At 45.1% G+C, this 140907-nt stretch overlaps 11 protein-coding genes, 1 long non-coding RNA gene and 1 other non-coding gene across 22 annotated transcripts; 6 read left to right on the top strand and 7 right to left on the bottom strand.

Annotated features, from left to right (window-relative positions):
• The first annotated feature begins 19067 nt into the window (after positions 1-19067).
• Positions 19068-21832, top strand: LOC143519426 (uncharacterized). Its single transcript, XM_077012830.1, has 2 exons — positions 19068-19082; positions 19474-21832. Exon 2 carries the CDS (start codon positions 19580-19582, stop codon positions 21347-21349), a length of 1770 nt encoding a protein of 589 aa, XP_076868945.1. The 5' UTR covers positions 19068-19082; positions 19474-19579; the 3' UTR covers positions 21350-21832.
• Positions 21833-25707: 3875 nt separating this feature from the next.
• On the top strand, positions 25708-26643 carry LOC143518369 (uncharacterized). The gene is made up of 3 exons (XR_013132159.1): positions 25708-25787; positions 26098-26213; positions 26526-26643. It is a non-coding gene; the product is annotated as an uncharacterized LOC143518369 (long non-coding RNA).
• Positions 26644-30130: 3487 nt separating this feature from the next.
• mtrr (5-methyltetrahydrofolate-homocysteine methyltransferase reductase) lies at positions 30131-45957 on the bottom strand. Of its 2 annotated transcripts, none has more exons than XM_077012822.1 (15): positions 45751-45957; positions 45344-45515; positions 45098-45251; positions 44696-44813; positions 44216-44597; positions 43952-44065; positions 43558-43711; positions 43350-43438; positions 43006-43186; positions 41681-41723; positions 40582-40771; positions 40147-40265; positions 33356-33448; positions 30972-31157; positions 30131-30862 (listed from the first exon to the last, which is right to left on the bottom strand). In XM_077012822.1, the coding sequence occupies exons 2-15, from the start codon at positions 45485-45487 to the stop codon at positions 30718-30720; spliced, it is 2112 nt and encodes a 703-aa protein (XP_076868937.1). In that variant the 5' UTR covers positions 45488-45515; positions 45751-45957; the 3' UTR covers positions 30131-30717. The 2 variants fall into 2 exon arrangements, with proteins under 2 accessions (XP_076868937.1, XP_076868936.1); XM_077012821.1 differs by having other exon boundaries at positions 45344-45497.
• Positions 45958-46195: 238 nt separating this feature from the next.
• cct5 (chaperonin containing TCP1, subunit 5 (epsilon)) lies at positions 46196-54524 on the top strand. The gene is made up of 11 exons (XM_077012827.1): positions 46196-46422; positions 46840-46900; positions 47018-47182; positions 50202-50400; positions 50659-50851; positions 50958-51107; positions 51325-51444; positions 51617-51802; positions 51939-52076; positions 53118-53298; positions 54253-54524. The coding sequence occupies exons 1-11, from the start codon at positions 46318-46320 to the stop codon at positions 54378-54380; spliced, it is 1626 nt and encodes a 541-aa protein (XP_076868942.1). The 5' UTR covers positions 46196-46317; the 3' UTR covers positions 54381-54524.
• A 124-nt stretch (positions 54525-54648) lies between these two features.
• cmbl (carboxymethylenebutenolidase homolog (Pseudomonas)) lies at positions 54649-57912 on the bottom strand. Its single transcript, XM_077012828.1, has 6 exons — positions 57770-57912; positions 57148-57362; positions 56950-57057; positions 56698-56840; positions 55913-56004; positions 54649-55821 (listed from the first exon to the last, which is right to left on the bottom strand). The coding sequence occupies exons 2-6, from the start codon at positions 57360-57362 to the stop codon at positions 55642-55644; spliced, it is 738 nt and encodes a 245-aa protein (XP_076868943.1). The 5' UTR covers positions 57770-57912; the 3' UTR covers positions 54649-55641.
• Positions 57913-58229: 317 nt separating this feature from the next.
• On the bottom strand, positions 58230-58303 carry trnat-agu (transfer RNA threonine (anticodon AGU)). Its single transcript has one exon. It is a non-coding gene; the product is annotated as a tRNA-Thr (tRNA).
• Positions 58304-63270: 4967 nt separating this feature from the next.
• On the bottom strand, positions 63271-68662 carry klhl15 (kelch-like family member 15). 4 transcript variants are annotated; one of them, XM_077012823.1, is made up of 4 exons: positions 68404-68647; positions 67610-67700; positions 65359-66070; positions 63271-65282 (listed from the first exon to the last, which is right to left on the bottom strand). In XM_077012823.1, exons 1-4 carry the CDS (start codon positions 68462-68464, stop codon positions 64173-64175), a joined length of 1974 nt encoding a protein of 657 aa, XP_076868938.1. In that variant the 5' UTR covers positions 68465-68647; the 3' UTR covers positions 63271-64172. The 4 variants fall into 4 exon arrangements, with proteins under 4 accessions (XP_076868938.1, XP_076868940.1, XP_076868941.1 ...); XM_077012825.1 differs by having other exon boundaries at positions 67610-67695; XM_077012826.1 differs by lacking the exon at positions 68404-68647 and adding an exon at positions 66863-66967 and having other exon boundaries at positions 67610-68395.
• Positions 68663-70478: 1816 nt separating this feature from the next.
• On the top strand, positions 70479-75732 carry eif2s3 (eukaryotic translation initiation factor 2, subunit 3 gamma). Its single transcript, XM_077012815.1, has 12 exons — positions 70479-70547; positions 71015-71078; positions 71407-71534; positions 72551-72672; positions 72987-73081; positions 73169-73327; positions 73708-73842; positions 74213-74307; positions 74491-74635; positions 74720-74889; positions 75042-75214; positions 75378-75732. The coding sequence occupies exons 1-12, from the start codon at positions 70479-70481 to the stop codon at positions 75439-75441; spliced, it is 1419 nt and encodes a 472-aa protein (XP_076868930.1). The 3' UTR covers positions 75442-75732.
• Positions 75733-76607: 875 nt separating this feature from the next.
• On the top strand, positions 76608-82963 carry zfx (zinc finger protein X-linked). Of its 2 annotated transcripts, none has more exons than XM_077012814.1 (8): positions 76608-76762; positions 77492-77593; positions 77873-78196; positions 78294-78446; positions 78572-78709; positions 78805-78939; positions 79495-79644; positions 80485-82963. In XM_077012814.1, the coding sequence occupies exons 2-8, from the start codon at positions 77527-77529 to the stop codon at positions 81726-81728; spliced, it is 2211 nt and encodes a 736-aa protein (XP_076868929.1). In that variant the 5' UTR covers positions 76608-76762; positions 77492-77526; the 3' UTR covers positions 81729-82963. The 2 variants fall into 2 exon arrangements, with proteins under 2 accessions (XP_076868929.1, XP_076868928.1); XM_077012813.1 differs by having other exon boundaries at positions 77765-78196.
• On the bottom strand, positions 82650-84463 carry LOC143519421 (lipocalin-like). Its single transcript, XM_077012819.1, has 6 exons — positions 84318-84463; positions 83895-84034; positions 83681-83760; positions 83454-83567; positions 83267-83368; positions 82650-83175 (listed from the first exon to the last, which is right to left on the bottom strand). The coding sequence occupies exons 1-6, from the start codon at positions 84408-84410 to the stop codon at positions 83156-83158; spliced, it is 549 nt and encodes a 182-aa protein (XP_076868934.1). The 5' UTR covers positions 84411-84463; the 3' UTR covers positions 82650-83155.
• msrb2 (methionine sulfoxide reductase B2) lies at positions 84318-94867 on the bottom strand. Of its 3 annotated transcripts, XM_077012816.1 has the most exons (8): positions 91626-91918; positions 90388-91444; positions 90112-90257; positions 88459-88529; positions 87868-87975; positions 87356-87457; positions 87224-87259; positions 84318-85676 (listed from the first exon to the last, which is right to left on the bottom strand). In XM_077012816.1, the coding sequence occupies exons 2-8, from the start codon at positions 90538-90540 to the stop codon at positions 85666-85668; spliced, it is 627 nt and encodes a 208-aa protein (XP_076868931.1). In that variant the 5' UTR covers positions 90541-91444; positions 91626-91918; the 3' UTR covers positions 84318-85665. The 3 variants fall into 3 exon arrangements, with proteins under 3 accessions (XP_076868931.1, XP_076868932.1, XP_076868933.1); XM_077012817.1 differs by lacking the exons at positions 84318-85676; positions 87224-87259; positions 87356-87457; ... (2 more) ...; positions 90112-90257; positions 91626-91918 and adding exons at positions 91989-92136; positions 92288-92364; positions 92578-92690; positions 94557-94867 and having other exon boundaries at positions 90850-91444; XM_077012818.1 differs by lacking the exons at positions 84318-85676; positions 87224-87259; positions 87356-87457; ... (2 more) ...; positions 90112-90257; positions 91626-91918 and adding exons at positions 91989-92136; positions 92288-92364; positions 92578-92672; positions 94557-94867 and having other exon boundaries at positions 90850-91444.
• A 233-nt stretch (positions 94868-95100) lies between these two features.
• armc3 (armadillo repeat containing 3) lies at positions 95101-106001 on the bottom strand. 3 transcript variants are annotated; one of them, XM_077012810.1, is made up of 19 exons: positions 105924-106001; positions 105086-105204; positions 104915-104963; positions 104666-104783; positions 104405-104530; positions 104220-104288; positions 103874-104049; positions 103509-103703; positions 102920-103103; positions 102649-102801; positions 102356-102464; positions 101942-102191; positions 101662-101798; positions 100966-101134; positions 100767-100867; positions 96821-96916; positions 96004-96198; positions 95624-95786; positions 95101-95483 (listed from the first exon to the last, which is right to left on the bottom strand). In XM_077012810.1, exons 1-19 carry the CDS (start codon positions 105924-105926, stop codon positions 95277-95279), a joined length of 2619 nt encoding a protein of 872 aa, XP_076868925.1. In that variant the 5' UTR covers positions 105927-106001; the 3' UTR covers positions 95101-95276. The 3 variants fall into 3 exon arrangements, 2 of the variants coding, with proteins under 2 accessions (XP_076868925.1, XP_076868926.1); XR_013132424.1 differs by having other exon boundaries at positions 95346-95483; positions 95624-95754; XM_077012811.1 differs by lacking the exon at positions 105924-106001 and having other exon boundaries at positions 104880-104963; positions 105086-105131.
• Positions 106002-106165: 164 nt separating this feature from the next.
• Positions 106166-130251, top strand: pip4k2aa (phosphatidylinositol-5-phosphate 4-kinase, type II, alpha a). The gene is made up of 10 exons (XM_077012812.1): positions 106166-107110; positions 118781-118878; positions 118975-119071; positions 122078-122230; positions 123744-123890; positions 123974-124012; positions 127598-127711; positions 127819-128059; positions 129645-129748; positions 129868-130251. The coding sequence occupies exons 1-10, from the start codon at positions 106970-106972 to the stop codon at positions 129946-129948; spliced, it is 1215 nt and encodes a 404-aa protein (XP_076868927.1). The 5' UTR covers positions 106166-106969; the 3' UTR covers positions 129949-130251.
• The last annotated feature ends 10656 nt before the right edge of the window (positions 130252-140907 follow it).

Below are 140907 nucleotides of genomic sequence, written 5' to 3'. Positions count from 1 at the left end.
CATTATTGCTGTTGTAATTATTGGGTCTCGACATTGTTTTGCAGTAAAAACTTTGCACTCAAACCAGCTGGCCTCATGTATATTTCAATTTAAACCATAAAGTTTGAAATGGATACTGTATAACAGTTTACACATTTGACGTAAAAAATTTACTGGCTTAAAACATTGCTGACCAATAAAAATGCAAAAAAAAAAAACAGTTGGCAGATTGTTTATGGTCCATTGGCATTGATGATTACAAATACAGCTTGGCCAGGCTTGCAGAAGACACAGTGAACTGCACCACAGGCTGTAATAACCACGAACACATGGTGTGGGCTTGGAGAGGAAGATGCTGGATACACGTCCATGATTGGTGGTTGCTGGATGCACGTCCATAATTGGTGGTTGCTGGATGCACGTCCATGATTGGTGGTTGCTGGATGCACGTCCATGATTGGTGGTTGCTGGATACACGTACATGATTGGTGGTTGCTGGATACACGTCCATGATTGGTGGTTGCTGGATGCATGTACATGATTGGTGGTTGCTGGATACACGTACATGATTGGTGGTTGCTGGATACACGTCCATGATTGGTGGTTGCTGGATGCACATCCATGATTGGTGGTTGCTGGATGCCGTTTCTGGATGCTGCAGACACGCCCAGCCAGGTGAACCTGTCAGCCATGGACCAGTGTCTTACCCAGGGACGGTAGGAGACGTTTTGTGGCGCATGTGGTAGAACATTGTCCCGCTGGCATGCAGGCCTCTGTTTTCACTCGTGTCCCTGTCCCCTGAGACAGCCCTGTCTATGTTCACACCTTTAACACCTTTAACGAGGCGCCGTGAACCTGCTCTATGGGCTACAAACCGCACGCTGTCACTGTGATGATGCTTAGTTTGCAAGCTGTGGACAAGTGGACAATCATGCATGTCCCCAGTGTTACAGTTCATAATGGCTACAGTAAGGTCCTCACACGGAAGGGAATACATGTCCCCTTATGGGCATGTTTCACTGTCCCCAACAGCCATGCAAGTCTGTACAAACACCTGCCTGTCTGAGACGTAGCGTCTCATCTTCTATCCAGACTAGCCAGCATGAACCTAGCGTGTGTATCATGACCTCCTCATCACCATGGAGATGACCTTTATTGTTGCCGTGGCGCAGCTGTGCGATGCTGCTCTCTCTCTCTCTCTCTCTCTCTCCATCAGTGTTTCTGTCTTCAGCGTTCTCTCTCCGGTGTGCCATCTCTGCAGCACTCCTCTCCCGATTGGACATTCATCATCACGTCGTCCTGCACGCAGCTCTCGGTCCAGCCCGTTAGAACGAGTCCTCGCAGGGCTGCAATCTTCTCTGCCTCGCTGACGACAGCTCCTCTGCTCCTCCGAGCCTCCCTGAGATGAAGAGAGCTTCCTTCCTTCCTTCCTCTTCATACATCCCGTCCGCTTCTCTCCCTCGCCCAACCGAGAACCGCTCTGGTCGTTTTGACCGTTGTCTCATTACACCGCTGAGAGGAACAGCTGACACCGACCCTACGGCTTGACCAGTGTCGGCCAGCTTTGGGCTTCAGGAGAGGTCATGTGTCTGCAGGTCTGCGCTGGTGCTCTGTGATGGATGAGCTGGGTGCCTCTGCCTGGTGGCTTCGTCCCCACGGCAAGAGACAGACCAATTTCATGCAAACGCAGCTTCACTCTGCTGTGTGGCGACTGGGTATCCAGTCCTGTCAAGTCAGGTACACACCAACGCTCACTCTGACATCGGATAACACTGGAATCATTGAGTGCAAATAGAAAGAGAGGGAGCAAATCTAGGAAGAATGTTGGAGTGTGTGTGTCTGTGGTTGGGGGATAATGGTTATGTATGTCTGTACGTGTGTGTGTGTGTGTGTGTGTGTGTGTGTGTGTGTGTGTGTGTGTGTGTGTGTGTGGTAGGATGGTTGGGGGTTGGGGGTGCGGGTTATGTACATCTGTGGGTGGGTAGGTTATGGGGGTATTGTGTGAGTGTATGGTGGGAGAATGTTGTGTGTGTGTGTGTGTGTGTGTGTGTATGTGTGTGTGTGTGTGCGTGTGTGTGTGTGTGTGCTGGTCCAAAGCCAGTCCAAGGATGCTAACCCCACCCCTCACACACACACACACCACTGTCCTGACATCTGGGGCTCCAGGTGGTTAAACAGTCCTAGCGTTCAGCTACAGGAAGCCGAGACACTAATCCCTGAATCTTTCTCCTCTAGCCAGACTTGACTGCCAATTCCCAATCAAGCGCTGCCACTGTTAATTAGCAGCTGCACCATCCACCTCTCTCACTCTTGTTCAGCTCTGAATCAAAACAGTTGTGTTCTGCCCCAGCTAAGCCCTCAATGCCAGCCAGGCCTGGAAGCTCTTTGACAAGTCCACACCTCCTGCTTCTCCAACGCTCTCAATGAAGGGCTTGTCAGAAAACTCTCAGCTGCCCTTTACAATTTCACCCCTGACATGGCGTTCACATCGCCTGTTAAGTGAAACAGAGGTTGCTGTAGTGAACAGCAGTGATGTATAAAGTGTTGAGGGGATAAACATTAGTTTCGTTAGGAGTCTTTTCAGGATGAGTTTCCCTAATTGAGCCACAGAGCTGCCAACAGCCTGTGTGTTTCAGATGTTTGCATTTACTGTTTTATTTAAAGTTCTTGTAGATCCCGGTGATCGAAAGGAAAGTCAAAATATTCAATTAGTTGAATCAATTCTGTTTGGCAAGCACATTTTACATTGTTATACAGCCACTTCCTGTTTGCCATGAACACATTCACATTCAGTGTCATTTCTTTCAGACCCATGTAACAGGCCTTTTTACCTGCTGGTCATGGAACACCATAGGTAACAGAACCTGGGGGCGGAGCTAACTGCCCAGCCCTGTTTGTGACTCACAAACTCTGGGGTGACCAGCAACACTCTGTCTACAAGACATGTGCTTTGGGTTTTTTTTCCTGTTGCTCTGATTGGCAACGGGAGCCTTGGGCTTGTGTTAATTATTGCAATTATGTTTGTCTGAAACTCAGAGCTTATACTTAATTCACATGTCTAGCTAGATCAGGATGTATTCCTCAGCATTCTAGTTCAATTGAACATTACCCTCCTGTGCTGGTTAGGGTATACTGAGTATACAACAAAATACACTATATTGCCAAATGTATTCGCTCACCTTCCTTGACTCACATATGAGCTTAAATGACATCCCATTCCTAATCCATAGGGTTCAATATGACGTTGGTCCACCCTTTGCAGATAGAATAGCTTTAATTCTTCTGGGAAGGCTGTCCACGATGATCTATCGGGTTGAGGTCAGGACTCTGTGCAGGCCAGTAAAGTTCATCCACACCTGATTACGATCATTTGGATGGATGAGAAAATACTTTTGACAATATAGTGTATTTCTGTAATTCACTCTGGATTAGAGCATCTGCTAAATATAAATGTAAAGGTAAAATGTAAGAGGTGATAATGGTGCTTTCATCCAGCCCCAGACCCAGGTAGTTGGAGCATCCCTGTAACTTGTGCTCAGCTCCTGGGAGTGGGGGCTACACCCAGCTACAAGCCATCAGTGAGGTCCCTTTCAAAAACATCAGTACACTCTGATTAATTTGATTTGAAGAACATATTAATCATGGTTCAACAATAGGATTCAAAACTGTAGATGAGACCTAGGAGGTCTTTCTGTGATCATAAATCAATTGGAGATGCCACCTGGGTCTTCTCATCAGTTTCAATGTCATTTCACAAGGACCAAGGTCAAAACGAACCTAATGAGCAATCTGTCATAGCACACGGCTCTAGGTCAGCGCTAGCATCACCCTGAAGGTAAGCTCTCGCTGTGATAGCTGACATTTAAACTATGGATTACAAGCTTCATCTGTATTCTTCTGATTTCTGACAAGCGGATTCAAGACCTCCATAACAATCCAGCCCACTTTAAAGTTGTGGTTGTTACACTTTTCAGTTTCTTGAGAAAAGGTTGATTTATGCTGGCGTTGAACTTTTCTGGTCTTATCTATAAGATCTCTAAGAGAATAAACAGCACTCTAAAGGAAAAACAATACCAGCAATGTTTAGTGCGGCACTGGGAGAATGGTCTTTAGTGCCTTTGGTTTTGTACACCTGTGCAAACATACAGCCTTCAGGCAAGCGCTGCATTCATCTGCATTTCGACAATTCTTTGCACCATCTCAAGTAACCAAAACTAGTTCTGCAGTCCATCTTGTTGAAGGCAGGAAACTATGGACACTTTCTTATTATGAAGGTGCTTTTTGTTTCCTCTGGAAACTCTTGAGAAAGACCATGTAATCTGGCCACGTTGCACCGCTCTGTATTGTTTCGTATTGAATTGTGCAGGGCTCATTTTGTGAGACCTTGGGTGGGGAATCCCAATGCCTGTGTCTGAAAAGGGGGGAGCGTACTTACAAAGCGAACAAGAAAAAGAAAAATATCACGCTCCACGGAGCGAATGCTTTCCCGCAACATAAACAGCTAAGGAGGCTGCGCTGCACGGAGCCGTATGGGCGGAAATCGCTGTTCCATTTCCAATCACGTTCTGAGATCGTTCCCGTTGCTTGGTGACGCCAGTCATTTTCAGCTTCAGTCGCGGAGATGATTACCTTGCTGGATGCCACGAGATTTACCTGTCACAGAATATTACAAAGTCAAGGCATCCCACAGCAAGAACAGGAGGCCGTGCAGCTGCCACTACAATCCTGACAGGATCTCTGATGGGCCACGTGTGCATCACCCCGATGAATTTGCCAGGTGTGACCCAGTCCTGCCCACACTAATCACCTTGGGCTATGAAGTCTGCCAATAACAGTCTGCCATACATTCAGGTGGAGGCTGGAAACATGACAAGTCATTTTGTCAGGGAGGGAACACAAATGAGGTGTAATTGTTGAAAGCATGAACTGTTAGTTACAGTTAGTCAGTTACAGACAGTGTTATAGTACTGGAATTTAAAATGTATTGTATATGTACCAGTACCGTATAAGTGGCAAGGTTTCTCCAGTATAAAGTTCAAACACCACCAGAACACAGCACCTAACCCTAACCCTGACCCTGACCCTAACCCTAACCTTAACCTAAGTGAGAGAGGCTTTTCATTATCACAGTTATTCAACTGCTTCATGTTGTTATGGTCACCTTTCCTGCTGGACATAATACATAAAAATATATGTTTACTACAAAAATGTGTGTGTGTGTGTGTGTGTGTGTGTGTGTGTGTGTGTGTGTGTGTGTGTGTGTGTGTGTGTGTGTGTGTGTATGCACACGTCATACCATTAAAGCCTTTGAGCAGCTGAAGAACATTTATCGACAGGTTCTGACAGCTTCATCTCTGTGATGTTGCAGGCACTGCTGTGCTGAAACCAGAGAAACACTGCATTTACTGCAAGCAGCTGTTGTTGTTGTTGTTGTTGTTGTTGCTGCTGCTATTGTTGTTGTTGCTGCTGCTGTTGTTTTTGTTGTTGTTTCAGAAGCAATTGGAGTTGGAGCAGCACTCCCAGACCTCGCTCAGCAGTTTGATTAATGATCACACTCCACATCTGGTGCTCTGGAGACTGGATTACCTTTAAGAGGAGAACTATGGAGTCTGAGTAGACCTAATCACTGAGCAGTTGGCTCTAGCAACAACAGAGAGAACCTGTAGAAGCTCATCACTGTCTATGATAATGCCCCAGACTGCTGGGCTAATGTGCCTGCTCACTGAGTATTCATGAGTCATTTTAATTCTCCAATCTCCAGGATATCTTTCTTCTTGCCCAACAAATATTCAATATATTTTGTATATCCAACCACACATAGATTTGCTCATTTGCTGTCATAAATAGGCATTCAGGTATGTCAATATTGCAAATTACTACTGTTGAAACGACAGTAACCCTGATACAGTTCAGTTATTCAGTGCCAAACAAGTGCATGGGGACACTTCCAGGATACTTAATGTCCACAGAAAGATATGACTTCCAAAATCAATTTTTATCTTGTGTTTTCTGTCTGAACAACCAATAAAAACTACTTCTTTTGCGTAAGACAGGAACGATGTATTTACTCTAGAAAACCCCTTCCTTTGAATTCTTCCAATTAAACCTGTGAGTGTCGTTAATGAGTTTCGAGATGGGTTATTGATCACGTGAACGCAAACTTCACTGTATGCAAAACCTAAAAAGCTAAAATAAATAAATAAATGTTGGTAGATATTGAATTGCAATAGTTTGCCTAGACAATTTCATCAAGTGCTTAAAAATGAAGGTCACAGTCAGTCTTATAAGCTACCCTGCTGGCAGTATTCCCTCCATCGGCATCCAGTTCACTGATAACACACACACACACACACACACACACACACACACACACACACACACACAGACCATCAGATATCTGTTTTGAGAAACTGCTTTCGTCTGCATTCATTAAGGCAGATAGTCATCATAAGAAAAAAACATCAGCCACAGTGCTGGAGGATGCCTCTGTATCCATCAGCCACAGTGCTGGAGGATGCCTCTGTATCCATCAGCCACAGCGAAGGAGGATGCCTCTGTATCCATCAGCCACAGAGATGGAGGATGCCTCTGTATCCATCAGCCACAGCGATGGAGGATGCCTCTGTATCCATCAGCCACAGCGATGGAGGATGCCTCTGTATCCATCAGCCACAGTGCTGGAGGATGCCTCTGTATCCATCAGCCACAGCGATGGAGGATGCCTCTGTATCCATCAGCCACAGTGCTGGAGGATGCCTCTGTATCCATCAGCCACAGCAATGGAGGATGCCTCTGTATCCATCAGCCACAGTGATGGAGGATGCCTCTGTATCCATCAGCCACAGCGATGGAGGATGCCTCTGTATCCATCAGCCACAGTGATGGAGGATGCCTCTGTAACCATCTGCCACAGCGATGGAGGATGCCTCTGTATCCATCAGCCACAGTGATGGAGGATGCCTCTGTAACCATCTGCCACAGCGATGGAGGATGTCTCTGTATCTATCGGCCACAGAGATGGAGGATGCCTCTGTATCCATCAGCCACAGCGATGGAGGATGTCTCTGTAACCATCTGCCACAGCGATGGAGGATGCCTCTGTAACCATCAGCCACAGCGATGGAGGATGCCTCTGTAACCATCTGCCACAGCGATGGAGGATGTCTCTGTATCCATCAGCCACAGCGATGGAGGATGCCTCTGTATCTATCGGCCACAGTGCTGGAGGATGCCTCTGTATCTATCAGCCACAGAGATGGAGGATGCCTCTGTATCCATAAGGGCACCAACATTCTGCATTAACCCTCAATATTAGGAGAGGGAACCTGTGCTTTGTCAACACAGCTCTTGGTAAAGACCACTGACATTCTTACCATGCATTAATCATCATTATTAGCAGGTAAACTGTGCTTTGTCAATGCAGCTCTTGGTAACTGCTGTCAAAAACTTTACACAAAGTCAAACTATAAGTTTAACTATACAGATTCTTTGGTGAGAGGATTCAGACAGATAGGGAGGATAAATGGGATGGAATGTGAGGTTTCAGCCCCGGGGTTTCTGTGGTAACTCCAGGATGGTGCGGAAGAACGATGATGGTAATTAAGTTCCCTTTTCGTAGCCATCAGCGTTTTAGGGACCGTAGCTGACGTTTCAGTAGAAGGTCAAGCAAAGTTAAAGTGAATTCCAGAGAGGTTTATGTCTTCTGATAATGACGATTTCAGAGACAATGAAGATTGAATTATTCCTAGTTCAAAGTTTCTGTAGAAGTAATCAGTCAAATGTTTTTGGAGTTCTGTGATAAAAAGTGGTGTGCTTTCTTTCAAGGCTTTGTTCTACTTATGACAAAGTTTAAGTGGATATTTGATATTTACCATGTCATTCCCCATGTGCCAAATGATATAATACATTCACAGATATTGCAGACAGACACAGACAGACAGAGATAGATAGATAGATAGATAGATAGATAGATAGATAGATAGATAGATAGATAGATAGATAGATAGATAGATAGATAGATAGATAGATAGATAGATAGATAGATAGATCTTACTTCTCACAGTCACATATAGCAGACTTGAATATTATTGCAAATATTAACATGGACCTTAATAACATACAGCATTTAAAAGAACTGCCAATTTCTGCCTGCTTACTCATGTTACGCTCCACTAGCCTTTTCCACCCTGGTTTCACAGGCACTTTATGTAATGATTTGCACTGGAATATCTGCACAATGTATGCATAATCATCGCCCTGTTTACTTACGGTGCACTCTGTGTTCAATGGAACCTGAATTTCCCCTCAGGAATGAAAGAAAGTCTGTCTAGCCATCTATGAAGCTGACTACCTGCCCACACACCTACCTCCCCTTTCCCCAGCCCTCATCTCTGTGATGTTGGGGGTGTGAGACTCAGAGTAGAAGTTGCTCCACAGTAACAGGAGGGCAGGTGTCGAAAAGCTGAGTCTATACACACTGCTGTTAGGGTTTTGAAACAGAAACAGGCCTAAAGACAACTCTTGGCCCTCACGCATTACCAGGTTTGATTCCACGCAGAGATTTTTTGCAGGACAGACTTTGTTTTTGACCAGTCGTTAAGGAAGAGGATCAGTTTCTCAGGAGAGGAATTGGACTCAGATGAGATTTGTCTGTAGCCTCAGTCAGGTCATTCGCAGGCCCCTGTTTCTATCTGGGAGGCACTTTTTCTCTGTGTGTCTGAGTTAACACTGACTACAGGTCAGAGTGGGGAAGGACACTGTACATCACTGACAGCTCATCTAGGCAGCAGTGGCAGCTGCCATCTTCTGGTGAAGATGCGGTCAGAACCGTTCGGTCTTTAGAATGCGTTCAGAACCCTTCTGTCTTTAAGAAAACGAACATCTTGTTTTCACTCACTTTTGGTTTCCTCCGCTTTAGTGTTCAAACACGCCACCCATTCTTCAGTTTGTAAATGTACATTTTCAAAAAGAGAGAACCACATTTTATGACAAACGTCCAAAGCTGTGGATGACTCTAAACAAGCAGATTCAGTACAAATGTCTCAGAAAGAAAGGAGGCAGTTATGGTAAGGAATGGCCCTAGTTCCGCATGTACAGTAGCCACGTGTTGTCACATTTATTCTCATAACTTCCTCGTGTGGAATAGGGTGCATCTTTTTCAGTCGCAGTTTTTTGGTGCTAAAAATTTGTCCTCATTTTCTTCACTCTTGTCACTGGAAACTGGAATGCCACCGAAGGGAAATACATCTTGTACAGAAATGAGATGATGAGATGCCACCCAAATGAAAACAGATTGGAAGGCTAGCCATGCACCACCTCCTGGTCCTCCATTATCAGGACGGCAGGCTGTGAGCAGAAGACAGATGAGACCACTCATTTTCAACGCTGAACACCCTCACTGCATAACCTGAGCACCAGGCAGGCGCACTGTGAACACAGTGTCAACGTGAGCTTCTGGGTGTGGAGGTTCTGGGTATGATGGTTGTAATGGTTAGAGGAGAAGACACAACGACAGAAGGAAATTCAGTTTTTTATGTATAAAAATGGGTTGAAATTGAGGTAGGAGTGGATATAAATATAAAAGCAAACTTTTCCACTGATATTTGTTGTTGTTGCTCTGCCTTTCTGGAAGTTAGGGTTTTTAAAACCTTCATGGGTTTTCTTTATTTATTATTTAGAGATTATATTGTGAGGTTTTTCAAAGATTGATACATAGAAATTCTACTTGGCTGAATTAGAATACTAAAATTAGAAAGTAACACTTCTGAAAAGAGGATAAGTACTAGCCGCGTGGGCTATAGAGGAAATTTAATCTCGAGATTAATTTTTTTCTCCAGCGTCACTATAATAGCCTGTGCTTAGACCACAAAGGACTCGCTTAAAAAGAAACGGGGCCTCAGTTTAAAACGACGTATTGGCATCATCACAACACTCATTCGCTAGTTCACACAGCCTCCCGATCCATTGCACAAACACTTTGTAGACAAAAAGCCACCAGATTAGAGTTTCATCACATTAAGAAAATAATTATTCTTTTAATTGCTGTCGTGTTAGAAATTTAGCGGAGTAGCTACACATCAAAGTTTCGGCAGTTGCTGCCCGACTCATGGCGTCCTTCCATTTGTAGGGTCATTATCATATCGAGACAGGCTTGGACTTATCTCATATGGACTGCGTTAATATATGAAAGACACAAAGAGGACATTGGTAACCTCAGCCTACGGGTTGATGAGCCATGCTCATTTTCTAACCGTCAGCCTTTTGAGCCTGTGACAGCACTCATAAGGGCTAGTATTTACTTTCATTATAAGACTCATTAATCTGTTGTAAACAATCCCGTCGATTTAATATTTGGTCATCACAAAGTCATCGGAACATTTGCCTGTGCACTTAACCCATGGGGTCATTCATATTTTCCCTTATTTTTTGTTAGGCGGCAATAAAACTTTGAACTTATGGCTCGTGCCTTAAGCTCGTGCGTTTAGCAGCTCCGATCGATGGCTGCTCGCAATAAATGAACGTGCCAAAGGACAGATGACGACGTCCGTGATTTATTGACGTCATAGAATCCGCTTGGTTAGGTAAGAGCAGCTGAATTAGCGACCGAGTCCTTGTGCAGTTTTTACTAGCCTGCATTATAAAGTGCCCCGTGACAGGAGAAATGTGTAATGCGTAACTGAGAGAGAAGATGTAGTGCACACAAGCACAGGAACCACTTTGCACAGCGTGATAACAGATCATAATTAGTGACGTGAGTTGGGAGGGGGGGGGGGGGTATACATCCGTGTTTGTGATTTTGATAGCTACTGAGACAACCCATCGTAAAGTAAAATGAAACCCAGAGGACGACGGGCCTGCTGCTGTGGTAATGCTATAGAGACAATTTAATTAAAGATTTATTAAGAGATGGTGAAACAAACATGGTTCAGTTTAGGATGCACATGGGGAAAATAATTATGTTTTAGTCTGCATATATAACTGCGTAAGTGCCTGCTAGCAGAGACAGGACAAAAGGCAACATTCTCACAAGCTCATTTGGTTTTCCCCAGAGCTGTTTCTCCAGTCACACAGACCACTGAACTACAACAAGAGACCACAACTACACAGCTACTGCCAAAGTCGCCAGGGATGTTGATGCCCTCCTACTCAGACTGTGTACTATTGTGTGAAGCCCACATTTAATCCTGGATTGGGATTAGACCATGAAATGCTCTGTTGGATTATCCTGGTTATTCTTTAATACAGGTATAGCAATTTTCAGAGTAATTATGGTATATCTGGGGCCTGGAGGGTATTGCCAGCAGTTTATATTGTCACAGGCATTTGGGGGCAATTGCATATTTGGTAATGCATTAATGATTTCCACTTATGTTCAGGGTTTATAACAGATATGTGTGTGACAGAAATGTTATTTTTACATAGAAAAAAAACAACTTTACACCTCTCCACAGGTCTACACACACACACACACATCTCTCTGCAGGTCTACACACACACACACACACACACCTCCACAGGTCTGCTCACACACAGATACCTCTCCACAGGTCTACACACACCACTCCACAGGTCTACACACACATGTCCATACATGAAGACACATACATCCCCCTTTACTTTGAAACCCAATAATACACAATAACTTGTGCATGTCCATTTGATGATGAGAAGCTACTGCCGGCCTGATGGAGATTGTTTGTTTGATGTTTGAGCATACTGCTACCTAGAAGGTCACTGCTTTCATTCAGGACCTTAAGTAGCCAGTCTGGCATTGCAACCAATACCACATACTGATTTACCTAATCTAATCAGCCCCAAACACACACACACACACACCTGTTTTTATTGCCTTTTCTTGTGTGATTCACTCTTATTTGGATTCATCATAAAAATGAGGAGTATATACCTTCTTGTCTGGCAAATTCTTGTTCACTTATAGGCATCGTGTCATCATTTGATTTAACTAGCACTAGGCCTTTCAACCTGCTATGTCAAATCAGGTGGTTGAAGCAGCACTGGTCCCATTATAAACTGGTCCCATACATTGCTGATGTCCGAGCATCCAGACTGAAGCTCAGACTGAGTCCTACCTTCAAACACGCACAGCAGACGAGGAGTTTCTCTGACCGCCAATGCTCCTTTGATAAAGACGCTGACACCACTTTAGTCAAACGTGTTAATTAATTGTCAAAATGTAAATGTACGCTCTTGTTAAAAGTATAGCTCTTGTTAATATTCTATGTATAGACAAAAAAATATAATTACTGTGACTTCTATAAAAATAAACTTCTAGAAAGAGGATTCTTTTTAAATTGATTATAAAGAATTTGGAGTCTGGCATGTCAAATTTTTCCTAATTGTATGCTGCAATTACCAGATGATTTTGTGCACATTATTATCTATTCAAGAGTCAAACTTGAGTTATCACTGTTAGCGCAAAGGTTCTCTCAGTAAGCTCAAACTGCCATGTTTTGCACATTTTCAGTAGCACATTATGCTAATAATTATTGGGTGGTTAGACTGTTACAAGCACAAGACATTCTTTTGTAATTGTTAGCAAATGCTGCTTAAATGTGGGATTTGGTCATCAGCCGTATACATGAACCTGTGTTCCTTATCGCATTCTCCTCTCAGTCTTCTACAGTGTGAGATGAGAACCCTGCCGAGTGCAGATTCCCTCTTCTCACGACTGTCCTCATTTCCTGTGAACGTGAACTGAAGGAGAGAAGAATACCGACAACGCTGAGCTCAAAGACGAGCAGCCCCTCCACACAAATCAATACCAAATAAACAAGAAGGGGAGGAAAAGCATGCTGAGAGGTTGATGCCTGGAGGCTCTTTGTGAAGCCCACCACAATCTGACTCCGCCCGCCCGACAACTCCCACACTCCGGCACCAAGAGAGCCCTCCGAGCTGCTCTCCACTCTCCGGACGCCTTACGAATGCAAAACAAAGTGGGGGGATATGTGACGGCGGATCACGGCGGACCCGGCTTCTGTGTGTGCAGAAGATCGCTCCCTGTTCATCACGCCACTGTTCTTAAGTGCTCGCAAAGGCCGACTCTGCGTGTCCTGCGTGGCCGTGAACCAATCAGCCGTCCGCTCCCCCTGCCGTCCTGCTGTGCGCTGGAGGTGATGCGTGCTCCACGAGGACCTGCTGGGACACCCTACGTGTGCCACACAGCTCAACTCATCTCCATTAAATACCAATTAGCAGGTCTGATTTCTTCTCCTTAAGTAAACGTGAGTGGTTGCCTGCAGACGGCTGAGGCTTGAACGGCATCAGCAGGGTGAAAGAATGGAGAGAAAAGATGAAACATTGATAATAATAAACTCACACTATGCAAAGCAGTCCAGACCGCTGCTGCGGACGATCCGTCTGATTCAGATTGTAAATATTGGAGCCTGTGAGCTTTTTATATGCTTTTTGAGATCATTATTATTATTTAGTTCCATATTGTGTGCAAGACGGCGAAGATAATTTATGTCACACCACGTTGGAGAACACTCCTCAGAACAGGGCACTACTACTGCAGGGCACACACAGAATAATAAAACCACATAATAAATAATAATAAATTCACGTTACGTTGTTTTTAGAGAGACGAAGAGACAAAAATGTAAAGGGCAGTGCTAAAGAAAATAATTCGAGCAGATCTAATGTCCACCAGTTCAGGAGTTCTTCTTCCCCGGTGTGTCTGGGGTCCAGTGGCATTTCAGGATATGTCTGAACACACAGTTCAGTGTTGATTTTATTCCCCTTTTCACTAACCGAAGAGAGTCTTGCAGAACAGTGGATGTGATTAAATGTTAATGGGTTTTTCTTTCTTTTCTGGTGCCCAGTTCTGGTCAGCATAACAGGAAGTCGGCAGTAATGTGGGCACTGTGAAAGATTAAAGTGCGCAGTAATCTTTAATGGCTTCGGTTGCCGCTGTCTCGTTCCGTCCATGTCCTCCTGATCCATACGCCGTTTGTCAAATCACGCTGCCAGAACCCTGTATTGCGTGCCAGCCATTAGCATTGTGACCTCTGCAGGTCAAAAGACGATAATACATCAGCAGGCTCTGGTATCTTAGATCGATGTGGCCCCCAGACGCGTGCCAAAGGACACGGCACTCGTCCTGCCTCACGCCGCATAAATCTCCATGTTTGAGCAAGAACAGCAGCTCGCTAAAGAACCAGCCGGTGCAGAACGTCAGATGAACGTCTTTCCTTTGCTGTCGCTGGTTTCACATTAAATCAGTGACTTCAGGAAATTCCTTGTATGACATCACTCGGAGTGCCAAGGTGAACTGTGTGAACACTGTGAAAGGAACGTGTGACCCAGAGCCGGAGTGGTTAATCGGGATATTCGGGAGGATTCCCGATGGGCCGGCTCATGTCAATCTCTAGTTTGGGCCGATTGGGAGGGAAAAATAATTTTGGGCCGGATTTGGGCATGAAACTCCCGGGCTGAAAAAGTGTCCCACTCCGGCCCTGGTGTGACCTCTTACCTGTTTAAGGCTGAAGATGTTTCTCAAGGTGGAGGCTGGATATGCTTCGCAAATGAACACAGGGTTAGACAGGAGGGGCGCAACAATACTTCATTGATTAGTTTTCTTTCTTATTAATCAGTATTTTTTTAGGCCTATTAAACTAACTCCATTATGTTGTCTGAAAGTGAAGCAATTTCAGCATTAGATGAAATATGATATTTTTCTATAATTTGCAAGAAAGAAGTATGATTGGGGTAAATTTTTATCCTAGCAATCTTCCCAGATGTTCAGTCAGTGCTTGAAGAAGTATACAACTCTAATTTATTCAGTATTGCATGTCATCTGACAAACTCTCTTGAAATTCTCTTGTATTTTTTTATCTATCTTAAATTAGATTACTTTATAGGACAAGTCTATATAATAGTATAATTTTTCAACATATCAGAAAACAAAGTATTGACATGTTTACTTCAGGAGGGAACCGTCACGTGCCACTGAACACAAAGTGTGCCATAATGTCCCCTGGGGGGGATCTGCACATCCAGACCTTCAGACGTCTTAGGCTTCCCAAACATCAGACACGTCTGCACTAATGAGGTGTGTTCAGAGGAGTCTACCATGTCCCAGTACCTATAGAGTAACCACCCCCAGGAATCACGGAAAAAAGGGGGAAAGACAAAGGACCCACCAGATGTAGTAACTCGTAATTAAAATGATTCTCAAATTACCTACAAGCATACATCTGAAATCAGAGAATACACTGTGTAAACTGACAAAACTGTAGAGTAAGTTAAAAGTGTAGGGTAAGCTAAAAGTGTAAAGTTAAAGGTGTAGAGTAAGTTTAAAGTGTAATGTTAAAACTAAAGTTAAAAGTATAGAGTAAGAAAAAACTGTAAAGTTAAAAGTGTAGAGTAGGTTTAAAGTGTAGTGTAAGTTAAAAGTCTCCCACACTCACATGTAGTGCTCCATGTTCAGTATGTAACATACAGAATGGTCCATGACCTCTACAGAAACAAATACTCTCCCCTACAGCTGAACTGTAACATCCAAGTTGAATATTGATCTTCTCTGTGTAGTCTAGTGAATAAAACGGTAATAACCGCAGTGGTGAACGGAGCATTTATCCAGTCACACTTCAGAGTGACCTCTATATTGAGAAGACAGAGTAAAAATATAATGTAATTAAACCTTACTGCATTCTAGTGTATTCAATCTGATTTTCCATCTTTGACATTATAATACCCAATGCACTATTTTTGACGCTGACATTGTATTACCCTCTTCCTCGCCTTCTATTTAACAGACTGTGAATCTAATCTACTTTTTCCACTGTTCGAGTATTGAACAATATATTCCCAAGTTACTGTAGTAACATATAAAAATAACTAAAGGTAAAATTGCTTAGTTAGATTATTTAGAGTACCGCATGCAACATCTGTCTAATTATCGTCACCTGCATAACAAGGGAAAAAGCTTAATGAAAAATATTGTAAATATGAAAAGGTTCTAAATATCATAACCACATCTTTAAACAGTATGTCCTTAAACAGTATGTCCTTAAACAATATGTCCTTAAACAATATGTCCTTAAACGGTATGCCCTTAAACTGTATGTCCTTAAACAATATGTCCTTAAACAGGATGTTCTTAAACATTATGTCCTTAAACAGTATGTTCTTAAACAGTATGCTCTTAAACATTATGTCCTTAAACAGTATGTTCTTAAACAGTATGCTCTTAAACAGTATGCTCTTAAACAGTATATTCTTAAACAGTAAGTTCTGTAAGACTGTAAGTCTTCCCCGGTCACATCCGGCTGATTTGGTGTGTGTAGTGTGGAGTGATTCACGTTTCTATGATAGGGTTTTGATTTAAATAAATGCATATCATGAAACACATTTGAAGTAAATGTCTGTGTTGTCACTATCACTTTATCGTTTCCTCCCACAGCTGAATGGCTTCTGCCATGTCCCTGCCCTAAATTAACGCTTAGCACTGAAGCAACACAAGTGCTGCTATCAGGAGGAACCGCCTCTTCCTCCGAGGTGGAACGCAAGGGTGTCCTGATTTATGTGAGGACATATTTTACACATAACGTCCAGTGAATGTTGGACATAAACTCTATGAGAGATGTTTAAGGTTGAATAATTTAGGCTCAAGCAAACACTGTGAGATGGAGGAATGTTCTGCTCTGGCAGGTGAGTGTCCACAGTGCAATGGTCAAATGATTATTATGATTGTTCTTTGTGGAGAACTTCTCAATTATTCTGATTATGAACTTGTTATGAATTCAGTGTAAATTCTGGGCACTAGAGAGTGAGATCCTCTTCATCTTCATTCTGTACCAGGGTTACCCCCGATGGTTCCATCTTACCTGAGTCGTTACGATAAGAGTGTCCTTGTATGCAGCTATGACGATGCCAAGACCGGTCATGTTCTGTGGAAAAGATCACATCAGAGTGTTCAGAAAGATGATATTGACACAGATGTCAGAACTCTGTGCTGTTTTAGCAATTTCTGTGTTATCATAAGCTGTCCAAATCAGATATGGTGTTACTGCTCTAATCACAGTAAATGGTTTTGAAGGTTATTTAAGCTTCTTCACTACAGTCTCAATATCCAGGTGTAGTTAAGAAGCACTTAACCTTGAGATAATGACTGAATCAGATATAGGGATGAGGAAGTCCCCTAACTCAGCTGGGGTTGCCCACAGCCTCATGTTTGAATGATCATTCACCAACATTTAGAAACAGGGCTGTTGTCCCATCTGTCAAACCTGATTCTCCGTTACCCAGGCACGACGCCGTTACTCCACTAAAGTGTGCATGTCCGAGAATAGACGCAGCCTCTGTTAAGATCCTCAGACTCTTCTCCACTGTGGCCGTGTGTTTAAAAAAAGTGTCCCATGTGTGTAAAAATGTCTCAGATGTGTTTTAAAATGTCTCCCATGTGTTTTTTTAGGTGTTTTCATACCTCTTTTTCATATTTAATATATGCAATAGGGTTGTAGATAAAAGAGCTGCTTTTTACACGTAAAAATATCTATTTCCATGACACCAGCCAATGAGCTCTGAACATGGTGCATATTTTACTCCAGTGACAACAAATAATTAGGTTCTTCTCATTAGCATGTTCTATCTCCACCCAATACCTTTCTCCCCTATATCTCCATGGACACCACTGTTTTCCTCACTTGTTTATTAACTCTTCTCCACATCATTAAGGGCACTAAGTGCATATAGAAAAGCCCGTGCAGAAGCTGTTGTTCACAAACAGAATCTCCCCTGACCGTGTTTCCAGACCCTGAAGACACACACAGGGAACTCAGGGTTATGATCTTTCATGCAGAGGTTCGAGTATGCATCAGAGGAGGTGAGAGGCAAGCTTGCAAATCAACACCAGGGCTGGAGTAGGTTGGCGTGTCTCTATTCTCTAAACCACAGAGCTGTGCACTGCTGCAGCTCCGAGACAGGAGACTGTACGCTTCGCCAACTGATGTGTGGATACTCGCAACACAATGTTCGCATTACTGCATGAATAATACAGTTGCACTGTTAGACCAAAGTGAAACACATATGGCTTTACACTGGAGAGGTTGAATTAGCAATATATTTAAGAGTTTTGTAAAGTTGTTGTAGTTATAGCTCAATAATGTGTGATTCATGTATCGGTCATGTGTGCATGAAGAGTTGCTGCTAAACACCAGTCATTGTTTTTGTGTGTGTTGGTGTATGTGCGTGTGTGTGTGTGTGTGTGTGTGTGTGGGTGTATGTGCGTATGTGTGTGTGTGTGTGCGTGTGTGTGTGTGTGTGTGTGTGTGTGTGTGTGTCGGCACAAGCCCAGAGCACCAAGACTCTCAGGATTACAAGCTACATCTTCCTGTGTGGGGAGTCGTCTGACAGGTCGGCAGGTTCACAAGGAACTGTGTGAATTCACAACTATATAACACCAGATGGATGAAGCTAACACATTGTGCGATTCCTCTACATCTAAGTTCATTCAGTAAATAGGGCCAATTAATTGAGCAGTCACACCAGCCAACTAACCTATAAGATTATAGAGGTGCAGACAGGATTAAAATCTCTGCTTTATGGGGTAGATTAAACCTGTCACGTAGGTATGTCACGTAGGGCAACGCCCCCTCTCGTAGCTGCCACTCTGGGTTCCCTTATGTCCGTGTTCCCTGCCTGTTCATCCCGCCCAGCTCGTTTGTCTTCGTGATTCCTCGTTTGTTACCACGCCCCTGTATTATCGTTCACACCTGTCCCTCGTTTTCTGTCCCATGTATATAAACCCCTGAGTCTCCCTTGTCCTTTGTCTGGTGTTTTGATATATTTTGGATGTTTAGCTGTTTCTGTGTTTATCGCTATACCTGACCGTTTATTTGTTCCCGTCTTTTGGTTTCCTGCTTGTTACTCGTGTTCCCCTGTTTAAGTTATGCCCGTATACGCCTGTTTTACTGACTGCCCTCCCGTTATCGACCCGGACTGGCTAAGTGACGACGAGTATGGTATTCCCTTTAATAAATCTCGCTCTTCTCAGCGATTGTGTCCGTCTCCTCGCTCCGTGGCGCAAGCCACGTTACATAACAACCGACCATCCAAGGACACAGCGAGAGAGCGAGACTCTGGTGAGTTCAAACACTGTGAATGGATGTCGGCTGGTTTAATCCGGTTCGACTCTCCGGTTTTTCAGTGCGAACAAACTAGAGACAGGAATACCCCTGGCGCTGCGGGTACAAGGAAGTCTCGTCGCCGACCAAAGAAAGCGCAGTCTCTTTCTACTGGCTTTCGCGACGAGACTCCATCTGAGCGCTGTGTGTCTGCCCGGTTTTGCGAACACGACAGGGAAAAACCTCCTGTCGTGCGAGCAGCGGGCAGACGGTCTGAGCGCACAGACAAGTTTTCGCTTAACCCTCGGTTGACTCTCTCTGACCACCGTGAGCTCCCGGCGCCTCAAGGGAGGCGGAGCCGCAGCAGAGAGAGCAACCGAGGAGCTTGTGTGTCTGTGTGTTCTGCCAGGCTCAACCCGGACACTGAGGAGGAGGACCTAACACCGCTGATCCCGCCGGCTACTCCACATGACAACCCCAAGTTTTTTTTGGGGGGGAGTACGAGCCACGTCAGTATGGCGGTCCCGCCCCCCGATGACGTCAGTGTGGCGGTCCCGCCCCCCGATGACGTCAGTGTGGCGGTCCCGCCCCCCGATGACGTCAGTATGGCGGTCCCGCCCCCCGATGACGTCAGTATGGCGGTCACGCCCCCCGATGACGTCAGTATGGCGGTCACGCCCCCCGATGACGTCAGTATGGCGGTCACGCCCCCCGATGACGTCAGTATGGCGGTCACGCCCCCCGAGGACGTCAGTATGGCGGTCACGCCCCCTGAGGACGTCAGCCCGGTGGTTCCGCCCCCTGAGGACGTCAGCCCGGTGGTTCCGCCCCCTGAGGACGTCAGCCCGGTGGTTCCGCCCCCTGAGGACGTCAGCCCGGTGGTTCCGCCCCCTGAGGACGTCAGTATGGCGGTCACGCCCCCTGAGGACGTCAGTATGGCGGTTCCGCCCCCTGAGGATGTCAGCCCGGTGGTTCCGCCCCCTGAGGACGTCAGCCCGGTGGTTCCGCCCCCTGAGGACGTCAGCCCGGTGGTTCCGCCCCCTGAGGACGTCAGCCCGGTGGTTCCGCCCCCTGAGGACGTCAGCCCGGTGGTTCCGCCCCCTGAGGACGTCAGCCCGGTGGTTCCGCCCCCCGAGGGTGTCTCATCCACGCCGGTTCCTGTCCCCGCGACCCTGGAGGGGTCGTCCACGCCAGTTCCTGTCCCCGCTGCCCGTCAGCAGTCCACGCCGGTTCCTGTCCCCGCGACCCTGGAGAGGTCGTCCACGCCGGTTCCTGTCCCCGCGACCCTGGAGAGGTCGTCCACGCCGGTTCCTGTCCCCGCGACCCTGGAGAGGTCGTCCACGCCGGTTCCTGTCCCCGCTGCCCGTCAGCAGTCCACGCCGGTTCCTGTCCCCGCGACCCTGGAGAGGTCGTCCACGCCGGTTCCTGTCCCCGCGACCCTGGAGAGGTCGTCCACGCCGGCTCCCGTTCCCGCTGCCCGCCAGCGGACCCTGCCTGTCCCCGCTGCCCGCCAGCGTACCCTGCCTGTCCCCGCTGCCCGCCAGCGGACCCTGCCTGTCCCCGCTGCCTGTCTGCCGGCTCCAGTTCCCGCTGCCCGCCAGCGGACCCTGCCTGTCCCCGCTGCCCGCCAGCGTACCCTGCCTGTCCCCGCTGCCCGCCAGCGGACCCTGCCAGTTCCCGCTGCCTGTCTGCCGGCTCCTGTTCCCGCTGCCTGCCGCCCGGCCGCACCTGTCGCCCCAGAGACTGTGCTGCCCCCTGTTGGGCATGGACTTGGTGTTCCCCCTGCTCCGCCCTTTGCCTCCTATGTTCCGTTGCCCGTGTTCCCCTTGCTCCCTGGTCCCATCCCTGGTTTTGTTTTGGTCCCTGTCCCCGTGGTTGTGTCTGTCAAGGTCTGTGTTCCTGTTCCCGTGTCTGTTTCCTGTGGTGTCGTCTCTGTCCCCGTCCCCATGTCTGTTCCCCAAGTTGTCACCCACCTTGTGCCTGTGCCCGTCTCTGTTGTTCATGCTGTCTTTGCCTCCGTGTTCTCCTCTGCCCTGTCCCCTGGCCCGACTCCCGTGTCTGTCCCCGGTCCTGTCCTGTCCAGTCCTGCTCCTGTGCCTCGCCATGGCCCTGTCCTGCCCCCCTGTGTCCCGTATCGTGCCGTGTCCCGGCCCAGCTCCTGGCCAGTCTCCATGTCCCCTGTCTTTGTCCCTGCCATGCCCCAGGTCCCATGTCCTGTTCTGCCCGGTCCTGTCCCTCTGGTCTGTCCTGTGTCTTCTGTTCCTGTCCCTCGCCGTGTGCCGTAGTTCCCTGTCCTGGTCGGTGTCCCTGTCCTGTCTGCCCTTGCGTGCCCCGGAGTGGCACGCTTTGAGGGGGGGTTATGTCACGTAGGGCAACGCCCCCTCTCGTAGCTGCCACTCTGGGTTCCCTTATGTCCGTGTTCCCTGCCTGTTCATCCCGCCCAGCTCGTTTGTCTTCGTGATTCCTCGTTTGTTACCACGCCCCTGTATTATCGTTCACACCTGTCCCTCGTTTTCTGTCCCATGTATATAAACCCCTGAGTCTCCCTTGTCCTTTGTCTGGTGTTTTGATATATTTTGGATGTTTAGCTGTTTCTGTGTTTATCGCTATACCTGACCGTTTATTTGTTCCCGTCTTTTGGTTTCCTGCTTGTTACTCGTGTTCCCCTGTTTAAGTTATGCCCGTATACGCCTGTTTTACTGACTGCCCTCCCGTTATCGACCCGGACTGGCTAAGTGACGACGAGTATGGTATTCCCTTTAATAAATCTCGCTCTTCTCAGCGATTGTGTCCGTCTCCTCGCTCCGTGGCGCAAGCCACGTTACAAAACCTCTAAAGGCACTTCTGGAATAAACTCTGTATGTCAAGGCTCTTGCTCTCTGATCCCAAATCCTGAAGGTAAACGTGTTTCTATAAATGACTCAAAGGGCTAGGTGAGGGTAGTTAAGGGCGCAGTGTGAATGTTGTAGGGATCAATGTTAAGAGAGTGTTAATCACAGCACTTATCAGATTTAAACCCTAATTGTTCCATAGACCCTATATTTATTTTGCGTTTTTTCATCTAGTAGAATTTTGAAACGCTAACCCCAAATTCTCTGGAAGGATGATGCAAATCTGTAGGGAAATGTAGTTCTTTGGGTAGAGTGTGTCTGACTAAGAAGCATGGAGGTTCTGAATATTCCTACTCGATATTTGTCCCAGTTGCTCACACACTCTTCTCTACTCAGCTAATTTGCTACGGCTCTTCCCTAAATCCAATTAATCACTCATTTGCATAAGCCGTTATGGTTGTCAGAGCACCGGAGATCATAAATCCAGGGCAGTCCTCATCCATCACTGAGAATTCTTAGCTGCTAAGAAATTCATGTGGCGTTTTGGCTCTGGCGTTTGAGGATTTATACAAGGAGAGTGGTGTTTGCTGAGGTTTCAGTTTGGTTAATTTACTTTGAGTTGTAGTAATAACACATGATTGTATCTGAAACCTTTAGTAAACATGTAACTCAAATAAATTGGCAAAATTGTAGACCATGCAGTGTGTTCTTAAGCTATTTAAATTAAAAAATAGAATTTGTGGACACAGACATTCTGCATACAAAAATGCACCAAAATACCCCTAAATCTAATTTAAAAAGTGACATTCAGTCTGATATTTATAGTCAGGAAAAAGTGTCTGTGTTTAAGAGTATCTTTATTTCATGCTGAATAACTAAAATTTGGTCTTCTAAAATTATATAAAATAAGTTTAACAAATCACACATATGCTTCACATTGCCATGTCTTTATGGACCAAGCAGTTTACACAGCCCAGTTCTGGGATAATTGAAATTAGCAATATAAAAAGAACCCATGTGGGTGGTTAGTACTTTTTCACAACATAGTTCTGATCATGGTCCAATTAAAGCAGATTTCAAAGACTGCAGAAAGTTGTTAAGATTTGGTGGAATGAAAGCAGCCTGTAGTCAGACAGCTTGTAAATGGGGAAAAAAAATCACAAATGTTATTTTTCTTGAGTGGGTTGATGAGAAACACCATAGAATCAAACGCCCTGGTAATGAGGGACACCGAGATTACCAGCTAGAACTATCAGACTCATCATTCTCTGAGTGTTTATCACTCACTGAGTGTTCATCACTCTAGTATAAGAAAAAGTTACTACAGAGTATATGGTGATGTGAGAGGTTTCTGCCTGTGCCAGGGTGTTCTCCAAACACCAGCAGGAGGTTCTGTAGAACAGTAGAATTATGTTCTGCTTTGTGAACAAATGAGAAAGACGTTGTACACCTCATTCTAACGGGAGTGTTTCATGAACTGTTTTAGAATAAGCTGAGACTGTGTTGGCTTTATTAATCCTGATGATTAGACGTACCTTGTTTTTACAGTCAAGGTCTACCTACAAGTAGTGAAGTGAAAACAGGCATAACCAGTTTACTAAAGTGCACATGTGTGCGACTCTTTAAAGAACAGACAGCAAAGCAGACGATGATTTGGCTGTGTGAAAATGTTGAAAGATTCTTTGTTTCATTGAATTTGACAACCAAAAAAGCATTATGCTGTGACATCAGCAAACCAGAGGAACACAGGGTGGGAAAAACCAATGCGAGATTTCACACCAGTTTAACAACTTGCACTCAATAGTAATCGGTTCTGGCCCACCACAGAGCTCATTTGGAGGGGGCTTTTCCCGACCGATCTGCTGTTCCTGAGCCTTAAATCACCTCATTTCCAGTGAGAGCGAACGCAACACTGAACCTGCGCCTCACACAATACACTGTTGTCTGATCCAGTGGAGGTGAAGTGTGTGTCTCCTACACACAGGGATCAGCTAATATTTCATTTCTGTTATATGGTGCTGAATTCTCGGGCCCTTGAGAGGCTGTTGATGCCTCCTCCTCTGCTGGGAAGAGGTAAAATAACTCATGTTTAGCACAGTGGAAGGACATTATTTAATAAGCTTTTCCTTTGTGAAAAATGTCAGCAGAAGACCGTTGAGGAAGATTTAAAGTGGTCAAAAGCATCTGTGAGTGTCTACCGGAGACAGAGGAACAGGGGCTTCTGGGCTTAAGAGAAAACTCCATTTGAATGGGTTAATCACCACTGTACATCTCCTAACGGGAGTGACTGAGCAAACAACTTGCATTTCAGGACGTTCCCCAAATTAGCAAACGTCTGTGTCCTGTAGAAAGAGAACATCTACCATGATTGGGATGGATCTGTCTTCACACCAAAAGAGGAGACATCCCATAACGAAAGAGACAGTGTTTGGTCTGAGTGAAGACGTTTGTCTTTACACTGGCTCTGCATCCCCGTGATGTGAGCTGACGTGTTCAGTTCTCACAGTCCAACACCTTTTAACAGACAATGTCCAATCCAGCACTCGTTATACTCAGAAACCTTGTGGGGGTAAAGCCCTCTATATTTGATAATTAAATGTTGTGTATATAAATAGCCCTGCAGGTATCTGGAGCAGCTGTGTCCCCTATCCTGTGGTTGAGTCTGAAAACGTTTCTCTTCTGTAGAAGCAGGCTCCACTATTACAGCCCTAAAGTGAAAAAGCTCTAGAACGAATGGTGACATTCCCTGTAATAGACGGCTTGGCTGCAGCGCGCGCACACACACACACACACACACACACACACACACGCCGCCACCGTGCTGAGGGAAAGATCAATGAGCCTCCTGGGAACTACTCTATCACACGAGAACGGACTACGAATAAACAGTCCATAAAATAAATTAACCATTCCCTCACAGAACAAGGATTTAACAAACAGGAAATAACATGAAAATATATAGAAATGCTGATGGTCATATTAGCAGGGGACATGCAATATTGTCAACAGGGTGCAAGTTAAAGTTAATGAAGTGCTGAAACCAGCTTCCCAGAAGTGTACATCAGGACCATATCATATATAAAATCAACTATTATCTAGACCTAGGTCAGTCTGTTGAAAGGAAGTGATTGTGCTGTTATGATTATTTCTGTAATTACTGTAGCGAAATATTTGAAGTGTTACTAAGGTGTCCATGAACGGAGTGGCAACCACAGCCACTGCCTGAGAGTGCTTTGCGTGTCTTGTACTGCGTGTTGCCTGAAAATGAGACTTTTACCAATTGCAATCTATAAATGCCAAAACATTCTTAAAGTCGAAGTCGTTTCCCTCATTTGCTGTACGTGTGAAGCTTACACCTCGTGCTGCTCCGTTGTGCTGTGTCTGCACTACTGTTCAGTCGCAACTCTTCTTGTCTGATAACGCTGTCCAGAGCTGCTCCTTCCTCACTCCATGCCTTTGAAAGTGTTGCGGAGATGGAGATTGATAGGATGGTGTGACAGCCTGCTGATCGAGAGCTTCCAACACCCACAACATCCTCATCCAGAAGGCTGGCCATGTCATGGTCAGATCGCTGGAGCACTACTTAGGTGTAAAACAAGCCTCCCTGCTGCTGTGGAGCTTTAGAGAGCGCAGACGCTTCCTGCAGGAACATTACCTCTGGCCTCATTAAATAGAAAATCAATTACTTTCATACTGAAAGCTTTTTAGTAATTAGGGGCACTAATTGACTTCCCTGTCCCCGATCTTGCACTGGGCACACCTGAGATAAACCGCGTTGGTTCACCCGGTGGACGTAATCGAGCTCGGTTTCACTTAAATGCTCGGTGTGCATTTGAGCTCATCTGCCCTCAGCAGCATGAGGAACCTTCCAGAACGTGTTCTTCATGAAGCGGTGTGTTTTAACAGCGGCTTCTCTCGCTCTGTGCATTAAAATCTGATCTCAGCACAAGAACACATGTACAGTACTGATGTATGTGACCTCAGAGAGCGTTCAGGCAGTGTTCGGCTGCACTAATACGGTACATACACAGTAAACATGTTTTAATGTTGAGTTTTTTCAACTTACAGTAATACATGTGCACAATATAAAACACAGTATAGAACGCAGATTGTGATCTTATCTGAACAATATTATTTCAACATGTTCAACATGGAACGAAATGGTCATATTTATAGAGATTTCATTTTGGAGTGCTTTCTAGACAGGTGAACTACCATCCCCAGTGAACTACAGTCTCCAGTGAAGTAATTACAGTCTCCAATGAACTACAGTCTCCAGTGAACTACAGGCTCCAGTGAACTGCAGGCTCCAGTACAGGTGGGCCAGTGGTCTTTTCCGATGTTCTTACCTTCTACATCTTCCTGCTTCGTTTAAGATGTTCTTAACAGGGGACTCTATCATTTGTGCAGTGGTGCAAGCCTGTGGCCCTTTGAATTTATTGAAAATCCTTCCACCATGTCTGTGGTGAACCTATTATAATTAAGAAGACATAATTTGAAACTTAATCTGTCTCTAATGCAGGGCATCAATTATTAGGTACGACTTAGTACCGCTATTTCTGAAATGCTTGTGGTCAGATAAATTTCACAGTCCCAGTATACAAGGTGCGTAATGGATGAAACCTCACAGAAACAACATGGCAAGCAAGATCAAGGAAAGAATATCTGTGACCAGGATGAAATGTCTCAACTTGAAGACACCCACAGACTGAAGACTCACTCAGTCTGAAGACACTGTCAGACTAAAGACACCCTCAGACTTAAGACTCAGGCTCAGACTAATGGTCTACGAGTTATAATAAAATACATTTCAAAAATTTATTGGTAATTTAAGAAGCTTTCCTGTTCATGTCCTCATAAAAAATAAACTACTTTTGAATTTCTTTGAACTCTCCTTGAATATATGAGCTATTTTTATTCTTTTATTTCATTTTTATGGAATACTAAGCAGCCTTACCACAGTGGTTCTGAACTAATCGATGAAGTACGTGCAATTTTAGATTCAGTTCAACAAGTGCCTGTACCAAAAATCAAGGATTTCTGAAGCTATTTCTGTTTCCATTTATCCTCACCGAGGTTCTTATATAACACCTTTTTCATTTGTCATCTACCACTGTCAAACTCCACTGCCAGCCCAAATGCAAGGACTTTGCAAAATAAATAAATAAATATGCAAGCAAGCAGAGAGAAAGCCCTTCAGAACTGTCAGAGCAGTGTTTTTCTTCATAGCGGTGTTTTTCTTCACAGCAATGTTTTTCTTCATAGCGGTGTTTTTCTTCATAGCGGTGTTTTTCTTCACAGCGGTGTTTTTCTTCATAGCGGTGTTTTTCTTCACAGCGGTGTTTTTCTTCACAGCGGTGTTTTTCTTCACAGCGGTGTTTTTCTTCACAGCGGTGTTTTTCTTCATAGCTGTGTTTTTCTTCATAGCAGTGTTTTTCTTCACAGCAGTGTTTGTCTTCCTGTCACCAGCTGCTGGACCAGAGTCTGTATTCAGAGGGAAAGATCATCCCACCCCCTTTACGCACATACAGTTGTGATCAAATTTATTCAACCCCCAATGCTGCGAAGGGTTTTATGGAATTCAGTGCACATTTGTAATTGTGTTCATAATGAAATCTTACAAGGACTTGTTAAAGAACTAAATGCAACTAAGATAGCATCAATTTTTTTTGTCATAAAGTATTAAATGGCCTTTTTGTGATTTCTTCATTGACACAATTATTCAACCCCTTTACGACTACCACTCCTAAGAACAGAGGTTCATTCCAGTGTTTTCCATCAGGTATTGAAAACATCTGTGGATGTCAACGAGCAGCAATCAAGCATGATAAGCACCAATTAGGCAGATTTAAAAGGACTGTGATACTCAGCTCCTTCTAGACATCTACTGGTGTGTTTCCAAGCATGGTGAAGGCAAGAGAATGGTCCCAGAAGACAAGAGAAGAGGTTATTGCTCTTCACAAGAATGGCAATGGATATAAAAAGATTGGGAAGGTGTTAAATATTCCAAGAGACACTATCGGAAGTATCATTCGCAAGTTCAAGTTAAAGGGCACAGTGGAAACGTTACCTGGTCGTGGCAGAAAGAAGATCCTGACCGCGACTGCTGTGCGCTACCTGAAGCGTAATGTGGAGAAAAATCCCCGCGTGACTGCTAAGGAACTGAAAAAAGACCTGTCAGATGTGGGCACTGAAGTTTCAGCTCAGACAATAAGGCGCGCACTGCATAACGAAGACCTCCATGCCAGAACGCCCAGACGCACCCCCTTGCTGACTCCAAAGAACAAGAAAAGTCGACTGCAGTATGCCAAAAGTCATGTGGACAAGCCACAAAGGTTTTGGAACAGTGTACTGTGGTCAGATGAAACTAAATTAGAACTGTTTGGGACAATGGACCAGCGCTATGTTTGGAGAAGGAAGAACCAGGCTTATGAACAAAAGAACACCTTGCCTACTGTGAAGCATGGCGGGGGGTCAATTATGCTTTGGGGCTGTTTTGCTTCCAATGGTACAGGAAAGCTTCAACGTGTGCAGGGTACCATGAATTCCCTTCAGTACCAGGAGATCTTGTGATGGAGTCAGTCACAAACCTGCGGCTTGGGAGACGTTGGACCTTCCAACAGGACAATGATCCGAAGCACACATCCAAGTCCACTAGAGCATGGTTGAACATGAAAGGCTGGAACATTCTAGAGTGGCCATCGCAATCACCAGACTTAAATCCAATTGAGAACCTCTGGTGGGACCTAAAGAAGGCAGTTGCAGTGCGCAAGCCTAAGAATGTGACTGAACTGGAGGCTTTTGCCCATGAAGAATGGGCTAAGATACCCATAGGTCGCTGCAAGACACTTGTGTCAAGCTATGCTTCACGCTTGAAAGCTGTCATAACTGGAAAAAGATGTTGTACTAAGTACTAAAAAATAATGTCACTAGGGGGTTGAATAAAACTGATAATGATGTGAGCACAGTAAAGACATTTGTGGTTATTCCATCATAAATATTATGTTATGTTTGTCTAATTTATAAGTGCCTCTTTGATATAATTGTAAATAAGATGACTGAAATGATCAAAATCAATGTCAAACTGGCCAAAACACTTTATTTCAGTGGGGGTTGAATAAATTTGATCACAACTGTATGTGTGTATATACACACACATATGCACACACACATTATACATGATTGGAGATATATATATATATATATATATATATAATCCCTGTACCATTATCTTTAAGAAAGTATGTAATCCTTGTACCTTTATCTTTAAGAATATAATCCCTGTACTTTTATCTTTAATAATATAATTTCTGTACCTTTATCTTTAATAATATAATCCCTGTACCTTTATCTTTAATAATATAATTTCTGTACCTTTATCTTTAATAATATAATCCCTGTACCTTTATCTTTTATATAATCCTTGTACCTTTATCTTTAAGAATGTAATCCTTGTACCTTTATCTTTAAGAATATAATCCCTGTACCATTATCTTTAAGAAAGTATGTAATCCTTGTACCTTTATCTTTAATATAATTCCTGTACCTTTATCTTTAATATAATTTCTGTACCTTTATCTTTAATAATATAATCCCTGTACCTTTATCTTTAATATAATCCTTGTACCTTTATCTTTAAGAATGTAATCCTTGTACCTTTATCTTTAAGAATGTAAACCCTGTACCTTTATTTTTAGGAATATAATCCCTGTACTTTTATCTTTAAGAAGGTAATCCCTGTACCTTTATTTTTAAGAATGTAATTCCTGTACCTTTATGAGTATAATCTCTGTACCTCTAGCTTTAAGAATCATCCTGCAGTCCGATAATGGCCTGCTCGAGGTTTGGTGTCCTAGCAACAACATCACAGTGACGGCTGGAATCAGCACAACTTTATCCCTCACCATAAGACCATTATACTCCACCACTGACATGAAGGACAAGGGAGAAGGTTTTCATCATAAAGTCTATAACCTTGTGTTGAGCTGTGATTAGATGCATGTTCAGCTATGATGAATACCTCTCATTAGCCCTCCAGAGAGGGCGGGACAGACACTGGTGATGGGTTCACTCCGCACCCACTCTGCTTGTACAGTACGTAATAACTAATCAGTCAAACTCACATCAAGGGAAACCATAAAACTAAAGGAGGACTTGCACATTATTAGAATAAATGTTGGAAAATGTTCACAGATGATGCACCGCTGTGTTGCTGTGTAGTGAGGATACATGGGGCCGAGACTTTACCACTTTATTTTTTAACCTGCAGCAAAAATACCAATTTGCTCCTATGCACCATCGTAATCAGAAGATAAAATAAAAGCAAACTAAAATGGGAATGAAATACAGAACTCTGATGCAGAAAAAGACAAAGAAACTATGAGCTGACTGAAGCAGTGAAGCGTTCATCCGCTCCGTTGCCTGCTACAAAGCGCTTTTGGACACGCAGGACGGCTGCGACGGCCCAGACCGTGACGGCCTTCGCCAGTCTGGCACATCCCGGTGTGTTATGTCTGGTCGGCACCGGCCCAGTTTAGCAGAATACAATCTTTTTGCCTCAGATATCACACACATTGTACTAATTCTTCAATTTCTGACCCATAATCTTGCCAAGATGCAGGCAGTCACTGTTAAAAAATAAGAATCTAAATGTACAAAGGCACAAATAAAGGCTTTCAAACTTTATTGATTTGTATTGATCTGTATGTCAATCAGATTTTTAAAAACGAGTTTGCTTTAAGGGAACGTCCTCGTTCCGTGAACCTGGTGATGGCAGGAAACACAGCAAATGAAGCGTGGACATGGAAGGAGAGGGCATGGCATCAGCTCCAGATGTCCTGGAGATATCGTTTCTCCTCTCTGAGTTTGGCCACGACCTTCAGGGACTCCAGCTTGTCTAGCTGAAGTTCATTCCTGATGATCTCCAACAGCGTGTCATTAACATCTTTAGCCATGTTCTTCGCATCTCTGGAGAAAGACCAAACATCAACAACACTGTCCTGCACTCAGGAACTGCTCCAAGGTTTACAATAAAAGATTATTTATAATAAAAAGATGACGATGAAATGCAACCCACCCACAAACATACAGGTAACCCTGGTCCACAAAGAGGCTGTTGACCACACTCTTGGAGTACTGGTGCAGGAGATGTTGGACATATCTGGGTCTGGGCTCCGGTCCTCCTCCTTCTGGATCGTCTCGAGAGAAACACACCTTCAGATGGTTCAGTGTCCCAGTCTCCACAAACCTCTCCAGCTCCTCTCTGAGATGAAGCACACGAGTGTGAAATATAGTATTAGTCGAATGCTACAACAGACAACTGCTGTGTCCACACGGGCTGCACAAACGGATGCTCTGTGGGATTCAGCACAAATGACATGTGTGATGTTGGACTAAACTGTTTGCAGACTTATGAGTTTAATCCATATTACGTTTCTAGGTCACTGTGAACCTCTCCAACTTTGCATTCATTTCAACTAGTATGCAAGTGTACAGCACACTTGTGGAAGACGTCTACCTCCACACACACACACACACACACACACACACACACATCAGAATAAAGGAAGGGCCTCCCAGTTGCAGCATGCTTTCAGTCAGCTCTTCCTCTAGCGTGGCCTGCAGGTCTGGGGGGGAGCGGCAGGTGAACTGAGCGCAGTGTGTGTGTGTGTGTGTGTGTGTGTGTGTGTGTGTCAGTCTCCCCAGCCTCATCTGCTCCGAGATACTCGCCTGCTCCTCTGACAGGCTCCTTTTCATGCCCTCATGTCATCTCAGCCTATGAAGCAGCAGCAGAACCGGCCAGAACCCTGGCCCTCACCCTCAAGCCCCACCCCCTGCCCCGCCTCCAGTCTCAGAACACACCCCCTGCCCCACCCCTCCCACCCAAAGCCCCATTCAGCACCGTGCTCTCTCTGGGTGGGATCGATTTCACCCCTTTACCACTAGTATTAAATGCTGGCCTTGATGAGGAGTTACTGCTGGTCGATGTTCCTCGAGAAAGCTGTCCAAACAAACCCCCTGACTGCCTTTCATCCAAGACTGGAGCAAGAATTTTCAAAACATCAAAAGACTAAGCGAATTTTAATCTCCGTGTTCAGTTGTAAGTCAGTTTGGCTGAGGTGCTGCACAGTACATACATCATCAATTAACTTTGTCCACAGGAAGTCAATAAATTCAGCTCACTGCATCATGTTGGCAAACAGGAACAGGTTGAGAGTAAATACATGTGAGAGGAAGAGTGTAGACACTCAGTGCATCACAATGGGCGCTACTCTCCTTTGATTAATACAAGTTACACAAGTAAAATAAGAAAAAATGAATTTCATTCTTCATAAAGATAAATGGTTTGACACAGAAGGAGAATGCTGACTTTGAACCATGCAATGGTTTTGCATAGACACACACACACACACACACACACACACACACACACACACATTTAAATACACTTCCCTAAGCCAAGCCAGTGTCATTAGTCAGGCCTGGCTTTATGAGTTATGGTTCTGGCTCTTGGGAGCGACCAGCCGTGAGCCATTGTTTCCTGTGTCCAGTGTCCTCAAAGGAAGCACTTTAATTTCAATGCTTTCTCAGTGATGACTGAAGGACAAGAGCAACCGAACCCTGTGGCTATTAGGAATCAACACAGCAGAGCACAACACAACACAGCACAACACAACACAGCACAGCAGAGCACAACACAGCACAAGAGAGCACAGCACAACACAGCAGAGCACAGCACAACACGAGAGCACAGCACAACACGAGAGCACAGCACAGCACAGTACAACACAGCAGAACACAACATAACACAACAACACAACACAGCACAAGAGAGCACAGCAGAGCACAACACAACACAGCAGAGCACAACACAGCACAAGAGAGCACAGCACAACACAGCAGAGCACAGCACAACACAACACAGCAGAGCACAACACAACACAGCAGAGCACAACACAGCACAAGAGAGCACAGCACAACACAGCAGAGCACAACACAGCACAAGAGAGCACAGCACAACACAGCAGAGCACAGCACAACACGAGAGCACAGCACAGCACAGTACAACACAACAACACAACACAGCAGAGCACAGCACAACACAACACAGCAGATGACATCACAACCAAACAGCACAGCACAGCACAACACAGCAGCATGTGTGAGAAGGGTGTGTGTGTGTGTGTGTGTGTGTGTGTGTGTGTGTTCATCAGCGTGCACATTGATAACCTGGTGTTAGAAGCTGGGATTAAAGTGGACCTGTTTCAGTTTACAGAACATTGATTTTCTACTCCTTATAGTTGTGGAGTATTGTACCTGTTAACAGATCTCAATAAAAGTGCCAATTGGGAAAAACAAATTCAAACAAAGTTCCAAAGTAGTGTACCTCAAGAGTTTGTCCTTATACTGTGTGTGTGTGTGTGTGTGTGTGTGTGTGTGTGTGTGTGTGTGTGTGTATACCTGAAGAGGAAGTCTCTGTCCTTATGTCTGCATCCGAAGAACAGCCAGGTTTCTCCACAAGTGTACTCGGGATTTTCCTCCCTCTCTCTCTCCCTGTTTAATAAAAGCCACATTTCTCTTAATCAAAACATCATTCCAAATGTACACAAATGAATGGAACCTGACCCAACAACTCCTTGCAGTATTCAAATTAACATTTGAAATTAATTTGTGTTCATTTAACTGCAGTTATAATACACTGTGTATTCTGATGAATGTTCACTCAGTCTTTTACGTAATGCTTTCTGAAGTATTAAGGTTATGATTACACTGCTGGCACCCAATTAGGTTTCATTTTACTCCGCCCATAAAGGAGTTTAAACATTTAACAGCCACAGAAGCAAGTCTTAGGAGACTGGAAGGAAACGACATTTGAACACATTTTTAAGTGCGATCCCAGCAGGAGAGCTGGCCATCTTCCCAGAATGCCCTTCACCACGGTGGCACAAAATCTTCTGGCGCTATCTGCACACCGCACCTGCTCTGCACTGGCAACTGTGCACAGATAAGAGCAGGCAGCCTGTCTCCGTCCTGACAGGCATCTGCTCCGTCCAATCACAACGGCGGAGCCGCACCGTGACCTGGGCCTGGTCACAGCACCAATTCCCCGATAGCGGTGATTCATAGCAGCGATCCACCCCCAACAAAGTGTCTCCTGGCAACTGTTTTGGATCTGTCAGAGCGCCCAGAAGCCCAGTAACCTGATGAGTAATGAAACCCACGCGGGCCTGAACCAGCACAGACGCACCGGGTCGGGCTCGGCGAGTGCCAGGCGGCTTTTTAGAGATTCTGGATCCAAAACGCTCACAACGCTGAGTCTAACTGCGATTTGAAGAGCACGGAGCTGCACCAGGCCAGGCCTGATCAGCGAAGGGAAACATCTCACTCCCTGAGGCCACAATCTGGGCTCCTTCATTCGTGGTGAACTACCACACCCTCTGGTGCAGTCAGACTGGCACGCACGTCATCACAGCCTGGCACCACTGGATGACCCAGATGTTCCTTTCCGTGGCAAAGCCACGTGTGTCCAATACACACATGACTAATATGACACACATGACTAATGTTCTCTCCGTGCCGTATCCCAGTTCTGGAAGCTTCTTTTACTGTGGACTGTTATGGTTTCTTGGGCTGGTTCCTCTACTAGTCCTATCTGAATGCTCACCCACTGGAAAATCTCACAAACATTTGTGGAGGGAAAAATAATAATATTTTATTGCCCACAAAATCAAATCAAATACAAAAAACGACTCGCAGAATCTCAGGGAGTCAAGCCGGAGAGTGTTATAAATACTGTCCGGTTTAAAGACCGTACTGTGAAGTTCAACAAATCAACGTATTCGTTTGCTCATAAAACTCTTCTCAGCTACAGCTGATGAAGCTGCATAGCATCCGTCACCATGAGAGAGCTCCACTGCAGAGCCTCACAACACCTCACAACAGCAGAGCAGTGGACAGTGTAGAGGACAGCATGGCCTAGTTACAGCCCGCTATAAACACCCCTGCCTGCTAACAACACCTCCGCCCGCTAACAACACATGCGTCTGCTATAAACACCCCCGCCCGCTATCAACACCTGCATCTGCTATAAACACCCCCGCCCACTAACACCTGCGTCCGCTAACACCACCACCCGCTAACAACACCTGCATCTGCTTTAAACACCCCCGCCCACTAACACCTGCGTCCGCTAACAACACCCCCACCCGCTATCAACACCTGCGCCCGCTAACACCACCACCCGCTAACAACCTCCCCGCCCGCTATCAACACCTGCGCCCACTAACACCCCCGCCCGCTATCAACACCTGCGTCTGCTATAAACACCCCCACCCGCTATCAACACCTGCGTCTGCTATAAACACCCCCACCCGCTATCAACACCTGCGTCTGCTATAAACACCCACGCCCGCTTTCAACACCTGTGCCCGCTATAAATGCCACCGCCTGCTAACAACACCCGCGCCCGCTAACAACACCCCAACCCGCTAGCCTCCAAGTTATTTAAACGAATTACAACAGACGGTATGACATGAGTGGCGTAGCTGGTCCGAGTAAGAAGCCTAAACCAAAGAAGGGAAATGTATAGCGGCATTTTCGGACTGTTCAAGCATCATTTTGGGTGAGTCACTTAATTGTTAAGCACAAGAAGTCCTTCCAAGACGGAGAAATGATAAAAGAGGCATTTGAGCTATTGAGGAATACAGTTACAATTATCGCAACAATTAGCGATTCTTTAAAATTAAAGTAATATTATTATAGTAATATTATTAAGTAATACTCTAATAACTTAAATAATGATAATATAGAAGAAATACATTTGTTTTGTATTTTTATTGTAGGTAGATAATTTTGACTTGGTCATCTTATAAGCAGCTCGCAAGCTGAAAAGGTGTGGGCACCCCTGGTGTAGAGGATCTCTGAATACCAGTGGAACAGGCACTCCGGCTGTACAGACACGCCGGCGGTACAGACACACCGGCGGTATCGAGACACTGGCGGTACTGACGGTACAGGCACACCGGCGGAACAGGCACACCGGCAGTACCGACAGTACAGACACACCGGCGGTACAGACACACCGGCGGTATCGAGACACTGGCGGTACCGATGGTACAGGCACACCGGCGGAAAAGGCACACCAGCGGTACAGACACACCAGCGGTACCGACAGTACAGGCACACCGGCGGTACAGACAGTACAGGCACACCGGCGGTACAGACACACCGGCGGTACAGACACACCGGCGGTACAAACACACCGGCAGTACCGACAGTACAGGCACACCGGCGGTACAGACACACCGGCGGTACAGACAGTACAGACACAACAGCGGTACAGACAGTACAGACACACCGGCGGTACAGACAGTACAGACACACCGGCGGTACAGACAGTACAGACACACCGGCGGTACAGACAGTACAGACACACCGGCGGTACAGGCACACCGGCCGTACAGACACACCGGCGGTACAGACACACCGGCGGTACAGACAGTACAGGCACACCGGCGGTACAGGCACACCGGCGGTACAGACAGTACAGGCACACCGGCGGTACAGGCACACCGGCGGTACAGACAGTACAGGCACACCGGCGGTACAGGCACACCGGCGGTACAGGCACACCGGCGGTACAGACAGTACAGGCACACCGGCGGTACAGACACACCGGCGGTACAGACAGTACAGACACACCGGCGGTACAGACAGTACAAGCACACCGGCGGTACAGACAGTACAGGCACACCGGCGGTACAGACAGTACAGGCACACCGGCCGTACAGACACACCGGCGGTACAGACAGTACAGGCACACCGGCGGTACAGGCACACCGGCCGTACAGACACACCGGCCGTACAGACAGTACAGGCACACCGGCGGTACAGACACACCGGCGGTACAGGCACACCGGCGGTACAGGCACACCGGCGGTACAGGCACACCGGCGGTACAGGCACACCGGCGGTACAGACACACCGGCGGTACAGGCACACCGGCGGTACAGGCACACCGACGGTACAGACACACCGACGGTACAGACACACCGACGGTACAGACAGTACAGGCACACCGGCGGTACAGACACACCGGCGGTACAGACAGTACAGACACACCGGCGGTACAGACAGTACAAGCACACCGGCGGTACAGACAGTACAGGCACACCGGCGGTACAGACACACCGGCGGTACAGACAGTACAGGCACACCGGCGGTACAGACAGTACAGGCACACCGGCCGTACAGACACACCGGCGGTACAGACAGTACAGGCACACCGGCGGTACAGGCACACCGGCGGTACAGGCACACCGGCGGTACAGGCACACCGGCGGTACAGGCACATGTTTTGCAGGACTGCACAAGATATGGTTAGAATTATTTATTGTAAAATTGGTCTTTGCATTATTGATAATGCAGGACACGACATGCAGAGGCGTGCTCTAACAGATCGGACTTTGTTTACTGCATGCTGTGATGCATTTTTAACTAAATTTGGTGCTTTAGACCCAATCATCCAACCTAACTTCAGTAATGGCTGGTAGTGTACACACCATCCTGTGTGTGTGTGTGTGTGTGTGTGTGTGTGTGTGTGTGTGTGTGTGTGTTGCATCAAATAAAATGTTCACATCCAAAAGTGCAAGCCAATGCCAAATGCTACTTCACTGCAGCACATCACTGGCCTGAGGCAACCAGCACTGACCAGTTATGCCCATGCTCACAGGACTTCAAATGGCACCAGACACTCTGAATTTGAGCACAAACATTCATGAAACACTTATTAATATGTTCCAAACAAAGCATTAGCATCCCATCAAACCAAATGTATTATGTCACACTACATAAAACCATCATAGATGGGACAGGAAAGTAAATATCTGGCATCTCAAATTGGTCTCATCTAGTCAAATATGTTCAGCATGAGGATTCTTGCTAGAGTGTGCAGCAAAAATTGTCTCCAAGCAATGTTATTAGCATCTGGGATCTCAGTATGCAATCTGGAAATGCCTTTGAATGAAGTGGCTTTAGCGTGATTCTATGTTGCCTGGAGCGATCAATATGAAAACCTGGGATTTAGTTTTAACAAAAAAAAAAACCATGGAGACCAAAATGGCTCCATCCTGAATACAAAACAAGTCTTCTACGTCCGAGGAGACATTCACTCCTCTCTTAGAAAGAAACTGCACCAGTGAATTCCTCTCTGGGGCAGGTCCGAGAAAGGTGCACCAGTGAATTCCTCTCGGGGGCAGGTCCGAGAAAGGTGCACCAGTGAATTCCTCTCGGGGGCAAGTCTCAGAGAGTTATCGTCCGCACTGAGCTACCCTGGAACTACGGAAGTGGGGAGAATATCTCCTCATTCTCCTGCATTAGTGGAAGAATGTGTGGTTTCTGCCAGGGCTCCACTAAGACTCACGAAGTGAGAAGGAGCAACTACATTATGTCATTTTTTCCTCACAGACTTCCCTACTGCTCGCCTTGGGTACCATCCTGAGAAATAGACTGACTGTAAAAGATATAGGTCATATGGTTGGTCAAATGACTGGTCACATGACCAGGTAATACCTGACCAGGAAATAAATTCAATCCAGCTCCTCCAAGCCACCCTATATTAACCCATAATGATGCTATATTTATTAACGCCATCAAATCAAATTAGATTCTGCCCAGTCATAAAAAAGTAATAGAAACTTTTACAGCTTTTTAAAAACATGAGGAATTCAAATGTTTGGTGAAAGTCAGGTCTGCTTTTTGTTTTAGCTCAGATGTAGCATCCACAGTAGCGCTATTCCTCATTGATAATCTGCGTCCGGTGGAGCCGGTGATGACCTTTCCTGTGGTCTTCCTCCAGTCTGTCTCTGGTGGCGTGCTACAATGCCTCTCCTCCCGCCTGCTGACAGCCCATTGATCCGCCGGGGCGGAAATCGAAGCATCCCACACTGTTTGTTACTGAAAAGAAAGCTCGGGGCTTTGTGACACAACCGGGGCCCTGCCGACAAAATGGTGATTGTTATCTCGTATGGAAGCCCAGCATCAAAGGCTGCTGTGTGTGGGAGAAGCATCGAGTTAAGACCGTCTGACACAGTCGGCACAGTGGGGTGAGGCCAGGCGGCTGAGGGCAGGACTGTCATGAGTACCTGGGTGAAGCACCTCACCATTCACCCTCTATTGTGTGTGTGTGAGAGAGAGAGAGAGTGTGTGTGTTTTGGAGCTGGGGTTAATCTGTTTTAGTGAGAGAAAAGAAAAGCAAAACTGGAATTGTCCTATAGTGAGGCGTACACACACACACACACACACACACACCTCGCCAGCCTGTCTCCAACACTCTGCATCACTGGGAGAGCCGTTCCTAAACCAGGTTGATCACCCCTCCCAGTCCAGTGTTTGAGTCTGCATTTACTTTCAGCAAACAGCACGCTCATATTCCACAGCAATTCCATAGCAATGACTGGCTTGACAATTTCAAAGTGCACACAGGCTTTGTGTGTGTGTGTGTGTGTGTGTGTCTGTCAGATGACCACTTTCATTCCCTGATTTCTACAGGTTATACCATCAGCCTATCAGGATAGCTCATTAATCATCCATGCTTTCAGCTGGGCCAGTCTTCACTCTGATTACTGCTGTATCCTTCATACCTCTAGCTTTTCTCTTTTGCTGTTCCTCTCTCTCTCTCACACACACACACACACACACACACACGCACACACCCACACACCTCCATTCGTATCAAGTCTTAACGCGTCACTCCTGGCACCCACAGCGTAAATCGTCCATGCCGAAATGACAGATCTCATCAGGCTGTCTGTTACCAGAGCATCCAATATGGGCTTTACTTCCAGTCTTAAGGCCCGATGACAACCTCCTTTGTGCCAGTGGGAGGAGTTATGGGAACATTTACATGTTGCTGGGGAAACAATATGCCACCTCCACCCTCGTCGCGGCAACGCTGATGGCGTACTCGTAACACAAGGAGTCAACAGCTTTCTGCATACGCCTTCAACTGCCTTGTGTGGCGGAACAGGGTAATAGAAGATAACGGGACAATCAAGCTGTTTACTGTGCAGGAGTAAATCTCAGGTACCGCCAGCCGTTTCTGCAACTCCCACTACTCACACTCCTACTGATGGAACACGTCCACGAGCCTTCGACCCGATTCTTCAGCCCCAATTCCCTCCACACACACTCCCTCCACACACACTCCAAGGCCACTGGTAAAATAGGGCGGCAGGGTGGTTGGGTGGTCGTACCTTTGCTGGAGGAAGCCAATGAAGGGGGCAACACCCGTTCCTGGTCCCACCATCACTATGGGAACAGCAGCATCAGTGGGCAGATGAAAGGTGTTGTTGATACGGCGACTCACGTGAACCTGAGAACAGACGAACCCCACGCACACAGCTCACATTAGTACAGACAACCGCACACAGCTCAAGACCACAGACAGCCCCACACACAGCTCCACCACCGCCCCACACACAGCTCCACCACCGCCCCACACACAGCTCCCCTCGTCCCCAGACGCTCCCATCCTTACGTCCTTTTCTAAAGGCCTCTGGAGCAAACTAAGCTAACACAGCCTGTGACTAGCAGAGTTCATGTTTTAAAGAAGAAGACTCATTGGAATCACTCATCACTCCGGAGGGACAGGACAGGCTGTCTCGAGGTGGACCAGCCTGTCTGCAGACCTTGGGCAAGGTGGACGAGTCCCTGGTGTCTTCTGAAGCCTGCGGAGTCCCGTAAGGCTGGAGGACAGCGGCGACCCGGTCCGCTAGCCACCCCGTACACAGGCCCCTCCTCTCGGGATGCTCGGCACAGGCAGGGAACTCCACGACGTTGAAGACGAAGCGCACTCTGCCCGGGGGTGTACGGCTGCAGCTGAATGACAGCAGAAAGACGTCGGCCTAAAAGTCATACATCATCATCATCATCATCATCTCACCCCACAGAAGAGAGGCTACTTCCAGGGAATCCTGCTGACCGAGCATTAATTTTTAAGCATTAATATTTAAGTGCCCTAATGTAGCTTCTGGAAAGGGAGTGAGTACTAACACCATAATCATCATCACACTCCGTCACCATCATTACTCTAGACAGCCAGACCATTGCAGGCCACTAAGTCAGGTAGAAAACAAATGAATAACTGTCCCACTACAAACACCCCCCCCCCACAGTCCCACCACAACTACAGCCCCCCCCCCCACCCTGCTACAACTACATACCCCCCCACCCACAGTCCCACCACAACCACTCCCCCCCCCACCCACAGTCCCACCACAACCACAACCCCCCACCACCCACAGTCCCACCACAACTACAGCCCCCCCCCACCCTGCTACAACTACATATCCCCCCACCCACAGTCCCACCACAACCACAACCCCCCCACCCACAGTCCCACCACAACCACAAACCCCCCCACCCACAGTCCCACCACAACCACAAACCCCCCCCCCCCCCCCCCACAGTCCCACCATAACCACTCCCCCCCCACCCACAGTCCCACCACAACCACTCCCCCCCCACCCACAGTCCCACCACAACCACAACCCCCCCACCCAACCACAACCCCCCCCCCCAATGTCCTGCTACCACTACATTCCCCCTCTGGCCACCATCCCATTAATAACAGAAGCACTGTGCTGCCTTTGACAACAACAGAAGCGTTGTTAAGGAGGACGTGAAGAAATATTTTTAAGAAATGACCCAAAAACTGATTTCTGAATTTACACTTTGAATCCGAGCTCCAAAAATATAAAGCCCAGGTGTGTGCGGCAGGCGTCTCACCTAGCGGCGGAGTAGGGTCTCGGCTGGAGCGCTGGTATCTGCTCTGGAACAAACAAGGGAAAGAAGACCTCAGGGCCACGTGCGGGGACGACTTTAAGGGCGTCCAACACCGCACCGCCGTCCTAATTCAGGATGAGCCCTGCTTGCACATTCTAACTACAGCTTGTGCAAGCAAGGCCGAGTGCGGCTCGCGAGGACACTCCGACCTTTGGCCTTTGACCCAGTTACACCTGCTCCGCAGATTCATGGCGCTGAGGGACAGCTTTCGTACTCCCGGGTACACATATGCACGGACCGCAGCCCTGCTGGCCCACGGGTTACTGGGTCGTGTTTCATCTGACTTTAATCCAGCGTCAGCCGTGAAGATCGACTTACGTCTACCACCTTGCCAATTTCTTCAACATTTCTATTGAATTCAGGGTGGAATGGAGGTCTTAAATATTATTAATTGAGCCTTCACAATTACAATATGTCAACGTTGATGTGAAAACAGCTTGAATACAGGTGTTTATTCACATTAACAGAGTGTTTACAATTAGGTTTCATCCATCAGAAGACATTATGGTCTGCTTTCCCCTTGCTCCAAGATCAATCTACACCAAGCCATATGAGCCTTCAACACCGCCGCTGAATTACAATTAAGGATTAAATATTCCAAGCAGCTGTTGTAAATCAAATCTCCTCTTCAGCGCGAGTGAGTGTGATAAATAGCACATGGTGTTTCTTGAATGATGGCATTGATTTGAACATCAACAATCAGTAAACAGCAACACGACCTATTAATACATACCAGGCAGTAACTCTTATTTTATGATAATTATGATGTCCTAAAAATACATCAGAAAAAAAGCCCAGCACCTGCATCACAAAGAAGGCAAAATCTGCCACCTGTTCACAAAAACCACAACAGGCAGAAAGATCCTCATACGGATGATGTCATTGTCAGTCTTAGTGTCTCAGCTGAGGCAGCTTCAGGTGGGCGGGATCAACTTTGGCCCCGCCTACCCCAGACACAATAGTCTGTAGCACAGGCAGCTAGGCCAACATTTAAAAGGTGCTCACAACAGCGTCAGGTCCATCGCCTCGTCTTAACAGATTAAACTATAAAAGTCGTCATTACCCGCTGCTGAAATAAGGGTTCCTAGAGAGCTAGTAGAGATTTCGCGTAGTTCTACTGCCACCTAGTGGGGACTTATAAAAGTGACGATTCCATCAGCCACCTGCTTGTGTTTGACTTAAGAGCACTTACGGGCCGGCAACACGTGCTTGGCAACGACAGGCTGATAAGGTGCAGTTTAAAGACGAATGAATGAAGATTTACTAACCAATGAGGAGGCTGAGGGGAGGTTTGCAGGAGGGGAAGGCCACCAGCAGATCCAGTAAGCACACGTTGCGGTCCCTCACGAAGCTGTTATAGTCTGCTGCCCCCTGCTGGCTACACAACTCCTGCAGCCGTCTTTTCTCACCACCGTCCGGGGTGCAGTCCGCCAGCGCCCGCACAAACGCCTGTTAACGTTATGTTTAACAATAAGTTTCAGTTCCTCCGAACTGTATAAACCACGCAGAAATCCTCATTATAAAACCACCATGCTGATTAATTAATACAACAGCATTCCTAACATGCATATGAATGACATCATTAACTTATGCTTATGAATGACATCATTACCTTTTTGGGTATGCTTCTAAGTTCCAGGCACGAGGTCAGAAGATCTAGCAGAGTGCACTTCTGCGGGATGTGGGAGGGAACCTTCGCCCCTGGAGACACAAACACGTGCACTTACACACTTACACGCGCGTGAAACTCACAGCTGGCCCGAGACAGACAGACCAGGCGCAGACCGTCCCTGCAGACGTGTCCCCCGAAGGCGCAGTACCTTTCTTCTTGGTGTCCTTGCGCAGCTGCAGATGAACGAGCCGATTCCTCTGGTCTTGGAGTGCAAGTCTCTGGAGTAAGTGCTCAACTTCACTCGCTGTGTTTGGGCACCAAACATCAAAGGCATCTCCTGGCTGGTAAGACATGTTTTCACCCTGCAGAGACGAGACAAGTCTACACTGACCACAAAGAGGAGATGTGTGGGCCGGGAATCTGCTTTGCAGCACAGCACTAATGAACAACACAATTAAAAACACTTCTGGTTTTACTTCAAGATGGCCCATTTTTATAAGGAATCACTTCATGAAGGTAAAACTGTAAGGCAAGAACGAAAGAAACACGTTCTATGGGTCTAAACGACAAGCCAAGAGGGAACAGTAAGAACGCAAACCCACAGAGATGCCCAGCTCGAGCAAGATGGCTGTTTTCACGGCATCATCTCGGGTTAAGCGGACCGCTCTGGACACAGGCACTTCCTGAAAGCCTTCCTTCACAACACCGACACACTCCTGGGCAGAACACAAGCATGTAAGTCTCAGCTGAACCATCCAAAACTATTCTACAGTTCATAAATGCTATGATACTAGGTTTTTTTTTTCAGTTGCTATCTCTCTGTCTAACTGTTGCTAACTTTCTTCCATTTTCAACAAAAGTTCTACCTCGTCAGCAAGGACGTCTCCCAAGCAGACCTCCAGGTACGGTGGAGGCAGAGCTGGGATTTTGAGAGAAGACTCAGACAACGGTGGCACAGATCCAACCAAAGAGGCAGCTAAAGGAGCCCTGTTTGTGTGTGTGTCGCTGCTGTGAGCAACAACAGCTTCTGGTTCCGCCTTCTGAGAGTCCGCGTCATTTAGCTTTAGTAGCTGAAGGCTGACTGCAGCGGCGTCCTGTCCGGCTGGAGCTTGGAGAGAACTGAGAGAACTGTCCTGAGCGAGGTCACCAGGGGCTGCGGCCTCCCGGATTGGCACGGACATTCCTACAAACGCCTTTTTTAAAGCTTCCCAAAGTCCGTCAATCCAAGGATCCACTACTTCTTCAAGACTTGGGACAGACCAGCAAGAAGAAAAAATATCTTTACAATGTCCTTGGAATGATCAACGATTACAACGTGTTGGGACAGGCAGCTGATGTGATCTTACCCGGTACCGTCATCAGCATGACCCGTTGCATAGAAACGCTTTGCACCAAGTTCCTGTAGACGGCGGTCAATGGTCTTTCCACAGTTGCAGAAGTTCGCATAATTTGTGTCTCCCAAAGCTGGATGGGATACACAGAGTAGTGCGTCCGGTCACAGGAAATTACACACATAAACAAACACCCTGCGCACATTCATTTACTTTTGTTGATCTCATTCTGGATGGTTAACACCATCAAATACAGTGTACACTGAATTCTGTTCATGAGATTATGAGTTCTGTTCAGGAGTGCATAGACAACTTCTAAAGTGCTTAAAAGCTTTTTTAAATAATAAGGGATACGTTGGTTTTTTCCAGTCTTTTCGAACTTTGATAACATTCAAATCTAAAGCATAAAAATCTTACCTAAAAAGGCGTAACGCACATGAGAATAGTGGTCACTAGTCAAAGATTTATTCTTGATTTTCTTTACAAATTTGAGAGCTGTATCTGGGGGTTCACCGTCTCCCGTTGTAGAAACGACAAAAACCACTGGGCCACATTCTTTGTCCAAGTCGTACTACAAAGGGTTAAAAAACCGTCTTGTGTGAGTTTCGATAAAACACACTGTTATTATTTGTCTTCCAAGTTTTCTGTAGAATATATTAATACCTTCTCCTCTTCGCTCAGACAGCTGAGCTGGGCCAGAAGACCGTGCTGCGGCGCATGCGCAGAGAGCTCCTCAGCAATGGCTCGAGCCTGACCTCGCTGCGAGCCGTACAGTAGTAAGAATGGAGGCGTGGGGGCGCAGGGCATGGTGTGACCGCTGTGCACAGGGGCAGAGCTGCATGTCATGCACATTAAAGTATCTAACAAGTCCCAATGTAGAATTGACGTGACGATGTAACATTTATTTAAAAAAACTAACAATAACAAACCCAACATTAGCTTCTAGAAGCTAGGTTAGCCAACTGTAGTTAACAATGTCGATTATGTCAACAGCATTCACATCCACAAATCAACCCTCAGCTAACATTAGATGTTATCATACTAGTTACATGTATAGAAAGTATTATTACCTTCATAATAGCCTATCAGTCACACCGTTTGCTTAGAAACATGCGTGAGTCTAATATGTCTCCGTCAGTGTGACCACACCTGTACAACTTACAACTAGTGCTAAAAAATACAAAAAAACAAACGTGTACAAATCTGCGCAAATATCTGATCGTTAACGTTACAGAATGGCAAGATCTCAAATCCTTCGAGGAAAATCCATTTGTAATATACACGTGTGGTTGATTGAACGAGAGTATGTAACACTATCGCGAGAATGGAACAAACCATCTACATTATTGTGATCTGGTTTGTGTTTTCCCAACGTTTTCTGGCGCATAATAACGTTTTTCTGAGCTCATTTCGTGTTGACGTGTGCTCAATTATTTTTAAAAACAAGTCACTCTTACATAAAACCACTGAAATAATACAAATTTCTCTGTGACAAAGTGAGTTGGTTTGGTCCGCACCGCCCCGAGACTCTTCCAGAAGTGGCCGGCAGATCCGCGCGGCCCGGTGCGCAGCCTCAGCTTCAAGGACCGTTAAAATAAAGCAGTTGCGGGTCGCTGTGCGTGTCGGTACCGTCCACAATGTCCACGTTAGGAACTCTCGCCTTCGACGAATATGGGAGGCCGTTCATTATTATTAAGGACCAGGACAAGAAGTCTCGTCTGACGGGCCTCGACGCCCTGAAGGTAGCGGACACGCCGGGGTCTTTATCTCCTCCGGTCCGGGCCCTGACTCACCCTGGCGGGGCTCAATACACCGTGTGGCCGTATTAATGTCACTCCACACCTCATTTACCTTTATATTATATTCGTATCTACTCCTCGTTTGTGTAGTTAGGCTAATGCTTGTTCTTGACTGGAATTAGCAAACTAGCACCGTGCTATATGGTAGCCAGACCCATGTGCATGGTCTCGAGTGCTAAGCTAACGCTAGGTCGGGAGGATGCTGAGGCTTTTCATCCGCCATGCTTTTAATTATTCTCAGTTATTTTCTTTTTTTATGCATGAACTGTAAGATTTCATTGAAGCATTGTAACGTTTTATCTAATATACATGTTGAACGTGTATAGAGGGTAATATTTTACTGTTTTGTGTAATTTACAGTCACACATAATGGCAGCCAAGGCGGTTGCTACGACCCTCAAGACTTCACTTGGCCCCAATGGTAAGATATTTAATACACATCCCTGAATTTGGGAGTTATGAGAAGCAGAGTCCTGCTCAAGATCTGGTAAATGGAGGGAGGGACAGTTTTCCAAAGTAATTTACTCCCAATTTGTAGGACTTGATAAGATGATGGTGGACAAGGATGGAGAAGTGACCATCACCAATGATGGTGCAACCATTCTCAGCATGATGGATGTGGACCACCAGATTGCCAAACTCATGGTTGAACTCTCCAAGTCTCAAGATGATGAGATTGGAGATGGAACCACTGGAGTGGTTGGTGAGTGTCTGCGTAACCTCACAGAACCACCACACAGAACCACCACACAGAACCACCACACAGAACCTCACAGAACCGCCACACAGAACCGCCACACAGAACCGCCTCACAGAACCGCCACACAGAACCGCCTCACAGAACCTCACAGAACCACCACACAGAAGAACCTCACAGAACCGCCACACAGAACCACCACACAGAACCTCACAGAACCGCCACACAGAACCTCACAGAACCGCCACACAGAACCGCCACACAGAACCTCACAGAACCGCCACACAGAACCTCACAGAACCGCCACACATGGATGGAGTTGAACTTGTATTTCCTCAAAAACAGTGGAGTTAAGAGTGTTCTTCACTGTGTTTAGAAGGAGCTTGTCCACTCTTACAACAAAAAAAACGTACAACCAGACATAGCGTTCCCAACTATAAAAACAATATAATAATCATAAAATAAACAAAACCATGAAAAATATACTACAAGTAGGGGTGGGCGATATGGGAAAAAAAATTGCACGATTTCTTTGCATAAAATCACGATTTGATTTTTTATCACGATATTCCATCCAAAAAAAATGGGGGGCTACAACGCTTTCTTTCTAAGCAGATTTTAATGAGTGACACTGATAAAGTGCAATATTGCACTAAATATACAATATTTCCCAGCACGTTAAACTTAAGTTAAATATTTATACATATAGGCAAAATAATTCGCTTTTTTATCACATTATTTAATGGTTGTTTATTTTCAAAATGCCCAATCTTAACGTCTTCACGTTCTCTCATGTTTCGTCCTGGAATTACAAGAGGCTCGTATTTGTTAACTAATACAGGAGAACTGTTCAGTCAGACAGATATTTGTTGTGAAACGATTCAAACGAAGTAGTTACAATTTCAAGCATTTTCAAGTACTTAGCCTAAATTCCAGCACTTTTCAAATCTGAAACACAAAAAGCAACATTAATTTTCGTCAGGTAAATGTTCATTCCCCTGTTTTTGAGGGGTGTTTCTTTATACTACCACATATCGTTTCGGACAACACTGCAAAGAACGCGGAGTGACGCGGCAAGTATAAGTACCTGTATGAACGCTTCCGCCATTCACGCGAGGTGTGCGGAGTCACGCCCTACGGTCACTCGCGAAAATATAAACCCCCGAGGCCGCAGCTTGTGAGGTGGCTGCCCCTGCTGCTGGCATTGTTAAACTTTCGGCACATTCCTTGGGATGTCTACGTCTCAAGTGATTGAATAAATTTGTTGTACTGGCATCGGACGTTTTTACATGTTCTTTGCACACTTTACATATCGCTGTAGTTTGGTCTTGGTCAGTGGAAGAAAATCCGAACCAATTACAGAGGTAAATTTCCTCTTCGTTACCAGCTCCTCGGTTTGGCTTTCAGCCATTCACTTTTAGTTTTTACAAACGCAACATGGAGGCGTGGAAGACGCACAGTTCGCTGTGATTGGTCAGTCATACGCCCTATGTCGGCCGCATCGGCAGGAACCAGCATTAAAAAAAGTAATTGCGCTGATTGGCAAAGGCGATCTATACGATTTCTCTAATTTGGTAGATCGCCTGCGATTCTCCACTCGTTATCGCCATTCACGATTTTATATCGTCGTATCGTGCGCCCCTAACTACAAGTATCAGGCTTGGGGTTTTTAATAAAGTATATTTACAGTCAGGGACACCTTATGGTTCATGTTTCACGTTGAGAGTAGCTAGTAGTAAACCGTGTGCAGTGCTGGTGTGGTAAGTAGGGTTGCAGCGGTAACCGGTTTCACGGTATACCACGGTATTAAAATGCACGGTTATCATACCGTGTGCATTTGCTTATTACCGGTAAAAAGCAAGCCAGCGGAGAAACTGACCCGTGCATGCGCAACTCCGCTCCGGTTCAGCTACTCAGCACACAGCGGTGAGAATGGCAGAAAGTGCATCAGACTTAACAAATTTTTTAACAAAAAAAAGCTAAACTAATGTCAGCGGCGAAAATGACGTAATCGCGGTGGCTCCGCACGTGCGCGAGGGTCTCACGCGCTGTCGATTAGCGAGGTCGTGCACCTCTCGAATTTTGTAACTGCGCGCGCCGCGCCTCAGCGCAATGAACAAAGTCATGTTTGCAGGGTTCATACACCTTTATAAGGTGGAATTAAATCACTTGTACCTCACTTTAAAGGTCCGTTTTAATATTTCCCAGCACCTTAAACTTAATAACGTTAAATATTTATACATATACTCGAAATAATTCGCTTTTCATCACATTATTTAATGGTTGTTTATTTTCAAAACGCCCAATCTTAACGTCTTCACGTTCTCTCATGTTTCGTCCTGGAATTACAAGAGGCTCGTATTTGTTAACGTGATACGAGAGAACTGTGCGGAGTCGCGCGCTACGGTCACTAGTGAAAGTATAAACCTAGCTTTTTATGGTCCTTGCTTTCACTGGATGTGAAAGACGCCATTAATTTACATGCGTTCATTTTCAAATTCTAACGTGCCTGTTTTTCACATGTTAAAACCAGACTCGGAGTGAAAGCCTTAAAATAGAAATCTCTATTGTAATGATGTCAGAAATAAATCCTCTCTTTCTGCAGTATCTGGTTATATTCTAACTTGGCAGTACAACGGACGTTTACAACAATTGTTGATCAGACACTGACCCAGGCTGAGTTTATCAGATATTAAATAATTTAAACTTAAATAATTGTACTGAAATACATGATTTAGGTTTCTCTAATTTTGCAGTATTTATATAAACATGTTTACAGCTTTTTTTTTAATGAGACATTTTGTATACAATAGTTGCAGGTTTCTACAATAAATAGTTAATTGAACAAAAAAAAACTTGTAATTTCTTTAAGGGTCAGTGTATCTTTTAATAATATACAAACTAACTGTGATACCGTGATAACCGTGATACCGCGGTATTTTCTGAGACGGTTATCATACCGTGAAAATCTCATACCGTTGCAACCCTAGTGGTAAGGCGAGGTGTTCCTCCGTGTGCTTCTCAGTTCTGGCCGGCGCTCTTCTGGAGCAGGCGGAGCAGCTTCTGGATCGAGGCATTCACCCCATCCGCATCGCTGACGGCTACGACCAGGCCGCACGCTTCGCCATCGAGCACCTGGACAGGATCGGAGACAGCTTCCCAGTGGACCCCAGCAACACGGATCCCCTTATCCAGACGGCCATGACCACCCTCGGGTCCAAAGTGTAAGGTCTAGTTAATCGGAGTGGATCGAGACACAGAATCCTGCTATATTTTTCAGTTTCGTGAGATCTCGTGCAGTGACTGTATTACATCCTCAGCAGCTTCTTATTTACACATGTGGGTTGTGATGTCTGATACCTGTCTGTGCTCAGCTGCTGGTTGATTAATACGTTTTTATTAGTTCTTCTCTAAAGAACTTCTTCTCTAAAGAACTAATAAAACGAACACCACTCAGCTTCTCTTTGGGTGCCGTTTCACAGGATCAACCGTTGCCACAGACAGATGGCCGAGATCGCCGTCAATGCCATTCTGACCGTGGCCGACATGGACAGGAAGGATGTGGACTTTGAGCTGATCAAGATGGAAGGGAAGGTCGGAGGTAAACTGGAGGACACTCAGCTCATCAAAGGGGTCATTGTGGACAAAGAGTTCAGCCATCCTCAAATGCCCAAGGTGGGGTTTACTTTGGTGTTCGCTCGTCTACAGCTGAACACATCAACACAAGTCGCGAGTGTATTCTTTATGCAGGGTGTTTATGTAAAATGTCTGTCATCCGCAGGTGTTGAAAGACACAAAAATCGCCATCCTCACCTGTCCGTTTGAACCACCCAAGCCTAAAACCAAACACAAGCTTGACGTGACCTCTGTGGAACACTACAAAGCTCTGCAGAAGTATGAGAAGGAGAAGTTTCAGGAGATGATTGAGCAGGTTGGTGCAGTCTACAGTCCCCCCCTGCCATGTTCCCTCGTGAAGAAACCAAATGTATTTGCTCTCCTACCCACATATATTCAGCATTTACATTCACGACATATTAGAGATCTATGTTTCCTTCATTTGCGACTGTGTGCTGTTCTAAATGGCGTCCTGTGACGTTTTGGCCTGTGAAGTGTTGGGTTGTAATTCTTTGGCGGTTCTGTCCTGACAGGTGAAACAGAACGGCGCCAACCTCGCTATCTGCCAGTGGGGCTTTGATGACGAGGCCAATCACCTGCTTCTTCAGAACGGACTTCCTGCTGTCCGCTGGGTCGGGGGCCCTGAGATCGAGGTTGGGGGAAAAAACACAATCCTTCTTCTGGCTGCCATCTTCCTTCCCAAAATAAATTTTCAGTCTTTAACCGTGTTTAACCTGCTAGTGGCTGCTTATGTTGGTGCTTTCCTGGCATGCGACTGTGTTGTTTGGCCTATCAGAGTAACATGTGCATTACCCTTCATTGTAGCTCATTGCTATTGCCACTGGGGGGCGCATCGTGCCACGGTTCTGTGAGCTGACGCCAGAGAAGCTGGGCTCGGCAGGGCTGGTGAGGGAGCTGTGCTTCGGAACCACCAAAGACCGCATGCTTGTGATCGAGGAGTGCAAGAACTCCAGAGCCGTTACCATCTTCATCCGCGGAGGAAATAAAATGGTAACGTTTGTTCACGTCACGGCCCAAAGCACACCTTCTCTTTTGTAGGTCATCTGGAGTGTGTGGGCTAACATGAGACACGTACGTGTGTGTGTGTGTGTGTGTGTGTGTGTGTGTGTGTGTGTGTTTTGCACAGATTATTGAGGAGGCCAAGAGGGCTCTCCACGACGCCCTGTGCGTAATCCGTAACCTGGTTCGAGACAACCGCATCGTCTACGGTGGCGGTGCCTCCGAGATCGCCTGTGCCCTCGCCGTGAACGAGGCCGCCGACAAGGTCCGCTTACGTCCGAGTGTCCGTGTTCACGTGTGCTGCGTGCCATCAAATGTGTTCACGTGTGCTGCGTGCCGTCAAATGTGTTCACTAGGGCTGTCCACGACCAAGGATTTTTTTGGTCGACCAATGGTCGTCATTTACTCCGACTAATCGACCAATCGGACCCCCCCCCCCCCCTCCAAAAATAATTTCCCATTTTGACCGGGATACACATTTTTGAAGTTTTATCTTTAATGCCGGGCTGCCGCATCTATGCGCATTTACCACTAACGCCAGGAGTAACCTTGTGTGACTAACAATGTTTCCTGGTTCATCTAAACACTAGTTCAGTTATCTGCTCAGTTCTTCTCCCAGTCGAAGAGTTCACGGCATAGTCGTGTACAAGAGCGACCCTTTTCCCGCGGGGATTCTAAACTTTGCCATTATTTCGCTGAGTCGCTCTGCTATGTTAGCAGCTGTGTGGGTCACTCCCAAATCTTTAGTTCCTAGCACGAATGAATGCAGTCGGCAGTTATCAGAAATAACATGCGCTGTGACCGTCATACGTTCCATCTGGTTAGTCCATATATCCGTTGTGAAGCCGAGTGCTTTACAGTTTTCGATCTTGCCCTAAAGTGTTTTGTTTTGCTGTATTTGCTCTTAACCGCGTGCATCACTGTTTCACGTCTAACCAGGCTATATTCGGGCTCGAGGCATTCAATTAGATTTTTAAGTCCCTCAACACTGACAATATTCACAGGTCGCATGTCCAGCGCTGTCCTTGTCAAACAAATCACCAACGGTAAATTCGTGTCACGTCTTCCTTTGTCACGCCGTTGAAATTAAAAGTCCCAGAAGCCCTTTGACGAGACGCAGCTTTTTTTCCCTGCGACCAATCGACCAATGGAATTTGGTCGACTAGTAATTTTTTTGGTCGACCAACGATTAATCGATTATTTGCCGTCAGCCCTAGTGTTCACGTGTGCTGCGTGCCATCAAATGTGTTCACGTGTGCTGCGTGCCATCAAATGTGTTCACGTGTGCTGTGTGCCGTCTCCGCAGTGCCCTTCTCTGGAGCAGTACGCCATGAGGGCATTCGCCGACGCTCTGGAGGTCATCCCCATGGCGCTGGCTGAGAACAGCGGCCTGAACCCCATCCAGACCATGACGGAGGTCCGAGCCCGGCAGGTCAAAGAGAACAACTCTGCTCTGGGGATTGACTGTCTGCGCGTGAACACGAACGGTAGGTGTGATCGTCAGGCAGGACGTTTAAACGTGAGGTGTAGTAGAATAGAAAGAACAAGATTTACATGCGAGTCTGAAAGTGTTTAGATAGTGTGCACAAGTGTGTTTTTAGACACGGCGTCCTCACTATGCAGTTCGTTAGTCACTGCTGTTTTAACACCATCGTGATGGTCGTCACCTCGTGGTAGCTGGCTGTTTGTTGTTGGTGTTGAATGGTTTGTTGCACATATTTAGATATTGCATGTTTTAAACATCTTGTAATGATGATTCACATAATGCGGAGTTGACTGTGAAGCCCTTAACAGCCCTCACACTGTCTGACAGCAAGAGCAGCTCCTTCTAACCAGAATGTAGAGCTAGCAATAAGGAAAGCGCAAAGAGTGATTTAGTGCACACGATGCCTTGTTTTTATTCACACGTGCAATGAAAACACATTATTACTTGTTATTGCAAATCGAACTGGTGCTTATCGATTCAACTGTAAACACTGACTGTTTGTGCCGGGTACTTACAAGTGGCACCTGCAGGTTGGATTTTGAATGTGTAATTAGTTTTTCTATTGTGATTATTACCTGTGACCTTATAATATATTTTGGTACATTTGTTGTTCACACTATAAAACATCACAAAGATGTCATGTTGGTCATTAACTGGTAATCTGCTTGCTGTGGGTTCTGATGCAATTTACTTTAAGTGTCATAAAGCAAACGAGTGTGTGCAGCACAGACTGCGATGCATATGTCTGGGTCCTCCAGAACGAGAGAGAGAGAGAGAGAGAGCTTTTGTTTTTATTTCTCAGCTTTGCTACAACAGCTGGAATGGGGTAAAAGGGTCTCCCAGGTGGGATCTGCCTTGACAGCACAGCTGCTCTGACGCTTGTGTGTGTAATGACGTGTGGTGATCATTGTTTCCTGGAAACCTGCCCGTTCATTCGATGATTCTCACTCTGCAGACATGAAGCAGCAACATGTGATCGAGACCCTCATTGGAAAGAAACAGCAAATATCACTGGCAACACAGGTGGTGAAGATGATCCTGAAGATAGATGACATCAGAAATCCAGGTGAACCAGAAGACTAGTCAGCATCCCAGTGTTTCGTGGGGGGTGTCGAGCACTTTGACCAGAATGTCATTGTTGGAACCTTCTCACTGTTATTTATCATTTGATACTTCTCTAGTGTGTACACCATGAATGGTCATTAAAATCTTCTCCTGTTAAACTGTCATGATTTCATTTTTTAAAGTGTACATTTTCAATGTTAGCCGACATGTCAAAGGAATGTTCTTAAAAGCCCAGTCAGCCCATGAGTAGTAGAGGAATCTGTCCAGGTTGCATGTTTGAATCATCTGTGTTTTGGAGGCAATGTTGGAGGTCCCTTTATCTTTTGATACCATTAATGACTGAGCTTTAAGCATGTAAATACACGTGTGTGTGTGGTCGGTCGGTCAGTGAACACATGATCTGGAAACTAATGAGATATTGCACATCTATTACACACATGAAAGCAGCATTTTTTTTGAGGCTGTATAAAAATATCACTATTATCACAATCAGATGGTAAAATTAATCATCAGTTGGTTTTTAATTGTCATGCACCACACCATGCTAACAAGTGTTCTAACTACAGTCTTCAGCTACAGACCCAACATCGCATGATCTCAGCTGAGTGATTTTCATTAATAATTCTTTAATAATTAACAATACATGCAGGTATAGGATTATGGGTAATTTGACTCCTTCCAACCTGGAAGTTGAAAGTGACAAATGAAAAACTCGAGTAATGTCATCACAGAAAAGCACTTATATAACCCACATCTTTTCATGACACCCATTTAAAGAACACATGAATACCAAGAATCACATCAGGCATGTGCAGCTCAGATAGCAAAATCAAAGAACAAATGTATATTTTGAAGGAAGATCTTGTAGATGAGGTCAAATGGGTGAGGATGCACCTGCACAGTGCACATGACAGATGTGGAGTCAGGGTAGGTGAGGTTTCCCAGCGTGCACTGCAACTGGCCATCCCTGTGCAATTCACACTATTTGTGATTGAGGTACGGTGTGATTAGGCTGTGATTACTTGGGTACTTTGAAAGGTGCTATATAACTGGAAATTATTATTATTACTCAGTAACTACAGCAAATTAATCTAATTTGAAATAAATCTGAGAAATTTCTCAAAAGTTTGAATTTGGGTCTGATCAAAACATTCATAGAGATTTGGAGATTTTATATTTTGTGAGACCTGCTGATTTGAAACCATTTGCATGGTTTTCTTTACCTTCTGTATTGGTATGTTAATGTGAAGTGCTTCAAATATACGCCCCATTATTGCGTTTACATGTACTTCTTGAGCCAATTAATCATATCCTCCCTGGCCTCCAAAATGGATGGTCTGTCTGGCTCATTGATGTCTTCTCTTTTACGATGAACAAATCCGTGGGTCTGATCAGGGAAGATCTTCACTCGATAATCAACTGTGCACCTCTCCTTCAGTTTTGCCTCAAGTCCAGTCACCTGGGTTTGAACCAGAAGAATAAATGTTAAAGCAAGTGTGTGTGAAGTTCTGTTGTACGTCATCTTAGCGATGAGGTACGTTAAGTCTCACCTGCTCAAGTGGGATCACCGTGTCCTTCTCACCAAAAATGAAGAGAGTCGGACTCTTGAGTTCATAGCAGTCCTCTCTCTCTCGGATGATCCCTGTGAAGTGTGGTGTAATTACCCTGTGCACGTGCCGGTTTTAATGAGTGTGAGAGAAATTATTGATTATTGACTAATCATCATTGATTAGATCATGTTTAGTTATTATAAGAGATCATTATGAACTTTATGATTTAGTATTTGTTCATTCTGACTAAGCAGAAGGACTACAATAATGAAGTAGTGTGATTCAGTGTAACCATGTTTAGTTCATATTAGGCATGTGTGCTATACGTGACCCAGGTCAGGGAGAGTGCTGAGGGTAAGAGCACTCTGTTAACTGGTAGTCACTAGGCTACTAGTCTTGGGTCATTTAGCTTTCTCTGTGTTCAACTGATACATCAGTTGCTTCCGCTAACTCTAGGGACGTCCATATTAGAAGATACACATATGTGAGACAAAGTAGCCTGCTGGACGCTTATGTTTTGGAACATGCTGTGCTAAAGATAACCTGCTGTTAGAGCTGCTGAATTGTGTTTAAGATTGTATATAAGCAGGGGGAGTGCCCCCCTGTCTTCAGAGTTGTCATGCTTGAATGAGACTATCATGTCTGTGTCTGTCTTGTATCTGTCTTTGTCCTATTTATATATATTTATATTTTTGTAATAAATTAATCATTTAACCACGTCTGAGTCCTCATCCATTTATTAGAAAATTTCCACGACATGAGTAATAGTGTTACGTGAACATTACCATAGACTGAAACTGCAGCCACGATCTCGGAGTACTGTAGGGTCATGTAGTGTGTGGCCACACCTCCCCAACAGAAGCCCACCACACCAATCCTTTTGGCACCACACTGCTCCTTAAGGTACTTCAAAACTACATCCACCTCCCTGGTGAAAGACAGCAACGTGGAGTCATCACAGACACGGGACGGGAGAAGAGTGCTTCACTCCTGCTTTCAATGGAACAGCAGTTAACCCGAGTCTTTAGAGCCATTACTTGCTGATGTTGGTGGGTTTTTTATCCTCTAGCCAGAGTTGGAACGTTGACCAGTCATTAGAAGGACTCCATGGTTCCTTTCCAACAAAGAAATCTGGGCAAACTGCACTGTAACCACAAAAATACATTGTTATCATTGCATGTTAGATATGAATTCAATTAAATATTAACTGTCCTTATTGTGATAGGAAGTATTACACATATCCATTTGAAGACAGCATGTCTGCCATGTATCTCGTATTGGGGAGCTGCCATCCAAAAATGTCCTGAATTACAATGACAGCTTTTTCAGTAGGACATTTGGGCTTTACAACATAAGATTGAATGTGCTCGATTTGAACCTCCTGCCCAAGACTCCCATATTCCATCCTGTCCCCAATGTCACACGGGCAAGGTCTTGCTTCATTCGCCATCTGTAACAGATGCATGGCTTTAAAGTGTTGCATTCGGATCAAAGATCAGCTAGGAGCGTCGGAATAAAATAACCATGCCCCCCAGGAGCAAATTATTAGAATGTAAGGAAATCTGATCAGACTGCTTCTCATCTCACTCACGTGACTGTTTGCTCACGTGACACATTTATGTAACTTGTGTTACAAAATCCCGTCTGAAGACCGGACAAACCTGAACGCTACAAACTGCTTTTGGGTATACCTGCTGATATTTTCTGTAGAAACTTTAAAATGCTTTCTTATTGTTTACCTATACACATACAATAGACATATATTGTTATATTACTGTTGTTTACTGGACGACGTTAGGGAAAATAAAACCCTTATACCTATGGTATCATTGGTGGAGTGTAGTTTGTTCCACTTACCGTAAAGTATCTTTGAGTAGTAGGAGGTAAATGCAATAACGAACAACCGTCCGAGTAGCGACGTCTTCCTCACTTTTATACCCCAACCAGAGAGGACTTGTGCCCTCCCGTGATAGGAACGCCCACCACAAACAATTAGTAACGGCTGGGTGTAGAATAAAAGTAATACTGTGTCTCGCGATGATGACAGGTTCTAAAAGAGGGAATTAACTTTTAATATGTATATGCCATTTCTGGGCTTCCATGGTTGTGATAAATCTTCTCAAATTACTATATTTAAGTGATCTTTAAAGGTTCTTTGGAATGTTCCTGGTGAGGTTCTCATTGCATCGGATCTGTTCATCCATCGCAGTTGCAGAAGAAGTTGCTGTTTTATGGATTAGCATGGATTAGTTACTTATTATATTGAGGAACGTCAGATTTGCCCATTTGTTACAGCTACGTGTTACAGCTCAGTAAAAGGCACCGCTGGGATTCGAACCCAGGATCTCCTGTTTACTAGACAGGCGCTTTAACCAACTAAGCCACGGCGCCGCGTGCGTCCCATCGAAAGTAACCTTCTTTATTTCAGAACATAACAGCATCATCTATAGGTTCATAATCATATTTAGACACAAGCAGATACTTGATTAAGGCATCTATCGACATAAAACAAATCACAATGGTTCGGTCTGACACATAAAACATATTATGTTGCGCCGTGGACGCAGCGATATAACTGACCTAGTAGCTACCTTAGAACATTATTTGGCCTTACACCTTAACTATCTTAGCAGACCTAGTTGTGTGGTAAAGCCAAAAGTATTAACATTGGTTTGTCTGTACGTAGTTGATGGCCATCAAAGACATTAATCATCATCATCATCATCATCATCATCATCATCTTCTTCTTCTTCTTCTTCTTTCAGGTGTTCCTGTTAGGGGTCACCACCGTGGTGTCTCCATCTTGCCCTGTCCTCTTTGGTCTTCCTCTTCTCCTGCTTAGCAACTTCAACCTCAGCACCTCTCTTTACACCTCTCTTTCTCTTTCTCTTCCAACCTTTCTCCACCTCTCTATCTCCTTCACGCATCTCGTTCACTTCATCTCACTCCATGCTGACTTCCATTCCCCTTCTCTCCAACACATAACTCCATCTCTCCAATCTCCACTCATCCTGCTCCTCATCCATCCATCATCCACTCACCTTACTGCTGTCACACTAGCCTGCTAGCCACACATCTTCAACCACCCTCACATATTTCTCTGCCACTCTTGATTTCCTCATGCAATACAACAGCTCCTCTCTCAGCACCATATCATGAGCTTCCTGTAGATCTACACAGTGCAACAGATTCTACTCCACACTTCTCCATCAACACTGGAGACAGGATGGAATATGGGAGTCTTGGGGAGGAGGTTCAAATCGAGCACATTCAATCTTATGTTGTAAAGCTCAAGTCTCCCACTGAAAAAGCTGTCAATGGAATTTCATTCCGATGTCATTTTTTGTGGCAGCTCCTCAATGCAAGATACATGGCCGACACGCTGTCCTCCATATATGCAATATCTCCATTCAAAGCGCCACATCTTTGGTGCACCCTATGGTGTTATGATAAATGTTGCTCACAAACCCTCACCTCTTTTCTCCACGCACGTCTGCCACTCTTTTCCCAGATCTTCGTGCTGTGATTGATCAACGTCACGCCTCAGTAATGACTGAAGCTCTGCACGACACCCTGGTTCATAACAACCAGAACAACAGTGTTCTTCTCCATTCCTCGGGCGTCCTCTCACATGCAAAGATTTTGTATTTAAAAATGCAGTTAAACACTCCATTGTCATCTCTCCAAAACATCTCCATGTCTCCTCTGGTATGTCATCTGGTCCAGCTGCTTGTCCACTATTCAGTCTCTTCAGATAACACTTCCTCTTCTCTGCTCATTGATTCACAATCTCTATATCATCCAACCTTTTCTTCCACTTCTTCATTCTTACCCTCCACCCCTCTCCTCTACCCTTCTTCTCCTCCTTGGCCCGACAGTAGCAGAATGTCCATCACTATCCATCACTAGTTGATGTCCTCGTTAACATGGGCCTAGACCGATCCAGACTGTAATTATGACTTTTGATCACATGCCACAGTTTTAACACCAGATGTCCATCATTACACAACCGTCACTACTGACCTGGGTTTGACTGCACGACTTACAGCCCCAAAGACTATCTCACAAGACCACGCTATGCTTGTTGTGCTAGTGTTTTTGTTTTAATGTTTATTCAAGATAAACATCTTGTGGAGGGCCAGAGTCATTGAGTCATTACACCAACGCAGTGCAATTAAGCTTTCGTCCAGCAGAGGGTGCTGTAGGCCTGCTCTCGTGTTCTTTGCAATGAACGAGACAAGAGGCCATTTTCTGAAACAAAGAACCTTCAGCCGTGGCCCACAGTCCGGGCACGCTTGAGAGTGGAATGTGCTTTAATGACAAATCACATAAGGAATCAAATACACACTTCTTACGCCCCCCTGTGTTCCTGTATGTAAATAGCAGATATCATTTGCAAGCAAGAAAAAAACGTAACTTGTCACAAGCCATAGAGTCATAGTGGAGAAGTTGTGATAAGAACTTATAAAGTCAGTATCTAAACAAGCAGTCCATGCATGCACGTCCTCACTCCATTTCACTGTGCTGTTCTTTCAAACGAACATCTGCTGATTTCACAGATGGCTTTGCCCAGACTTGGGTTAAGATACACCAACTAAGCCCACACTTTAACCCAAGTACACTTACTGAGCCCAGACTTGGGTTAAGATACACCAACTAAGCCCAGACTTGGGTTAAGATACACCCACTAAGCCCAGACTTGGGCTTAAGTACACTTACTGAGCCCAGACTTGGGTTAAGATACACCCACTAAGCCCAGACTTGGGTTAAGATACACCCACTAAGCCTAGACTTGGGTTAAGATACACCCACTAAGCACAGACTTGGGCTAAAGTACACTTACTAAGCCCAGACTTGGGTTAAGATACACCCACTAAGCCCAGACTTGGGCTAAAGTACACTTACTGAGCCCAGACTTGGGTTAAGATACACTCACTAAATCAGCCAGTACAGTATTATGAATACCTTTAAAGAGTGGACCGCATTAATACCATTAGGGTGGATCAAACATGGGCTTTTAAACAAATAAACATAGCAAAGCACTCAGTAAACCTCAGAGAGACACATACACAGCCAGACCCTTGATCTTTGGCTTATATAAATGTTTTATCAGTAAGCATGTGGTGTTTTCATAGGCAGTTCGACATTGGGAAGGTGCCATAAATCATTTCTATATGTGATCATTTTCATTCCCTGCAGTCTGGAACTAAAGTGTACATACACATCTGCTTTTTGCCATCATCTTGTGTCTGGTGTTCAGAAATGACCAACTAAAACTGAACAATAAGAACATTTATTTAAGGAAAAAGTTACAAAGTCTCCAAATAGCAGTAAACCATCAGATCACGGTAAATGTCTTAGCAATCTGATTATGCTCAAGTACAATTATACCACAGTTAGTTCCGACCCTACAATGTGATTGGCTGAGAGGCGATCTAGGAGTGCCAATATTACATGTTATAGCACTGTAACCGAAGCTCTCCATGTATTACTCCGCCACATACAGGTAACCTAGCAACGAAGCGGCGTTTACAAGCCAAACAGCGCAACTACAAACAAGTATCAAAAGTATCAAAATGAATTACACGGATTTAATTAAATCTATTGGCTTCGAAACCATTTGTTTCGATCTGAAACTGGAGGATGACGTTATAAATGACCAGCCTGATTCCTCCAATGAGCCTCCAAGGTTTGTCATGCTTACAAATAATGATTTGGATGAGCTGGAAATGCAGAAAAACGAAATTAATACCGTTAAACAAACGTCCTGGGCTCTTAATGTATTTACATCCTGGTTAAAGAGCAACGACACTGCAGTCGATTTTAGTATTAACAACAAAAATGAAATGAATCAGCTTTTACGACGTTTTTATGGATCCGTCAGAAACGTGAAGGGAGAGTTATATGGCATCAGCAGCTTCGTTGGTTTAGAGCTGGACTGAACATATACCTGAACGAATCAGCTGTGGATGGTCAATAATTGTACTTTATTTTTAATAAATACAACTTTATCAACAGTTGTTTTTGTGTATATTTACCTCTATAATATTTATTGGGTAAGGCTGTTCCAGTGTTGTGTAAGTTTAGCAGCGAGCCATTGAATGGAACTATTTTAACTGGCGGAGTGTTTTTAACCAAACAGGTCGTATTTTCTCGTCCTCTTTTACTCAAAATCTTTCAATAAACAGCGATAATGGAACTGTGGTATAATCGCAATAATACACTCGAGGTTCGTGCTATAACGGGTAATATCGGCACTGCTGTGCTGATCTACGGCACTCGGCCTGCGGCCTCGTGCCTACGACCGCAGCACAGCAGTGCCGATATTACCCGTTATAGCACTCCCTCTCGTGTATTATTGCGTCATTAAGATATATGGGTATGGTTTATTAAACATGATTATTTTATTCTGCAGAGGGATACATGTGACAAGGTTAAAAATCTAGTTTGGATATACTGTCATTAGTATACCTTAATCCACACAGTACAAAACCTTTCAGAGACTGGAGTTTGGTGTCTGTATGCACATGACATGGGGGGGTGGGGGGGGGGGGGGGGGGCTAAAACACGAACATGACCCGCAAGACAAAAACATGAGGTTATGAATCAGTATCTGAGGAAGTTCTAACCCAGAAATCATCACTACATGATCAGGCTGGGAAGGGGGGGGGGGGGGAGGAGGGAGGGGCCAGACCATAGCAGAAAATGTGGTTTTCTTCTTTTTTTAAATCAATAAAAAAATTATTTTTTAAGAAAAAAAAGTTCTTTTTAAAATGAGCATCAGCTGCAGTGCAACATCAAAGGCAGATTCCATGACTCCATGCAAAATACATAATTTTCTGAGCCTGCTTAGAGTGGCATCCTTTTGAAGTTCTGTAGATGGACAAGAAAAGTGAGAGCTCTTCTAAACTGGTAAAGCCCACCCGTCTCCCCAACACAATTTCATATTTTCAGTTGTGTACGGGTAGTACCAAAGCTCAAGAAACTATTTTAGAGCATATAAACAGAACTTGTGTAAAAGGTTCTGGAACTTTAAGTGTAGTTTTTAGGTTTAAAGGTTCTAAATCCATCGCTCGATCGCTACATGCAGCTTCTATTTGTGCATATGTAGGAAATGTCTACTAAATTGTTCGTTCAATTGTAGTTATATCATTATAAACTGTCACTGATAAAATGATTGATCCTACATGGCATGTGCCTTTAAAGTTTTCTATAGAAATGAGTAATTTTTTTGGTATGAGCTTGCCCACGAAAAGGAGGGGGAGACAAAAAACAAACAAACAAAAACAAAGTAAGAAATGCAAAATGTGCTTTAGCCCTTTTGCTCATGGAACAAAAAAACAAAATAAACAAGCAGCTGTTTGTACCAGTGGATTAAGATGAGTCTCCACCAGTTTTAATAAATAATAAAGAGCATTACAGTACAGAGAGTGAGAGAGAAAGAAGAAGAGGAAGAGAGAGAGAGAGAGAGAGAGACTGGGGAAGGAGATGTGAGTGCATCCTCTGTTCCTCTCATCATCTCTTACATCATCAGCAGTGGGAGGGGCTGCACAGTAAGACACGCCCCTTACAGTGCAACATTTGCCAACATCACTATTAGTGTCACCATTTCTCAATTGTTCTTCACATTACTAACATCAACAGAAATGTATTCATGTAGGCTTATATACGCACAAACTACGGGCAGAAAGACAAGTGGACTTGTTTCTCATCTGCATATAACTGATTATCTACTATTTTGTTAATTTTGTCCAGTTGTTCATAAGTGCAGTAAGTTGCATTAGGTACGTGTGTGTGTGTGTGTGTGTATGCACATAATAAACATATTACTTCCTCAAACACTATTGAACAGAATAAACTGGAAAGTGCATGACCTCACACAGAACAACATGGTGTGTCAGGGATATGCTGTGGTTCTTCTGGATGGTGCGATTACAGACTAACTTGTGCGCAAAAACAAAAACAAGAATAAAAAGTGTATGGGAACCTTCTAACCATAACCTTCTGTTATGTGTGTTTCCCCATCAAATGAGATTGGTAGTACGGGGAGGGTAGGTGTGTTAACCCAGCAGCAGTAACCCAACCCTTTCTACCCAGAAGACCTAAGAGTCTGGATCTTTTATTTCTCCTAAATAAGCACTGGCCTACTCTTTAAAAGCTTCATCAGTATTTTAGTATTTTTCACATCTGTAAACTTTTTTTTGTGTTTTTTTTGTTTGTTTGTTTTTTTTTAATCTTCTCAGAGACGACGACGACACCCTCAGCTGCAACGTCTAACGTGTTCCAGAACGTATTCCGGGAAATGTAAGCTGCACACTTGCAGACCGTCCAGTTTGCAAGGCATCCTGGGATACTCGTCCTCCTTCCACTTGTTTTCCTCGGGGTCAAAGGTGAGGATGGAGTCGCTGTAATGGCCGTTGTAGCACAGGCCTCCAAGCACCATGATCTGCCGGTCCAACACGGCCACGCCGTGACCGCTGCGGCCTATGGGCATGGAGGCCAGGATGGTCCACTCGTCCGTCTCGGGGTTGTACACCTCCGTGGACGGGCAGCCCTGCGACTCGAACGACGCCCGCAGGATCACGCACACGCCGCCAAACACGTACAGCTTCCCGTTGTGGGAGATCATTTTGTGGAAGCAGCGTGCGTAGTTCATTTTGGACTTGTTCTCCCAGCAGCTGGTGAGCACGGGCGTTCTGCGCGGGCGTTGTTCCGACGGACCCTCCCGCTCGGGGTCGAAAACGCAAACCTGCTTGGAGGTGGAGGAGGAGGTGATCCCGCCCGTGATGTACAGCTTGCCGTTCAACACCGTGCCCTCGTGCCCGTACTTGTTGACCGGATACGGGTCCACGAACTCCCACTTGTCCTCGGCGATGTCGTACCGCTCCGTGGAGTAAAACGTCTCGTCCCGCGTACGACCCGCCACGGCGTAGATGAACTTCCCGATGACGCCGACGGCGAACTCCGAGCGCGGGACCGACATATCGGCCATGCGGAGCCAGGAGTTCTGCCGGGGGTCGTAGCGGTAGACCTTGGAGGAGGCGTGGAACTCCCCGTCCGGACCCAGCTCCTCGCCGCCCAGCAGGAACGCGAAGTTGTTGACGATAGCCAGGCAGTCGGGGCGGAGAGGAACCTGCGGGCCCTCCAGCTCCCACCACACCTTGGGCCGGTGGAGCAGCAGGATCTTGCTGTTGACCATGCTGTGGCCGATCATCCCGCGGAAGACGGCCGTCTGCGGCCGAACCGAGCGGATCCGGTTGGACTTGCGCTCCACCAGCGGCTGTTCGTTCACCGCGTGGAAGTAGCCCAGCGCCTGCTCCACCTCCTGCCTCAGCTGCCGGGAGTAACGGTAAAACTCGGAGGTCTTCACCTGCGGGACAAAGCCGACAGAAAATCACTCGGACGCTCCCGGGACTCCGCAAGCCCCGCCCACTGCCGCCACTCACCTTCTCGAACACCTGGGTGGGCGTCATGAGGCAGAAACGCAGGTTCTGCACCACGGCGTCGGTGTGCCGCCACCTTCGACGGTCGTGCCGAAGCCACGCCTGCACGGCCTCGTACAGCTCCAGCTCGGCGAATCGGCTGAGCCGGTCGCTGCCCAGGTACGCCGTCAGCTTCTCCAGGCTCAGGTAGGACAGGAAGTCCGGCCGCGCCATCAGCGGGACGAAGTTCTCCAGCAGGAAGGCGTCGAGCTGCTCCTGGACGCCCTCCACGCCCACGCTGAAGTCCTCCAGCAGACGCATGACCTCGGCGCAGTTCTCCAGGCAGATCTTGGCCAGGAGGAAGGAGCAGCAGAACTCCACGGCCTCGGTGAGCTGCACGTACATGGCCGCCTGCAGGATCTCCTGCACCGTGGGCATGCTCAGCTCCAGAGAGCCGTAGTACATGAAGCGCAGGACGTGGCCAAACCCGGCCGCCGTCAGGCCCTTCATGTGGATCTTGTCCTGGTCGCGTTCCCGCATGTCGGCGGTGAACATGACCCGGAAGTAGTCGCTCTGCGTGGCCAACAGCGCCTTGTGCGCCTGGAAGTGGTGCTCCTCGATGAGGAGGGTGACGTCCAGCAGCAGGCGTTCCTCATATAAGGCTCGGAAGCCTGAGGATACGCTCCCATCATGCACCTGGGACAGGTACACCTCTACATCCCCCGCCATGAGACACCTGCAGGAGCACAGTGACATGAGCACCTTCAGGACATTCAGGACATTTCAAAAGCACATTTCACTAGAACTCTGGCCTCCTCATGAAGAAACACCGTATGGATCACTGCTCCACATATCTAGTAAATTCCTTAAAGGGTCCTGCAAAAAAGGTGCACCATTCACAAACGTTCTTAGCACCATAAAGCTGGGATTCGGGTTTGGATCCCAGTCGTGCCACACGTCCCCACTGGACAAGGATGTGCCGCTGATGTTCACATTTGGAAGAGGAATGAAACAAGACCAATGCACACGTACCACATCAATACAGGTGCATGTGGTCCTGCTCTTGGATATTACTGAGAGAAAATGTTTTTTTTATGTTATGTAAAAATGGCTCATACCTCCCAAAGACAAGAATGTTTCTGACTAAAGTCCTTCATCACTGAGATTATTTCTACTGCTACATCTTTAATTACAGTACAATGTAGTTACTCCCCAGAATCGTCTTCAGATACACACACACACACACACACACACACACACACACTTAAAACCTGCATCATGATCCATTATTACTGTAATTTAAACATTAGTAAGACTAGTGTAAAAATAAACATGTCACTCCATACACAGTTCCATATGACCTTGAGTTTGCCAGTTGTTAAAGATGCTTCTGGAAGGACCTCAAGAACATTCATACCTCAGCACTTTGAGTTATGCTGTTGACACAGCTTTGATGCTCTCTCTCTCCCTCTTACTCTCACTCATTTACTCTCACTCGCTCACTCACTCACACACAGTGCACACTCACCTCTGATTGGCCACGGGCATGTCACAGGAGGGTGTCCGAGCCAATCAGAGGACAGTGACCCTTGTGTCCGTAGAGAAAAAAAAGCTCTTTTCTGAAGCTTTTCACCTAAATGACAAGTTAACAGATATTTAACCTAAATGACAAAAAGTCCCACTTTAAAATTAAAATGAAACACATTGATTGCATGACAAGATCAATGATCTTGTATCAATTACACATACCATTTGTTTTCTTCTTCGCATAAAACTTCAAAAGACACAAAAAAGTCATTTTAACCCCTATAATAATGTTTTGTTGGGGGAATAAACTGATTAAAGAGCAACACATGGGTTAGCATGCTTTGTTAGTTTATACGCTACACTCACACAGCTACAGTATTATGACAGGATAGGGCTTTGAATTGTCTGAAAAAGCCAAGATTTGTCTCAGCCAATCAGGATAAAAAGGCAACACCTTTCCACTGTACCACCACACCCCTGCACTCTTTCTATGTGCAAGATGCCTGTTGAATTGACAGAACTGTCCAACATGACTCTGTATGCACCCTTGAATCAGTGTGATTGATGGACCTTTTACAATGAAGCTCATTTAATATTTCAAACAGGTATTAACATTCTTGCGTATAGCTGCTTAAAAATGTAGGCTATGACAAAACTCAATAACTGTGAGCCATTAACTCCATTAACTTTGCAAGGTGAAACAAAAGGCAGAGCTGTTTGACCTGTGACCTGTGACCTGTGAGTATACCTTGTGGTGTCCTCCTCCGAGCCGGGGGACGGCTTCATCGACACTGTGCCGAAGGGAAGTTCACATTTCCTTTGTTTGTGTGTCCCCTGCTCTGGTGTGTGAAAAGCACAGCGGTTTTACTGTAACGACAATACATCCACTCCCCCATACTGTAAATGAGCTTTAAACACACATCCACACCCACAACTACATACCACGACAACTAATTAGTTTCTGCGTATACCCAACACCAAATAAAACATGATGCATTTATTTGCTTGTGCTCTCCAGCTTTGAGACAAGAGGCGTGTGATGTCCGTTGCATGTTTTAAAACCTGTCCCCCATGTGGAAGCTTACCGAAACTTTCCCTTGCCACGTTGAAATGAAAGTATTGCACATAAAAAACTATATGTTGTTAACAACGTAAAACATGGTGAATCACAACACTATGAAGTTCACCCAAACCCCAGGAAGGGTACAGCCCGGGAGCCAGGAGCACAACACGGTCACTGTCACTCACACCTTCACCTGCGTCTGACACTTCCACAGTTTTACTGTAATATGTAAATGATGTTAACTGCAACTTAACATAACGTTAAAAACATGGAGTGACCTGGCTTTGAGATCCTACCAACACATTCAGACACTGTCTAAGAGAATCAGCTATAAATTCTTCAGATAGGCCACACAGACTGAACCAAGTACCACGATTCGGGTTCTGGTGAGCGTAAACTGAAGAAGCAATTAAAATGTTCTGGATTACATGAATGCGAATGTAAGGCAGGTGAGATGACAGTTGACCGAGCGGGTTTACCTCGGCGATGCGCCTCCACACAACCCCGCTTGGACCACGGAGCCCGAGAGCCTTCGGACATGGATCGCCGCGGTTCCGGAGGGATCAGGGAGACCGAACGCCAACATTCATGATCGATGGGGAGATATCGTCCACGCGCGTCCCTGTGTGGCGATAAACCAACGTTACTTTGAATGAATTACAACATTTTGTTTGTCTATAGCCTTCACAGCCATCCCAGACGCCATATTATTGTCTGCACTGACGTCATTTCCGGAAGCAGAACCGGTCGGACGGAACCGTATTGGGTTTCAGAATTTGACAGGTCTGACTTCAGTGTGTTGGCCAAAGTTTCACCCTGCAGCGTTACTAGGTGTGATTTATCATTTAGGTATCATCGAATTATGAAATTGGAACCAAAATATAGATTAAATGGTAAAAATGTTTAATTAATGTTAGAATGTTGACAGGAATGTAATAGGCATGTTTTGGTTCTGGAGAGGCGATATTGAATTAGTTGCACATATGCATAGTATGCTGAGTTTTTTTTTCACTCAGAGTAACAATACTCTCCTACGACTTCGACGTTATGTGGGAACACGGGAATAGCCTGTGAATGTAGGATATGAAACCCAAGTTCAGATCTAGAATTTCAAGATGTTATACGGATGGACTCTCCGTGCCTTTGGGCCTCACACAGAAGTACTGTGAATGTCCTGTCCTTGTGTGTAAACATGACCAACATTATTGTGACATGAGTTTTAACCTAAACTTTCATAAATTTCCAAACTTAAGTTTTACTTCATAGAAAGTGTCACTAATTAAAATAAATAGGCCTACTTTGTTTCGTTTCATAATCTACTTGTTTAATGTTTAATTGGTTTACTGTATATTAGTCTCTTTATGAAGCAAGAGCTGTTGCCATTGCCACGTTCTGTGGCTTTCTCACAAATGGACTTATCGGGTTTTCTGTAAAGTTTCAATCTGAACGCACCTAAACAGAATTCTATATTCGCATGACCATAACAAGTGTTTGCAAGCATTTCTTACTCCTCTCAGCAGGAAATGTCTCTCATGGGGGTGTTTCATATTGTAAGTACTCAGGAGGTTCAGACTGAGATTGTATTCTGTGGTAGCAAGTAATATATCACAAAATGTTAAAATATGTAATCTTTAGGAAATCACACAATTACTTAAATAAACTAAAATAAAACACTCGTATATAATTGTAAATTATGTCAGTTATTATTTACATTTACATCTAACTTACAAAGTCGTTGGCATCTGTTCACAGAATGCACCCTAAATAGTAGGATGATAGTAGATTATTCTGGTGTCTGAGGTTTTTTTTGTGACCACTCTTTAAAAAAAATAATGTCCCCGAGGAATTTGTGTTAAAAGGCAGCCGATATGAGGGACAGTTTTATACATTCCATAACATAAATGTTTTTTTATTACATTTATTTTTTTGATACCTTGTAAATGATTTAAAAATTCCGTAGTCATTCAGAAACAATTTTCGAAACATTTAACGAATATCCTTTAATCCAATTAAATTGGATTACACTTAACACATATAATCACCTTACACTTAACACATATAATCGTTGTTATATATTCATAACTTGGAGAAACAAAGTCGGCTTAAAAAACTACAAAATGAATGACGTATATTACGCAAGACGGACCACTTATCTATCGGCATTAACTTCAACGTGTTTTTAAGATAGTACAGGTAACTGACAAACAACGAAAACTGTCCTGTATTGTTAATGGATGTATTTCGTGTTGTCAGATATTTGCAGGTGGAACAAATGTGTCCAGCCATCAGTTCTTCTTGTATTCGCATTGAACACATGGCTCCGCCAGATATTCCTCCCGCGATTGCATCATACATGCCTGCGCCAAGCGTTTCCGTTTGAGTTATTATATATTAATACATAATCAGTGTGTTGATTTCACTCTGAGTTTTGTTGCACTTTTATACCTTTGCTAAAATTCCAGCGTTGTCTCGGTACAGTACATTAATCTTTTTAGTTTGTTTTATAAAATGTTCAGGCACTGTTTAGCCACACTTTCATTTCTTTTCGTTCAAGATGGCGGGCGATGAGTCTGGAATAACGTTGGGTCAGCCTCATCTGGCTAAACAAGACCTTAATACATTAGTGAGTATTTGTCGTTCATCAGTAAATGTGGTACCTATCGTTTTCTTATTGTCCTCTCTAGCTTCATCTCTAGGTAAGGGAATTTAAGGCCTCGTCTGTGGCCAAACGGGTTGTTAGCTAGCTAAGTAGCCTAGCTTCCCCGGTGCAGGACAGCCACATGAGAGATTCAAAGATAGAGTAAGGAAGTCAAGCTATATACAGTATAAATACATTTTCTGGAACATTACTTATTTTCCCTTATTCTTGACCTCAGTGGCATTGCAAAGTTTGTGGGGTTTTTTCCATTTGACGTCGTTGTCTAGCTGGTTAGGCTACCCACCCACCCAGCCAGATTTCAACGATGAAGCGACTGCAGCTTACCATACTTATACCAACGGCTTCTGAGACCTTGTCGAGATTATGCAAACATCTTGTTATACGTCTTGAATGCACGAATCGTAAACAAAGGTGTATGTCTGTGTATACAGGATGAAAGCTCACTGACCCCGCTCTCAACAGAGATCATCAGTAGGCAAGCCACGATTAACATAGGTGGGTTAACGTTGATCTATGTTGTGTGTGTGTGTGTGTGTGTATGTGTGTGTGTTCTGTCGTGAGGCCCTAATACTGTTTATGGTGACATCAGAATGCAGTAATGCAGAAGAGCAGACATAGCCTGGTTGAAGGGTTAAAGCTGTCTTTCCATAGAACCTCCTTTGAGACCAAAGTGTTTCCTGGGGTTCACTGCTTGTCTGAAGTCCTGTTTCTCATTTGTGTTGGACTAACGGGTGCAGGTTATGAATGCACCAGACTGTGGTCATGTCATTTTAGTTTGACCCAAAACCTCATTAAAACGGTTACCTCGCTGATGTTACTGCAGGAACAATAGGCCATGTCGCACATGGAAAGTCAACGGTGGTGAAGGCGATTTCTGGAGTTCACACTGTACGATTCAAAAATGAACTGGAGAGGAACATTACAATCAAACTGGGCTATGCCAATGCCAAGGTGAGAAATCCCAACTCACTAGGGCCACATGTTCAGAGCATTAAGGTTTAAAGCCTTCCAGGGCACATTTCATCCGTCTTCTGGTGGTACACAGAGAAAGTTATCCTAAGGAATACTTTTACGAAAACTTGCATTATTCATGCATTACAAATCAAACATGCATTCATTTGTATAAATACGTTTACTGATGCAGTATGTGGGTTGAACACCAACAAGCCAAACTAACCACCTGAGTCTTCAATATCGGTACAGAAATCAGCACTATTTCAGCAAATTTTTTTTTTCCAATCATTGTACTTGATTACAGACCAGTAGAAAAAAATTCAAGGAGGCTTATTTGTCAATTACACTGTATGTCCATGACACATAATATAATCGAGATACTGTTTCTCTCTCACCTTACACTTAACACATAACATTTTAATTTAAAAGAATAAAAAGTAAAGTAAGTAATAGGCATAAGATAATGATAATAATAATGGTAATAATAGTGCTGAGGTACTACAATGTTCACTTTGCAAAATAGCAGTAGTGCAAGTATTATTGTAAGAGATGAGAATAGTGGTAGAGTAACTTTATAGCAGTACAATTCAGTCAATAGCAGCGTGATTGAGGTAGTTCTGGTGTGCAAAGGGATCTTATATAGATATATGTAGAGCCAGTCTGTTGATTGCATTAAAGTTCAGAAGTATGAGAGATGTTGGATAGAGTTCAGCTGCCTGTCAGCCTGATGGACGATGGAAAATGCTGCTATTAGCAAGAAATACCATGTTAAGCAAGTCAGCTTTTCCATTTCTGCAATGTAGATGATAACTTTCCATTTGGAAATGTCTAAATTATCACTATAAATGTAGCAGTTCTATTTCTTTTATTAAGAAAATTATTGTAATTATTGCAATTATATAATTGTCATATGACCTATTTCAGATATTTTTTCAAGTTTCAAATGGTTAGTAATGTTTAATGTCTGTTAATTTGGGAGATGGTGGTAAAATCTAGGTCTTCACTCTTGTCAGGTGTATAAACTCGATGACCCCAGCTGCCCGCGTCCTGAGTGCTACAGGTCGTGTGGCAGTAGCACTCCAGATGAATTCCCCACAGACATTCCTGGCACCAAAGGCAACTTCAGACTGGTCCGGTGAGGTGGCACTCTTGTATTCTGACCAGGCCCTTTGGAGGGATTGGTGTATGACTAAACCGGCTATCCTGTTCTTGCCACTGTCCTCCTTTTACAATCTGGACCTCATTGGTGTATACTAATGTCATCCCTATGAGCGGTGTTGTCTGACTTGTTTCTGTTAAGTATACACGCGTAACAAAATACCATTTCTTGGTGCCAAAGATAATCCTTAATCTGGGATAAAGGCAGGTGCTTCTCTGTGGAGATTTTTTAAATATTTTTTGTGTGCAAATGCATTTATCATTTGCTGTTACTTTGGTTTGTCCTGTTAGACATGTCTCATTTGTTGACTGCCCTGGTCACGACATCTTGATGGCCACTATGCTGAACGGTGCTGCTGTGATGGATGCTGCTCTCCTTCTGATTGGTTGGTGTCCCCCCCCCCCCCTCATTATTATCCAATAACAATGTGACTCCCCCATTGAGATGTAACTACACTCTTCTCTCCCTCCAGCTGGTAATGAGTCCTGTCCTCAGCCACAGACCTCGGAGCATCTGGCTGCAATTGAGATCATGAAGTTGAAACATATCCTGATCCTGCAGAATAAGATTGACTTGGTGAAAGAAAGCCAAGCCAAGGAGCAGTATGAGCAGATCCTGGCGTTTGTGCAGGGTACGTCTTCCAGATGACTTCCATTCACTCAGTGTTTGCTAAAACTTACTGCTTTAACTAATACTCCATGAATGTTTCAACCTTACTTGAAGACTTTAAATGAAATGGCTGACACTATTTTGGGAGAAACTGCTCCAGACAGCAACCGCCTGCCTTCATCATGTTGCTCATAGCACTCACTCATTTCACACTGCACTACAGCTATTTGAGTTCACGTCACCCCGTGTTAAAAGCGAGTGAGTGAATTATCAGCCAGGTACATGAGGTGTGTTGAATCTAGGACTTAGTGAGTTAAACTGATTTGATTTTGATTTGATAAATACAAATTTGTATTGGTGTAATATCATTTAATACATTTTTATGGCTTTTTTTCCCTGCAGGTACAGTTGCAGAGGGGGCCCCCATTATCCCCATCTCAGCGCAGCTAAAGTATAACATAGAGGTGGTGTGTGAATACATAGTGAAGAAGATCCCGGTGCCTGTCCGAGACTTCACCTCCGAGCCCAGGCTCATCGGTAAACACCTGCTCAGCATGAGCACCCTCTAGTGCAAAGGCAATCACATCACAGCTTGATCCACAGATTGATTAAACAAACCTTGATAAAATAAACCTTGCCTTCACCTGGGAGTTGGATGTGATTAGTTAAAATACCTGTTAAATTAACTACCACCTGTTGGTATAGATAAAAAACAGTATTTAAATACAGATGGACTGTGTTTATAGTATTTAAATATACATGTATACAGACCTGTTTTTACAGTATATACTGTTGCTCTGGTTGAACTCATCTGTCACATACTGAAAGTACAGACGTTAGGGTGTAATGTACATGTGCCTTTCGGCGTGGAGTACGGTGTGAAGGAAGAGGCCTTTCTCTTCTGCAGTAATCCGATCGTTTGACGTGAACAAGCCCGGCTGTGAGGTGGATGACCTGAAAGGAGGTGTTGCTGGAGGCAGTATCCTTAAAGGAGTACTGAAGGTGAGACCCGCCCACTTCGCCTGCTTCTCACAGCTGCTGGACTGCATGCAATCTACAAACCATCTACGTTTGTAAACTAAGAGGACTGTTGTGGTGTAGAACATTTATATAATTTTTACAGGAATACTTGATTTTTTTGTAACTACACGTTTCTCACATCTTCCCTCATGTTTACGGTTTAAGGTGGGGCAGGAGATCGAAGTCAGACCCGGTATTGTTTCCAAGGACCATGAGGGGAAACTCATGTGCAAACCCATTTTCTCCAAGATCGTCTCGCTGTTTGCTGAGCACAATGACCTTCAGTATGCTGCACCTGGAGGCCTAATTGGTATGACCTTGTGTAGAGCGTGAGCGTAGTGGAGGTTGAACCATTTAAAGATGTGTGTTCACAGCTTCGGGGTGTTCTGTGCAGGGGTTGGGACCAAGATTGACCCGACGCTGTGCAGAGCGGATCGTATGGTGGGACAGGTGCTCGGAGCAGTCGGGGCTTTGCCTGAGATTTTCACAGAGCTGGAGATTTCCTACTTCCTTCTGAGGAGGTTGCTGGGTGTCCGCACAGAAGGTGACAAGAAGGCGGCAAAGGTGACTGAAGAGCTCATTCTCCTGGAACTGAGCTGTACCACCTCAGATGTGCAGACTGATATTGAACGTACTAAAATGTGCAAGTCTGTTTCTGTTTTCTGTCACGGGGTGTAAGGGATGGTCATTTGAACTCCTTTTCATTCTGGTCACAGGTCCAGAAGTTGTCCAAGAACGAGGTGCTGATGGTCAACATCGGCTCTCTGTCCACGGGAGGCCGTGTGAGTGCAGTAAAGGCCGATTTGGCCAAGATCGTGCTGACCAACCCTGTCTGCACGGAGGTGGGCGAGAAGATCGCCCTGAGCCGCAGAGTGGAGAAACACTGGCGGTGAGCAGATCAAGGAGCAGTCACACCTGTTCTATCTCGACATGGAGGGCACTTATGTCTCATATTGTTGAATGCCCACAAAGTAATGATAAGTGAAGTGTGTTTTTGTTTGTTTCTAAATGTTCTAATCAATTACATGTTTTTTTCCTTTCTCTCTTTCCAGTTTGATTGGCTGGGGTCAGATCAGGAGAGGTGTGACCATTACACCTACGGTGGATGATGATTGAGGATTTAAGTTTGAATGAAAAAATAGTGCTGCCCCCACTGTAGGGCATAAATATCAAATCATTTTCCACACTAGTGCAGAGGTCAGTGCTGCCCAATGGTCAGCGTTGAGGGAGAGGAAGGATCTTGTAAAAAGACTGCACTGGCCCTGTATTTTAAAGATGTTCGCCATCCTCAATAGCAGGTCTGGTTTCATTTATACTGCAATATGGGAAGAAAACCGCATTCCCTGGATCTGGTGAAACAGTTGTCAACATGTTTCAGTAATGACTAATAAACATTTTGGATCAGAATTTGTGGAGTTTTGAACTTTTAATTAGATCTCTGCAAATGATGGCTGCTGCATGAAGTGTATTTTTGCATTCAGTCAATTGTCCCACCTCTCGGCTGTAATACTGCTGTTGTGCTCTATTCCTTGTGAGAGCTATTTTAAATGTCTTCATCTGGAGAAATTGGTGGTATTGAAATGTTTGTCACATAAAAAACAACTGTATTCACATAAAACAAATTTAATTAAGGCTCTATGGCAAGCCATTATCATGGACAATATTTTGTATTTGAGTTAATCAAACTTTTGGTTCTTTTAATGAGGTCTTTATTCAGTATGGCTCATCTATCATAGCAACATTTCTCTTTGGAGATAATTTAGCTACTAAAATATGTCATAACATTTCCAATAAAAATACCAGAGAATTTACACTGTCAAATCATTACCGAACAAACCCCAAATAGGGCCAGAATTGGCCGGTGGTTGTATGTTCAAATCTCTTCAGATAAGTTTAGACACACTCTCCGCAGCACTTGTAAATCAACAGTGTGCGTTAGCTGCGCTAGTTGAGCAGCTCCGCCGTGTGAAGATCGCTACACGAATAGCGGGCTAACCTTCGTAGCCAGCTAACCGTTACATATAACACCGAGTCAGTTAAAACTAAACTGAAGTATTAACGCAAACGGTCAGCATCAGGTCGAATAACGGTATCCACATCCGAATAAACGCGCTTTAATGTGTCTTTTTTCAAAAAAGCGGAACAAATAATAAAGGTTAAAATAATAAAGGTTATAACTTGTTGGCCTGCCAAACGTGTAAACGCCAGCCTCTCCTGCACTGCCCTCCCGCGTTTTCCTACTGCTCCGCGGCTGAGCCGTCGGCCCCTGTCGGCGGGGTGTGCGCTGGCGGAGCGGGAGGCTGCCCTGCCTCCCAGCGCATTACTGGGGCTCGGCCCCTCCCTCCCAGCGCCGCACTGGCCCGCCCTGCGAACACAAGGTCCCGCCTGAGCTCTGCCCGAGTCTGGGGAAACCGTGCGGCCTGGACAGTGCGAGAAGGTAGGCCGCTGCACACCGATATCCGAGACGGAGGCGCTGAACGGCCAACGGCGGCGGTTCGTAGCGCTCGGCGGTGAAGCGTAACTCGGCACATTCGCTCATATTCTCCCAGTTTTATGCATTAGCAATATAATGACAACTAGGCCTTCGTTAGCATGACGTTGAGGTAGGCCGCGAAGATTAGACACTCTAGTTAGGTTTAAGAGCGACCCAAGAGTTGCTCATCCGCTTTAATACCAAAGGCTAGTTAATAAATGTGCGACATAATTGTTAAATTCGATAATATAACGACACTAGTGGTTTCTACGTACTTTTATTTGTCGCGTTTACTAATTCAATATGGCGCTAAGCTTAGCAATGGGCGTGGCATGAGGCAACAGCGCCATTTGTGTGTTTCAGCGCGACATCTCAGACACGCCCCTGTCTTTACATTTACACTGGCTGTTAACGTTGAGTTGTCCATACAAGCTTACACTATGTCACTGGAATAACATGGTTTAAAACTTACGAGAAATTCCTTAAAACCAATTAATAAATGTAATAAAAATATATAGATGGTTTTAAATATTGTAACTAGAATAAGCAGGTTTTCTTTCAATTTCTCTGCCACTTTGTAATTGTTTGCATAATGTAAAATGTTTTCAATTATTAATATTATCCAGGCCTGTAAATTATATATGATCCCATGCGTTGTATTGTCATGTATTGTTCTATGTTCTGCACCTGCAGGACTTAAAATATTATGCAGATGATTAAGGGAGTCGATGGATGAAGATGTGCAGAGACTCTCTCTGCATTCCCATCAACCCAGGATCATTTTCAATGGGTCAGGTAAATGTGCCTGGAAATGCACACTACAAGTCACACGGCATACGTATTATGATTTCGCTGAATAAGATGACCTGTGATTCATGATCATCACCATACGTACATATATGGACCTGCAGTTATCTGACAGTGTTTTTTGTGCAGTCTCTGACAAATTTGTACATGTTCACTTAGGTGTGTGTGTGTCTGTGTGTGTCTGTGTGTGTCTGTGTGTGTCTGTGTGTGTGTGTGTGTGTGTGTGTGTGTGTGTGTGTGTGTTTCTTGTCGTGTTGTGTCCCCCAGGTGGGGGTGGTGAAACAGAGGACGAGGATGTGACTGTAGCGCTGCAGGAGACTGTCCTGGTCTCCGGTGTCGACGGGTCAGACGTGGCAGGTCACAGCTATGACTCGGAGGAGCTGATCATTCAGGACGCCGTCGAGGACGTAGTGGCTGAGTACGTTCAATGCACCGAGGAGGGGGAGGGGAGTCTGAGCGCTATCTCCGTGGAGACCTGTGAGATGTCGCCTGACATGGCTCTGGAGAGCGAGGCGCTACCTGTGGAGGTGCTGACCACGTCTCAGGTGCAGGAGGATCCCGATGCTTGTGAAGACTACCTGATGATCTCCTGTGAGTGTGTATGCGGCGGAGATGATGCAGGTGCGGCCGTTTCAGGGCCTGTGGTTGAGCGATGCCAGCGGTCTGATCTCATGACGCTTTCCTGCAGTGGACGAAGCGGAGAAGATGGTGTCGGATGAAGACGGCAAAGTCACGGTGGAGGGGACGTCCGTGGACCTGGACGATGGAGAAAAGGACGATGAGGGTCAAGAGGTCATCAAGGTGTACATCCTTAAGGCTGACTCTGGAGAGGAAGACCTGGGTGAGGCTGCCTGCAGACCACACTCACCACGTGCCCACAGATTTTTTATTTCCAAAATCATGCAAATGTTTTTATTTCCTTTTTCTTTGTTATTTCTATTGCTTATGTAATTCTGTCATTTGAAGGGGGCACTGTGGATATAGGAGGTTCTGCTGTACATGTGGACCAGAGCGTGGAGTTGGTGGACTCCTCTGGGATGCCAATCAGTGAAAAAATGGTCTACATGTCTATGGATGAAGCCAATCAAAACCAAGATGATATCAGTGAGTCCTTTGGTTGTGATGGCTAGCAGACCTAAACACACCAAAGTGTGATCAGTGGGTGCACTGCTAAGATCTGCTAACTGCTCTCCTAACAGATGTTGCTAAGATCACGGATGAGGTGTACATGGAGGTGGTGATAGGGGCCGAGGACCCATCCAATCCCCAGCGGCCATTCGGTAACACAGCGCTCAGTAAAGACTTCATGCCTGTGGCATGGGCCGCAGCCTACGGTTAGTTCTGAGTGCACAAACACCACTCACAGTGCATGATTACACAATTACACAAACACCACTCACAGCACACAACTACATAATTACACAAACACCACTCACAGCGCACAATTACACAAACACAGCGCACGACTGCCGTACATGCTGACTGAATTCTTTGTTTGTTTGTAACACATCGTAAAGGGGAATTCTATGACTGTTTCAGGTTTCTGCACCTTGTGTCTTGTCTGTCTATCCGTGTCATTCTGCACACACTCCCCCATCATCCCCAGAGTGGCCCCGTCTTACCTGTGGCCCTCATGGCTGCTTAGGCACCAAGTCTTTTACTTTTGTTAGTTTGTGTTCCTTCACTGCAATTGTGGTGTCAAAGTTTCTTCTGCATGTTTTGTCTGTTGAATTAGCTTGAGCGTTGACAGATAGTAACTGATCATGTGAAAATGCTTGTATAAGTGTTAAACACTTCATCATGCTTTGTACTGAACCTGGCATGGGTGTGGGTGGGTGTGTGTGTGTGTGTGTGTGTGTGTGTGTGTGTGTGTGTGTGTGCTCGCTCAGGCCGGGAGGAGCTGGAGCCTTGTGAGAACAGGAACGGGGCTGCCAGTGCGGTGGTGCGCGTGGAGGAGACTCACATGACCGAGAAGATGAGTCGCCCGAGGAGCAAAACCAGGAACAAAAAACACCCAACAGCTCCCCACATCCAAACAGGTGACCTCCTAGTTCACACACCCAGACAGGTGACCTCCTAGTTCACACACCCAGACAGGTGACCTCCTAGTTCACACACCCAGACAGGTGACCTCCTAGTTCACACACCCAGACAGGTGACCTCCTAGTTCACACGTCCAGACAGGTGACCTCCTAGTTCACACGTCCAGACAGGTGACCTCCTAGTTCACACGTCCAGACAGGTGACCTCCTAGTTCACACATCCAGACAGGTGACCTCCTAGTTCACACATCCAGACAGGTGACCTCCTAGTTCACACATCCAGACAGGTGACCTCCTAGTTCACACATCCAGACAGGTGACCTCCTAGTTCACACGTCCAGACAGGTGACCTCCTAGTTCACACATCCAGACAGGTGACCTCCTAGTTCACACACCCAGACAGGTGACCTCCTAGTTCACACACCCAGACAGGTGACCTCCTAGTTCACACGTCCAGACAGGTGACAGGTGACCTCCTAGTTCACACGTCCAGACAGGTGACCTCCTAGTTCACACGTCCAGACAGGTGACCTCCTAGTTCACACGTCCAGACAGGTGACCTCCTAGTTCACACGTCCAGACAGGTGACCTCCTAGTTCACACGTCCAGACAGGTGACCTCCTAGTTCACACGTCCAGACAGGTGACCTCCTAGTTCACACGACCAGACAGGTGACCTCCTAGTTCACACATCCACAGAAGTGTTCAGAACTAGGTTACTGGATGGTGGCAAAGCTACAGACAATGCAAAAATGATGTATTATGAAAAAAAAATTTTAGCTTTGAAACAGGAGTATTTAATACTTTCTAATCATGTTTGTTTTGCATTTCTGTTCAGCCATCATCATTGGTCCACAGGGCCAGCCTCTCACGGTCTACCCCTGCATGCTGTGCGGGAAGAAGTTTAAGTCACGTGGTTTTCTGAAGTGCCACACCAAGAACCACCACCCGGAAGCCGTCAGCAGAAAGAAATACCAGTGCACAGACTGTGATTTCACCACCAACAAGAAAACCAACCTGCACAACCACATGGAGGTGCACACGCAGGCCAGCAGGGCGGCGCCGTTCGAGTGCGAGATGTGCGGGAAGGAGTTCCACCAGCAGGCGGCGCTGTTCTCCCACCGACTACAGCACCATCCGCACCACCGCGAACCCAAGCTGCAGATCACCCCGCCCGCCAACAAAATGCACGGCTGCAAGTTCTGCGATTACGAGACGGCCGAGCAGGGACTCCTCAACCGCCACCTGCTGGCGGTGCACAGCAAGAACTTCCCCCACATCTGCGTGGAGTGCGGCAAGGGCTTCCGGCACCCGTCCGAGCTGAAGAAGCACATGAGGACTCACACGGGCGAGAAGCCGTACGCCTGCCTGTACTGCGATTACAAATCGGCCGACTCGTCCAACCTGAAAACGCACGTGAAGACCAAACACAGCAAGGAGATGCCGTACAAGTGCGAGCGCTGCTTCCAGACGTTCGGCGAGCCGGAGGACCTGCGACGGCACGCCCTCGTCCACGAGGAGACCAAGAGCCACCGGTGCGCCCACTGCGCCCACCGCAGCTCCAACTCCAGCGACCTGAAGCGCCACGTCATCTCCGTGCACACCAAGGACTACCCGCACAAGTGCTCTGTCTGCGGGAAGGGCTTCCACCGGCCGTCCGAGCTGAAGAAACACGCCGTCGCCCACCGGGCCAAGCGGCTGCACCAGTGCCGACATTGCAGCTTCAAGATCGCCGACCCTTTTGTGCTCAGCCGCCACATCCTGTCGGTGCACACCAAGGAGCAGAAGGCCTTCCCCGACAGCACGGGCCCCAAGAAGGCATTCGTGCTGAGAACGCACGGCGGCAAGAAGGTTCTGAGCGGTTCCGGCTTGTCCAAGGTCCGCAGGGAGAGGCGATTGTATCAGTGCCAGTACTGCGACTACAGCACGGGTGACGCCTCGGGCTTCAAGAGACATGTGATCTCCATCCACACCAAGGAGTACCCGCACCGCTGTGACTTCTGCTCCAAGGGGTTCCGCAGACCTTCCGAGAAGAACCAGCACATCGCACGACATCACAAAGACCTGACTTCAGCCATGTGAGCCTGGAGCCAGCAGGGAGGCCGCTACGCACAGGGAGAAATCGCTGCTTGGGGTTTCTCGTTTAGCGCTCGTTTGGCACTCATTTGTTGCTCATTTAGCGCTCATGATGCTGTTCGCAGCAGGAACAGCAGCCCAGTGCAGACAGCCAGCTCGACACGGCAGAGAAGAATCGAGCATCTGGTGGAAGACGACGGGTCCGTAACTCCCTTTATGTTTTGTTATCTTGCTACCATGGGCTTGAGTTTTTTTGTTGTTGGTTACAAGCTCACTGGAAAGGGCTCAGAAATGTAGCTGAGATTGATCAGATTATGACTCAAATTATGATTAAAATTTTAATTTGATTATGTTCTTTTATTGCATCATGTTTGTGAGAGCCCTACCATTTTGAGCTTTATGTGACGACCGCTAGGGGCAAGAATGAAGCATGAAGAACGTGGAAGACAAAGCCTGAAGTTCTGACAGCTTCGTTTTACACTCTGAAGTTTGTCACTGAATACGTTACGCGTGCATGGTATGCCTGATGAGCCCAGAAGATGGAGAAAAGATAGCTCTGAGCTTTGGAGGTTAAATTAACTTCCTTCAAGAGTCAGTTTATATTCCAAGAGTCCCTTTATAGATACCATAAAACTGTTCTAAACCAAGGTGCATTGGTTAACAGGTGCAGGCTACTTCAATCTGAAAGTTAAACTGCTTTATAGCACATCAAAGCTCAAACTAAATAGACTGATGTTTACCGCAAAGGTAAAAAAAAAAATCTTGGACAAATTAGGAATTGATGTAAAGCCACACATCACTTGTTGGTGTTTTTTTGTTTGTTTGTTTTTATTAGATATGAATTGTGTATGTATGTTTAGCCGATTCCCCCCCGCTCTTCATGTTCGGTTCTGTGTGCTTGTCTATAATGAACACGGAGCCACTTGGTGGTGCTATAAATCTTTATTGGCCAACTGAAGATCCTACACAAGACACTGCAGCGGTCCTCAGAGGTTAATAATTCTCATTTGATGTGCGGAACACATTTATGAAGATGATTAAAATGAGTGGATTTTAAGTACCGGAAATGTACATGTAAGACCTCTAGAAGAACTAAATGTGATGCCCAATATGGTGGCGGAGATGTGTGAGCAGGAGTGATGTGGAAATGCTAACATATAATGCTGAGTAGATATATTCTGAAAAGTGAGTGTACATAACATTTGTAAATACAAAGTTATTAAACAGATTATTTTGTGTTTCATGTGTCCCTTTTCTTGCTTGTGATAACACTATCGGAAAGCATGTTTTAATGTGACTGCAGTAAATAGCAGAAGAAAAACAAGTTCTTAGTAGGAGACGTTTACAGATACAGAATGGCATTGCTGTGGAGTTATACGAGACTGCAGGTCTGGAATGTTGCTGCATCTGATCCCAGAGAAGGTATGAGATGGTTATTTATCTCCACATTCACCTGAAAGATATTAATAAATGGGATTTATATTTATAATAGCAGCTGAAAGGAGCATTTCATACGGTGTGAGGGGGAATGTGTGTGATGGTACCATTGGGTGGTAGTATGAGAATGTTTTCAGCCTCAATGCCGCTCTCCAAAGAGAACTTCTTGAACTTTTCCTCCACGTCTTTGCTCAGGTCTGTGGTACGGCCTGCAAAGGCAGATCAGCCAGATCAGAGGCTCCTTGCGCTCTCACTGAGGCAGCTAGTGGTGTCTAGATGCTGACGAGCTCTTACCATACAGCTTGGTGAGCACCGAAGGTTGTCCATTCTTAGTCTTGGCGACATGCATGATGGCAAACTCATCAAATTTGGCATCAGTGACACATATGTTATTGTCACTTTCCCAGCCTGTGGACAACCAAACCCTGGAGATGTTCACACTGGTCTGAACAACCATATAATGTGTGTTTAAGAAGAATAGAAAAGAGGAACATGTGTTTGATTAAATAAACAGGGTTTACGGTCGCAGTGATGAAAGAAACATCCAGAAGTCGCAGTCTTCTTAGCGAGGATGCTCTTTTCGAAGCAGGCACCGTTTTCTCTGGAAAAAAAACAACAGCTTTTAATTCAGTGCCAATTGTGAATCAGCAAGTAAAACGTTTTGTAGTACAGATGTAACATTGGCCCCGGGACCTGGTCCCCAGACCTGATCTAGAGGACTTGGGTGGAGTCTACCTCAGGAATGCCAAAGTCATCTGAAGGTCTCCATCAGCTGTAGGCACCATTTGGACAGTTCCTATCTTCATGTCGGCTTTATGAGTGGTGAACCAGTCTGCATTTGTCGCAATACCCAGACTGTACCATTTCCCTTTCATCTGAAGACACGAGAGATGGACTGAGAGAGATTAACTGAGCTCCAGACTAAAATCATGCACTATTAGTCAAAGTAGATAAGCAACCTAGTGCAGCACAATATATATGCACTGTATGGAAAACAACTCTGAACTATTTAAAGTTATACCTCAAATTATTATACACAATTTCTTGATTATTTAAATCAATCTCAATAATAAATTACGATCTTTAAAGTTTTTGTATTCAATTTTGATCCAGTAAATATTTTTTTCTTCCTGTCTAAACACCTGTTTACAGTCTTACCTCATCCAAGTTGAAGTTAGCCATGGGACTGATGTCAGCACAGGCCACAGTAGCCCAGAGCACCATGGCGAGGACTCCCAGCATGGTGGTCATGATGGTTGCTCAGGTGGAGTAGATGTTCTGGCTCTCAGAAGTGGAAGGTGAAGAGTCTACAACGAGCTGTACCAAAGAGGAGACGCAGGCGTTCCTATATATGCTCCCAGGTGGACCTTTCCCTCAGATCCTCCCACATCCTCCATATCTTCCTGTCCAAGAATGTATGAATCTGGGTGTTGTCCTGGAGAATCACCAAGCATGATGTGCTCAGATCACTATAACCCTGATGTGCTTGTTTCTCCTGTGCCTCAGGAGAATTGAGTCATTTCTAGAAGCCACTCAGTTGCTTGTCCAGTCCTTTGTCATTTGATGATTGGACAGAAGTAACTGTACCCTCCTGGCTGGTCTCCAGGAGTAACTAAGCATGTGCAGCTGGTCCAGACTGTAGCTGCGTGAGTTGGTGAGTCTCTGCCGTGATGTTCCCTTCAGTGGCTTCCTGTCCACATCAGCTTTAAAACCCAGTCCTGAAGACACAGAGGACACACGACTCCTCACCCTGCTCTGCACTCATGAGGACAGACTGTCCACATAGTAGTGTCTTCAGCGAGCTCGTCAACAAATGGAACTATCCCTCGAAAGGCCAAAGGCACTTGAAACATTATTAATCCTGCACTTAATTTTAATATACACATGTTTTCCTGCAGTGAATCTGTCTACAGGCTTCTGACTTGATTGTGTTCTTAGACTTATGATGGGTTGTACCACAAGGAAAATAACAACAGTGATAAAGACACTCTGGAACCAAATAAATGTAAATGTTCAGACAATAACAAGTCCTGTTAGTGCTTCCAAACATTTGAAGCATTGTGACTTTATCTTAATTTGAATGTGTATTATCTGGAAGAACTGAAGAAGAGGTCATCAGGCAAGCAGGGCTATGTTTCAACATGTGCACACACCCACCCACACACACACACCCACATAAACCCACATTCAGACACACAGTTTGTGTATTGTAAGTAGCCACCCTTCAATTCAGATGTGGGTGAACATGTTCAGGTTTGGTGTAAATAAAACATTATTCATTATTTATTATTTATTACATTATAAGAATATTTGGGATCTATAATTTTTCAATAAAACTATTTAAAACACAAACGCATGAACAGCATATTTGACAGGCTTTATTTATTTTTTCCAGCATCTGTTACCAGATGTTTACTTCAACTCATGCTCTCTTCAGAAAGCCCACACAAGTAACCATGGTTACTGCCACAGACATAGACGGGGTCCGTGCGGCTGTGATCATACATTAGGTCATAACTGCAACAGAAAGGAGAAAACAGCCCATGAAGTAGTAAAGGTGAGATTACATCAGTTCAGAGTGTGGCAACCAACAACATGGTGCCATCAGTGTTCAGGACTTCCTCACTCTTTATATCTCACTCTAAACACTCACTCTTTACATCTCATTCACATCTCACTGTATGTCTCACACCTTCCTGAGCTTCAAACGGCTAAATTTGTAAACAAGACTGTACGGTTGTGAAAGAGATGTTACCATGACACAGCATTTTAAGAAGGAGCTGCAGGGTGTTGTGTTGCTCCCGAGCCAAAGCCACACCCACCCTACAGAGCTGCTACAGAACAGCCTACTGGATGGCCAACATGACTACCCAGCCATTCAAACACCTACAGGACACTGTATTTCAAGATACAAACACCTACAGCACACTGTATTTCAAGATACAAACACCTACAGATCACTGCATTTCAAGATACAAACACCTACAGATCTCTGCATTTCAAGATACAAACACCTACAGGACACTGTATTTCAAGATACAAACACCTACAGGACACTGCATTTCAAGATACAAACACCTACAGGACACTGTATTTCAAGATACAAACACCTACAGATCACTGCATTTCAAGATACAAACACCTACAGGGCACTGCATTTCAAGACATAAACACCCATAGGACACAGCATTTCAAGATACAGACACCCACAGGACACTGCATTTCAAGATACAAACACCTACAGGACACTGCATTTCAAGACACAACCACCTACAGGGCACTGCATTTCAAGACACAAACACCTACAGGGCACTGCATTTCAAGACACAAACACCTACAGGGCACTGCATTTCAAGACACAAACACCTACAGGGCACTGCATTTCAAGACACAAACACCTACAGGGCACTGCATTTCAAGACACAAACACCTACAGGGCACTGCATTTCAAGATACAAACACCTACAGGACACTGCATTTCAAGACACAACCACCTACAGGGCACTGCATTTCAAGACACAAACACCTACAGGGCACTGCATTTCAAGACACAAACACCTACAGGACACTGCATTTCAAGACACAAACACCTACAGATCACTGCATTTCAAGATACAAACACCTACAGGGCACTGCATTTCAAGACATAAACACCCACAGGACACTGCATTTCAAGATACAAACACCTACAGGACACTGCATTTCAAGACACAACCACCTACAGGGCACTGCATTTCAAGACACAAACACCTACAGGGCACTGCATTTCAAGACACAAACACCTACAGGGCACTGCATTTCAAGACACAAACACCTACAGGGCACTGCATTTCAAGACACAAACATCTGTATTGTTTGAATAGAGAATTTGTTAATGAGTACCTTTATCTGTCAATAAAATAAAGGTGGTGTAAAAGTAACAGAGACTGAATGTCACCCCAGGACTCGGGGACCTTCTATCCTGCACTCTGCATTAACACTTTATTGGCAGAACAATAGCATGACAATACAAGTGTTTCAGGACCAGGGCAGGTGTAGTGATGAAGAGGAAGACCCTCCCTTACCAAGAACATGTTCTTTATCTGCAGAATCACAAAACCCTGAAAAGGCAATGATTGAGAAAACACACCCATGGTCATTAGAAGTTGTCTGAATGAAACAAGTTAAACGTTCTTACTTCTGAATATGCACCTTACCGTAATCCGGAAACTGGATAACAACATCCAAACCCAGATTTTGTTTCTGTGCAAGTTTCTCAAATGTATCCACAATGGCATCAGTAACCTCTGTAGTTCGTCCTTTGACATAACAGGATATGTAGTCAGAATTAAAAAATTATCATGTATAAGTTTGACTATCTTAAGAAAATAAATACTTTTACTGTTTAATAAAATTATAGGTAACTTGTCTACACAGTTACAAATCATCAGTATTCTATAGCATTAGAATAGCATAGTGTTACTTCATAAGCATTACAATTAATACAATACATGATCAATTCATCACTGAGGGGTAATTATAAGTAGCAAGTTAAGTGGCAAATTGTGGCAAATGTAATGTCTTGCTGAAGAGCACTTTAGCCGTGGCCTTCAACCCTCCGATTAGAAGATCAGCTCCCCTACCATTAGACCATAGCTGCCCCCAAACGTTAAAAGGTAGCAATGGTGTAATTATACAAATCACTGTATATTTCAGTCATGCAGCATACCATAAAGCTTCATGGTGATTTTGTCCATTCTCTTGTAAACCAAAATAGCATAGGTTTTATAGTCTGTTTCTACTATAGTAATCTTGACATTCATCTCTGGCTGATTTCCTGTAGAATGAACACATTGTGAAAAATAGAAAAAATGAGTGCAACATTTAGACTGGTTATAGCTCACAGGAGAGGACACTATATGTGTATGTAGAGCATTTTCTGCATGTGTATACCACATACCATATCTGTATACTACATGTGTCTTGCTATTTAGCATGACAGCATACATGACAGCATGTCATTCACTTTACATTTTTTCAATCTTTCAATTATGTGTTTTCTCTCAAATATGAATGGAAATAGTTTTGTCTTGCTTTCACGTGTATTCGAGGTGGTGATGGAATATTCGTCAAAAAGCACAACACTTTGACATTTAGGTAGTGCTAAGAACTGAGGGTCTGAAGATTAAACTCGTAAGTTATGATGGACGCCCCAGATCAACAGAACGTTTATGTTTTCTTAGTTAATTTGTCTGTGACGTCCATAAAGACGTTGTAGTCCACGGGCTTCTAGCAGATCTAAGGTGAGGAGTTTACACACCTTTCAGCAGGAGGTGACCAGGACTACCTGTGCTCTCATAGTGCTGTCTGATCTCCCAACACTGATAATTGCTAACAACAGAAGAGAAGAAATCTGACTCATACATTTATCAGGCATCCAGATTATCCAGGATTTCAAAACACAAAAGCACATCAGAGTTTTCAGAAGGCCTCCCTGCAGTGATAAGCTGTTTGCTGCTATACAGAGGGAAGATCTATTGGTCTCTACTGTGGAATATTTCTCAATACAGGTATCATCTAAGCACCAGTGACCAAGCATCACGCAATATGTTACAGTTACAGGAATTGGATATTTTTGGGAATTCTGCACAATGTGGCAGAACAAACCCCTTATGCTTGTTTAACTGGAAAGTAACGTTTACTTACAGACTATGAAGTTACATCTGCAATAAAGTACTATGGAAATCAGAAATAAAACACATGCTTACTAATTTAAGTATTTCTAAAAAGTCCAAGTTTCCAAGATCAACATCACAGACTAAAAATGTTGATCTGATGTTTGTTTGTTTAAATACACCCTAAACAATTGAAGAACGATTTGATCACATATTAAATATTACCCATGGGAAACGCCCGTGAGCACAGTTAATATTCATGTATGACTCGAATATTCAGGTGTGAACTTTATCAGTTGGGTTTTAATTACCTCTTCAAGTAAATGTCTTTCGGTTGCAGCCAGTTCGCCGTTTAGAAAACACACTCAGTGGTTTAACGGTCATAACGAACAACGCGCGTCAGTCGTGCCAAAAGAAGCGCGATTTCCTGCCAAAAACCGGCGTTTCGATACGTGTAGCCAGCGGTACACGCAGACTCGGCACACTACACGAGGAAAACGGACAAGGTGTGCGGATAAACGTTTCGAGATTTAGTGGGCAGATTAACCTTTATCCCTTATCCAGAACGTTATTTAGGAGTATATGGCTCAGTTGTGATTATAATAACGTTTGGTTAAGCCAGCCAGTACTCTTAGCTCTAATCTAGGACTAACAGCCATAGCAGCTGCCAAAAGAATCGATTATGCCAATAAAATAATATTCCCTGAACTATTAATGTTTCTTTGTATTTATACTGTAAAGCACTTTGAGTTACATGTATGTATGAAAGGTGCTATACAAATAAAGATTATTATTATTATTAACTCATTATCCAAACTTGTTTTCATATTACAAAACATAAACATAGCTACATTTATCTGTTCTTGGATTCTTATCTGATTACCTAAGTATTTATTTCATGATAGTTTGACTAGTATTAGACCAAGCCATGATAATCTTAATGTAGTTTTTTGTGTGATGCCAGTTAAGTAGCTTATTTCTTTTAAACGATTTCATTTTATTCATTCAGTAGGAAAAAATGTTAATTAAGTCAACCAGTAGACGATATTCTAATTAGCTTGCTAGTTGCTAATATAGCTAATATACTTCTTCAAACTCACCTCAAACCTATAACGTTTTTATAAAACAATAAGTGCATATACTTTATGTAGTGCATGATATGGGATCAAGCGTCACTAAGATGCAGGAAATTAGTTTATATCTGAACTTGTGGAGAAGTTACGACCGCAAAGCACAAAATGTACGAACCTGAAAGAGGAACACTAGATTTCCCTCTAGTGGTCACAGTGGGTACTCACTGTTTTCTAAAGGTGGTCACAAGCATGGGTGAGTCCGGAGACTCGGGAGCAGTCAAAGTCATAGTGGTACTCTCCACCTTAAAGGCGTTTTCCAGAAGATTCTTGCACCTTGACGCTGTAGTTAGCAAGAACCACTTTCCACTCATCTAGGAATAGAAATGTAATCATATGTGGCTATTTAGTCATATAAAGTGTTTCTTAAAAAAGGATTTATGTTAGAAACGTCATGGATGAAGGAGAAATGAGAAACAATGTGTAGATGCAGGTTGAAAGTACCTGACTGATATCAATGTTCTGAGCTGGAAGGATCTCTTCCACTGGTTTTACATCCTTTTTCGGTTTTAGCTTTGGTTTGAATCGGCTCCTTCTAGTTTCGACATGCAGGCCCAGTAGCAGCAGAGCCACTGACACATAGACACAGACACGCATGCCACTGACAGGTCCGTCCACCCTGTTCACTCTGACCTACGTACAAATCCACTCAATCCACCTTTTCATTCACAAGACATTTCTGCATGGATGTCCGTTTCTCTGTCTCCGTCTGTCTCTGAGCTGGCCTGTCAGTTCTCTCTTTTGCTGTTGTAATGTGTTTGTTGAGTCTGATGTCCAGCATTGAGACATAACAAATAAAATGGTTAATCCTATTGAGTTGATCATTAACAATAGTTTACTGGAAAATTTGAGAGAAGAGTAGACCCCCACTCCACAGACACACACACACAAATAACCAGCCACAACTGTGCTCCGAACTTTAATATTTAATTAGCATTTCTGTTTTTCATAATTATCATATCATCATTTTCCAGATTCCTCTGTGTTAAAGGTTTTGTTAACTTGTCATAAATCATCACTGTGACTGAAGCGTGTTGAGATCAAAGGAAACAAAAGTTTGGTACTTGCTGGCTTCGCTAGGTGCACTGCAATAAAACACCACAACTACCAAAAAAACAGTGATACACAAAACACACATTTAACACAAGGGATCACACCAGGTATCCTGACTCCAGCCTTCAGTACATTCACACTCTGTATAACACACACGGATATATAAGCAGAAGAACTTCACAGGCTCATGCAGACATGTGTGTGGACATGTGTTGGGACGTGCATGGACATGTGTATGGACATGTGTTGGGACGTGCATGGACATGTGTGTGGACATGTGTTGGGACGTGCATGGACATGTGTGTGGACATGTTCATCTAGGTGTGACATATCCGCCACTGCCTTAGTTGTCTCTGGGTTTGAATTTCAGGGCTATGCTGTTAATACAGAACCTCTGGCCGGTCGGGTCTGGTCCGTCATCAAATACATGACCCAGATGAGCATCACACTGTAAGAACAAACAAACATTCATTTAGCTAAAAAGCTAATAACCCTTTGAAACGTAACTTGAGTAACTGACTCCACGTGTTAGAGCAGAATGGTGTGAATTAGTGGACCAGAAGCCGTTAGATTAATCACACACTCTAGTGTTCTGATCCGTCTGCAGTGCCCGTAGTCGGTTGGCTCACCTGTCTACAGATCACCTCCATGCCTGTGCTCACCTGTCTACAGATCACCTCCATGCCTGTGCTCACCTGTCTACAGATCACCTCCATGCCTGTGCTCACCTGTCTACAGATCACCTCCATGCCTGTGCTCACCTGTCTACAGATCACCTCCATGCCTGTGCTCACCTGTCTACAGATCACCTCCATGCCTGTGCTCACCTGTCTACAGATCACCTCCATGCCTGTGCTCACCTGTCTACAGATCACCTCCATGCCTGTGCTCACCTGTCTACAGATCACCTCCATGCCTGTGCTCACCTGTCTACAGATCACCTCCATGCCTGTGCTCACCTGTCTACAGATCACCTCCATGCCTGTGCTCACCTGTCTACAGATCACCTCCATGCCTGTGCTCCCCAGCGAGTTGTCAGGTCGGCGAACAACACTGGCGTGACTCTCGTCTTTCTCCCATGTGCCATGAGCCTCGGAGAAAGACGGCCACCCCGCTCCGGCGTCAAACTTCGATTCGGAGCTGTTTGGAAACGTCAGCACAGAACCCATAAAGATTGCTCGTTTGTGAACATCCTCACCTTTCATACAACAGTACTGTAGTTTTGACCCTAGTGTTGCGTGGACAGGGTCTTTGTTGCGTTTCGATGCGTAGCTGCTTGGAGGGGTTTTACCTGAACAGTGGCGCATCACAGCACACGCAGTGATACATGCCCACCTCGCTGTGGTTCAGGTAGATTCCACTGAACGGCTGGGAGACAGGGAACATTTCACACATTTCTGAATCATGATGGAGTGAGGGCCAGCTGTTCTCAACAGATTATTATCCGTGTATACAGATGGAACCTGACATCTATTATGATTATTATATCGTTTATGTTACTAGTGACTGTAGTGGCATAAGCCATGCTGCCTCAGGGAACTTATCTGACTGTTTGGCCAACTAGTCTCGTCACCCACTCACCACCTCTGTTCCTTTCTCTCTGGTGACGACATACTGCTCAGGTGTCAGTTTCTTCTGCCAGTCGGCGGACTCGTCATAACGTGTCAGAGACAGATCTGTAGGTGTATTCATGACTTCATCAAAATAAAGTGAAAAAACAGAGACTAGTTTCTCTTCTCTACGCACTTCTTGTTCTTGTTCGTTTACGTTAACATTCTTATTAGCTTACTTTGTAATGTGGGACGTTTGTGACGAGGGTAATGGCGACGGGGATTACTACCATTATTATCGTGTTCAGTGTTGTGTCATTTACAGAATACATAACTTTATTTTAACTTATTACAGAAAAAAACATGATCAAATTTCTGGTATATTCTAAAATATTTTGATTATTACAAATTAAAGAGTATTTTAGTCTACTTTCGTTCTTGTTCTTTTCCCCTGGAGACATATATGCCTTTGCTTTCACTGACACAAACGCAATGCCGATGACCGGATATTTGTTTTACGTGAACATGTGTCACAACCTACGTATTAAGTAATTATCGTGATTTAATTAATTTTATTTTGTTTTGGATGACGATAAATTGCTGGTTACTGTAGTTCAAACAGGAAGCTTTTCACGCCGATATTTTCTCATGTTGTCCTGCGATCGTCAGATGATGAACTCCATTTTTATTTTCTAGTTAAACCGGAGTGAAGCACCTGGATTCCTATCCGTTTTTTTCAAGACGCACGCCGCTTCTCAACCATCTATTTATAAGACGAATAATATCTTCGGTAACTACAAAATAGAGGAATCCATGATCCTCCCCCATCGCCAAAAAGTTTGGCAGGAGTGTAAGGTACTGGGTTTTCTGTACTAACGGATCCTTCTCAGCAATGCTGAACTGCTGGAGAAGGAACGTCTGATTGTTCGTGCGCAAGCGCAGAGAAAACACAGGCGCTTGATGGTGACAATGCTTGTTGTTTGACAATTAATGGGTCAAAATGTAATCCAAATGCAACTGAATCGGATTACGTTATTAATCTTTGGATTAAGTTAAAATACATTTTAATAGGTATGGGACATTTGCCTGCGCGATATGCGTCTTGAACATTCAGTCAATTTAACTTAACGATAGGCTATAAACGATTTAACGATTTAAGTATTTGAGGTAACCTAAAATAATGATCTGACTTTTTCTTATGACACATAAACAAGATACCCAAAGGACACCGCGTCTTTTTATATGTCTTCCTGCTTACAAAAGTAAAGATTGCTGCACCGTGTGCCGGTGTAACTTAGCGTACCTATTTGTAATGTTCTGGTTTGGTTAATATTTGACTGACAGCAGTAAAACTAAAAATGGAATTAGTGTGTGTGTCAACATGCAAGAGCCTCAAAGCAAGCATACCACCAATAACCTACAGAACGCACCCAAAAGGGCCAGTTTCGGATAATCGAATATTCGACATGCAACATTTGTGAATTGCTGAAATAATAGTTTAGTCCAGTCCGAAGCGTCATAATATATTTCACCGCTTCACAGAGAGTGTTTGAGCAGCTCCAACGACACCCCGCGTATTTGCGCCATTCATAAATTAACTTTGCGCCATTCATAAATGAACTTTGCGCCTGACACTCCAACGCCCGCGCACGCGACCCCCCATAACAGAAGTGCGTCATCTACAGTTCATTCATTTCTCGTGTTGTAAGGTTACTGCTGAACTCTCTGGGGTTTAGATGAAGCGATGGATAATTGAGGGCACCTTCCCTTTGATTCGTCGGTCCCCAACCCATCAATGGATCCAATGGTTAAGACCGAATTGCTGTCAACTGTATTGATCGAGGCTATTGTCAAAACTATCCTAATCTATAGGTGAGGATCAATGTAGGCTAGACTACCGATGAGTGTCGTTCCACATTGATTTGGCAAAATGTATACGCGCTATAATCAAACCAACAGGCAAATGCATAATCGCCGCCTTATTTTTGTAAGCGAAAAAAAAAATCTTACCGGTTGTTGTGCACAGTGGTCTGATCAATACGAACCTCTTCTTATGCAACACTGATTTCGATACTGATGTTGCAGTAGTTCTTTGAGAAAACACAGGTAAAAATCGAACTGCGAACCGTGACATCGTATATGTAAGTCTTTCAATATCAGCTTTTGTACTGAACGGTGTCAATCTGTGGCGCCTCGACCCAAAGTCTAATGAAGGAAGTTGCTAGATCCTGCACAGCGTTTTACTGCTGCTTAGCCTGCACAGTCTCTCAGAACAATCAGAGTGAATACCATGCGGTAAAGACTAGACAAAACCGAGTTTACACCTGATTATACACAAGTAGGTCAAAGTGAAGTACCCCCCCCCCCCCCCGCTGTTTTGGATATTGATTTGATCCATTATACACCCACTTACATTAATTATTAACAACATGCAGTCATGATTTTTTTAAATTATTTAACGGAAGTTGAAATATATAACAAAATCTTCAAACCTCTCCCTATTGGACTTTAAATAAAATTTATAAAAACATAGAGGTTCTTAAAATGTTTGTTGATACATCACACGTTCTTTAATAAGTCATCCCATGTTCAAGAAAATATTTCCACCTACACAGCATTTTTGCAATCATGTTTGATTACTATGTAAATGCAAATTGACAAAAATTTTACAATAACTCTGCTATTAGATTGTTCCACTCAAGAGTTTCCTCCAGTTTGTTCGGGAAGGTTTTAAATCATTTGGTATTCCAGAGCAGCGGGTGTACCACACCTCAAGAGGCTCCCCGGGCTGTGCATTAGGTCCACAACATAACTCTTTGGCTGGGGGTAGAACGTGGGTTTGTTTGTGGGCGTGCTGGTGAGCAGAACCTCGTTCCAGGCCCGATTGTAACTCCCCCTCACCAGTGTGCAGGCCACCCCAATCCTGTCAGCCAAAGCCTGAAACACAGCGCAGGAGACAGGAGTGACTGCACAGCTGAAAGGCTGAAACACCGGCGTGATGCGGCCGGCCCCTCCTAGCAGGGCGAGTAGGAGATGGTACGTATGCTGTGGGTGCGGCTGCAGAGAGGGGTCTGTACCTTGAAGAGCAGAGCCCTGTGGTAGTAGGTGCCCTTTTTGATCTTGCCAATGGGAATGATGTTGGACTGCACTTCAACCTTTAGCTCACTGGTGTGGAGCTCCCACTGAAAATCGTGTTGTTTCGCAATGTCTGTTGGACCCCCCATAGCAACACACACCAGCCTGTGAGGAACATTTATCACGTCATAATACTGAATAATTTTACATAATACTTTTTACAGTTATGAGTTGTTTATAAATATTTAGCTCTCTGTTATTCTTGAGAGTGATATTAAGGAATCATTGGTTAAAATGGTCAGATGTATTTGGCTAAACTCGTTAATCACAAGGATCACGTTAATCTTTTTCTTCCTTCCCCATCAGGAGTCCAGAAACTCACTTAGCTAAAGCAGCGTACATCTCAGCCTGGTCGGTTAGGGGCAGTACGGAGCTCACCGCCTCCCTGACCAGGCTGAGGAAGGAGGGGTCGTAGGGCACAGTCCAAGGCTTCTCCACTGGAGCTTCCAGAGGTGTTGGACACTCTTCCTCATCTCTCTGCTTCTCGTCCTCCCTCCTGCCCCGGCCCTTCAGTTTACTACGGAGGGACGGACAAACTGCTTTAGTGTCAGTGGCTGAAAGAGAGTCACCTCACCCAGACTCACAAGGGCAAAGGCTCGCTGTGATCACCTCGTCACTTATGAAGATTTATGAGGAACTCAGGATTAAGTTAAGCATGAAAACATGAAAAAAATAAATAAATAAAAAATAAAAATAAAATTAAAAAAGCATGAAAACATGCAACCATACATGTACACGCTCAAACACACACACACACCCATACACACAAGTGGTTGACCAATATGGGTCTTTTCAATTAAGCATGCTGATGCAGATATGTAGAGAACAGGGAGGATGATGGCCGAAATGTAATGCCTACATCATGTTGTTTTTGCATCTAATAAAGTACAATTTTAATGAACATATATAAATACAATATATACATAAATACAACATTTTGTATAAAGTACAAAATTACTGAACATAAAACAGTGATTAATTAGTTAACCACGAATACACACACACACACGCACACACACACGCACACACACACACACACACACACACACACACACACACACACACACACACGCGCACACACACACACACACACACGCACACACACACACACACACACACACACACACACACACACACACCTCTGTGTTCTGCTGCTCCCCTTGCTGCTTGTGACGGAGGAGGTTCGGGTCTCAGTGGGGCTGTCCTGCTGCCTGTCCTCTGACTGGGCATCCGTCCTGACACCACAACAAAGACACCACACCTCAAAGTCAGCTCCACCATTACGACCATCCTAAAGTCAGCTCCACCATCATGACCATCCTAAAGTCAGCTCCACCATCATGACCATCCTAAAGTCAGCTCCGCCATCAGGACCATCCTAAAGTCAGCTCCGCCATCAGGACCATCCTGAAGTCGGCTCCGCCATCAGGACCATCCTGAAGTCAGCTCCGCCATCACGACCATCCTAAAGTTGGCTCCGCCATCACGACCATCCTAAAGTCAGCTCCACCATCATGACCATCCTAAACTCAGCTCCGCCATCACGACCATCCTAAACTCAGCTCCGCCATCAGGACCATCCTGAAGTCGGCTCCGCCATCAGGACCATCCTGAAGTCAGCTCCGCCATCACGACCATCCTAAAGTTGGCTCCGCCATCACGACCATCCTAAAGTCAGCTCCACCATCATGACCATCCTAAAGTCAGCTCCGCCATCAGGACCATCCTAAAGTCGGCTCCGCCATCAGGACCATCCTAAAGTCTGCTCTGCCATCACGACCATCCTAAAGTCGGGTCCGCCATTACGACCATCCTAAAGTCAGCTCCGCCATCACGACCATCCTAAAGTCAGCTCCGCCATCATGACCATCCTGAAGTCAGCTCCGCCATTACGACCATCCTAAAGTCAGCTCCGCCATCAGGACCATCCTAAAGTCGGCTCCGCCATCACGACCATCCTAAAGTCAGCTCCGCCATCATGACCATCCTGAAGTCAGCTCCGCCATTACGACCATCCTAAAGTCAGCTCCGCCATCAGGACCATCCTAAAGTCGGCTCCGCCATTACGACCATCCTAAAGTCAGTTCCGCCATCAGGACCATCCTAAAGTCGGCTCTGCCATCACGACCATCCTAAAGTCAGCTCCACCATCACAACCATCCTAAAGTCGGCTCCGCCAACACGACCATCCTAAAGTCGGCTCCGCCATTACGACCATCCTAAAGTCAGCTCTGCCATCAGGACCATCCTAAAGTCAGCTCCGCCATCAGGACCATCCTAAAGTCAGCTCCGCCATCAGGACCATCCTGAAGTCGGCTCCGCCATCGGGACCATCCTGAAGTCAGCTCTGTCATCACGACCATCCTAAAGTTGGCTACGCCATCACGACCATCCTAAAGTCAGCTCTGTCATCACGACCATCCTAAAGTCGGCTCTGCCATCATGACCATCCTAAAGTCAGCTCCACCATCAGGACCATCCTAAAGTCGGCTCCACCATCAGGACCATCCTAAAGTCGGCTCCGCCATCAGGACCATCCTAAAGTCAGCTCTGTCATCACGACCATCCTAAAGTCAGCTCTGCCATCACGACCATCCTAAAGTCAGCTCCGCCATCACGACCATCCTAAAGTCAGCTCCGCCATCAGGACCATCCTAAAGTCAGCTCTGTCATCACGACCATCCTAAAGTCGGCTCTGCCATCATGACCATCCTAAAGTCAGCTCCGCCATCAGGACCATCCTAAAGTCAGCTCCGCCATCAGGACCATCCTAAAGTCAGCTCTGTCATCACGACCATCCTAAAGTCAGCTCTGCCATCAGGACCATCCTAAAGTCGGCTCCGCCATCACGACCATCCTAAAGTTTACTCCACCACTGAGTGTGTCTTACAGTGAGGACCACCGCTGAGAGTGTCTCACAGTCAGCTCCACTAAGTGTCTCATAAAGTGCATCTTACAGTCATCATCACCATCAAGTGTGTCTCAACAGTCCGCGCCACCATTTGAGCCACCAAGAGTGTCTCACAGTGAGCTCCACCACTGAGTGTATCTCAGTGAGCTCCACTACTGAGTGTGTCTCAGTGAGCTCCACCACGTGTCTCACAGTGAGCTCCACTACTGAGTGTGTTTCAGTGAGCTCCACCACTGTGTCTCACAGTGAGCTCCACCACAGTGTCTCAGTGAGCTCCACTACTGAGTGTGTCTCAGTGAGCACCACCACTGTGTCTCACAGTGAGCTCCACCACCGTGTCTCATTGAGCTCCACCACCGAGTGTGTCTCAGTGAGCTCCACTACCGAGTGTGTCTCAGTGAGCTCCACCACAGAGTGTGTCTCAGTGAGCTCCACTACTGAGTGTGTCTCAGTGAGCACCACCACTGAATGTGTCTCAGAGTCAGCTCCACCACCAAGTTAGGACAGTCCTTCTTAGCACTGGCATAAGAAGGCTCCTCCATAACACACGTAACTGACACAGCCTAGACTCCACCCATGTGGCTTACTGATGGATGCAATGTGATCAGAGACCTACTTTTAAATCACATACCTACATTTAAATAGTCTAGGTAGATAACAGTCAATAATCAAAATTGTGTATAATATGAATTTACAGCAATGTTAGATTTCTTGCTTGTGGTATTTTTGTATACCTTACAAAAGCTAGTTTGTGATTAACTTTTTTTTTATGATAGCAATGTGTACAATTTCTATCTGATCACGTATCCTTCAGAAGTGTTTCATTTCTGTTACATTTCAAAAATGTTTGAATTGCAGTAAGAACTGTGAATGATCTGTGAAAGATCTACAATGGCATAATGGCCATACTCCCTCAGAGCTCCCTGCAATCAGAGCTCAATCAGAGCTCACTGCAATGTTCCCTACACCAATCAAAGACCACTGTATTTCTCCCTCCTCCAATCAGAGCTCACAGCAATGTTCCCTACACCAATCAAAAACTCTGTATTTCTCCCTCCTCCAATCAGAGCTCACTGCAATGTTCCCTACACCAATCAAAGACCACTGTATTTCTCCCTCCTCCAATCAGAGCTCACAGCAATGTTCCCTACACCAATCAAAAACCACTGTATTTCTCCCTCCTCCAATCAGAGCTCACTGCAATGTTCCCTACACCAATCAAAGACCACTGTATTTCTCCCTCCTCCAATCAGAGCCCACTGCAATGCTCCCTCCTCCAATCACAGCCCACGGCCATGCTCCCTACTCCTGAGCACACAGTATTGCAGCACAAACATGGCATCTTAATGCCAGCAATGAGTACTGGTTGTAAACATCTTTTGTTAGCTGAAAAACACGACCCAGATATCCATTAATTCACCCATATGTTTACATTCACAGGCCCTTCAGTAGTTGAGGCATGGCCGGCCTCACAACCCCAAACTGGAACAGTCGTTAAAAAAAAACATCTCCATGGTGACCGAGTGCTTCCATGGCAGTTACAGGCATGCTTTACTCGAAATGGATAGGACTTTGCAGCTTGGGCCTCTGTTGCGTAACACAGGAGAGTTTAACATTCAAGTGATTGTGTGCTAGTGCTGGCAGATTAAAGAGAGAGAGTGTGTTTTTTTAAACCTCATTGTGGAAGGTGTTTACCAAACACAAATACTTATTTTCCTTATAAATGGAACTTTGTCAACACAAAACTCAGGTTTACAGCGCAAAAAAAGGATGTCAAGGGCAGTAGACACTCAGAGAGAGAAAGAGAAGAAACATGGGGCAAAAACTAGAGATTTAGGTAAGGGCAATACTTAGCTCAGCCACACGGGGGCAGCATATTTGAAAACTGGCAGCTGCCCTGTGCTAGCAACTGTCACTAGTGTAGCTATTCTTTTGGTAGATGAGGTCTAACTAGGATAGCTTTGGTCAGACAATTTGGTAGCAAATTTTGAACAATAAGCTTATCTTTACCTGTATTAATTAGTACTGCAATTTGTACTTTGCGAAATATTCTTAAATGTTTTAAGATTTGTACTGCACAGTTTGTGTCATCCTATGTGCAGCGACCCATCTGACCCAGCTGCTCAAAAGGAGATAAACGTGTTACAAATGCACGACCCTTGGCCTGGACGTACTGATACGGGGGTTTTCCATTAACTACGATGACGGCCCGATGCTGGTTCACAGCCTGCTTTGCTATGTCTTCTAGGGCAGGAACCCTGTGACCCTCTTTAACCTGCAAGTGGGAAGAGAAAGAGGAGACACATGAGAGGAGACATGGACTGATCTGGCCAGGGACCTGCAGGACTTCAGGTGAAGCAAGGTACGGCTCACCTGTCCAGGGTCGTAGAAGACCTCAGTGGTGATGTCGGTGTAGGAGAGGCAGCCAGTCAGGCTGTACTTTACTGACAGGTTACTGTCCAGCAGCTTCTGCAGTGCTAGCTCACTGAACTTGTTCATGCGGTTTGCTGAGTAGTTGATCTCCTGGAGGGCCTCTAGAGCTCTGCAATGTTAGTGCAGCGACCATTCAAAGAAAAACCACAGACTGACCAAAGACCGACAAAAGACCAAAGACTGATCAAAGACCGATCAAAAACCATTCAAAGACCATTCAAAAACCAACCAAACACCAATCAAAAATGAATGAGACCCTCAATAATAAACCACAGCAGAAAAAACAAAGAGTTTAAAACAACACTAGGTATGTAGGTAGATACTTTATTGATCCCGAAGGAAATTTAGCACTAAACACTAAATGCAAACACTCTTAAGGTCAGCTGTAACAAGAATACCATTCTAGAAATCTTCAGTCAATCTAAAAAAAAAAAAAAAAACAGCATTTATATGTTGCTGAATCTGAAAGATTTTACAGTATATCAGCTTAATGTTAGTCAGGCATCTGGCCTTCTAGGTTTGGACTGTGCCAGCTGTGACTTGAACCAGGGCTAGAAGAAGCTGGCACTGTTTTGCATAACTGAGCTCAGGAAAATGAATATTAAACCTTTGAAAGTTTTTCAGCTAACATCTCACCCTAACTTGCACATCTCTGTGGCAGTCACTTCGTCGTTAGCGCACACGCTGACTGCCCAGCAGGCTTTGCGGCGGGTCTCTGCGTGGTCGGACCTCAGCAGCGTGACCAGAGGAGCCAATCCCCCGACGTTCCTCAGCTGCAAACACGCAAACCGCACATTCGGCAAGAAATGTTCGATCACCGCCTTAATTCACCGAACCTCCTTGTGTGTTCCACGGGGTATTTGACTGACTGTTCATTAGTGGTCAGTGTGCGTGTGCGGGAGGCTGGTGCTGCTACCTCTGCCCTGCCCTCCGCATCGCAGGCCAGCTCTGCCACGCCGCGTGTGACGCTCGACAGCACGTGATGGTTGGTGGAGCGCAGCAGCTCGGCGAGGGCCCGCACGGCGCCGTGGGCCAGGAGGCCCGTGCGCAGGGGCTCGTGGGAGGCCATGTTGGTCAGCACGGCGGCGGCGTGCGGGACCACGGCGGGACGGCCCTCCTGCAGGAGCTGCGTGACCCGCTCGTCCCCGCCCGCCTCACACACGGCGCTGCGAGACACAGGAGGGCGTGAGCACACGCGTGAGCTCGCTCGGCCTGAAGACGTGCGCTCTTTCCTGCGTAGCGGTATCGTAACTACAAGGCCACGTGGCTGTTCTCGCCGATTTTGTGATAAGGCACACTGTGAGAGAGGGTGCGGTCGGCTGGCGCTCACTAGGCGTTGAGCTGGTTGCCGTCGGTGAGGCCGGACAGGGCGTGCACGGCTGATTCCCTCACATCGCCCCCCTCGCAGCTCAGTAGCTGCACGATCGTCCGGACTCCGTCTGAAACACATACGCCTGTATCAGCCCGCCCCGACCTCTTCAGGATGGGGCAAACAACGCAAACACCGACCACCACAAACCAGAACAGAAATAACACCTCCTGACTGCCGCAGGAAGTCAGAAAGGTGCAGCAGAATTAGTTCATACGCTTTTTCATTTTTTTCATTGTGAACCAGATTCTTACCAAGATGTCGAAAGGTGTCTCTGCTGGCCACGAGCTGGCTCATTGCTGCCACAGCCTGGCACGTAGCGGTACGTACACCATCGTCCTCCACTGCCAGCAAGCTGACAAGGGCCTTTTCAACATCTTGCTCATGCAGGATTTTTCTGACCTCACCTAAGTAACCCAGAACATGCTGAACTCGAGGCGGTGTTTACTGACGAAGCCAAAAGTGGCCGTTCAGGGTGCACACAGTGGCGGTGGGTGAGGGTGTCGGGGGGTGGGGGTCTCATACCGCTCTGTGCCAGTCTGCAGATGGCACGGACCGCGTTGGCCTGCACGTCGGGCAGGCTGGCCGTCATGACAAACTGCAGCAGCGTCTCCAGGCCCCCCGTGGCCTGGATGAGCCGTACGGACTCCACGTCTTCCAGACAGTTTGAGACGACCGCCAGAGCCTCTGAGTGTAGGTCACTGAACTCCTGCTAGGGCGATACACACCTTAGGCGGCGAGGGTCAGGTCATAACCCTAACCCCTAACCCTAATCCTAACTCTAACACTAACTTCTGACAGGGTGCTACACACCTCAGGCAACGAGTCAGGTTATCACCCTAATCCTGAACTCCTAACCATAACCCCTAACCCTAACACTTTACTCCTAACCGCTAACCCTAACCCACAAAACCAGGACACAAACAGTTCTGTAATAAAGCCATTGTAGCATGAGTCATCTTGTTACTGTCGCACTAACATCATCTCATACTTATGGCTCAGTATAAGCGAAGCCACTGAACACTATACTAATGCACAGAGCGATTCTGTCATGACTTCCTGAGAGGTGATTATGGTTCTGTTCTAGGATCCCTGGGGTTGGTGACCAGCGTACCTTGGTGGTAAGGAACTCCAGTAAAGTCCTGAAGCCCCGTTCCTCTCTGAAGCGTGTTCGCGTCTCCCCGTCTGTGCTCATGCTCTCCAGAGAGCGCAGGGCGAGCTGCTGTATCACAGGGAAGTCAGAACGCAGCAGCTCCAGTAACAGAGGGAGCCCGTTCAGCTCACGCACAGCCACTCGACTGGAAGAGTCCTGCGTGAGAGCAGGAGGCACGTCAGGTGACACGTTTTAACATCCGATTTTCCACACGAAGGGTTTGCATTGGTGAGAGAAATGTCCACATGGCACAGTTGCTAGGACATGCCACACATCACATCGCCAAAGGTGCCTATTGTGAAATCACTCTGCTCTTGCTGCCTTACCTTAACAAGATTACAGATGCATTCTACTGAGTTTTTCTGCACGTCGGGATCAGGGCTAGACAGAAGACGAAGAAGAGGCTCCAGGCCACCACGCTCATAGATCTGAACCTTCCCTGTGAAGTCCACTGACAGGGACACCAAGCACAGAGTAGCATATTCATGGACAACGACATCCTCTGTGTGAAGGACAGATAAACACAAACAAGACGGTATTTGATATAATTCCTACGTTTCATACATTTACAGATAACAAAATCATATAATTGTACAAAACATATATATATATATATATATATATATATATATATATATATATATATACACACACACATTTATAGTTCTGTACCTTCTGGGGACAGTTTGTTGATGATCGAGGTTATGACGTTCAGTTTCTTCAAAAGTCTTTTGACGTCATCTGTTCAGATGCATAAAATGATCAATGAAACAGATTCACCTCATTCTGAATACATTGATTAGCCAGGTATGCATGGCGCATATCGTGGAGATAAGCGACATTCCTTGCGCACTCACTGTTGGAAGCCATGACTCCCAGACACATGAAAGCATTTCTACGAACGGCCTTATCTTGGTGCGATATGAGGTGTGTGAGGGGCTCCACCGCCCCTAGGCCCACCAGAGAGCTGCTGTTCTCATCACCTACACAACATGAGAGGAGCACACACACACACACACACACACACACACACACACACACACACACACACGAGGGCCACTCTCAGGCAGGGGACATTTTCAGTAAGGCTGAAATGTTCAGTTGTGCAGGACTGAGACCTTTCTCGGCGAATCTGTAAATTGCTTCGCAAGCTTTGACCAGGACTTCTTGTTCTGGCGAGTTCAGCATGAGGACCACCGTTACAGCGTTCTTACTCTCGATAGCCAGCGGCTCAAACTGAAACCAAAACGTAAAAAACGTTAGTTAGCTATTAGCTACCTAACTAACTACATTAAATAAATACGTTGAGGACTTTGCTTTAACATAGTTCACCAGCTAGCTAGATGACCAGCAGGAAGACATCTCACCGCATCTTTAGGAAGTGGTTCGGGTTCTTTCTTTACTTTTTTCCCCATCCTATCAGGAAAAGTCGTTATGTTAGACCTTTCACTCTTCCCTTTTTCCCCTTTTCTTACCAAAACACAGATGATAAACAAATGAAACGCCAAAAATATGATAAGTCTGCTGACTAAATGTACCCGTTGCCGATGTCCTGATCACTTTTTCCACACAGGTACTTCAGGAGCTCCGAGTTTATTTTCTGTTTATCGGGCTTGCTTGTGGCGGTTGCTAAGAAACCGATGCAAGCCCATTTTGCCTGAAGATGGGGGCAATGTTATCTGATATACTGCACGTTTGTTTAGCTGAATAGCTGCATTGTTACATTTCCTGTGTAGCTTTAAAAAATATTTGATATTAGATTGGGTAGATTGTAATGGTCCCACAAAGTCAATATAAAATCATTACATTTGAATCTGCATAGCAAATATGGATTTATTTATGTATTTATGAGTGCCAAATAGGCGAAATTGCTTTTTAAAATTACATTCGATAAAACCATATAAGCAAATTAATACGTCTTAATAGATAGTAGATTGTTTTACAAATATATGTGATTTCATTATCAGACACGCAACCACCATTGAGCAACTCACAGGAGTTGATGTTTTGCATCAAATAGAATATGCACGCTCAGGGCAGACAAGAATGCAACATTTACTGTATATACAATATAGTATACACATACATTATAGACGTGTGTGTGTGTGTGTGTGTGTGTGCGCGCGCCCCCCCCCCCCCCCCCCCCCCCGAATGACTGCATGAGTTGTGTACATGATACACGCCTGAAAGTGGTACCAAAATATGATGGATAAATTCAAAGATAACAGCGTTCTTTATTTTTTGCAGTATCTAAAATGGGTTAACCTACAAATAAGCAAACTTAAAAACAAGTCTGTCTCAATTCAACCATTTTGTCTGAATAAAACGGGGCACTGCCATATGTGTATTAACACGTCTCACTCAAGTGATACTGACCATCTGAGTTCTGTCTTTAACTGCTACGTGGAACAACTCACTGAAAAAAAAACTCTGTAGTCCGAACCATTTGGCCGGTCGAAACGCTACAAATGTGGGATTAGAGTTCGTAGGCGTGCTGGCCTGTCATATCTAAATACTTTTGAGCTAACCTTAAACTACCAAAGTGTGACAGGTCACGTTTCTCGGTGGCGTTTGCAGTCGCAGCCCCGTCCGCTTCCTCCCGCTGCGAGCTGTCAGTCAGCGGCGGACAGCCGAGCCGGAAACGCCAGTTAGCTTTACCTCAGTAGTGTCAGTACCACACAACTGAGGTTTTTACCTGCATAACGCCAGACACGTTACATTTTTTTTGGGAGGGACGATATTTTCCGCATTCGTCGGATTTTTCCCTCAAACTCAGAGACAGACGTCAAAGTAAAAAAACGGGAGTAGTGTCGCTTTCCACACAGTCCAGCGTTAGCCGCACCGCTAGCTGCCCAGGCTAACGGAGCTAGCTGGATGTTTATAGCGCCGTCCCCGGCCGGGCAGGACCGCTAACTTGGACCTTGGGCGTTTTGAGGTTCCCTCTTAAAACCTCGGTTCGCGTGTATATATTTCTCTCAGTATAATATTCATTTCTCATGGCCGGACCGCGAAGAATATCAGAAGGTTCCCGCTCGTCACGGTAGTCGCTAGCCCGGCTGGCTGGCTGGCTAAGCTAACCGTCTTGCTAGCAGGTAGTGGCCCGCGGCTGGCGTGTGGAGCTCGGCGAGGGAAGGAGGGCGACCGATGATGTCGAGCGGAGGGTTATCGCCAGTATAGCTAGACGTTTGTTTTAGACACAGAATTAGTCACAAGACGTGTCGCTGTGTTGTCGTTTAATTAATGTAACGACGTCTCGCCGTTAAGTCGACGCCAGGCTCGAAACATAGGGCTGACCAGCCGGACGACCGAGGGGGCGAGTCGGACCCGCCAGCTATGCCAAGCGCCAGCCACTGAAAGGCGGTCAGCTAGCTTGTTCAAAAGGACTTGTCACTGTGTGATAGTTAATTTATTATTTTGCAAAAATGGCATCGGCTAGCAGCATGGTCGCGTCGATCGCGAGTAAAACGAAAACCAAGAAGAAACACTTCGTGGCACAAAAAGTGAAGCTGTTTCGCGCCAGCGACCCTCTCCTGAGTGTCCTCATGTGGGGAGTCAACCATTCGGTGAGTGGGGAGAAAAAAAGGGTTTTATTCAGCACTTATCGCATTTATATACATCAAATGTGGGTTTATGAGATGTATCTGGCAGCCGTATATAAACTATTATATACTGTATGCTTCCTATTTTGGACACACGATTCACATTCGTGAGTCACGCAAAGCTGTGATAATCTCAACCGTCTTAATTGAATTATGCGTATTTTTGGTATTCTGGCTGCTGCGACACATCGCGAGTGTATTAGGACAAGCAGGGTTGTTATATGACATATATAATATAATATATGTGCACCCTGGTACCTGTTCAACGCTTTGATTTAGTTTGTGTTTGGGGGCGACATTTGACTCCGTGCTGTCATGAAGGTTATAACGCGCCTTCTTGAATCATTAAGGTCCCCAACACGTCCTGCGGGGACTGTGGGTTTTCTTCAGTGAATTTACTTTTTGCTACTGGTCATGCCTAGAACTTTTTATATGAAATGTTAACTTAAAGTACTGAGGTCTGCAGCACAATCGGGTTTACTCTCGGTTTTTGGTTCCTCAATTGTGGACTTCCCTAGAAAAGCTGTAGGATCTTGCTGATATTGATCATACCGAAGCTCTTATATAAACATACTTGTAAAGAGTCTTGTCTTGACAACCAGTGGGGAGGGCATCAATGACATATGCTTCCATGCAGTGGGCATAGTTTATTTATCAGCATCTGATATTAAAAGTGCATCACAAGGTCTGAACCATGCAGACGTTTTGCAAAGGAGGACCTAACATGAAAATGTGCATTAATCCATAGTAATTTACGAGTGAGTAGAGTAAGTAAACGTGCTTTAATCCATTGTCATTTACGAGTGAGTTGAATAAGTACATTTCTAAACTTGACTGCTGAATTGTTTGGGCGGTAAACTCAAGTGCTACTGCCAAAAAACACATAGCCTAATCAGATAATCAGACACTTGATCTTATCTTGAGTATTGTAACACCTTTTAAATGATAATTATCTTCAAAAACTGCTTCCTCATAGCTATGCCGATACATGCCTTGGGCTTTGGGTAATCACAATCAATTTGCGTGTGTGCGCATTTTATTTTACACAGTAATGGGGCTGTATATTATACATTAGTAAGTAGCCATTTGGTTTCCTGTTTGGTGTATTGGGTGCATCATGTAGAAGGCAGTGACTATCTTATACAAATGAGCCAATTATGCATTGAATTTGGGCACTGGTAGAAGGAATGGTTTACCTGGGATTTATATATCTCCCACTGCTTTATATTGAAATACCTTCTAATTATTTCATTCTAATTTATGTAATGTGTTGTCTTTGCCTAGATCATTGAGTTGGTAGTTCTTCTAGGTTGTGCATGGATCAAGGTACTTCATCAGACTTTAACATCTAGTCAGACTTCTAGTTGATCTGCTTTCTGGACACATACTGAGACTATTTCTTCGACAGTCTTTACTTCTAGCTAAATCTTTTCATGTCAAAGCACACAGCACCTCGCAAACAATGCAGGCTTTGTTGGTTTTGATTTTATTGGACCTGATTGTTAATTGAAAATAAATCATAATAGTTTTTTTTATTGTGCACAATCACATCTAATCCATAAATTCTTAGATTCACTTTTTGGATTTGATCGTTTTATCCTCCTTACAGCCCATGTGAAGTGTTAAAATAACCTGTTGATCTAAGGTCGTGCTATAACTAAGGCTGGGGACTGGAATTCAGTTCCAAAAAGAATAATTATTGTCAAGAGCTAGGCTACAGTTTTCACAGTAATAGAATCTTGCTGAACCTAGTCTATGTGCTATACAGTTTGCCTACCCACAAAGCTAACGACATTTACCGTGTCCCCAGTGAACTAACCTATTTCATCAGTCATCCAATTATCAGCACGCATGTGAGCTTAACTCCACAGTCTAACTCGGGGGGGGGGGGGGGGGGGGGGGGGATGTCTTTCTTTGTCCAAGAGGCAATAGCTTGTAAAAAATAAATGCTTACTAAATACAAAATTAGAGCTGAGCCACTTCCACGTGATTTCAGAGGTTTTTTTGCAACCCTTTGCAACCTTTTTTTTTAGCACCATTTGGCAGACAGAACAAAGACAGACCCATGAGGGTCTCTTAAAGAAGCTGCTTAATGAGCCCCTTGTACATTCCTTTATTGTGAGAAGAAGCATAATTGCCTCAGAACAACACGGCTATGTATGCTGTCCAGAAAGGAGGGCTAAAAGACGCAGGATTCCCTGTGGATCTGCCCAGATTCCCCGAGCTTCAGATAACATAAGCGCACATAAGCAACGTGAATGAAACGTACGTCTCTGTTTATTACATAGAGATAGTGGTGGTCATAAACATATTGAACAGCTTTTCTTTAAATCAAAGTTGTTCAAATGTTGATCATCAGTGACCTTTTCAGTGACACTGATTTCACTGACTTCTGTTGACCAGTACTTACGCCAGTGTCCAGAAGAAAATATTTAACGTTTAAAGGCATATAATTATATACTGGTCTAATATTGACCCAGTTCAAAGTTCTTGGAGTGAGGGAACATATAACAGAACATTGGCCTAACTGACTACAAATGAATGTGGAGCTCTCGGCTGTATGCAGAGTGAGCTTTTGCCTAATATTGCTTAATTGAATACCAATACTACTGAAGCTCTTATTTAAACATACTCAACAATACTACTGAAGCTCTTATCTAAACACACCCAACAATACTACTGAAGCTCTTATTTAAAAACACTCAACAATACTACTGAAGCTCTTATTTAAACACACTCAACAATACTACTGAAGCTCTTATTTAAACATATTCAATACTACTGAAGCTCTTATTTAAACATATTCAATACTACTGAAGCTCTTATTTAAACATACTCAATACTACTGAAGCTCTTATTTAAACATACTCAATACTACTGAAGCTCTTATTTAAACATATTCAATACTACTGAAGCTCTTATTTAAACATACTCAATACTACTGAAGCTCTTATTTAAACATATTCAATACTACTGAAGCTCTTATTTAAACATATTCAATACTACTGAAGCTCTTATTTAAACATACTCAATACTGCCGAAGCTCTTATTTAAACATACTCAATACTACTGAAGCTCTTGTTTAAACATACTCAATACTACTGAAGCTCTTATTTAAACATACTCAATACTACTCAAGCTCTTATTTAAACATACTCAATACTACTGAAGCTCTTATTTAAACATACTTGTGAAGTCTGAAGCACTGCATGGCTGAATTGACCCCAGTTGTGTCATTTTAATTATTTTAAATGATTGTGCTGATTTGATTAATTGTGTTTAATGGAATAGCCTATAATTCAGCTGATGAGAACACGCTCACAGATAGTATGCTGTCAGTGGAGCGCCGAGGAGGCGTAAGCAACGGCACTGCCATGGTGGGGTCAGGAAGGAGCATTTCCATCTCTGACTCACTGAGTGCTGAAACTCAGCAGGATGAATTTGGAGCGCCGGTCCAGGGTTCTGCACGTTTGACCCGTGGCTTCGGTCCCTCAGTTTTGGTTTTGGAAACGCAAGACTCAAGTTCTTGCCTTTCCTGAGTCGTCTCTTGGTTTTGGGTCGGTTGTTCCATCTTCTCTGTGTATTCATGTTACTGGACGTTTATGAGTCTGATCAGCATATGATTTGTGAACCTAAGCAGTGGTTGTGGGGCAGGTTGGAGTTGACATTCCTGAATGTCTATCAGGAGCGGAGTATGGCTGTGCAGGGAGAGAGTGGGTCGTCAGGAATTCTGAGCATAAAGTTTCCCAGATTGGGAAACAGAACCTTCCTTATCTTTGAAGACGCCATCTATTAATCACAATGACTGCCACACTCTGGACACCAGCCATGCTTTCTTGTCTTTCACACTGTAACTGGGCCTCAGGGTAGAGGAAGAGGGGTCGCCTCATCTCTCACACACACACACACACACACACACACACACACACACACACACACACACACACACACACACACACACACAGCGGACTGCTTTACTCTCCCGCACAGTGAAGGATTCTGTAGTGAAATCTCTAGTGCCTACACCCTTGCTTTAATGAATCACACACGTGGTTGTTGGTTCCTACTGATCTCTGAACAGTCTACTAAAACCAAATCTTCAGCTCTTGACCGAGTCTGCCTTTCATTACCAAACAGCAGAGTTGCTGCTAACCTTGGTCACTGTGCCTTCAGTGCTCACTACAGATTCTGCTTTTTCAGACTACGACACGTTTGAACTTTCTTAATAGTCTGCTGGAATTGGATCTCGATTACAAATCCTCTCAAAGTAAAGAGGACATTAGTATGGTGTGAGGGTTATAACCATCAGGTTATTTCTGGTAGAAGCTTGGTAAGTGTTTCTCTGTGCTGTGAATTAGGCTGTGATCATACAGTCTTGCTTACTGTACTCAGATATTGCCCTCACATAATCTCCTCTCACTTCTTTATGCTACGTGCTCTGTTTTCCAGACTGTCTCCCTAGTTAAGAGTTGCCCTGTCTTTGTCTGGATTGCATAAGGATTGTCTAAAAATAGCCACGATCGAAGGAGAGTGTGGCAGTGGGTAAATAGTATTTCTTCACAAAGTCTTGATGACCACTGCTGGGAATTAGCCTGTACTGCTAATAGACACTTGCTCAGCACCTCAGCTGGTGGGGAGGTCTTGAGGAGAACTGGACTCCTTCTCCTGAGGGTGGAGATGTTTTTAGGAGAACGCTTTTGATTTGGAGTGCCGATGCTCCTTGTCCTTCTGCTGGTGGTGAGGTTTGTAGGAGAATTGGATTGGTGATGAACCTCGGTCTTCTTCTGGCATGGTGTTAGGTGCATGTTTAAAACATGACTTCAGGTAATGTAAATCCTTGTCTTTTGAAATCTGACTTTAAAGGTGAAGAGATATCAGAAATAAAAATTTGTAGGTTTATCTCCTTTGTGGGTGCAAATTCATGGATTTGATGTGAGAATAACTTCACGTTTGTATTCTGCTGTTTTTAGACTATATGACAAAAACATATTTTATATATGAGAAGCCTGTCTGGCACTTATCTGATTAAAAGTTGCTCGTGTGTTTACAGCGTAGATAAACAGAGACACGTGCAGTCTTTATGTGGGCAATGCTGAATTGAGTTTTTGTAAAAATCGTGTCTAAATATTTGCATTATAGTGGCAGCCTTCCTCTGCACTGTTATGTTTGCTGATCCTAATCTCTAGATGGCCGTGGCATGCTAATGGTTTGCTGACGTAACCGTTACCTGTACGGAGGCACATGCTATGATCCTGAAGTATCCAATACCCTTCGACATCCCTGTAGATAAACCCAGAGGCGAACCAGGTTCCCATCGAAGGCCACGGCAGACATTTGCGGGGCTGTAGCACTCTGCTTCTTCAGGGCACACCTTCACCTGGTGCGTCAGAGCCCCCGAGAGGGCATCCGGGAGCACCAGTTCCTGGGGCTCGTGCACCAGCGCACGTCTGGGTTAGCGGCATGAATGAAATGTGCCCTTTCAGGATCATCTTAATAACCAACTCCAGTATTGCACATTTCTCTTTTGTATTTAAGGCCCTGCACACTTATGCGTTATGTGCTCGCTGAAGCGTTTTTAGTTAACGAGGTTACACGTTGGTAACTTGTGGTTTTCTGCGTAATTGAGGATGCATAATTGAATTTGTGTACTGTTAAGCAATTAGTCTCTTAGCGCACGCTGACTTGATGCAGATCGGAATATCATCGACCACAACGGGATGCTTGCGGTGAGAACCTATACATTTATTTAATATTACATGTTGTTCCTTCAGGCTAATTCCCCCCCCCTGCCCAAGCCGATATCAAATTTTCATTTTGTGATTCCAGTATGTGCACAACGGCACCTGTAGCGGTGTAGCGTGCAGAGGACAGAGAAGGACCTAACAACACAGCAGTAATGCAACGCTGCCAGCTTCTGTTTTAAAGTGGAGATGGTTTACCGCTTGTTTCAATATAAGGTGGTGGGCTGGGAATAGACTCGTCTGTGACCCGAACATGTTACTCGTTGGCCTATTCCAGAGCTTGCTTTTATAAAACGACCATCTTAACTCCTTGTGTACTGAACGAATAGATCACTAAAAACGTGATGCGGTTCATATGTGCTTATGTAACTGTCGTTCTTTCATTATTGTACAATTGACCTGCGGTTAAATGCTAATACACGACACAAAGCAAATTTCCGCTGTGTGGAGTTGGTCATAAAAGCGACCGTGATTGGATGTTGGCCATAAAGCATCCAATCAGCCTGAGAGATTGTTGTTTTAGTGTTTGGATGAGCGTGGGGGAGTTGGGAGCAGGGGGCGGGGCCTGAGGCGGAGGCGGGGTTTGTTTGATGGCTCCGACTCCAGTCTGCTGCTTCCTGTTCTCATGAGGACCAGCGCGTCTACTCGGCAGCGGAAAACTCGACTCTGCTGCCATGGAGACAAACAGGAAGTGGTTGTATGAAACTTGGCTGATGAGATGTGTGCACGGAGATAAATGCTGAGTTTGCATGAGTTGTTGATTTAAAGGGATCATAACTACAGGCCAGTAGTAGACCAATATTAAGAACAGATCCTGAATCTTCAGTGAGTTTTGCAGTAACCACTCCCCTGTCAAGGGAACATAAACGACTTTAGATATTTGGTTTTCAATGATTCGGTATAATGTCAATTCAAGCGGAACATAATGTAAATTGTGAGTGTAAGCATATTGATATAAGTGTGCGGCAGGGCCATCGGTGTACGGTTCGTGTGTCGTAAGGTCATCCGTTTGTTAAAAGGGTCATCGGTGGCTGAGCAGGGCAGCTCTCCTCTGAGGTGGGCTCTGGGTTTGGACCAGAGTTTCAGGTGTCTGACTGAAAATAACACCTTGATGTCTCCTCACCATCATCTTTGGTTTTTATTATCAGATTTGGGAGGAGATTGATATGTATTACAAGCTGGTACAGTCTAGTGGGTGTAAGACATGTTGAACTCTGAAAATAGATTGTTTATTAATTTTTACGTGGCCATGTTATGGATAAATAGGACATTGCAGATGGTGTAAACATTTGTTCCATATGTTAATATGAAGGGGATTAAAAATAGTTTCATTACATTCTCATATTCTGACCTTTGTTAACGATCATGTCTTGTTTTAAACTGCTGCGGCTACTTCCAGGCAGACAGAATAAAAGCACAACCCCACTACTCCACCATCACAGACTTTACTTACACTAGTTTACTGCTTGGATTCCACTTAATGAGTAAACAGCAAAATACAAACATTTAATCTGATGTGCAAATTCTTCCAAACACTTGTTACATTTGACAAAAGAAAACTCAGATTCGAAGCATTTTTCCTATAACTGTAGTCATACAAACATGGCCTAAATTAAACAGACTAAAAGACTGTTATTGGCCAACATTTGAGTATTTAGGAATTGTAAGACAAATTAAAAATTGTGAATATAAAAATGGCCTCTGCTGGAGGTTTCAGTTTCAGAGACTGATGTGCTGCTGTGGACGGAGGCCAGAGAGGAGCCTTGTTTCATCAGCTCAGGATCTGTGTGGAGTGAAGCACTTTGTCTGAGAGCACATTAACATAGGGCTCTGCAGGACAAGGTCAGCAATGCAGAACTCACAACACAGCTCCAGCACATCCTGAGAGGAGCTCTTATTGATCAAAGCCTGGCTCATGTAGACCCTCAACCCACGAGATTCATATTCCCTTATGTGTCTTACCTCATAGCCTATTACTCAGTTAATACTATCAAGCATTTAGCTTTAACTATAGTGAAACTATTAGGAAAGTTATGAAGTTACAGAGTGGATAGCTGTTGACATCCGCAAAAGATTTTTGTTTATTTAGTGAATGCATGTTTAAAATATGGTAATGGCAGACTGAGTGCAAATTTACTTAAGCAAACAGACAATGCAAACAATAACGCTTCACCTAAATGTTCAAGGTCAGCAATTTGGTGAATTATTCATTACATTATATAAGCTTGTTGTTGTTTTTTGTTAGTTTTTATTTTATTATTTTACCAATGGCCTCTCTTCTATCTAAATATTTGCATCAGCCATTGATAAACTGATATTGTCCAACTACTAGTGCTGATTACACATCTGATGCTGTCGTAGATGCTGTCTGTGCTGTCTGACCTGCCCAGTTTTTTGGTTGGTACATGTCGTTAAGGAAACTAGTACATTCAGCGCATCTAAGTATTTTTAGATTAGTTTTGCTGCTGTCAGACCGGAGGCCACGTCTGTACTGAGGGGATGTTTTTATGTAGCTGTGTCTCTGGTGGGGTCTGTTTGATCACCACAGACAGCCATAGAATTGCAGAAAAGACAAGTCAATCCTCATTCTCCGTGCACACTGCTGCTGTTGATGTGCAATTTTCAATGACTGTAATTAGCCCTAATTGTATTTATACTGGATTAATGACATCCTCAGGCTCTTTTAGTGGAGCTGATCGTTCATTCTCCCCGGAAGCACTTTGGTCAGTGGGCACGGCTGTGATGTGTAAACGCGGTGTTGGGCTTGCCCAGTATGGCCGGTGTTGGGCTCTGTGTCAGGTGTCCTGTTGACGGAGGGGTTGAGGAAATAGCTGTGTCATTTTCAGATTAGCCCAGACCTCCTGCAGCTAGTCAGTCTTCTTAAGACCTTCAAAACAAGCTCGAGGTCTCATCACTCTAGTAATTCATAAAGGCCGTGGCAAAGGCCTGGTTCTGTAACGGACTAATATGTTGGTTATATGTGCATGTCATCTACATGCTTGTCATTGGTAATGTGTTACTTTATTTAACCCCAAGGGAGATTTGTAAATTTGTAATTAATATTCTTAAACGTTGTGTGGAATGTCAGTGTATTACACTATATAAAATGTATTTTACTTTTTTTTTCTAATCAGAAAGCTAGCTGCATAACCTGCCTATCAACAGAATTCCCACTGTTTCAGACTGGGAATGACATTAAAGAATAATTTTGATATGAAATTCAGTTGCAGTGCTTTATGGTCATGACCTTTCAGGCTCGCTGATAGACTAATACATTTATCACAAGCTTATTTCAGGATCCTTCAGCTTCATTGGGTTCAGAATCAATGCCGATTTGTGCCCGTGTCTGGAGGATGTGTGTGCTGCATGCAGTGAGCCACACACCGTCACTTCATGAAAGTTCACATGGATTAGATGGAACTGTCAGGTGACATTTTGCTTTTGGTCACCACAAGAGATAGTTGTAGGGAACATGTTTCAGAACCTGAAACAGAAGACCCACTGTCCCTGAATATATAACAATGCGTCATTGTGTTGTGGCTAGTTGCTATCGTGGCTCTAATTTAGTCAGAATACAACCCATTGAAAAGTCAGTTGGCTTCCTGTTCCCCATCGGTTATCTGTGTTAACATCACCATTAACATCAGAAGCGGCGAGATACCTGTAACGTTCTTCCAGTCTCTCGGTTTATAGGCGAGAAGCGGAATTTAATGCAGCAGGCATAAAAGAACACAGACGTTAAGCGGAACTTTTGCCACGACTGATTAATTGCAGAGGCCAAAACTGTGAGAATGATTAATATAGAGTCAGTAAGGCAGGCCTGAGGCACAGGCTGTGGAGGCAGTGAAAGAATAGGCCACCTCTGTGGGAAGCAATAGGGGTATTGCATCTAGGAGTGTAATTAAGGGTTCCTCTGCATGTCAGGAAAGTCCGTAGGTGGTGAGGAGCTAAACTGAGGTATAATTGGATATTCAGAAAATAGAAATCCGTTGGTGCTATTGCTGTTTTACAAAGCAGCACGCTTTCCAGGGTTCTGCACGTCCTGTAGAGACACGTCCTGTGTCATGACACCCGTCGCTCGCAGAACACCCAACGACGACGTCGCGTCCCAGGAAGTCCGTTTAAAGTGGTCCTTCACGCAACCCGCTTGAGCTTGAAGCATAGGCCGATGTTTTGGGGCTGTGCCAGCGCAAACACTTCAACCCCATTGGCCGATTGCCCCGTCCGTCATCGCGGGCGTTAGATTCATCAGTGCAAAGAAAGCAACACACGGTGTAGCGCTGAGCTCATTCACAGCTGCCGTTGGGAATCCTTGACTTGAGTGCGTTCAAATGCGGTCACGTCACATCTCAAGTGTTTTTCGGTCCTTCCTCTTTTCTCAGTGAAGGTCTTCTCTTTTTCACCGTGCAGATTCAGATTTAAAACGACTGTGGCAAAGTCAAACGGAGGTGTTTTTTTAAGAGCGTTTGAATTTCTCAAACCCCTCCTCCAGTAAGAATGCTCTTCTCGGTCTCCGTTTCACATGCAGTTTTATTACAGCCGTACTGTAACCCAGTCCTTCATTAGGAGTTTATTGCTGAGTGCTTTGGTAGTGTTTTCACAGGAGATCTGGACACTAGATGTGAACGGGAGATGGTGGAGCTCATCTGAGCTCTTGTTCCTCTTCTTGTGTGTACTAAAGCAGTGCATTGTTTTAGCAGCGACATCGCCATCTGACCAGCAAGAATCATCATTCACACTGTATCATTGTGGCTGTCACTATAGGGCATCTAGACTGTGTGTGTGTGTGTGTGTGTGTGTGTGTGTGTGTGTGTGTGTGTGTGTGTGTGTGTGTGTGTGTTTGCGGGTGCTGAATATCCTTCAGAGTTGACAGCTAGTAGGTGTGTGCTGATCACAGGGAGGGTGTGGAGGCGTTTGTGGTGCTGCTGGATGATCTGTCTGTACTAAACAGCTGTCTCCCCCTGAACAGATCAAACCAGGGTGGGCCAGATGGCAGAAATGGTGTTATTGTGCTACTTGAAAACAGCTTCATGACACATGAATATCATGGTCTTCCTCGTGTTTTCTAACAAGTTTGAAATACAACAGTAAACAGTAAATATGTTCGAATATGGAGGGTACGCTAAAAATCCAATCCGATAGGGGACAATAAATACAATACGATAGGGTCGAGTCATAATTAGGCACCAGATATTATTGCTAAAGTGGAAAACAGGCTTATGTGTGCTCCCTGGGAATCAAACGCACCGCTGGTTCCTGTACAATTCCAAGGGGTGATCTGTTGTAAAACATTAATAATCAATAACTTATCCAAAGCGCAACCCATAGCAAAGTGGGAAGGGTGGAGCCAAGCTGAGGGAGGCGGAGCCAAAGCGAGGGAGGCGGAGCATGTTCAAAAACGCGCTCTCCAAAAGCTTTTCTCCTCTGCATTTTACCGCCTACACGGCCATTTTCTCCCTTCTGTGCCCAGGCTAGCGGGAGCTCTTGAAGACGTAATCCTGCTTGCTCCAAGTATTTGCGTAACATAAATGATTATAGTGTGTAAACTGAACATAAGTGTCCTAATTAATGTGAACACACGTATGCTGTAAACGCATGCAACAAAACACAAAATGGAACCCTTTAAAATTTGATTGGTCGGCTATAACAGGTGGTGCAATAGTTTACCAGGTGAACTACAGGTACATATGATGTGTGTCCAGTATGCACAGGAAGGAATATTTCGATTAATTCTGCATGCTGACTTCATATATGACGCATCATGTACTCCTAACTTAAACTCTTTTAAAAAGCGTGTTTTAACGTGTTGTCTCTTACCATGATGAATTTAGATGAAGGACCTTTGTCATAGCACCTGAACCTGTTGTTGTTGTTGTTGTTGTTGTTTTTGTAGATAAATGAGTTGAGTCATGTTCAAATCCCCATCATGTTAATGCCTGACGACTTCAAGGCTTATTCCAAGATCAAGGTGGACAACCACCTATTTAACAAGTAAGATCTCAACTAATTGTTGACACAGTATTTTTGTTTTGTTATTTTTCTAGTGTTTTCCTTATGGTTTTGTTTTGTTTTATTTTGCCTTTTTAGGGAGAATATGCCAAGCCATTTCAAATTCAAAGAGTACTGCCCTCTTGTGTTCCGCAACTTGAGAGAAAGGTTCAGCATCGACGATCAGGACTTCCAGGTACGTTCACGTTTAAAGAAAATAAAGGAACCGTACTTTGCATTACGTTCGTTCTGACCGGACCACTTAAAAGTCGTGCGAGGCTGTCGGCACAAGAGCCTGCAGGATGTCGACCGAATGAGCGTGCAGAGGCGCTTCAGATGTTGGCCTCAGAGTTAAACCCCCCAGCCCATCAGCAGACTGTTCTCCCACACAGCGGACCGGGTCGGTTCGGCCCACCCCCCTACCGCCCCGTAAACGGCTCTTAATTCGCCCACATAGCCGTTTGCGTGTCCACACGCCCTTCTTGATGGCGAGCGGTGGTGAAGGTCGAACCGTAAGCACTAGGGCGTTCTTCTTCTCTCTGTGTGTGTGTGTGTGTGAGTTGTCGAGGGAGGGCTTCAGCTTGTGGTGTTCCATTAAAGAGCCCAGCGCAGCCACTGGGGACCACGGTCTGACTCATCTTTGGTTGTGTGTGCACGGGCAGTCCTCCACGTTCTCCTCGTGCAAAATACGTGCCTGGTCTTCATTTTTGTTCGAGCCCAAACAGTGTCGTAACCATTTCATATCCACTTCCTAAAATTATCACATGATGTCTGTACTTAACTGATACTTTTACAGGGAGAAACTGGTCTGCTTTAAGTGTTAAAGATATGTGCGGGTTTGAAACCAGTGAATAAGGATGTGATCTTTACTCAGCGGTTTCCCAAGATGGTGGATACCACACGTTTTCTCCTTGAAAATGTTTTTTTAAGAGAGGAAGTATTGGGTCACATTTTCCCTCCTTGACTGTTAATATGAATACAAAATGTATTTTAAGGGCTGAAAACAATGGTTACTCACTGTGATGCTGATAAAGAGCTATTTAGGAAGCAGTGATCTTGGAGTTCATTTTTAAAGCATGTTATTTCAGCATGTCCTGTGAGAGGAGCGTTTGGATTCATTTGTGTTGAAAGAAATTACGCTTTTCTCATGACTGCTTTCACCTGTATGTGAGGACCGTTCACACATGTGTACGTGTTAGTGGAGCTGATTACGGCGAAGAGAATCAGCGCTGACTGTTAGATGAGTGTGTGTGTGTGTGTGTGTGTGTGTGTGGCTACACAGACAGTGGGGGATTATGGGAGCGCTGTCTGAGCTTGCCCTTGCCCTGCAGCTGTGTCTGCCACTCACTGTGTCAGCCCCCCTGACGGGAGCCAGCAGCCCGGCCCGTTCATCCCAGCTGCTCCACGGAGCCTTCAGACCTGCTCTCACACTCCTACACACCAGCACGCGCGACACACACCTGCACCAGCCTGGCCCGCTGCGGCCGCTGCCTGACGTACAACTCCCCCCCCCAACCCACGCTCCCGCATGGCTGTGAGCGCAGGCGCTCGCTCCGTGTCACGGCCGGGATGTGCCCGTGTTAAACGTTCATCCTGGGGCCGGAGGTCTTACGCAGGTGCGCGGTCTGTGTTGAGAGTTCCATACGGGGAACAGCTGCTTCTTCTGCCATTAAGGGATTATTACACGGTAGGAGTGAAAGCACAATGTGTCTGAAGTTAAGCACCACCTGTGGGACTGGGATTAGGGATTAGGGCTGTAACTCAAAACCCCTCAGCCTTGGTGGTGACATGTCTGTTTAAAAGAAACGGTAAACGTTAAGTAAAGAAACGGTAAACGTTATGTAAAGAAACGGTAAACGTTAAGTACAGAAACAGTAAATGTTAAGTAAAGAAAGAGTAAACGTTAAGTAAATGTCTACAGCTTTTCTGAGCCTTCGTAACCCAGCATCATATTACTGTGGTTTAAGGCGCGACGTCTGTTAGTTAGGTGTCAGATTAACAGGGTGACACAGAGCTCTGTTGGTCAGGTCTGATTAACAAGGTGACACAGAGCTCTGTTGGTCAGGTTTGATTAACAGGGTGGCACAGAGCTCCGTTGGTCAGGTCTGATTAACAGGGTGGCATAGAGCTCTGTTGGTCAGGTCTGATTAACAGGGTGACACAGAGCTCTTTTGGTCAGGTCTGATTAACAGGGTGGCACAGAGCTCTGTTGGTCAGGTCTGATTAACAGGGCGGCACAGAGCTCAGTTGGTCAGGTCTGATTAACAGGGTGGCATAGAGCTCTGTTGGTCAGGTCTGATTAACAGGGTGACACAGAGCTCTGTTGGTCAGGTCTGATTAACAGGGTGGCACAGAGCTCTGTTGGTCAGGTCTGATTAACAGGGTGGCACAGAGCTCCGTTGGTCAGGTCTGATTAACAGGGTGGCACAGAGCTCTGTTGGTCAGGTCTGATTAACAGGGTGACGCAGAGCTCCGTTGGTCAGGTCTGATTAACAGGGTGGCACAGAGCTCCGTTGGTCAGGTCTGATTAACAGGGTGGCATAGAGCTCTGTTGGTCAGGTCTGATTAACAGGGTGGCACAGAGCTCTGTTGGTCAGGTCTGATTAACAGGGTGGCACAGAGCTCTGTTGGTCAGGTCTGATTAACAGGGTGGCACAGAGCTCTGTTGGTCAGGTCTGATTAACAGGGTGGCACAGAGCTCTGTTGGTCAGGTCTGATTAACAGGGTGGCACAGAGCTCCGTTGGTCAGGTCTGATTAACAGGGTGGCACAGAGCTCCGTTGGTCAGGTCTGATTAACAGGGTGGCATAGAGCTCTGTTGGTCAGGTCTGATTAACAGGGTGGCACAGAGGCAGCAGACTGTGAATAGCTGCTCTGATCCATATCAGACTCCAGTTTGGTTTCACCCTTGATGCCCCCACCTGCCACTGGTGCTACTTTCTTTCCACATCCCTCAGCAGGTCAGTGCGGGCCAGTGGTGGCTCACGCCAGCTCTCACTGTTCCGATACCTGCACAGGGCTCCACGGTCATGTGATGATGGAGGTGTGTTGGATCAGGTGGACAGAGGGACTGATCCCTGTGGCTGGAACAGCAGATCTCTGGACCTGTCTCACTGTGTGTGTGTGTGTGTGTGTGTGTGTGTGTGTGTGTGTGTGTGTGTGTGTGTGTGTGTGTGTGTGTGTGTGTGTGTGTGTGTGCGCAGAACTCACTAACTCGCAGTGCCCCAGTTGTAAGTGAAGCGCAGGGGCGCAGTGGAGCCCGTTTTCACACCTCCTACGACAAGAGATACGTAATCAAGACCATCAGCAGTGAGGATGTGGCAGAGATGCATAACATACTCAAGAAATATCATCAGGTATCTATCTCACACACATACACACACGGGTCTCTCTCTCTCTCTCACACACACACACACACACACGGGTCTCTCTCTCTCACACACACACACACAAAATGGTGGTTATGGTTTATTTTTCTCTTATCGTTTTGAAGTGTTATATTTCATACTCGTGCTGTCTGATATTTTTAACCAGAAAAGACAGTGATGTGTGATTGTTAGCAGCAGCTGGTTGTTCGTGTCAGTCACAAGATTTACATTCATGCGTTTGGCACTCACCCTTATCCAGAGCAACTTGCAGTTGAGCCTAGTGAATGTGGCCAGAGGGGGAGCTGAACCCTCCCTAGACCCCCCCCAGTAACTCACTACACCAACCAGATCAGGGCTGCCTTCCTCCTAGCCCCTCCCACTTACCCATCCACCTAGCCCCTCCCACTTACCCTTCCTCCTAGCCCCTCCCACTAACCCTTCCTCCTAGCCCCTCCTACTCTGTGAGTGCTGGCAGTCTGCTACAGGATGCGCTGTTTTTGTGATGTTCACAATATTTTACTTGATCTTGACGGTGATTTGCCAGACGCTCTTATCCAGGAAGAGTGTGTGCTCTGGAGAGAGTGACGTTGCAGAGGATGTAGCGTAACAAGGCTCGCACCTCTTCCTGGTGTAGCATTGAGCACCTACCTGAACACTGAACCAGGATTCAGCCCCAGACCCCCACAGGAGAGGCAGCGCTGCTGACCCCTGCTGACCTCTGCTGACCTCTGCTCTACACCAACCAGACATCACTGCCACTCCTGGAAACATGCGTGTCCTCTCAAGACATTCGGTCGTTGTTGTGCTGGGAGACGGTGTCTCGCGGGCGTGCGGACCTTCCCGGGTGTCTGCCCGTCTGCTGCTCTACTACAGCGCGCAGACCCAGCAGCTTCTTCAGGGATCATTCACGTCCTCGTGGAAACGGTTCGGCCCAAGTCGTTTAAATACGACACCCGAGCTGGATGACGTCGCCCCTCCCCCCACCCGTGTTGGTCATGTCGCCCGCACGCATAGCAGCAGGAACCAGTGGGCGGGTCTGTATGGGCTCGCCCGTGTGGCCGTGTGCTCCAGGGAGACGGTTCTAGAGCGAGGGAGCTGGACTCGCACACAGGGGAATCCTGCCCTGTGCCATCCCGACGGAGGTCGTAAAAATAGATCAGAACCGAGCCACTAGTTTAATTATAGCTACCATATTCCGCTGCGACAGCCACCAAGTACCATGTTCTGGATGTTAACCCGTTGGCTTGCTGTAGGGTACCGTCACAGTGACTCCGTTAAGATAGTGACCCGTGGAGTTTGCCTACCTTCTCCATATCATGACCCAAAATTCACCAGTGGGCCAATTTCGCCAGTATGTGCCTGACCCAGTCAGTGATGTCTTCTGTGTTGGGTAGCACTGTCCCTGGTGAGAGACGCTCATTCAGTGTGTGTGTGTGTGTGTGTGTGTGTGTGTGTGTGTGTGTGTGTGTGTGTGTGTGTGACTGTGTGTGGTCTGCTACAGTTTATCGTGGAGTGTCATGGCACCACCCTGCTCCCCCAGTTCCTGGGCATGTACCGCATCACGGTGGACGGAGATGAGACCTACGTGATCGTCACACGCAACGTCTTCAGCCACCGACTGTCGGTCTACAAGAAGTACGACCTGAAGGTGCGTTAAAGACCGAGTGCAGAATCCTCAGCCCAGCATCTGGACTGCGCCATTTTCATACTCTTCCTCTTCCTCTTCCTCAGGGGTCTACCGTTGCCCGAGAGGCCAGTGACAAGGAGAAGGTAATGTTTACATTAACCTCCAACTGAAATCATTTACAGCCCGCCTTCATGAAATGCTGTTTTTAAAAAGCACAATTTTGGGGCTGGTAAGCTTCGATTCTCTTCGTCAGCCATGTGTGTAGTGGAGTCATTCACGCATGATCAGGTGGGCTGTAGTCGTGGCCGTCTTCGTGTCGTGGAGTTTAATAGTGAAGAAGAACGTGCGTAGACGAGACGAGCGTGCAGCAGTTCACACTCAGACTTTTAACCCACGTGTAATGGAAGCGCCTTTCGGGTGTCGGCTCAGGGTTCTGTGTCAAACTACGTAGCCTCACTGTGGTGTCGAGATGGTTCTGAGCTCAGGGGGAGCTGTGGGTGCGGTCCCGCACTTACATCGCCCCGCAGAGCCCCTGAAGGTGAGAGAACGGGTGAACAGATGGTACGGTGAGTCTGCTCCACACCTCTGTGCCGTGGGAGGGGTTAGTGACGCGTTTAAGGTGTGCCACGCCCCCCCCCCCCCCCCCCCCCCCAGCTGAAGCACGTTACCCTGCTGCTGTAGACGGGATTCGTCTGCCTTGTCTCTCCAGCTGAAGCCGGAGTGATTAATGTATACAGCAGGCAGTGAAATCACGCTCCAGATGTCAGCATTTCCCTGGAGGGCTTTATGTTTACAGGCGCATACACACACACACTGGACAGCTTTCCTGATTGCGGATGGCTACCCCGAGCCCTCTGAGAGCTCCTATCGGGAATACTGTCAAAACAATCACTAGGTTGATCTCTGAGGCCATTGCCTGCATCTAACCTGCGGTTAGTGTGCAGATATCAGGCAGTCTGCACAACAGATGAAACCTTTTTGTTTCTTAAAGGTCAGGTGATTCATATTTAAAGCTTCTTCTAAGCGCAGAATGGGGCTGTATGCAGGTTCTCCTTGAAGAAGTTGGCATTCAGCTTTGACATGGAAGTTTACACACATCTCCTAACTAGGTCCTCCAAGGTTTAGTATTGCACTGATCTTGGAGACTTGGGTTTTGGTTCTGTGAACCGTGTCTGATGGGTCTCTAAGGGCTTTAGGTCTGGAGCTGCTGTATCACAAACTCTACTGCAGGCAGATCTTCCCCAGAATCCGGTGAGCGTGGGACGAACGTGCAGCCACGTGATTGGCTGTGAAGGCCGGCTGTGTGTCGGCCCGCAGTGCAGGGGAGCAGGCGCGGGTGGGGGCTGAGCCTGGGCAGAAGAGACCATGAGAACAGATGGAGGAACCTGGAGATGGCAGCTCACCTTAGAGTGGAGCCCTGAGATCAGTGGGGTTGGGGTGGAGTTGGTGTGGTGGTGTTGAAGTCTGATAATGAATGTTTACACTGCGCACATGGGGCTGTAGTGCTGCACCCTGCCCGTCTGATGGGCACGTTTAGCCTTTCCTTGGCCATCTGACATTCCCTTAGCATTTTCACTCACTGGCTAACAGTTTGAAATGTTAACAGCCTGGTCACTGGCATGTGGCTTCACAACCATGGGCCACGTCTTCCTCAAACACCTGGACTTAAATCTTTATTTGCAGTGCTGATGGATTAGAATGTGACCCGAGAGAAATGTGTTTGGCTGGATTTGACACACGAGTCCAGTTGTCCTGGATACTGACCCTGCTGTGTCTGGGTGTCGGCACACACACACACACACGCATCCATGGAGTCACATTCTCTTCATTTATTGATGGTGAATTCATATTTCCTGATGGTTAGCTGGAGGTTTTCTGAGGTAAGCCTCAGGCGATGTTTCTTCCAGTCAGTGGGTGGTGTTTGTTTGTTGTTTGTTTGTTCATTTGTTTATCTGTGATATTGTTATGGAGTGGTTGGCTCCATCATTTCCCACCCCTCTGCTCCCCCCATTATTTAGGTCTTTCCAGTGTTGTTATGGCACAAAGCTGCAGTGTTCACACCACGTCCTGGTCAGTCTCACCTCCACCGCAGTTTGTGGGCGTTCAGACGCGTCACACCAATCACATTACAGCAGTCACAATATGTAAATGTGTTTAAATGTATATTCATGCCACCTAGCAGATGTCGTATTCTGTACGTGTGATGCGGCAGCTTGAACCTCTCTGGGGGCGTGGCTGGTGACCAGGGGTTGGATGAGGTCACCAGACAGCCCCAGAGCGTGGTTGGCTGTTCAGGGTTGAGGGCGTGGCTGATGACCAGGGGTTGGATGAGGTCACCAGACAGCCCCAGAGTGTGATTGGCTGTTCAGGGATGGGGGCGTGGCTTGTGACCAGGGGTTGGATGAGGTCACCACACTCGCACTCTCCTGCAGAGACACTGTCTCTAAACCCTGTTTATCTGTGTGCTTTTACTGGTTTCTGTCTGCACCACTCGTGAGTGGTACGTGAGACGTAACTTCAGGCCTGTTGAGTTCAGCTCTCCCCTCCTTCTTTGGGCCTCTTGGTTCAGCCCGTTTGCCTTCCTGTGCCACCACGTTTCCCCTCCTCCTGGTCCTGATAGCAGCACACACCCGTGTCCCGTCAGAGCTGGGTTTGTCCTGTACCTGGCTCCCAACCACATTTGAGTTTGTCCTGTTCCTGGCCCCAGACAGCCTGGGTTTGTCCTGTTCCTGGGACCAGACATATTCTAGTTTTGATGAGAAGCAGTGAGACAACAGATACCCCCCAACCCCCCACCCATGACTCTGTGTGTGTGTGTGTGTGTGTGTGGTGTGTGTAGAGGTTTTTGTTCAGTATGAATGTTGACGTTGTTTTGGCCTGATTATCTCTGTGTTTCATTGCTGTTCTGTAATATTTTTGTCAAGTTGATTTTAGCAGTTAATGATAAAGTAGTAATCTGATTAGAGCATTGTTTTAGAACCAGGTCTAGCCAGCACAATGAACACTCATAAAGGCTTATAGCAGTGCAGGCTCATGATGTTAGCAAGGGTCATCAGTGGGGTGATGATGACAAACGCCCCCCTGTCTGACAGTGCTGGCGTGTTGGGTATAAATCAGAAGCGGATCAGGCAGATAATTCTGCTCGTGACAGGCCTGCTGTCCCACAGAGCTGGTGTGTGCGGTGTAAATCAGGCCGGTGTCGGGTCCAGACGCCTCCCTCTCTCTCTCCCGGCCCTTCTGCTCCCGCCACGCTCCCCCGCCGCGTTCCTCACGCCTCCTCATCAGAGGCTGGCGTTTCTCCCGCTCACGTGTGAGAGATGCGCCGTGTTCACTCCTGAGGTCCAGGGAGAGCTGTGCGGAGTCAGCTCTGTGCCAGGAAAAGGCACGTGCATGTCCGGGACAGCAGACAGGTGTACCCCACGTTTATAGACACAGGCTTATTGTTTTACTATTACATATAACCTATTAAAATGTCAGGTTTTGTATCCTAAAGTTACTGGAGGTAATTCCTTCAGGGGCTTCTTGGTATATTGTTTGTCCCTTGAGTGTTCTTGAGTAAGGAAATCCTTCAGCGACGTCTGTCTCTTTTTAATGATTCAAGAGCGCCATCTTGTGTTGATAGACGGAGCTGCTCGAAGAGTGAAATGGTATTTGGTGTGAAATGTTTTGGTGAGCATGTCACCACTGCGAGAAGGAGAGCAGGTGGTCACCACCGCCTTATCTTTCAGGCCAAGGAGCTGCCCACGTACAAGGACAATGACTTCATCAACGACGGGCAGAAGATCTACATTGATGAGGACAATAAAAAGATCTTCCTGGACAAACTGAGGAAGGATGTGGAGGTAAATCCAGTGTGTCTCTCCCTTCCTGCTCGTGGCATTCAGTCCGTCTCCCTCTGTAGTGTGTAGTGTGTGTATTTTCAAACAAATTTCTCTCCCTCCCTCCCCAGTTCCTAGCCCAGCTGAAGCTGATGGACTACAGCCTGTTGGTGGGGATCCACGACGTGGAGCGGGCGGAGCAGGAGGAGGTGGAGAGTGAGGACAACGAGGGAGACGACGAAGGGGAGAGTGACGGAGGAGTTGTAGGCACGCCCCCCGACAGTCCCAGCAACACCCTGGACAGCACCAAGCCTCTGTCTCCGGGCGACTTCGACCCCACCATCGACGTCTACGCTATTAAGAGTCATGACAGTGAGTTGATGGGGCGTCGAGTGGAACAGACCGCACCGACGTCCTGACTTAGTAGAGCTCAGTGGACATGTTTATTAGAGCTTTTAACATGGCCTTCCCCACTGAGCCATACGAGCTCAGTCCTTCGTAAACTCAGTCGTGTTGGTTAAATAGCTTTGGGCTTTCGTACTCTGGATGTTCTCTACCGTTATGACCTCGTTCTGCAGATGGACGTCCATGGGAGAACCATATTAATAGAGGTGTCTTCAACTAAGGATTTTCATAGTCTAATCTGATTCGTCAGATTTTCCTTTTAGTCGACTAATAGTCGAATCAGGGTTTTTTATTTTATTTTATGTAGAGCACCTTAAACGGGATCGCGTTCTCATTCAGGACTTTTTTCCACTTCAAAGTAAAAACCTAAAACACTGAGATAAAGGAATAAACATGGTAGGTTGGCTTTATTCAGCTTTTATTTATTTACTTATTTATTTTTAATGAAACGTTAGAGAACATTAACAAAAAAAAGTCACCGTCAGTGTGCAGTGTGCATATCAAACTGTCAGACAGGCACTGTGCAAAATGTCAAAAATATTTTAAATAAAATATACCTGCCTGAAAATATAAAAAAGTAACGGGGTTTAAAAAGTAAACAACAACCGAGTTGTTTTGCCGAGACGCAACAAGACGAGAAGACACGACCAAAACGACAAATGGCTGAACTGTTTTGGTTGTTGTCGTGTGAAATGAAAGACGTTGATGACATAACTTGCACTTTACTTTGTTTGATTCATCTTTATGTTTTTCAAAATATTTTTGAAGTGTTTTTAGTAGCCATTATAATCTCGGCAGATGCTGCGTATTCTGTAGCGTGTTCAGCTCCGCTCATTTGGATTGTGCAACTGCAGGGTGTGATTTATTAATGTGTAGTAAGGAAGATGCCTATTGTTAATGCGCACACATCATTTAAAAATATTTATTAACAGAAATTAGGATGATTTTATTTGACAAAAGGCTATATATAACGAAAACAAAGACATTTCATGTAACAACCAATTCTTAGCAGCATCCTTGGGCACCCCCATGCAGTTAGAATGGTACATTCGACTATGACGTTCATAGTCGACTATAGTCGAATCAGCGACTATTGCAGGTCACCCCTACATATTAACATGAGTTTTTCCATCGATGAAAATAGCATCATTCTTATAAATGTCTTCATTTTCTTTCATTTTACAATTACCAATTACAATTAATTAAAACAATAATTTAAATGAAAAAGGCAGCATCTCAAGATGTTGCTGTACGGGCTGTGAAATGAGCTGTGGAACATTTCACTTTGTTCCCACTGACAAAGGGTTTGTTTTTCCTCTTTGAGCTTGGGACCGAACAGCCTTGTAGTTGCCGAAGATCGACCCAGTCCAAACCTCGTGAAATTGGAACAATAACACATCATCAGTGTGACTAGTGAAACGAATCTGAATCCAGAACCTGTGCACCTTTTCTGGTGATTTAATGGACCATTGAGGATGTTTCCTCTTGATGTTTTTAGCTGAGATTTTCCTGACGCCGGTTCTGATTTGTTCTGGTCTTGTTCTTCTCCAAGACTCCCCTAGGAAGGAGGTGTACTTCATGGCCGTCATCGATATCCTGCAACATTATGATGCCAAGAAGAAAGCCGCACACGCAGCCAAGACGGTCAAGCACGGGGTGAGTCCAGACGAGCGTGGTCCTCACGTTCACAGCTGTCCATGAGTAGGTAGTTATCACACTGGGGACGGACCCACTACTTCAACCACCTTCCTTTGTGTCCTGCCGTGTGCTTGTAGGCCGGGGCGGAGATCTCCACCGTGAACCCGGAGCAGTACTCGAAGAGATTCTACGATTTCATCACCACCATTCTGCCCTAGATGTGGGGGCGGAGCCAAGCAGAAGCCATGGAGTTTAAGATGGATGTGGGCGGAGTGCCGAAAGCTCCGCCCACGGGCTTCGTGGTTGGAGGGGGGGGCACCCTAACAGCAGCTACAAGCACCATTCGTTTACATTTTTGTTTTTATGTTTGTTCTTTGATTTTGTGGGACCATAATGATGACAAGCATTAACCTGAGAGGCAGAAGTGGAGGGGTTTTGTCTTTTTCTGATAAATGTTTCTCATTATTTTTTTGTTTTTCTCACCTGTCCCGTTTGTTATTTTGCGTTGATTGTAAGTGAAGGGGGGAGAGCGAGGGGGGGGGGGGGGGGGGGGTCTCGTGGAGGGCGTGTGTGGAGGGCCCAGGGAGGGGAGATGGATACACAGGCTCTCACATACTGGCCAACACACAGCTTCAGGTTCAGGAACTGTGAAACTGTCTTCCATGTGAATCTGACCATCCACCCTCCCGCACCCCAACCTCCACCTGTACATCCACCCTCTCCCATACCAACCTCCACCTGTACATCCACCCTCTCCCATACCAACCTCCACCTGTACATCCACCCTCTCCATACCAACCTCCACCTGGACATCCACCCTCTCCCATACCAACCTCCACCTGTACATCCACCCTCTCCCATACCAACCTCCACCTGTACATCCACCCTCTCCATACCAACCTCCACCTGTACATCCACCCTCTCCCATACCAACCTCCACCTGTACATCCACCCTCTAAATACCAACCTCCACCTGTACATCCACCCTCTCCCATACCAACCTCCACCTGTACATCCACCCTCTCCCATACCAACCTCCACCTGGACATCCACCCTCCCCCATACCAACCTCCACCTGTACATCCACCCTCTAAATACCAACCTCCACCTGGACATCCACCCTCCCCCATACCAACCTCCACTTGGACATCCACCCTCTCCATACCAACCTCCACCTGGACATCCACCCTCTCCATACCAACCTCCACCTGTACATCCACCCTCTCCATACCAACCTCCACCTGTACATCCACCCTCTCCCATACCAACCTCCACTTTCACATCCACCCTCTCCATACCAACCTCCACCTGGACATCCACCCTCCCGCACCCCAACCTCCACCTGTACATCCACCCTCTCCCATACCAACCTCCACCTGTACATCCACCCTCTCCCATACCAACCTCCACCTGTACATCCACCCTCTCCCATACCAACCTCCACCTGTACATCCACCCTCTCCCATACCAACCTCCACCTGTACATCCACCCTCTCCCATACCAACCTCCACCTGGACATCCACCCTCTAAATACCAACCTCCACCTGGACATCCACCCTCTCCCATACCAACCTCCACTTTCACATCCACCCTCTCCCATACCAACCTCCACCTGTACATCCACCCTCTCCATACCAACCTCCACCTGGACATCCACCCTCTAAATACCAACCTCCACCTGGACATCCACCTTCCCTCACAACCATCTACGATTGGCCATCCATCCTCCCTCCTTCACACCAATCTCCAATTGGCCTTCCACCCGTCCTCCCTCACGCCAGCCTCCACCCGAACATCCACCTTCCCTCGCACCATCCTGCACGTGTCCCAGGTTTTGCCCCAGCTGTCTGTGGCGTGGGCCGGCTTTAGCCGCTCTCCCCTGGTGTGTCTGTGGTCAGCGGCTCCGGCGTCAGCGTGTTGGTCCGTGGACTCACTGCTCTACTGCGCCCTCTGTGGGCGGACTGCGTGTACTGCGCCCCCCAGTCCTCCGCCTCGCTCTGTTTCAGAATGGCGGAGCGGCACCTTCAGTCCACTCGCATGCTGCTCCTACAGTGTTCTGGACAAGTGTGTGTGTGTGTGTGTTGTTGTTGTTTTTGTTTATTTGGTTGTCCCTCTCTGGAGAATAATTTCTCTTGGATTTTTCCAGCAAAATGAGACGGAAACCGCAGCATGGGTTGAGTCCGTACAGTCATCTGTGAAATCCGTTAAGAGGATGATTGATCTCTCATTTGCCATCAGCACCTTACCCTGTTGCACGTTGAGCAGAACCCTTTGGTCTGGTCCATCCTGCAGCAGTAGCACTCTATGGCACTGTTGAATGCAGCCCGTGGTTTTGTGTCCACACGCGTTTGCTTGTCCTGGGCAGGTCACCCGTCCTTTACCTCTTGCACCAATACTCACTCGTTTGTGGAATCTTACAGTGTTCTGTGGGGATAAAGGGCAGATGTGTGTTGTGAAATTTACTTTGCCAGTTTTCCTTAATGTTGTGTATCTGTTGTGACCTTTACATTTTGAATTGGCAGAAGAATCAACAATGTATTGTTTATTTTGCACATTGCGAGCCAAATGTTGAAATAATCCCGTTGGTTCTGTGGAGTGGTATTTACAAGGCAAACACCTGCCTGGTATTTACAAGGCAAACCCCGTACCTACCTGGCAGTTGTTAGGTCAGCAGAATTGTTAGATACTCTGTAACACAATCTAGAAAATAACATTTTTTTGACAATTCTAATTCTTAAAAAAAAAAACAAAACAGAACGAAAGCCTCCTTGTATGTTCGTTTAGATGTTTTGCCTTTTTTGTTTTTGTTTGTTTGTTTGTTTTTTTATATGCACAATTTTTACTTTGCATTTTAATCCATACACGAAAATAGTCTGTTTTTTTAGCAGCACATGGCGATTGAGAGAAGAGTGTTGTGGTAAATGAAGAATGTTACTGTTTTAAATAGTACACCGCAGTCGTACTGTAACGGAGGGCATGCGCGCCACGTTAGTTCTCCCTTTGTCCTGGTTCGGTCCAGAAACGTTGTTGTAACACCCCTTCAAAAGAAGAGAAAACACAAACTATTATTGCAGACGGTCTTCAACCTGCTTTATACTGTGTAAGCAATGTATACACTGTGCAAGAGTTGTGCCTTTTACTCCAAATTATTTAATTTTGTATTTTTTAATCATTGTTTTTTCAAATGTATAACGTTATTTTCTAATATTTGGGTGGTTTAAAAATATCCGAACTTTTTTTTCGTTGTTTTCAGTGTTTCGGAATATGCTATTGCTTGAGATGAATACAAAATATTAACAATTTCAGTTCATTACAACGAAAAGATTAGCATCCGTTCCTTGGAGTGTAAACTACACATCCGTGTGCAGGCGTTTTGAACAAGAGTACATTGTGAATGTATCCATATGGGTAGGTGTGATACGGTGTTGTTATTTTCTCACAGTCTCTTAAACCATTTTATTCTCAGTATTATCTTAATCCATGTTACAAACTGCTCTTTTTTCTTGAACAATGCTCGCGCCGTGGTTAAATATCCTAAGGATTTTTCTTAATATGTTCATTTTGGGAAAAGAAGAGGGGGGGGGGGAATAAAATCAAGGACGCTCTGTAGTCGTGTCGGTCTGCAGTCGTCTCGGTCTACACATTTACAAGGACGGACATCTGCTTGGACGTGTGTGCAGGTCCGGACCGGTCTGCAGGGAGCGCCGTTCACCGCGATACCGCTTCAACTGTTTTGACTTCCAGCTTCTGCAACAGGTTCTTACATGCAGCGGTCAATTGTATGCGAAATGTAACAGTAAAAAAAAGCTTAATCTTACGCATTTTAAATGCTCCCTTGTGTTTATTTTGCCAAAAAGCACCGAGTCGCTCCCCACAGACGCCGGTTAGAGGTGAGAAGCTGTAGAAGGTGTTTCATCCGTTTGGTTCCTTCAAACTTCAGCCCGTATGCGGCCAACGTGTGTGGTGTTTACCTGCAGGAAGTTAGAGCACCTCCACCTGACTCTATCTGTGTATTTAATAGACCACTAAAGCCTAATCCTAGGGTGGGGGGTGTGAGATGATCCTTGAGTGTCCGGGGTGGGCCTGATGTTTTATAACCTACCCAATGTTTTGCGCTCCACTTTTGCAGCATCGCTCAAAAATAATAATAAAGCACTTCGCAATTCTCAGAGCCTCGGTTCATATTTATAAAGTATGGGTTACTGAGCTATGATGTTCAGGGAGGACGGGTCACTGACGGGTATTATGGAGCCTGCTAAAATCTTTAGTTTTGGTTTGTTCTTATTCCAACCCAGCACTGGAAGGGAAGGCCAGTGTCCGTTTCCTAGCAAAAGACTTGAACTATTTGATGAGAGTTGCGATATCGTAGTACAAACGCTGCCTGCGGCCAGACGTCTCACACGCACACGTGTTCGTGGAAGCAAATATAGGACTAAGTCCAGCTGGTTTCGTCTAGTCCTGATCCACGATGCCGAGGCGAGGCTGGTGTATTTAGTCTTTAACCCAAGAATCGTGTTTAAACATTCCTGTTGGCACTATTGCAGACCGAATAACATAAAACATTTAATCGGTGCGATTTAGCGGTCTCGTTGCTCTGTACGTTAATCTGTCGGCTATCTGCACATTGAGTGTCTGTCGTTTTAGGTTATTCTTTATTCTCTGTAATATATTTCCTAAGCATAATGCAGAATTAAGACGCACGGACAGTCGTTTTCAGCGCACCGCGTTCAGACAAACCCACCTGTACGAAGAGTAATAGAGTAGCAGCATATATGAAGGGCTCTTCTCAACACGCATCTGTAGCAACCTTCATGTTTCGTGTCGTAAAGTTGTTTTTATTTCACAACAACGTTCTCTCTCAACGTTTTGAGAGCAGGCCGCTTCAGGCAATAGGCTGTGAAGAAGGGAAACGTGCCTACAGTAGCTGCCACGCGTTGGAGCCCTAACGTAGCACAACGTAGAGATGCATTTCAGCCCAGCGCGTCGAGATCTCCACCGTCAAGATCGCCGTCCGTTCCACCTTAAGAGTCGAAGCCATCGCCTTTAAGAAGGAGCTGCAGTACATTTATCCCCCAGACGGGGGCGACAGCAGAACGTGAAATTACCACCTGGCGGCGTGCCACGATTTCTCTGAAAGAAGACCTGTCACTGCGTTTGAGAGCTATTCTTATTAAAATGAATCGACATCCTATCAGTTTGCTGGGCTAGAATATGTCACTTAGATGATACGAGCGTAATCTGATAAAAATTTAGCTGCATTTTTAAGACCTCGATATACATTCTGGGTTTAGACTTTATTTGCCATTTGCAGCGTTTCTTATACTGTGGTTGGACGTGGTTTTTTTTATTTCGTTAGTCTTCACAATTGAGCCACGTTACACAGTCACTCCGTTCTTAGCGTATTTTTATAACCATCACACCAGAGTCTAAGCAGCGCGTTAGATATCCAGAGTAAAAGAAATTTTATTACAGTCGCAATGTAAACAGTTCTTTACCTAATCCTAGCCTATTCTTTGTTCTCCGATAGAAAAATGGGCTGTGGGTTGTTCCGAATGTAGCCTAACCATCATAACTACAGTCGACTATTAGTGTGTACCAACATTTAAATGCAACGACGTTTTTAAAATGTTCTTAAATCGGCCGATAATTGTGAAGCAAAGCCGACGCTCCGCTTTTTAGACGCAGTCGCACGCGCCCGTCGGCCGCTCTTCACCCGCGAGGAAACTAAACGCATTCTTCTCTGTAGGATCTCCTGCCCTCCGTTTTGGCAAATTTAAGTTCAAAACTTAATTATTACATTTCGCGGAAACTGCAGAACAGTTCTAGCAGATTCCGCATGCTTCTCTACCCCTCCACGTCTTTCTCGGCTGGAAAAACGTTAACCTGGACATAGGTCCTTTAGATTTGCCGAATCACAAAACTCAGATTATTCTTATTGTTGCTTAAAAAAAAAATAATTTGCAGCGATGTAAACTGATAAACAATAGATCTGTAGCGAATAATAATTTCTACTTCATATTTCTGTAATGCAGACGAGAGACTCAAAAAACAAACAAAAACCCCACTGCACTCACGTGTTCTTCTGCACTTTAACTGTAAGCGCTTGATGTGAATAACTCCCCTGGACGGTCCAAACCTGGTCTGATTATTTAAATTACACCAATCCTATATCTGCTGAATCAAATATGAGGTCTCTGATAAAGTCAGTCAGCATATGTTTAAATAGTCTGGTCTATTTAAGAAGGAAATCACATGTCTTCTCAGGTTTTTTTATGTTGTTGTTGGTTTTGTGTTTCTTTTTTAAATAAAAATGTGGAACGAAGCCACAATGGCCTGCCACTCAAATTCCATTTAACTAATGAAATAGTTTAATTAATAAGAAAATAGATTCACAAGCTCATCTTATTATTGTCATGTAACCTACTACGTGTAGCCTACGACTATCAGTAAAACCGCATATAATAAATGTTTTATGCAGATTAAAGATTATTCTGGAACTTATTTATTAAAAGAAAACCCTAACATCTTTCTGATAGAAATATGGTGTAATTTGGTTGTGCTTGGATTCATACATACGTCGATGTAGTCGGAAAACCCCAACAGAAATATGACAAATAAACCTACGTCTTTCTAAGTTTGAAGGCTTTCTTAAAAGTAAACCTTGTGACGACAAGCCAACAAAATTACATTTTCAGGAGTACTTCAATGCAAGCCGTATGTTTGTATGATAATTATACGTTTCAAGATTGCAGAACCAAAATGAACAAAACTAGGTTGTTTTATTTCCAAACTGAGTTAAGAGAAAGAATGCATAGTTATTTTACAATTCTACATAAATACAACCAATACATTAAGATACATTTTGTTTTCTGAAAGTTGAGAAACCTATAAAGACCAATCTAGGAGGAATGAGATTGAGAGCAAATCTCTCTGGGTAGACGACTGCAGGCTTCAGGGCCTGTCAGTATAGTACAGTTTGTTATACATATTCATGGACTTAACCGAACATTTATATTCAGCTTATGCTTATGGTTTGTCAAGGTACCAAGACGTGTTTGTTTTACCCACTCCCTTAGGCCTGTATGATGATGATGATGATGATGCGTGAGACACATTTTCCATATTTTACCTGATCCGTGACTCTGATTGTTATGACCGAACAGCCCTAACAATAAACGGAAAATATGATTTTTGTCTTTTATAGTCTTTTTATATCATGGTTAATTTAAACTTAATTTGTTTAGTGGCCTAAACAAATGTATTGTGATTTACACTGGATTTTATCAAGCAAAACCAACTTGTATAGCCAAGAGAACGGCCATTTGACCCAGCACTTTCCACAATAAAAACTGGTTTTATTTGGACATTTTAAATCGCCGCTCTTTAACCGCTGGAACCGCTGACCGACTTTAAGATTTAATAGCAGGACCGATCAAAATCACCAACAAGTACAAGCCGGACGGGCCGCACGCGTCACACTCGGTCCAGTTCCTGACGCGCTTGGCTTTATATATATTTATAGTTACCTGTTTCATTTTCATAATTTTTCAGTCAGAGAATGAAAAAGTATGTTAATGCCGCACCAGTACAGGCTCGGTTTGAATGTTGTAGCACCAATAAACGCAAATAAGGCCTTAAATATAAAAATACAACATTCTGCTTACCTCTGGTGGTCTTTAGTAAGTGAAAGAAACATATAGCGTGCTGGTTAGTTTTTTAATATGACTGGAACCAGCTGACATGGGTCATTTTAATTCAAGATCTGTAAGCTAGTTAGGACACACAGCAGTTCTAGCATGTGCTAGAACTTTAGTTTTAGGTAGTCAGTAGGCCTACAGACAATGAAGATGTTTTTGTCAGTGAGAGAAATAAAAGGTCTGGACGAGTGTGTGTTACACTGCTCTTGCGAATTTGACAGCAATAGGTCTTATAGTTTATAATAGAGGAACTCTCAGATGTTTAAAGCAGAAATTACATTTCCAACTCATTTTGTGCGATCCCCTGGAATGTACTCTTAAAAGTGTGGAAATATCCGAACTGTTTCAAACCAGTAGCCTATATGAAACCAGATTTCACTAACATGAATTTCACCCCACCACTGTAGGAGGTGTGGTTGGACCTTTAAAAATCTTTTGAAGGACGCCTAATTATTGTTTTCGAAAGAAAGCCCTGTTGATTCAAGCTTTCTGCACCTATTGTTTACAGTAATCCCATATTTTTGTTGTAACCAAATAAACTTAGTTGAACCTAAATCTGAATATTACATAACTACATTATGTTTTATTAACTTTTTGATGATTTTGCACGTTCATTTGAAATCTTTGAGTTTAGATTTAGATTTTTCAGAAGGACTCGTCCAAACGACACAATTTGACAACGGCCAGCAAGGATTTTTCCACAAAGAAACGTATAGGCTATCACACTCTACAAATCAAATCTAGGGGAGTTTGATCATCGGATTCTTCTAATCAGCTCTAAACAGCTTAACTGTTGTGATGTAATAACTTAAACGAGTGTGTAAAAATCACATTTTATGTTGCTCTAACGTTCACTTGTCGGTTAGGTGGGCTTTTATGTCGGTTAGGTGGTCTTATTCTAGCACAATAGGCGTCTTCATGAAATTCCACTTTTCTTATAATCTTTTATCTTGCTGTAACTTCAAATATCAGGAGGCTGGAGATATATATCTTATTCGAATATATATATATATATATATATATATATATATATATATCTTATTCGAAATCATCGTTCAGCCTTCAAAGGTAGACCGGCGCCAGTAGTCTAGTTCTACATTCGAGCCAAAGCTTGTTACTGACACCTGAATCAACACGTTTTAATTAATGAGCATATTCCATTTGGTTACGCTCCCTTGGGGCTGTCTTATAATTCGGTATTAGACTTCTAGACCCTCAAAAGCTATAGGTCTGTGAAAGGCGTCTTGTGTTAAAGGTTTATTGGGATTTGTTAAAGGTCTTTCCTCGTGCTAGAGCACGCGTTGCATTTTATGCTTACAAATTATTATTCCACCGTATTGGTGTGTAACACACGTCATCGTCTTATTTGCTCATTGCGTAATGAATGTGGTTCTATAGTATAAAATCACGTCATCGAGCAGTCCACGCGCAGCTCACATTTTAGCACAAAATGTGTGGAATTCAAGAGGCTCAACATTTATTTCAGCTTGTTAGGGCCTATCCGTTTGGGGACTAATTTCTGGCATTGGCTGCCCTGTGTAAAACGATTAAAAGTACCCTATAGGCTGGGTAGTTTAGCATTTCTGAAACGGGAACATTTCCCTCTGTTTGAGGACAAAATATCCGTTCAGGAGGCATGTTCTATTCATTCACACGGAGCCCTTTACCCGGAGGTCGAATAGAAGCTCCGTGTCAATCAAACTGAACGGATTCAGATATGTCATTGTTTAGAGCTGAGTGAGTCCTTCCACCCCCTCTCCCTGCTAAACAAAGCACGGTCGTCTCCTCGCTAGTCCAGGATAGGTGGTATTATCCTGACGGAAAATGACATTTGGTAGGTTGGACAAATCAAGTCATTTTCACTTTATGAGATACTCTAGTTTTGATGAAGTGTATGTCCTAGAACCCAGGTATCCTATGTGCTTTTGGTAAATTGGTTATATAGAATAAACAGCTTTTACTTTTAGGTTTAAAGAAAGAAAGGCTTCATTCTTCAATGAACAATTGAATTTCAGAAACCCCGTATACTGTGCTTCTATGTGTTCAGTGTATTATACTGTCACGCTGTACGCTGTGTAACCTAAATTCTTCTGATATTCCCCTTTAACGTCTTTGGCAAAGTGACAAATCTAGACGAACCAAGTCTAATCTTCCCGCATTCACCGTTTAACACCTACGCGACTAGGGCCTCTTCTTTCCAAAAGTTCTAGCTTTAGAGTAAATAATAAACATTGTAAGAAAAATACAACAAACAAAGACATAGAGCACATCTTGTTGATTTTCTGCGAATAAATTGGTAAACAGCTCTTATCATGTTTTTTAACAACAGGCTTTTTTTTGAGTCACAGGAGTGAATCACAATGCATGTTTAGCTGGTAAATCCAAATAACAGAAGCCAAATGCGGTGCAATGTATTCCTTCCAAAGCATTATTAAAGCATTATAAAAGCATTATTTTATTTGACTCTCTCCCTGGGTTGGATTAACGTGAACTAGGGGCGGGGCGGGGAGGAATGTAATCGGGTCTCTTACTGATGGCCCAACAAATCAAAACGAGACCAGTTAGTACGTTACGTAAGACCGGACAGATTTTAAGATTAGTCCTAATATAGGACCAATATGTGGTCATAAAATATGTTTAAATCTTATCTTTATTTTCAAAATCTTTATGAAACATAATCACCTAAATCACCTAAAACTGATATGACTTTATATTCAGAATCAGGCCTGATGGATTAGACTTTGACTAAAATAAACCTGCGTGCTTGGCAGCGTTCTGCTTTAAAACACAAACGAGATGCTGGCCCTTTTTACAGCAAGACGAATACGGATCACCAGCGACACACGGACACCTCAGAAAGCGACTGTCGCCACGGCTTGTTTTTATGCTGATCTAAATAACACATAGTCGAATAATCCAAACCTGTAGCAACCCAGTGGGCTAGATGATCCAGTACCTGCACGCGGGCCAATAAAAACGTGCTGACGTATTGGGCACGAGATTCAGTTGGGAGAACTTTTATTAATCCGTAAACGTCTTTTTACTGTTTGAATATGCAGATACACTGCGGCTAGGCCATTCTCAGGTCACTCTAGTATTGTTTTTTAACAAACAAGCAGCACTAGAATGTCAGATGCATTTATTTAAACATTTAAGTCACATGACGGTGGTTGTGTATGTATGTCTCTGGAATTTGGTCGATAATTATGGATTCTGTGTGGGTTTGTGTTGAATTCTCATGTTTTGAAACGTCATTGAGTAAACCTTTATAGGACATATTTGAGTGTATTTAAATAAAATTTCCAACAAAAATATTCAAACAGTTAAGTCTGTAACCTAGGTCAGCCCTATTAGTATAATATAGTTCGTGAAGGCTTTACAGAACTTTGATAATACTACCTACTACTAATAATAATTAATTAATAACTTAAATAACGATCCCTACGGCATACAAGTAATTGATAGCCAATGGTAGGTTT

Source organism: Brachyhypopomus gauderio, chromosome 7 (assembly GCF_052324685.1).
Source record: "Brachyhypopomus gauderio isolate BG-103 chromosome 7, BGAUD_0.2, whole genome shotgun sequence".
NCBI lineage: Eukaryota > Metazoa > Chordata > Actinopteri > Gymnotiformes > Hypopomidae > Brachyhypopomus > Brachyhypopomus gauderio.
Note: the sequence above shows the minus strand (reverse complement) of the source record. Positions and strands in the feature narration are given on the sequence as shown.

Excerpts from the sequence above, each read along its gene's own strand:
- cct5 (XM_077012827.1), top strand. The coding sequence starts at position 46,318 with ATGTCCACGTTAGGAACTCTCGCCTTCGACGAATATGGGAGGCCGTTC. Across the intron at positions 46,901-47,017 it reads GACTTCACTTGGCCCCAATG|GACTTGATAAGATGATGGTG; the intron begins GTAAGATATTTA and ends CCCAATTTGTAG. Across the intron at positions 51,803-51,938 it reads TCCGCGGAGGAAATAAAATG|ATTATTGAGGAGGCCAAGAG; the intron begins GTAACGTTTGTT and ends TGTTTTGCACAG.
- msrb2 (XM_077012816.1), bottom strand. The coding sequence starts at position 90,540 with ATGCGTGTCTGTGTCTATGTGTCAGTGGCTCTGCTGCTACTGGGCCTG. Across the intron at positions 90,258-90,387 it reads AGAACATTGATATCAGTCAG|ATGAGTGGAAAGTGGTTCTT; the intron begins GTACTTTCAACC and ends TTCTATTCCTAG. Across the intron at positions 87,458-87,867 it reads AATCACCATGAAGCTTTATG|GACGAACTACAGAGGTTACT; the intron begins GTATGCTGCATG and ends GTTATGTCAAAG.
- mtrr (XM_077012822.1), bottom strand. The coding sequence starts at position 45,487 with ATGCCCTGCGCCCCCACGCCTCCATTCTTACTACTGTACGGCTCGCAG. Across the intron at positions 44,814-45,097 it reads TGTGCGTTACGCCTTTTTAG|CTTTGGGAGACACAAATTAT; the intron begins GTAAGATTTTTA and ends TATCCCATCCAG. Across the intron at positions 43,712-43,951 it reads TGCTCGAGCTGGGCATCTCT|GGTGAAAACATGTCTTACCA; the intron begins GTGGGTTTGCGT and ends TCGTCTCTGCAG.
- LOC143519426 (XM_077012830.1), top strand. The coding sequence starts at position 19,580 with ATGGCGGTCCCGCCCCCCGATGACGTCAGTGTGGCGGTCCCGCCCCCC.
- zfx (XM_077012813.1), top strand. The coding sequence starts at position 77,527 with ATGGATGAAGATGTGCAGAGACTCTCTCTGCATTCCCATCAACCCAGG. Across the intron at positions 78,197-78,293 it reads AGACTACCTGATGATCTCCT|TGGACGAAGCGGAGAAGATG; the intron begins GTGAGTGTGTAT and ends GCTTTCCTGCAG. Across the intron at positions 79,645-80,484 it reads AGCTCCCCACATCCAAACAG|CCATCATCATTGGTCCACAG; the intron begins GTGACCTCCTAG and ends ATTTCTGTTCAG.
- eif2s3 (XM_077012815.1), top strand. The coding sequence starts at position 70,479 with ATGGCGGGCGATGAGTCTGGAATAACGTTGGGTCAGCCTCATCTGGCT. Across the intron at positions 70,548-71,014 it reads AACAAGACCTTAATACATTA|GATGAAAGCTCACTGACCCC; the intron begins GTGAGTATTTGT and ends CTGTGTATACAG. Across the intron at positions 73,843-74,212 it reads CTCCGAGCCCAGGCTCATCG|TAATCCGATCGTTTGACGTG; the intron begins GTAAACACCTGC and ends TCTCTTCTGCAG.
- LOC143519421 (XM_077012819.1), bottom strand. The coding sequence starts at position 84,410 with ATGACCACCATGCTGGGAGTCCTCGCCATGGTGCTCTGGGCTACTGTG. Across the intron at positions 83,761-83,894 it reads ATGACTTTGGCATTCCTGAG|AGAAAACGGTGCCTGCTTCG; the intron begins GTAGACTCCACC and ends TTTTTTTTCCAG. Across the intron at positions 83,176-83,266 it reads TCTCATACTACCACCCAATG|GTGAATGTGGAGATAAATAA; the intron begins GTACCATCACAC and ends AATATCTTTCAG.
- cmbl (XM_077012828.1), bottom strand. The coding sequence starts at position 57,362 with ATGGCGAATGAAGCAAGACCTTGCCCGTGTGACATTGGGGACAGGATG. Across the intron at positions 56,841-56,949 it reads AAACCCACCAACATCAGCAA|GGAGGTGGATGTAGTTTTGA; the intron begins GTAATGGCTCTA and ends GTCTTTCACCAG. Across the intron at positions 56,005-56,697 it reads GGCTGCAGTTTCAGTCTATG|GGATCATCCGAGAGAGAGAG; the intron begins GTAATGTTCACG and ends CACACTTCACAG.
- armc3 (XM_077012810.1), bottom strand. Across the intron at positions 104,050-104,219 it reads CAACAAACTGTCCCCAGAAG|AGGATGTCGTTGTCCATGAA; the intron begins GTACAGAACTAT and ends TCCTTCACACAG. Across the intron at positions 101,799-101,941 it reads ATGCGGAGGGCAGGGCAGAG|CTGAGGAACGTCGGGGGATT; the intron begins GTAGCAGCACCA and ends GCGTGTTTGCAG.
- pip4k2aa (XM_077012812.1), top strand. The coding sequence starts at position 106,970 with ATGGCATCGGCTAGCAGCATGGTCGCGTCGATCGCGAGTAAAACGAAA. Across the intron at positions 122,231-123,743 it reads TACTCAAGAAATATCATCAG|TTTATCGTGGAGTGTCATGG; the intron begins GTATCTATCTCA and ends GGTCTGCTACAG. Across the intron at positions 127,712-127,818 it reads AACTGAGGAAGGATGTGGAG|TTCCTAGCCCAGCTGAAGCT; the intron begins GTAAATCCAGTG and ends CTCCCTCCCCAG.
- klhl15 (XM_077012823.1), bottom strand. The coding sequence starts at position 68,464 with ATGTCCGAAGGCTCTCGGGCTCCGTGGTCCAAGCGGGGTTGTGTGGAG. Across the intron at positions 67,701-68,403 it reads TGTGGAGGCGCATCGCCGAG|AGCAGGGGACACACAAACAA; the intron begins GTAAACCCGCTC and ends TTCACACACCAG. Across the intron at positions 66,071-67,609 it reads TCGGAGGAGGACACCACAAG|GTGTCTCATGGCGGGGGATG; the intron begins GTATACTCACAG and ends GTGCTCCTGCAG.